Below are 131845 nucleotides of genomic sequence, written 5' to 3' on the forward strand. Positions count from 1 at the left end.
CTTCATTTTACAGAGAAGAAAACTGAGACCCTGAGAGGACACCAGACCTATGCAGGTAATAAGTGACTGAGCTGGGACTCATTGCCAGATACTTTGACTCAAAATCCAAAGACAACTTTGGAGTTCATCTAGTCCAACCCTCTCATTGAGGAAATTGGGGTACAAAGAGAGGAGGTGACTTAACCAAAGCATTTAAATGACAGAGATGAGACTTAAACCAGATCATCTCATGACAAATCCAGTATTCTTTACATTAAATTACATTTCCTCTCAAATCAATGAACACACATTTATTAAGTGTCTACTATGTGCTGGACCATACCCAATAGCAATGGGTATACAAAGATAAAAACTAATCAGTCAACAAGTATTAATCATCTGTTTACAGTATCCCAGATACTGTACAAAGTGCTGAGTATTACAAAGAAAGACAAATACAATCCGTCTTTGCATTTGAATAAAGACAATACATAAGTAACCAGGTAGTTATATTACAGAATAGATCAAAGGTGATCTAAAGAGGAAGGCCTTAGTAGCTGGGAAGAGTGGGAACTGAAGACAGTGGGGATTTGAGTTGAGTTTCTCATAGCATCTCCACAGCATGCCATCTTGCCCTTTGTCACATTGGCACATATGAATGGTCGAATTGGAGACTGGTACAGGTAGCATTGTTTGGTGTTTAATTAGCAGCTGCTCCTGAGTGTTAGACTGTCTGGAACTTGCCTTGAGGGGTGGAAGAGAGAAGATCTTAAAGCGATGGGTACTGGGGGAAAGCTCATCTTGTGGGTGGAATCTTTACAGATCATGGTACCACTGTGTTGTCAGGAATGTTTCCTGACTCACTCAGGACATGACCCACTCAGGACATGATTGTCTTGGCCCAGGAAGGGAGGATCTAAGCCACGAATCCACTAACCAAATGGGGACATTCTTCTGAAAACGTTAGCAACTCCTTTTAGAGAAGGGAGTTCAGAATGGCCTCATCTAGTCTTTCCAAATTCCTCCTCTACTCCCCACCCTCAAGAGGGTTCAGCCACATCAACAGTAAAGAGAGGAGGCTGGACTCCTAGTTCAGAAGACCTGAGTTCAATTCCATCTGCCACTTAGGAACCATGTGACTTTGGGCATGTCATAACCTCTCTGGGCTTCGATTTTCTTTTTAAAAAATGTTTTATTGACATCTTTTTATTTTTACATCATCTTCATTTCCAAATATATCCCTCCCCCCTCCCCTACTAAACAAGACATTCCTTATAACAATGAATAAAAAAATGAGGGGGAAAGAAGTTCAGCAAAACTAAAAAATCAATACATTAACCAAGTCTGGCAGTGCATGCATTAAAACCCACCTGTCGCCCCCCCCCCCCACCTTTTTTGAAAAAATGGAGAGAGGTACCTTTTATCATTCCTCCTCTCAGGACCAACCATAGCCATTAGACAGCTGCATGACATTGTTCTTTTCATGTAGCTTGCTATAATCATCATGTATACTATTTCTAATTCTTCCTCACCTTTTCATGTTTCTCTAAACTCTTTATAGTGTTTCTGGCAGTGCAATGATATTTCATGGGATTTCCAAATACAACTTGCTTAGCCATTCCCTAACTGAGGGGTGTCTACTTTGTTTCCAGTCCTCGATTACTACAAAAACCATTTCTTTAAAAATTGTGGCATCCATGGGGGCCTTACTTTCTTTCTATCTTTGACTTCCTTGGGGGTATATCCTCAATTGCAGGATTTCTTGGATCAAAGTGTATCTACATTTTAGTCACCCCTTTAGCCTAATTCCAAACTGCTTTTCAAAATAAATTTTTTCCATATGTAAAATGAAGTGGTTGGGCTAGGTGGTTTCTATAAGTCCCATTGAGCTCTAGACTCCATGGCCTCCCTGAACCTCACTCTCCTCATCTCTATAATGGGAATCATATACTACTTATCTGCAGGCTTGTTGAAGTAAGTGTTTTTGCAAACCTTAAATTGCAAAAGTGAGAGTTGCTTGTTATCCTTTTAATTATTATCTGGACTCCCTGAGCATCACCAGTCTCATGTCCCTCTCCTCTCCAACATGGTCTCCCTCTTGGATTCAGGTTCCTCTCCATATGGGGTTCTTTGTACAAAATCTCCACTCTAGTCTCCATGTCTAAGTTTCTGTTGGGCCACCCACCCAGATTATCTTCTTCCATCCTTCTTTTTGGAAGACAATCTCTATTTTCCCTCTCTAAAATGAAGGCTTCCCTAGGCTAAAGTCAGACCACATCTATTTTTCTGTTTCTTCTTTCCTGGTGGATGGACTTTTTGTGGTTGGTCCAAGTTAGACAATTGATTAATCAATGAGTATTTATTAAGCACTTACTGTATGCCAGACACTACCTAAGTGCCAAGGATATACAAAGACAAGTCAAAGACTGTTCCTGCTCTCAAGGAGCTTACACTCTAATGGAAAAGATAACCCAGAAATAGCTAGGTAAGCAAAGATCTGAACAAAGAATATGGGAGATATTCTGTGGGGGGAAGGCACCAGGCATTTCTGGGGAGCCTAGAGAAGGTGGGATTTGAACTGTGTCTTGAAGGAAGCCAGGGGAGTCAGGAGTCCAAGGCAAGGAAGGAGATAACCAGGACAAAGACATGGAGGTAGGAGATGAAGATTCTTGGGTGAGGAAAAGCATAAAAGGTGAGTGTGTTGATAGGAACAAGGTGTATGGATCCTGGAAAGGTAGGAAGGGACTTTGGGGGTCAATTAGAGGGAGTCACATATGATTCTGGAGCTACTAGGAAACCACTGGAGTTGAATGAGCTGGGAGGGGCAATATAGGAAAATCACTTTGGCAGCTGCATAGAGGAGTGGGCTAGTGGGAAGGGACTTGAGGCAAGGAGACCAATGAGAGTTTCCAGGTGAGAGGTGATGGAGGCCTTCTGAATCAGGGATGTGGACATCTGCACGACCATCTACTATGGTCTTTGCCTTCATGGAGTCCAGAATGTGGAAAACTCTGAGAAAATCTAAGTTTAAAATTATCAAATTTAGTATGAAAAGTACCTCAGAGTTCATTTAGTCCAATCCTTTTATTTTAGAGAGGAGGCAACTGAGGTACAGAGAGTGGAAGGGATTTGTCCAATGTCAGACCTGCAATAAGATGGCATAGCATATGGTAGAATGAATATGACGTTCAAAACCTTACTGGGATGCTTAATCTATCCATGTGTCTAGGCAATAACAATGATAACAGTAACTAGCTGTAAGATTTGTCAAATACTTTACACATATAATTGTAATAAGCCTATGAGGTAGATGCAATTCTTATCGTTCCCATTGTAAAGGTGAGAAAACTGAGGTTAAGAGAGGTTTAATTATAGCCAGGGTCACACAACTAGTGAATGTCTGAAGCAGAATTCACACTTAGCTTTTCAAGTTCAGTGGTCTAGTCAACATATCAACTAGCTAGCTGCCTCTCTGAACCTCAATTTCCTTATCTGTGAAATGGGTTTAAAAATGCAGTTATCTGCCTCACAGGCTGTTGTGGGAGAGTGTCTCATAAACATTTCAGAGTCAGGATTCAAACAATTTTATATTTACTCTTCCATGCTGCCTTTAGGAGAAGGCAGTTTAAATGGGCATTTTTTTTCCTGAGAACAAGAGCTGGGCTGTTTTTCTATCTTGGTTCATGCCCTTGCCCTCATAGTTCCTGCTGTAGTCCTGAAGCCACATCCAGTCCTCCAGAAATGAACCCACAAATGAAAAGAACATGCCAAACCGCTGACCAATAGGGGAAAATGGTTTTTGTTTCTTTTAATTAAACTGACTGAGGAGGCCAAGACACAGACAAAAAGAGACCGAGAACAAGACTTGGAAATAGTTTTAGAAAAGAAATGAAACCCGACCGATGGACGGAGATGTGGATGGCAGATGGAGCCACTGAGAGGAGAGGGGTCTTGGGCCTTCACGTCAACTCAAGGATCACTGTTAGGGCGAACACCCAAGTCAGCCTGCCATGGATGGGGCTCGGAGCCGAACCTGTAGAAACACGGGGAGGCCAGGGTTAAGTCAACTTAACCATTTGATCCACCAAGCCAATCATCAGCCTAGACCTTGAAAGGATTTTAAAGGTCATCAAATCCAAGTCTCTCATATTATAGAAAAGGAAACTGAGATCCTGAGAGGTCAACAACTTCTCAAATCACAAAGGTGGAAAGTGGAAAAATGAGGATTTAATCAAGGTTCTCTGCCTCTTTCTTCTTCCCCTTCTCTCTCCCTCCCTCACTTTCTCTCTCTTTCCCACTCTCTCCTTCCTTTGTCTTCCCTCCTCTACCTCTTCCTTCTTACCATCTCCTTCCTCCTCTCTTCCCCCTCTTTCTCTCTCTCCCTTTTCCCCCCTTCTACCCCCTCTTTCCCTCCCTTTCTTCTCTCCCTTCCCCTCTCTTCGAATTTTCCCCTTGCCTTCTCTCCTTCTTCCTTCCTTTCCCCCTTCTCTCTCTTCCTTTTTCTTTCCCCCTCTCTTCCTCTTTGTCTCTTCCCTCCTTCTCTCTTCTGCTTTCCTCCTTCCCTCTAATAGCCCTACTCTCTTCCTTCTTCCCCTCCCTCTCTTTCTCTTTCTCTCCACTCCCCTCTCTGTTCCATTCTCTTTGTCTTTCCGCCTCTGTCTGATTCTCTCTTCCATGGAAAGAGCAGGGGCCTGTGTTCAAATTCCATCTCTGATAGTTACAAACTGTGTAACTTTGGTCAACATCTCTGGGTCTCAGTTTTCTCATCTGTCAAATGAGGAGTCTGAGACTAGATGGTCTCTGAGGTCCCTTTGAGTATAGATTTTAAATCTAGATACTTTCCATCACACCCTACTACCTGTCAAGATTGAATTTCATTTAATTTTCAGTCAAGCAAATGAAGTTGGGACAGTGTGTTTTTCTGAACTGTCTAGTCTCTCCTCCCCACCTTCATTGTGGATAATTGGGGCAGGTCTGTATATAAAGAGCTATCAGGAGTCACCTCATTCACTGTGTGAAACAACCTAGAAGGAATTAAAGACATTTGATTAAAATTTAATTAGGGATGGCATTCGAGGCTGTTTGATTTGCTCTTGGACTCAGGCAGTAAAAAGAAAAAAAAAGATTCCCCCCTAGAGAGCACCTTTCATCTACACTCTCCAAACACCTCATTTCACTAGAAGTGGAGATAAGAGGAAACAGGACAGGAGGCTGAGAAGGCGCACAGCCAGCCGCCTGCTGCATACAAGCCCATCTGATGCAGGAGACACGTCCTAGCCCTCTGTGGCCCAAACTCTTCTGTGGCTCCTTATTGCTTACTGAAGAAAGTGAAGTCTTTTTCTTGGTGTTCAAGGCCTATATTACATTTTGGCTTCAAACTAATTTTCTTTCTTTCTCTGTTCTTTTCCTCCCTCCCTCCTTCCTTCCCTCCCTCCCTCCCTCCCTCCTTCCTTCCTTCCTTCCTTCCTTCCTTCCTTCTTTATTCTTTCTCTCTTTCTTTCTTTCATTCATTCTTTCTTTTTCTTTCCCTCTCTCTTTCTTTTTCTTTTTCTCCCTTTTCCTTTCTCTCTCTCTTTCCCCTCTCTTTCTTTTGTTCTTTCCCTTTCTCTATTTCTCTCTCTCTCTTTCTCAATTTCTTATTTTCTTTCTTTCCTTTCTCCCTTTCTTTTCTCTCTTTTCTTCTTTCTCTTTTCTCTCTCATTCTCTTTCTTTCTCTTTTATCTCTCTCCCTTTCTTTTTTCTTTTTCTTTCTTTCTCTCTTTCTCCCTTTAATTTCTCTCTTTCTTTTTCTTTCTTAATTTCTTTGCTTCCCTTTCTTTTTTCTTTCTCTCTCATTCTCTCTCTTTTTCTTTCTTTCTCTCCTTTTCTTCTCTCTCTCTCTCTCTCTCTCCTTTCCTTTTGAAGTTTGAATTTAAACTCAGGTCCTCCTGACGTCAGGGCTGGTGCTCTAACCACTTTATCACACCCAGCTGTCACCTGAATTATTTTTCCAGATTTATCTTAATTTATCTACATACTTTAATGTTGTGGCTAAATTAACCAAATCTCCATCTCCCAAACATGCTCTGTGATCTCCTCTCTCCCTGTCTTTTTTCCTCACAAGGCTCTTTTCCCCTGTGTAATTCTATATGCCTAACTTGCCTGAGGTCACACAGGTGTTAAGCAACAGGACCTAGATAGAGAGGGCTACACTTGGAGACAGGTAGATCTGAATTGGAATCCCTAGTCAGACACTCTCTGCATGTATGAGTCCTTTTATCTCTTTCTGTCTCAGCTGTTCCCACCTATAAAATGAGGTCAATAATGTCAACTACTTTCTCTAGTCATTGTGAGGATAGATGGAATTAATAAATGTAAAGTACTTTGCAAACTTTCAACCCCAATCCTAACCTATTTATAAGTTAGTGAATGTTGGTATTATTGCATGTATGTATTGCTTACTGCCTCTTTGATTCACCTTTTGGCATGATTTTTCTTCCAAGCTCTCTAGCAAAGCTTTCCTCTATCTGGGACTATCTGCAAAAGAGGGATGAATTGGGAGACAGAAGTTCTATGTTTAACCTTGGGTTTTGCAGCTTGCACTCTACCTAAGTGAGCCTGGCAATTTCACTCAATTTTCTCCTCCAAAATGATATTGGTGGATGAGGCAGCTAGGTGGTGCAGTGGATAGCACACCAGCCTTGGAGTCAGGAGGACCTGAGCTCAAATCCAGTCTCAGACACTTAATAATTGCTTAGCTGTGTGACCTCGGGCAAGTCACTTAACCTTATTGTCTTAAAGAAATAAAATAAAAAAAGAAATGTACAAATTTCCTCCTGGCTCTAACTTGATGCTTCCAGGCTCCTTCTTTATGTGTCTTTGGGTATGTGTTCATCTATCTATTTATGTTCAGGGCCCTATTGGACCAGGGAGTGGCCGGGGGCTTGGAGAAGCAGTTAGATGAATGAACCAACTTCAGCAGCCACAGAGCTGGCCCCTACAGTCCTTATGGGAAAACATCACTAGTAGAAGATTCTAGGTGTGTTGTTGGAATGATTATTATTTCTGTGTTACCACTGTTTGAAGTAGCTGAGATGGAATCGAAAGAGTCCTGGGAAGAGTAAGGAAATTGTCTTAGCTTTGATAACTAATAAACAGTGTGAAAAAAAGTAATTTATTCTCTCTGGGCCCGGTTTTGTCATATGTCAAATGGGTATGGAGAATTGTACTAAATGATTACTTTTCTAAAATTCTATGTTTTAATATTTTATATTCTAAGGTCCTTCTAACTTCTTACCTCATGTTTTTAAGGGCCCCCAAACTCTGATATTTTCTGTTCTAAGAAACTTGCCAGCTCTGACATTCTATATTTTAAGACCTCTTTCAGTCTTGGCATCCTATGTTTTAATATGCCTTTCAACTCTGAGGTTCTGTCTTCTAAGATTCCTTCCAGCTCTATTATTCTGTGTTTTGGAAGTCCTTCCAACTCTTCCATTATAGACTTTTTCAAGCACTGTGTTCTATCATCCTATGTTCTAATATCATTCCCAAATCTGACATGTAATGTATTCTAACTTCCCTTCTAGATCTGTCAATTGACATTCTTGTATTTTGTTTTAAAAGTCCTTCCCAATTCTGATAGTCTATGTCCTAAGGGACTTTCAAGTTCTGACATTCTGTTCTAATATTCAGTGTTCTATGATCCTTTCCATTTCCTACATTCTCTATGATTCTCTCTCTCTCTCTCTCTCTCTCTCTCTCTCTCTCTCCCCCCCCCCCCCAATTGAGATTAGGTCACACAGTAAGTGTCTGAGATCAGATTTGAACTCAGGAATTCCTGACTCCAGGGCTGGTGCTCTATCCACTGTATCATCCAGCTGCTCCCCTAGGATAGTCTCTAAAGAAAGGCTCCAGTCTAATCCAATAGCCAGATGGGCAGAACTTTTAATTTACCCTATGGTCTAATAGATGGTGTCTTGAATCTGGGTTTCTGTGACTGGCCAACTGGGCCCCAAGGGTGCCAGATACAATGTGGAGGAAGATCTGAGCATGGAAGGGGGGTGTTTCAGTCTTGTGGTCAGAGCCATTAATAGTGTGAGTCAGAGAGGGGCAGAAAACCTAGAAAAAGATGCAGCTGGGAATTGAGAGACTGAGTCATAGTGGGTATTTGTGAAAGCATCCAGGTGCAAATTCCCAGCAGTCTGGGAGACTGTTTGGGTGCGTATCTCCGAAGGGTTGGGTTTGCCTGTGGGTGAACAATGATGCAGGCATACCCAGCCAGAGAGTATGGGTCCACACTGGGTCCTAGTGCTCTCCTTACTAAGATGTCCTAGGGATGAGGGATAAAGGAATTCAGGCAGGTGCTGTGTTTGAAATGGTGTGGTTCTGAACCTCCACAGGAATGGGGAGGTCCTTGGAGGGAGGGATGTTCAATTGGACTTAACACCAGAGTATAATGGGACTGATCATGGGATGATTTCTCATGACCCCAGATGGCAGAACCAGGAGCAATACAGAGAAGCTAAAGACTGGGTGACCCAGAGTCAAATGACCTGCTTTGGGGTAGTGGATACCCCATCCCAGGAGACCTTCCAGCAGAAGTTGGATGGATGACTACTGGTCTAGTGATTCATGGAGGGAACTCAGACATGATTTGGGCTACTTAGCTGCTGAGCTCTCTTCTTCTTATAATCACAGAACAGCATAGGGCCATGGCACAATGAATCCTGATGTGCCTCAGTTTACACGGGTACTAGACTTCAGAAGCACAATCTGCATGAAGGTTCTCTAAGTGTAGAAATGAGCCACTGGTTCCATGCTGACATCCTTTGCAATAGTCATTGAGCTCATTTGATCCCCTCTATGGCTGGTACTGCCTCCTTGGAATTGTTTTAAGGCCACCTTCTAAATTGTAGTTTTGTTTCCTTTAAGAGAGGGTTAGCCAATCTATAAATGGGGCAAGCAGTGTTGTCTTATGGAGAGGCCCCTGGGTCAAGAGGTAGGAGATCTAGAGCCTAGATTAGCTCTAATAGGCTGGACTACACCTCTTCTCATCTGCTGGGGTAACATTTGAACCCAGGTCCCCTTACTTCTAGTTTAGGATTCTTCCCATTGCAACATGCTGCTTTAACCTGATCAGTGGCAAAGAGGATCTCAAGCTTAGCCTTAATAATTAAAAGAGTAGTAACAAAACAGAAACTAGAACATTTCTAGAGTGCTTTATGGTTTGTTACTATTATTATTACTACTTCATCAGATGAGGAAACCGAGGAAAACAGAAATTAAAAGACTAGGATCATACAGCTAATAATGGTCTTCTCCTTTGAATACAGTTATCATTACCTCTCTTTCACTTTACATATAAGAAAACTGAAGGAAACAGAAATTAAAAGACTTTCCCAGGACCATACAACTAATAAGTATCTGGGATAGGATTTGAATTAGGGTCTTCCTGACTCCCAAGCCCAAGTGCTCTATGACACCTTAAGAGAGTTATATGTGCTGATTGAGGACTTTGGACATAGGGGGCATCTTTCTGCCAACTTTATGTCTTGACTATTGTAGCTTCCTAAAGGTCCAGGCTTTCATTTAAAATGGGTCTAAGTGAAGGAAAATCCCCATCTGAGACATGGTGTTGGATTGTGGGAGCCTGGGAAGCAGACATGGCAGCCTCCTTCCAAGCATCTCTCACCTATCCAGATTATCCAACTAAGTTTCAAGTTGGAAGTTCTAGAAGGAGAAACTTACCATTGGAGTCCTCTGTTCCTCTGGGAATATTTGGGTTTTCTGTGGGAAACAAAAAAAGGAGAGAGTGTTAAAGGCCTGAGCAAATTCCCAGAAAAGTTGAGTGAAAGCCAGTCCCTGTGGCTTGGGTTGAGACTTCAAAGCTGGACCTCAGGATGGCTTTTGTAGGCAGAGCTTCAAGGGTTATACTGTAGAATTTACTAAGTCCTAAATGCTACCTTGCACATATATTACCTCAAACTTCTTGGGGGGGGGAGGTCTCAGTTTCCTCATCTATAATTAAGTGATGTTGGGACACATAATCTTGAAGGTCTCTTCTGGTACAAGATCTAAGACTGTCATCTTGATAGCTGACTTTTGGAAGAGCTAAAGTGGATCCCCAAAGGACTGAATTCTTCCAGGGGAGAGGAATTCTTTCCCTTTTCATCAGCACAGTTTCTGACTGGGTTCTCCAAATTCTTTAAAAACACCAGGAATGGGGTGGCTAGGTGGTGTAGTGGATAAAGCACCGGCCCTGGAGTCAGGAGAACCTGGATTCAAATCCGGTCTCAGACACTTAATAATTTCCTAGCTGTGTGGCCTTGGGCAAGCCACTTAACTCCATTTGCCTTGAAAAAACCTAAAACCCTTCCAAAACACTAGGAATAACTTCACAACAGCCCTCTGTTCTGGCATCACTCCCCTTGTTGGAGATTTTTTTTTTTTTTGGTGTGTCTAATTCTCATACAGCATGTCAAGGTTATTTCTCTGGGATTGCTCTCAAATCTCTGATCCCTGTAAAGCAGAAGAGCAGGGGGGATGTCCTAATTGCCTCTTAGAATTGGGTGGAGAGGGGTATAGATATAGTCAGAGCCATCTTTTAATCCTGGCCAAAGGGACACTTGTCTTATGGTCTTCATAGCATTTAGGACTGGAAGAGATGATCTGGTTCAATATTTCAAAACTGAGAAAGAGGAAATTATTTTATCTCTGGTCACACTAATAGGAAGTAGCAAAGGCAGGATTTGAACCCAGATCTTCTACCTTCAAATATAATGGTCTTCTCCTTATATCTTCTACTTTCCCTGCTCCAACTGGGTTTCTGATTCAAAGAGCACCTCTTCTCATTTTCTACCCAGTGATTCATCCTTTCAGATTAAGATTTGGAGCTGGAAAAAATTGTAGAGATTATAGCTGTAGAACTATAGAAAGTGGTTTTAGAATTTGTTTCATCCAATCCCTCATTTTACAAATGGGGAAACTGAGACCCAGAGAGGCTAAGTTATATTGTTTCTTACAAGGTTAACCCTTTAAAGTCAAGGTTAAATAGGTAATAAATCATACAGCCAAGATTTAAATCCAGATCATCATAATCCAAACCTTGGACTCTTTCTGCTCTATTCCCTCAAGGCCAGTGCACAAGGCAAGTAAAGTCACAGTGGGTTAGAGTGCTGGTCATGGAATCAGGAAGACCTGAGTTCAAATTGTGCCTTAGACACCAGTGACATGACCTGGGAAAAGTCACTTCACTGCTACCTGCCTCAGTTTCCTCATCTGTAAAATGGGGAATAATAAGGGAATCAAATGATCAGATGGAATCTCATGTGCAAAGTGTTTTGCAAGACATAAAATGCTATAAATTCTAGCAAACTCTAATGCTCTAATTCTAACTATTATCATTTATGGTTAATTGATAATTAATTGATGACCATTCCCAAACCAGTTACTTCTATCCTTGAGGTTCTTTCCTGCCAAGAAAGGTTCAGTTTTTCCAGGCACAGATGCCAGCCACAATTCATTCTCCTCCAACCCCTTTTGAGTTTCCTACCAAATACGATGAGGCGGGTGTGGGTGTCGGTGGAGCCCAGGGGATTCTGTGCAGTGCATCGGTACATGGAGCCATTGAGTTCGGCAGGCACTCTCTCCAGCACCAGTTCCTTCCCATCATGTTCTGTACTGCCATCCAAGAGACGACTCCCCACTCGAGTCCATGTGAACAGGGGTTCAGGGAAGACTTCATTCTATGGGGTAGAAGAGATAGGCTGGAGTCTATTGTGGAGACCAAGGAGAAGGCTGGAGAAGACCCTGACTGGGATTGCCTGGACCCTGGTGGAGTGATTTTACTTCACCCTTTAGTGGATGAAGTATGAATGACAAAAGGAGTGGCTTATTCCTTCCCCTTTCCCTACTTCCCTTCAACCCTGACTGCCTCAGCATGCCCAGAAGGGATCCTGACCTGAAAGCCGTGGACCAAGATCCTCACAGTATCTCCCACTCGGGCTCTGGTGGGCGTCATCATGATTTTGGGGCCTTTGGGGGCAACTGTGGAAAGAGAGAACAGAACAGAGTAAGGGCAGGAGACTCAACTTGCCTGTTATACCTGAGCCAGGGCAGAGAGAAAAACAGAGTTGAACTCTGCTCTAAGGGGCAGCTAGGTAGTTCTTGGAGTCAGGAGAACCTGAGTTCAAATCCAACCTCAGACATTTGATGCTTACTAACCATGTGACCTTGGGCAAGTCACTTAACCCTGATTGCATCACATTCAGAGTCATCTTCAGTCTCCCTGATTCATATTTGGCATCAAGAATATAGCATGAATGGATGGAAAAAATGCAAAGGAAGGTGGCCTAGTTGTACCAGATTTAAAACTATACTATAAAGCAGCAGTTATCAAAACTGTCTGGCACTGGTTAAGAAATAGGGTAATGGATCTGTGGATTAGAGTAGGTTCAAAAGAAATGATAGTGAATGATTATAGTAATCTACTGTTTGACAAACCCCAAAATATGAACCTCTGAGCCGAGAACTCACTATTCAACAAAAACTGCTAGGAAAATGGGAAAATAATGTGGCAAAAACTAGACATAGACACACGTCTCACACCCTATACCAAAAACAAGGTCAAAATAGGCACAGGATTTAGACATATAGGATGATATCATGGACCAATTAAGAGAACAAGAAATATTCTATCTGTTGGATCTATGGAAAGGGGAGAAATTTATGACCAAATAAGAAATAGAGACCATTATAAATTACAAAATGGATGATTTTGACTACATTAAATTAAAAAGTTTTTGCACTAATAAAACTAATGCAATCAAGATTAGAAGGAAGACAAAAACAATTTTCACAGCTAGTGTTTCTGATAAAGGACTCATTTCTAAAATATATAGAGAACTGAATCAATGTCATAAGATTACAAATCATTTCCCAGTTGATAAATGGACAAAGGATATGAGCAGGCAGTTTTTAGATAAAGAAATTAAAGCTATATAGAATCAAATGAAAAAATATTCCAAATCATTATTGATTAGAGAAATGTAAATTAAGACAACATTGACTCTCTACCTCACACCTATCAGATTGGTCAAGATAACCAAAAAAGGAAAATGATCAATGTCAGAGAGGATGTGGGAAAAGTGTGTCATTAATGCACTATTGGTAGAATTGTGAACGGATTTAGCCATTCTGGAGAACAATTTAGTACTATGCCTAAAGAGCAATAAAAGCAATCATACCGTTTGACCCAGAAATAACAATACTTTTGTTGTTTCATATGTTCAAAAACATTTTTAGCAGCTCTGTTTGTAGTGGCAAAGAATTGGAAATTGAGGGGGTGCCCATCAATTGGGGAATGACTGAACAAGTTATGTCAATCTTATAGAATACTATTGTTATGTAAGAAATTATGAATAGTCGAACTGTAGAGAAGCATGGAAAGAATTACATGAACTGATGCTGAGTAAAGTGAGTAGAACCAAAAGAACAGTGTATACATTAACAACATTATGAGATGATCAGCTGTGATGGATACAGTTCCTCTCAACAGTTCAGAGAACTTGGACAACTCTGAGAGACCTTTTATTGACAATGCCATCCACATCCAGAGGGAAAAATCCCTATGGAATCTGAATCCATAGCATGTTCACTTTTTAAAAACTTCTTTTATGTTTTTCCTTCCTTTCTCATGGATTTCTTTCTTTTCCCTTATTTCTCATTCCTTATATACAAAATGACTAATATGTAAATATGATAAACAGAAATGTACATGAACAACTTTTACCAGACTGTTGCCCTAGGGAAGAGGGAGGGAAGGGAGATTGGTAGAAAAATGTGAAACATGCATGTGTGAATGTTGAAAAACTAACATGTAATAGGAAAAAAATAAAATTAAGTTCCAATTAAAAACAAAACAAAACAAAGGATAAACATTATGATCATGATCATCATCTAGTTCCCAAAGCAGTTCACAAAAATTATCTCCTTAGTACTTATATGTATGTACTGCAAATATTATTTATTATCTTAATTTTATATACTTGAGAACCAAAGCTAAGAAAGTTCTGCACTCTTTTCTAACCTCTCTTCCTAAGGTCATTGAATATTAGAACTGGGAGGACCCTTAGAATGTAGAATGCCAGAGCTTAGAACTGCAGATGTTAGAGCTGGAAGAGACTTTAGAACCTAAAATGTCAGAATTGGGAAGAACCTAAACATCTCATAGATGAAAGTATTTACCAATTATATTGATTTTATATCCTTATAATTGAAAGCAAGCTCCCTGTGAGCAGAGGCAGTTTTGTTTTAATAATTGTTGCAGAGGTATGTCTTAACTGGCTTGAGGAAGGCACTGAGAATTGATTGCCAGATTTTCAGTGTGAGCATTATAACCCAGAAATTGGCAAGTGCTATATATATCAAGACTTGATCTCTTGTTCTCTTGATTGTCTAAACTTAAGAAAGTGATGTCTTGAGATAATGTTAAAATGCACATTAAGGGGCAGCTAGGTGGTGCAGTGGATAGAGCACCGGCCCTGGAGTCAGGAGCACCTGAGTTCAAATCCAGTCCCAGACACTTCATAATTACTTAGCTGTGTGGTCTTGGCCAAGCCACTTAAACCCATTGCCTTGTAAAAAATCCCCTAAAAAATATACATTAAGCTTGACAAAATGTCTTAGGTACTTTTGGAAGATTTGGTTGTTGTTCTGGTGCTTCATTTAAATTTGTTTGCCTGTTGACTCCCCATTAGATTCTAAGCTACTTGAAGGCAGGAATTCTTGTGTGTATTTATTTCCTGTAAGCATTGCACATAGTGCTAAATAAATGTTTATTAAAAGGAGGAATGAATGAATGAATGAATGAAAATTTAGTGTTGGAGCTGGGAGTTTAAAGGTCATTCCTTTTGGCCCTTTCATTTTTTCAGATGAGGAAATTAAGCTTGCTCATGATCACAGGACTAATTCAGAGCTGGGACTAGAATTCAGGTTTTATGAAAGTTGCTTTTTCCATTCCACCCTTAAATTGGGGGCAAATCGTGAAAGGCATTAAGGTGATGGGGTGTCACTGAGGGTGTTTACAAGACAGTGATGTGGTGATCAGAACTGTGAGTTGGGAAGACTAATTTTGACTTTTCAAATGTGGATAGCATGGGAAAAGGGCAGAAGGCCTTTAGCCCAGGTAAAGAGTGATGAAGGGTTCACCTTGTTCTCAACTCCATCAAGTCCCCAAATGGAGGAGACAATTCAGGTATTTCTCACCATTTCTTGCTAATCACATAATTTTCAGAACCCTCTTTGGTCCCCTGCCCCATCTAGACCAGGATGTCAACATGAATGTGTCTGCAGGAAGAGTCAGGGACCTGTCCAGGGTCATTGATAGCTGGGACTTCTTCTCAGTCTTCCATGATGCTTATGAGTGATGAGATGGAGCTAATTAGTCACTAGCAATGGAAACTGTCCGACTGGTAAAGATGCAAAAAGGAGCTTCCAGGACAGATGGAACTGTCTCCCTGTCCCCCTGCTGTTGCCACAGTAACACACCAACAGGTCTCCTCCCCTCCCTGGGAGGAGAACTTGTATTTGGTATATAGAGTACATGGGATGAGAGAGAACATGATAAACTAGGATGTACAAGATGGAAATTTTGGCTTGGTGGACTTTTACAGAAAAGGAAACTGAGGCAGAACCAAGCTTCAAACCCGTATCTTCTGCCCCTTGAAGGGCTCCTTCTATGTTGCTTCATGGAGACAGTGGATGGAAAGCCTGGAAAAGTGGGAACTAAAGAAGGGGTTTTGGGGTGGGAGGGAAGAGCCTGGAGCCATCTCAAGAGAAATGGTGGAAGTAAGAGAGTAGAGCAAGTTTGGGGAGAGATGGCTCATTAGTTGGGCTTGGCCTAGCAGTGGGCTTTGTCAACCAGACCCCACCACTGAGAAGTGAAGAGTGGGTAGATGCTGCTGCTGATGCTAGAAAAGGCTGATGTTCTGGCTCTTGCAAGGGAGGGACTCTGGTCCTGGGTCTGTTTCTGTCAGATCTGGGTCCTCCCATGCCAGCCTTCCAGACTTCCCATGGCTCTACTCCCCAAACTAGGCTTATTACCCAGGCAACGGTCCCCTGTGTCTGGTCTGTTCTCTCTTTGTCATTGGGATCAGCTGTTTGTGAGTCAGGTTTCTTGAGGATATTGGAAGAAAGAATGGCTGGCTTTTCAATGAGTGGAAGATTCAGATGAGCTGAGCCTCAGCAGGATGCATGTGTGTGTGTGTGGGGGGGGTTCACCTGAGCCCAAAGTATCATTGGGCATCAGTGTTAGAACATAGAATATCAGATATGGAAGATACTACAGAATACAAGGAATGTCAGAGCTGGGAGGGCCCTTAGAACCCAGAATGTCAGAGCTGGGAGGGTCCTTAGAACACAGGATGTCAGAGCTAGGAATGCCCTTAGAACCTGTGCAGAACATTAGCTCTAGGAGGATTGAAGACTTGGCCCAAGATCTGCCTCCTGGAAGAGGTCTTTCTAGATCTCCTCAACTGCTCATAAAAGTGCTGTCATCCATCCTATATTTATTTTGCATGTTCTAATTTATCTAGGTTCTCCCTCCTCCATCCCCCCCCCTAAAATGGAAGCTCTGCGAGGGGTTAAGGAATCTATAACACAGTGCCTTTCTTGCAACAAGTACTTAATGAATCCTTGGCGATTGATCATTATTGGAAACCATAGTTAGAACACAGCATGCTAAAATTCAAAGGAATCTCAGAAAGAGTGCAGTCCATCTTGCATTTTACAGAGTAGAAAGCTGAAGTCTGTCTGGAGAGGAAAAACATTTGTCTATCAATATACAGGAAATCTTTGAGAAAACCAGGAGTCCCTTCCACTGGACCACACTGTCTGGATCTCATTCTTGCCCATCTAGCATCACTCCAGTGGTTTCTGAGGTGCTTCCTCTTGGGTACAGTGTCTTCCTCTCCTTCTCCTCTCTCTTCCTTCTCTTCCTCTCTCCTCCTCATCTTGCTCACATGCTGCCTTTGGAGCTGGATGCCAATGGGAGCCAAGGAGCTTTTTGGTCACTCTAGTCTATAAAAGAGGACTAGTTGAGACGTACTACCTTCCAAAAGTCTTGGGATCTGGGGAACAGTGGAAGGGATCCAGGTCTGACTTCCCTGTATTCATTTGGACCTTGTAGTCTATGTCTTCTGGGGTGGGATTCCATGAACCAGACTTAGGACAGTGAGAGGGAACTGAAGAAATAGTACAGAGTTTGGTGGCCTCCTGGGTATAGCCAATTTAATTTAGAAAGAATGAGACCAGAGACAATTAATTAAAACCATGAACAAGACATCTGAGATTCTGTACAGGGAGGGGGGAAGGCATTGGAGGGAGAAGGTGTGTCTACATCATGTATGTGTTTGTGATGGAGGGAGATGGTGAAGAGGGAAAGAGAGACATGGGAGGAGAAAGATATTGTCATGATCTCGGATAGATTGGAAGGTCTGAAGCATTGTTTGGAGGCATGGGATCATGGAGATAGTACTGAGCTGGGAGGAAGGAGACCTGGGGCATGATTTTGTTTCTATCATTCACTTTGTGACTATGGGAAACCCAGGTAATCTTTCCAGGTTTCAGTTATTTCTTTTATTATTCATTCACTTATTTATTTTGCTTTTATGAGACAATGGAATTAAGTGACTTTTCCATGGTCACACAGTAAATATCAAATGTCTAAGGTTACATTTAAACTCAGGTCCTTCTGACTCCAGAGTCAGGGCTCTATCCACTGTACTACTTAGCTACTTGCTCAGGTACTTCTTTTAAATGGGCAAGTGATGTTGACTATCTACCAAGGCCCACTGGAACTGAGACCTTTTAATGTTCTGATTCTCTATCTATTTTGAAAGTCTGTATTTTAAGATCCCTTCCCACCCAGCTCTGCAATTCTGTGTCCTAAGGGTCCTCCCAGGTCTGACATCCTGTGTCTTGAGAATTCTCCTAATGCCCTATGTTCTAAAACCATTTACAGTTAACATTCTATGAGCTGTAAAGGGATATGGCATCCAGCTCATTCTCAGATATAATGCTAATTGTAGGATTTGCCAGGCCATTTGTTCAGGCTGTGCTGAGGATGCTCCCTGGGATGGGAAGGAGGATGGGGAGAGGGTAGAAAGAAGTTAGGTGGGGCAGCTAGGTGACTAGAGCACCAACCCCGGAATTAGGAGGACCTGAGTTCAGATCCAACCCCAGACACTTATAATTACCTAGCTGTGTGACCTTGGGCAAGTCACTTAACCCCATTGACTTGCCAGACCTAAAAAAAAAAAGAAAGTACTTAGGTATTGTTGATTTCCTGGAAATTTTTGAAAGAGTTCCAGCTTCTTGGGCTATGATTCCTGCATTGTAATCTCTGCTAAATTGGTTGGGGTCAGCTGCTGCCAAGGGAATGGGAACAGGATCAAGGAGTTGTAGTGTGTTTGCAGGTCCATATATGTGTATGTATGTACATATATGCAGGTATAAATATGGATGTGCAAGGAGGATTGTAGAATCCCCTAAGAAAGGAGGGGGCCTGGCAGGAAAGAGAGTGTGAATGGATGCAGCTCCAGCTCTCTGTCTATGAGTTTTCCTATGGGTATAGTTTTGGAGACTGTCACTGGATCCCAGACTTTAAATTAGAAGGGACTTAGAAGCCACTTAGTCCATACCTTGGACAGCTACATAGTATGGTAGATAGAGTACCAGACAAAGCATCAGGAGGACATGAGTTCAAATTTAGTCTTAGATAATGCCTGTGTGACCCCGGATGAGTCATTTATCTATCTATCTATCTATCTATCTATCTATCTATCTATCTATCTATCATCTATCTATCTATCCTTTGTTTTTGTTTTTGCAAGGCAATGGGGTTAAATGACTTGCCCAAGGCCACACAGCTAGGTAATTATTAAGTGTCTGAGGCCGGATTTGAACTCAGGTACTCCTGACTCCGGGGCTGGTGCTCTATCCACTGCACCACCTAGCCGCCCTGACAAGTCATTTAAATCTGTTTGTCTCAGTTTCCTCATCTGTAAAATGAACTGAAGGAGGAAGTAACAAATCACTCTAGTATCTTCGCCTAAAAATCCCAAATGAGGTCATGAGGAGATGGACATAACTAAAAATAACTGAATAACAGTCTGTCCCCATTATTTTCTGAATGAGGAAACTGAAGTCCCCAAACACTAAATGATTTGCCTAATACCCATCATTTTACAGATGAAGAAACTGAGATGCCCAAATATTAAATGATTTGCCCAAGGTCATGCAGTTTCAGAGGCTCATTGCAATCAGCATAATAATTAGGACATGAGAGGGGAACAGGCAGACTTTCTCAGACAATATTCCCCAGTAGGCCACATCAGGTGACTGAAAGGTAAAGAGAATACAAGATCCCATTGTGCTCATTATTTGTTGAAGAATTTTAAAAAAGGTTTTGATTTGGTAAAGCAAAATACCTTTACATATTCTTCTCCAGGGAAGAGACAGACCCAAGAAGTGAATGATGAGGTACTGGAGAAATTTCTGGAGCTAAGATTTAGGAAGCATTTGGACTGGTTAGTTCAATGGTCAGACCTTAAAAGTGGTGAAGTGAGGCTCTTGGGATTGGGTTACATGCTAGGACTCTCGAGGATATCTTCACAATGCCCTCCCCCATCCCAAGCCATCTGTCTCCACAAATATTTGATCATTGCTTGGGGATAGGAGAGAAATGGGGAGAGACCAGACAAGAGATACTAATTAATAATATCCCATTTCTTAAGGTTTACAAAGCTCTTCCCTCACAACAGCCCTGGAAAGAGAAGATCTCCATTTTAGCTCCAGCTTTATTATCTCTGCAAACAGGAGCATCTGGAGACCTCAGCAATAGAGGGAATTCTGATTCTCTTCAGACATGATGCTGGCCAGCCTACCTGAGAATGACAAACACACATCTTTCTACTTTATGCTTCAAATGATATTAGTAATCAGAGGATCGGCAAACAAAGTGATCTCTGTTGTTACATCTTCCAAGGAAGCCTACATAATTCTGACATATGGGGAGGAGAGCCCTGAAGGCAGCATATTGCTTCTAGTGAATCAAAAACTTCAGAGTTTTTTTTCCCCAAGTTAATAACCAATAAGCATAGTGGGGGCCTTGTCTTCTTTGCACCTTTCATTCAGCCATCATAGGATCTTAGATCTAGAAGGATCTCAGAATTCACTGAGTTCAATTTCATAATTTTCCAAAGAGGAAACTGAGGTCTAGAGAGCTGCAGGGATTTGACCAAGGTCATTCAACTAACAAGTGTCTGAGGGAGGATTTGAACTCAGATCTTCCTGATTTCAAGTCTAGCACTCTGTCTACTATGCCACATTACCTCTGAGCTGCTTTCCTAACTTGAAGACCCATCTCCAGTTTCACCTTCTGTACAATCCTTTCCTCCATTAATGGTATCTTTCCCTTTGAGATGATTTACCTTCTTCCTATCATTTTCTATCTAGTGTTGCTGCCAGTCATTTTTCAGTTATGTCTGACTCTTTGTGACCCCATTTGAGTTTGCATGGCAGAGATTCTGGAATGGTTTATCATTTTCTCCTCCAGCTCATTTTACAGATGAGGAAACTGAGGCCAACAGGATTAAGTGACTTACCCAGGGTCACACAACTAGCAAGCATCTGAGGACAGATTTGAATCCAGACCTTTTTAACTCAGCACTCTATTCACTGTGCTACTTAGCTGCTCTTTATGTCTAATATGTACTGATTACTTCCATATTATCTTCCTCATCAGAATGTGAACTCCTTTTGGGCAAGATGAATATTTTTTCCCTTTCTCTCAAGCCCCAGTGTTGAACATAAGTTTTAGGATATGCAATAAACAAAACAAGATTTAGATTAATTCAAGAGAGTTCATCCATTCACACAGGAAAAACCAAGTAGATGAAGAAGGTCTACTGCCCCTGACTAGGATAACTGTTGGATTGATTAGGGCCTATATATATTTCAGATGGAGACTGGGCAACTAAGTGGCTGGAATCAGGAGGATTCATCTTTATGAGTTCAAATGTGCCCTCAAACATTTATTAACTGGAGGACCCTGGGCAAGTCACTCTACCCTGTTTGCCTCGGTATCTTCATCTGTTCAATGAGTTGGAGAAGGAAATGGCAAATCATTCAGTATCTCTGCCAAGAAATTTCCAAAGGGCTCTCAAAGAGTCTGCAACAACTGAACAACAACAGATTTGGATGGAGATAACTGATGGATAATGAACTGTACCCCAAATTGAATACATGGAAGAAACTATGGTCTGTTTGGAAAATTGCACCACGCTTTTAAGGTTTCCAAGTTTCTCTTAGGAAACAAAGGCTCGTCTTAAATTTTATTTTTCAGTAAACCAATAAGCAATTATTAAGTAGCTACTGTATGCAAAGAACTGTGCTAAGTATCAGGAATCAAGAAAGAAGTCTGGAAAAGGAAGTCACCTCATCTATAAAATGGCTATAATCTTTGGGCCAGTGAAACTCAAACTCCTTATTTAATGGTGAGGGTGGAAAGGGATGATGTTTTGAAGAAAGTAATTTGCAAATGCTAAATCTTTCATGGAAAGGATCTTAAACTTGGAATGAGGAGAGACCTGAGTATGAATCCTGCCTTCTGCATTCACTCACTATCCTACCACAGGAAGGTCACCTAATCTCAATGAGCCCCAATTTCTTCATCTGTTCAAATGAGGTTCCTAAACTGTGTAGTGCTTACCTTATAGAGCTCTTGTGAAGAATCAAAGGGAAAAAAAGGACTCAAAGGAGGCAGTGTGGGGAGGACATTTGGCAATGAGAAAGTACTATGTAAATATCGTTATTATCATCATCCTTACGATGATGATTACTGAATATATTTTTACATAGAACATTCTGTATTTGAGATGGGGATTGTTATTATTACTGTTTGTCTGTATCCAGATGTCTGATTACATCAGGATGAGGAAATAACAAGCTTAGTGATTAATATTTTTAAGTGCCTACTACGTGTAAAACGACCAGGCTGGAAACGCCGCTGATGCAGATGGGGACACTGTCTAAATGGTTCGTGTCTTGCCCATAGTTACAGAGCTCGAGTGTATTCCAGGAAGACCTTATACCCAGGTCTTCCTGATTCCAAGAAGAGCTGTTCATTATCTTGAGAATTGGATGATTACATGGAGTACTTTGATTTCCATAGAATTAACAATGATTATCAGGCAGAGAGAGCAACTAGGGATAAGCTGCAATGGAAATAGTTCTGTTTCTGCAGCCAAAAGACTTGGTTTCAAATTCTGCTTCTCATACCTACTATTTTTGTGATGTGGGAAAATCATTTAACTTCTTTACAAATGGGGGCGGCTAGGTGGCACAGTGGCAGTTTCTTCATCTAAAAACAAAGAGGTTGGATTAGATTATGGCTATGCTGTAACTTTGTATGTATGTATGTATGTATATATGTATGTTGTAACTATGTATGAGCTCCAGTAAAGAATGTCCTTAATGCGATAAGGAAGAATTGGACTGGGAAAGATGAGAGGAAGACTGGGAACTAGAAGATTCCATGATATTCCAGGGAAGGGTCCGGGCACATTGGGCAGACCCCCATGGGAGAAACTTAGAGGAGACCACAGACAAAGAGTAACATAGGAGATACAGGCAGAGATAGTCCATGATGTGTATCTTGGAGGGAACTTTGGAGTCAATGATATCATGGGTTCTTCTGAATTCTATGCAAAGAATTTTACTTTTAGTGGAATGAGAGGGATTAAGTAGGATGTATGGGATTGAGGAAAGCTTTCTGGAATTGGAGTCAGGAGAACACTGGGTTCAAATGTACTGTCTGACTTTCCTTTCCTAGGTCTCAGTTTTCTCAGCTATAAAATGGGGTCCATAGTCCTAGCCTTCCCAATTCTACTGGCCTGTTGTGAGGGAAAGCCAGTTAAAATCACTTTCCTGTGGGAATTAGTGAATTCTTTGGCTTCTCATGGGTATTCTCCCTACCTTTTTCAATACATACATATACATGAAAGTCATTTGGCTTTGACCCTCCATGTTCCAGGAGACCTGGATGTACCTTCTGATCAAAGTTCTAGGTGCAGGGGAGGGAGACAAGGAAGAAATCATTCGTCCTTTGACTCGTCCCAATTGGAGGGGCAAAGCAGCTTTGCCCATTGATGGAGCTAACCCCCAACCCGACTCCCTCTGCTCCAGGGGTAGTCCTTCCCTGGCAGGCTGACACCCTGGGATGTGGGGCCAGCAGGGGGCAGCCGGGGCCTGCAGACCCTTCCCATCTCTGGGCTGGGCTCTGAGCAGCTGCTGCCAGCCGACTTAGCAGCAGATGGCTCAGCCGGCTCCCTCCCTCTCTCCCTCCCTCCTGAGCTTTCTCATCAAGATGTCGCCTCCGCAGCCTGATCCAGCTGCCGTCACCGCCTCATCAAGTCCATCAGCAGCTCTTGGAGCCTCGGCCCTGGCAGCTTCCCTTCCTTGATTCTCACCACCCCCACCCAAGTCTCTGACAGCTCTGGAAAGAGCTCTCCCAACAGGATACATTGGAGAACACCTGAGGACTGGGGGTAGGGGACTCAGGGGACTCAGCATTGTACTCTTTTAAAAATATTTTTAAAAATTTTATTTATTTAAGGCAATGTGGTAAAGTGACTTGCCCAAGGTCACACAGCTATGTTATTAAGTGTCTGAAGTCACATTTGAACTCAGGTCCTGCTGACTCCAGGGCCAGTTCTCCATCCAATCTGCCACCTAGCTGCCTTTATACTGCATTATACTTTTGGATGACCTGTCCTGCTAGCTCTCTGGGCCTCAGCTTCCTCACCTGTATGGTTGGGATGGACTAGATTATCTCTAAGTTTCTTTTAGAATTAATATTTAATATTCGGTAGGCTCTGACATTCTGTGTTCTTAGTCCCATTCCAGTGCTGTTGTTCTATTTTCCTTCCAACCCCAATATTCTGTGTTCTAAGGTCCCCTCCAGCTCTGACATCCTGTGTTGTAAGGGCCCTCCCAACCCTGACATTCCATGTTTTAAGGGCCCTTCCAACTCTGACATTCTGTGTTCTTAGCCCCATCCCAGTTCTGATGTTCCATTTTCCTTCCAGTTCCAATACTGTGTTTTTAAGGTCCCTCCCCAGCTCTGACATCCTCTGTTCTAAGAGTCCTTCCAGCTCTGATGTTTTGTGTTCTAAGGGTCCTCTTGGCTTTGGCATTCTATATTTTAAAGTCTCTCCCCACAACCCTGATAAAAGTCATTCAAGAATGTTCTCCATTTTATCTCTCCTGACTCCTGCATTTTGTAGATGAGATAACGAGTCAAGAGATGACCGAGATCCTTCTCTTACCCAAGGTCCTTCTCTCTAGTTAGACCATTTCCTTTCTCAGAGAACATTCTCCCTTCTTTCCTTGCCTCCTCATTGCTCCCCACACTCATCACTGACCTCTCTCAGTCTCACTTTCACACAACAATGTCATCCAGGATTTGAGCCTTTATCCTCTGGCTTCCATGTCTGCGCTTTTCTTTCCTTCTGGACACAGAAGATGGAGGGCAGAACTTGGATGAGCAAGATCTGGGTTCAAATTCCACATCATATGTTAATGAAACTGAAGACAAGTTATTTAAGCTTCTGGTACCCTTTTGGCAACTCTCTAGGACTATGTTACCATCAAGATTTCTGGTACAACTTGATGGAGAGAATTCCTACACTGGAGGTGCCTCACATGGATGAAAGTTTTAAATCACCCCCCCCCCCCAAAGTTGAGTGAGGAGATCTTAAGGTCTGGTCCTGTCTCTGGTCTTAATTCAATGTGCAAATTTGGACAAGTCACTTCCCTACTCCAGGTCTCAATTTCTTCAGTGGAAGAACAATGGAAAAAACAATCTCTTCCCCCTCTTGTTTATAAGAACTGTGAGGAAGAAGGACTTGGAGGTGAAAGTTTTTCTTTTCTTTTCTTTTATTATGGGAAAGTTTTATTATGATGTAGAGTGTATGCTCTCTTAAAAGAATGAATCTGGGGGCAGCTAGGTGGCACAATGGATAGAGTACTGACCTTGGAGTCAGGAGGACCTGAGTTCCAATTTGACCTCAGACACTTAATAATAACCTAGCTGTGTGACCTTTGGCAAGTCACTTAACCCCATTGCCTTAAATAAATAAGAAAAGAATGAATCCAGTGGGTCTCTGGCCCCAACTCCTTTCTCCCTACCCAGTGGGGTTGCCAGGGAAGAGAGAGTCAGGAGACTTGGGTTTCTGGCCTTGCTCTATTCTTCTCAGCTGTGTGGTCTTGGATGGGCTACTTTTGTTTCCCTCAGTTTCTTCATCTATTAAATAGAGATAAGAATCCCAGACCTGAATGCCTTCCCAGGACAAATGTGAGGAAAGTATTTTGTAAATCTGAAGTCACTAGAGAAATAGCTTTTATATTCCTCATTAAGGAAGGGAGTTGGCCTCACTGACATTTAAGATTGCTTCCACCAATGAATCAATGATCCTAAAAGTTGCTTGTTTCACCTAGAGTTTAAATTCTGCCAAATTTAAATTCTTACATCAACTCAGAATGAGAGTTGTATTTATGAAACACCTACTATGAATTCTAAGCAGGAGTAAGTGGAAGAGGGAGAAACAGAGATGAAGAATCAAAACAAGTTCTCAGACATCTCATGGGTTGTACGGTTTGAAAAGTTCATTCTCACATCAACTCATAAAATAGGGAGGCCAAATATTATGTCCCTATTTTGTAGATTTGGAAATTGAGGATAAAGTGACTTGCCCAAGGTCACACAGCTGTTAAGCACCTTGTCAGGTTCAGATCCAGGTCATAGGATCATGGATTTAGAATTGGAAAAGGATCTTGGAGTTCACTGATTTTTGACCCTATTACTTATGCAAATGAGGAAACTGAGTCCCAGATTGTTTTTTTCAGAGTTAGTGTATATTGAGGCAGGATTCAAACTCAGCCCTTCCTGACCCCAAATCTACTATGCTGTTATTTGGATTAAATCTTTTCATTCTAAATCAAGGCTCTTTCTATCACAATATGGTGAATAGTGGAAAATGACATGGGATATGTGGAATTTTGAAGGAGAAGAGATCGCTTTCAACTGAATCTGAAACAGGAAGACTGGGCTTCCTAGGAAAGATGGTGGTTCTCCAACACTGGAGTGAAGGTGAGGTGAGGACTAACTAGGAATGCTAGGAAGGATTTTTCTTGATCATGATAGTTCCCCTGAGATTCTTTGTATCACTGAGGTTCAGTTCTTCTGTAGAGTTGGTCCTTTCCATAGATGAAGAAGACATTCTAGTAACAGGAAACAGCTGTAGTCAAACTGAGATATCCAGGTCCCATAGAGAAGAAAGTAAACTATGGAGCATGTAGAGATCAGAAAAAGCTATGGGGAATTTCCTGAAGAAGAAAGACGCAGTTGCTTGACCTCCAGGAAATGAGGATATGAAACCACTGATGCCAGCAAGGGCAAGACTATCCATCAGCTTCAGAGGAGTGATGATGGTTGGTGACTTCCCGCTGAATGGGGTTGAGTGAGTTATCTCTTTGTGTCTAAGATAACTAGAGAGACCTACTAATTTCTAGGGACATGTAACCAAGACCTAAAGCTTATTAAACCAGCTAACTATTCCTCCTGCTGGAATTTTAATGATGATGCTAGAAGAAACTTGGAAAGTATTATTAAAGATTATGAAGTCTGGGGCAAGGAACTGAATATCTTAGAGGCAAAGGTGGTATTTTTATCCCAGAAAAAACTACAATGTAGGAAGAAAGACTAATAGTGATGATGACCTCAAATTTACAAGAGACATAATCTAATAAAGGAGCAAACAGTTAAATCTGAGGCATCAGATGTCAATTCAGAAGTGCGCTAGATGAGGAATCCAAAGAAGGCAAAGCTGAATTCATGAGTATCATTGTTCTTTTGTGGTATGAGACTCTTGGATGACCTGTGGTTCTGAACTTTAGAATTAGGCATATCCTTCATTTGGAATTTAAATAACAGGATCATCCAAAGCAGAATAGAATAACATAGTCTATTAGAAGGAAGTCTTCATGTGAAGTAATCCAAAACCAGACTGGAGAAGTACAGTGGAGAGTACTTTTTGGGAAATCAATAGATACAGGAACAGATGTGATATTGATGTTGGAATGTATCCTGCAGAAGACTTGTCAAAAAGAGCAATGGGTGAGGAAGTCAGTTGACAGCTTACAACCTTGACCTTGAGGCATGATCTAGTTGTGAAGGGGTTTTCAGTTATCCAGGTGTACATTAGAGCTATCTCTCTTTACTAGAAGCAGAGAACCTAATCACTTCTCAATTCACCATGATGATCATTTCATCTTTCAGAAGGTGGAGGGACCAACACTAATAAGGATGTACCACTTGCTAATTGAAAAATCTTGGGAAGGAAAGTGACCTCTTCATTGGTGGTAGAGAATGAAGGGAAGTTGGCTTTAATATGATATGCATCCCAGACTTTAGAACAGATTTCAAATAATTCAGAGAAAGTATAGGTAGAATCCTATGACTTAAAATTTTATGGGGTAAAGCCAATCCAAGTATGGGACATACTTAAGAAAGAGATTTTGAAGACACAAAGAGAAATAGTTCAGATGAGTGGAGTTGCCTAAAAAAACCCTAATGTAGGTGCATAAAGAACATGCCAATCAGCTTAGATTGAAAAAGAAAAGACATTCAGGGGATGGAAGGAAAGCAGGTAGCATGTTTAATACATTCCCGGGTGCTCAGGTTCTTTAAGAACCGCATCAACAGTGCTAATGCTTCTGATGAGCTAAGGTTGTTGACGACAACAACAACAAAAAGATTTTTCTGCTCTGATGGGGAAAAGAGGAGGATTAAAAAAAGGATTAAGATCACTGGTGGGGTTGGAAGGGGCTGGTGAGAACAGACATCAGAGAGAAGACAGCTTCTCAGTTCTGATTTGACTTTTTTTTGGCAAGAAGAATGATCTTTAAACTGCAGAGGCTGGTCAGTAAGGAGCTGAATTGAAGTCCCCCCCCCCCCAAATAAGAAGACAGTAAGAAAGTCTCAGGTTGCCCTTGATGAGTTAATGTCCCCTGGCCTAGATGAACTAGATCCTCAGGTATTGAAAGAACTGACAGATGTGTTTGCTGAGTTGTCGTCAAGGATGTTTGAAAGGCCTTGGAGATAGAAAGAGGCATTGCAGGATCAGAGAAATACAAATATTGTCCCTTTTTTTAAAGGAAAAAGAACAGAATCTAACAACTATGGGGGGTTGGGGATATTGACTTTGATTCCTGACAAATTTCTGTAATTAAAGGGAAGGCTAATCATTATCTAGAAAAGGAAACAGTAGCTACAAAAGAGCAAATGAGGTTTCATCAAGAACAAATGCAAGCTAACCTCATTTACTTTTGGGGGACCAGTTTTAGAATGTTATAGACATGGTTTGCCTACATCTTAGAAAAACATTTGACAAGGTCTTTCATGCTATTCTTGAAAGAAGATGGAGAGATATGGGCTACATGACAGTAGTTTAGATTCTGAACTGATTGAAAAGCTACATTCAGTAGTAGTTAAGTAGGGAAGGAGGTTTCTAGTGAAATGCCCCAGAGATATCTGGGTCATTTTTATCAGTGATTTGGATGAAATCAAAGGATCATAGTCTCAAGGGCTAGAAAGAGAATAGAAATCATGATTTATCAAACCGCTTGCTTTAAAGAAGAGGAAATGAGTTGCTCAGGGTTGTAAAGGTAGCAAGCAGCAGAGTCAAAACTTAAACTCAGGTCATCTGGTTCTAAAATCTAGTACTGTTTTTTAGTGCTTATTAAGGCTTATACAATTTGCACATGATGCCAAACTGGGAGGGAGAGCAAGTACTCTGAATGACTGTCAGGTTCTGAAAAGATCTTGACAAGCTAGAATGTTGGTTTGAATCTAGTAAGATGAACTTAATAGGGTAAGCTTTGTATTTGAGTTTTAGAAAAAAATCAACTTTACAAGTATAGAATGGCTTCAATGTTACTACAAAGAGGTTGGCATTTAATGACCTGTGTAGTCAACAGTTTGATGAGGAAGTCAAGGAAATTTAAGCCAACTTAGGCTCTGTTTTTGTTTGCCCTTCATTCTTTTTTCTTTTCTTTTCTTTAGTTTTTGCAGGACAATGGGGTTAAGTGGCTTGCTGAAGGTCACACAGCTAGATAATTAATAAGTGTCTGAGGCTGGATTTGATCTCAGTTCCTCCTGACTTCAGGACCAGTGCTCTATCTACTATGCCACCTAGCTACCCCTGTCCTTCATTCTTGAAGAAGACCACGGCATCAGGGAGGTGATGCCAAGACAAGCAAATGAATTGACTTTGAGTGAGAGGGTGCTCTACTAAGTCACCAGTCTCACTTTCTCCTCTAGACACATCTGGGTGTAGAGGCCAGATGTGAATTAGGACAACTGGAGATGGTCCTGCATAGGAGGCAATCAAGGTTAAGTGACTTGCCCAAGGTCAAACAGCTAGTAAGTGCTAAGTGTCTGAGATCAAATTTGAACCCATGTTTTCCTGACTGCAGGGTTGGTGGGCAATCCACTGTACTTCCTAGATGAACTGAGGTACATTTAATAAGCACCTACTATCTGAAATGCTTTACAAATATTATCCCAATAACCTAGCCTAGGCAGATAGACACACTGTTAAGACTGGAACTCAGGTCTACCTGACTCCTGGGTCAACTCTTTACTACAACATTCAGTCTCTCTGTCTTAAATATACTAGGTGCTTACCCAATAAATGTTTGTTGAATTGAATACAATAGCTATGATGGACTGAATTAATTAGTAGCAAACATTTGCCATATCTCTGCTACCCAGTGCCAATTATACTTTGCATAGCACTCTTGCATATATCACATCATCATTTGAGCCTCTTGATATCTATGTGAAAGAAATGGGCCAGGGATTATGTTCCATGCTTACACAGAAGGAAATTGAGGTCCATAAAGGGGAAATGTTTTGTCTGGAGTCATATAGGTCACCGGAGGGATCCTAACTCACAGCTATTGCTTCTAAGATCATTCGAATATAAATATAGAGCTGGAAATGGCTTGGAAGCTAAATTTCATCCCACTTCCTCACTTTATAAATAAGAAACTCATTAAGTGATTTGCTAAAGGTCTCATGGTTAGGAAATAGAAGAGCTGAAATTTGGATGTAGGTCCTTTAATTCAGCCCTCTTTTCACTGCCCCAGGGGCAACTGGGGCTCTTTCTATAAACCCCCCAAAACAACCTCAATACTTTTGGAATGGTATCTCTCTGTGTGTGGAGCTTGCCTGTATTTATGCTATTTTCTTTCCCAAGTGCTTGGAAAGGGACAATGTGGAAGTGGTTATTAGCCTGGAAGCCTACAATAAGAGACAGGAGTGGCAGGTACTCAAAAAAAGGTCCAATGGGAGGTCATAGGCTAAGCATTGGCAAAGGTAGGTCATTCAGAGCCTGAGGTTGAGCTGCTTGGAGGATTCACCTCAATTCTCCATTTACCATAAAATTCTTTGTAGTACCTGCCTTCCATATCTCTCTTTTCTTTTAGGAAGAGGCAGATAGGAGAGGAACTGATCTCAAAGACAGCAAATGTCTCACAAAAAAGGGAATTGGCTTTCCTTTATCCTTGGACCTAGAGCTGAGGAAATGCTTCATTAGGCAGAAGTGGCAGTTGGCTGAGTTTCTGTTCAAGTAATTGGAGACATAAAAGAAAGGGGAAAGAATCAGAGGAAGAAGCCAGAGAGGTAAATGGGACTAGTCAATGGAACAGGCTAAGATAGTGGTTCTAGAGAGGAAGGAGTGCTGGATTTAGAATTGGAAGAGCTAGGCTCTGTTATATATGACCTGCCTTGGTGTATTTGGTAGGTGGTTTCTGCTTTTTTCAGCCTTAGGTTCTTCTTCAGTAAAATGAGAATATTGGACTGAGTCAGGGATTCTTAACCTTTTCTATGTCCTGGTTCTCCTTGGAGGTCTGGTGACATCTATGGAACCCTTCTCAGAATAATGATTTGAAATTTATAAGATAAAATACATGGGATTTACAAAGGAAGAAAATCATATGAAAATAGTTGTCAAAATATTAGAAAGCTCAAGTTGTCTCTGAGAACTTCTTGACTAAATGACTTTTTTGATACTTTCCAGTCTACATCCTCAGTTTCCTTCTAACTCCTATGATACTAGGAGGGATTCTATTTCTAGGAACCAAATGGCAGAGTAAGCAGTGAGTCAGTGTAACCTTAGGAGAAGAGAACATGCCTAGAAATGTAATGGCTAAGATACTGCAGGGATAGCATAGGCTCAAGACTTAATGAAGTTCAAAGAGGAGGCAGAATTGGAATTTGAGGATCTGGGTTCAAATCTTAGTTCTGCCTCTTATTACTTCTGTGACCTTGGGCAAGTCTCTTTTTCTTTCTGGGTCTCAGCTTACTCATCCATAAAATGAAAATATTGGACTAGTTAGCTTCTGAACATCCTTCTGCCTCTAAAACTATAATATTACTTGGAAAAGATTGGGGCTCCTTAGATATAAATTTAAGTCTCTGAAGTGTTGTGTTCTGAACTGAGACCCCTGGGTGATGGTCAGTTCCCTTTCTGAGGGGAGCATTTTCCTGGAAGAATGGAAGTTTTTTTAAAAAAACAAAACAAAACAAATGTTATCCTTACCTTTGAAGTTTACAGTATGGCCATTAAACTTATCATGTACTTTACTGAATTACAGAATCAGGGAAATGACCTCAGCAGCCATCTAGGTCAACCCATACTTGAAATGAATCCCATTATAACCAGCACCTCTCCAGGCAGTCCATTTCACTTTGAGGCAGTTCTGATTATTATTATATGGCTTTTCCTGACATCCAACCCAAATTGCCCTCTTTGTATCTATTTTCCAGGCATTGCTCTTGGCTCTGTACCCCCAGGGCCACACAAGGCATATCATAGACCCTCTTCCCCATAGGTAGCCCTTCAGATACCATATTCCCCATTACCAAACTAAATCCTCATTTCCTTCAACTGATGCACATATGACATGGTCTCAAGGTCCTTCACCATCCTGGCTCTCCTCCTCTGGGTGCTCTCTGTCTCATCAATGTCCCTTCTCAATTAAGATGCTTAAAATAGAACACCATAATTTGACCATGATAGCAAGATTATTACTTCCTCATTCTTGGAAACTTGGTCTCTTGTCTTAATATGATCTAAGGTCACACCAGCATTTCTTGACTGACTCCTATTGCATATGTAGTCCACTTAGACCCCCCAGATCTTTTTTCTGAGGGAACTATATAATCATTGCCTCCGCCATCCTATTTTTTGTGATATTTTTTAATCCATGTAGAAGATTTTGCATTTATCCTTATTAAAATTGAATTCCATCTTATTGTTTTCAGTCCAATGCTCTGATCTTGCCCAGATCTTGGCTCTCTTATTCCATCTGTTTGCTATTCCTCTTGGTATCATCAGTCAATCTGCTAAGAATCAAAGTGAAATTCTAAAAGACTGAGATCTGGAAGGGGGAAATTTTGTTGGGGGTGAAACTCTCTCCAAAGCTAGGAAGGAATACTGAACACAGGACAAGTTTGGCTTTACATGACTGTGTCTGCCTCCACTATATGATTTGGATATGTCCCCCTATTTTTAACTCCTTAAACTCACCCATTATGTTGCCCAAAATATTAGAGACCCAAAGTATTGTCTTCCTTATTGCAATGGCAACCTTGGATGGATTGGGTTCAAAGCATTACTTCATTATTGGCCTCAGTTTCTTCTTCAGTCAGATGGCAAGGGTTATACTTTCACTCTCTCCGGTACGAGTTATTGAAGATTTATGAATGGAAGGACCCTAGAGTTACAAGACCAGAGAATTAGAACTGGAAGTAACCTCAGTGGTCAAGAGGATAAGGAAACTGAGGCTCAGCGATATTAGGGGTCTTGTCCAAGGTCACAAAGGTAGAGCTATTATTTGGATACAGATCCTTTGATGGTAGAGCTTGTCTTTATAGTTATACCCATTCATTTTACAGATGGGGAAATTGAGGTCCAGAGAAAGGAAAGTGACTAGCCTAAAGTCACACAACTAGTATTTTCTGGCATGTGAGCTTAGTTTCTCTGCCTTTACAACAATCTTAAAACTCTATAGAAATGTGATCTCTTATTCTGATTAGCTGATTAACACTCTTGTGTAAATGAATTTATCAAGGCTCATTTCAAATGCTACCTCCTATTGAAAACCCTCCTGGCTCCCAACTGGTAGCTCTCTCTCTCCATCCTCTGAGCAGGTCTAAAGAAGAATATCATTATTTGTCCAATATCAATTGGCATAAATCATTTTGCATTGAGATAGCTAGTACTCAAAGGAAGTAGAATGTTGGACCTTGATTCAAGGAGACCTGAGTTCAAACATGATCTCAGATATTTATTAGTCAGGGAACTCTGGGCAAATCACTTAACCTTTGTCTAATTAAGCTTCCTCTTTCATAAAGTGGATAATAATAACACCTTTCAAATTGTGAGGGTAAAATGAAAGATATATATGAACACACATGTATATTCACACACATACAATGCATACACATCTACACACATGCACACAGAGCACACATAGACAGCTACACATAGGAATATATGCTCATGTATATCAACTGCATGTGTGTACATGTGTGAATAGGGAAACATGAATCTGCATACAGGCGTGACTATATACACATTTGGGTCTACCTCTATATTACTTTTCAGACTTACAAAAGGCAGTGATTTTGCTTAATTTATCTTCGTATCTTGGCCCCCCCAATTACTACCTCCTCTGCATTTGCTTTCTGTCTCAGGGCTTTGTACAAAACCTTAATAAAGGCTTGTTGATTTGAAATGCTGGATTGAATTCCATTAATTAGAATCTTCCTCAGGCCATAGCTAAAAAAGAGCAGGTGTGGGGTCAGGTAGGTGTCCGTGCGTATGTGTATGTGTATAGAATGTGTGTGGGGGTGTGTGTGAAGGAAGGGGCACAGGAAAAGGGTAGATGTTATATCCTTCTAGATGAGGTAAGATGTCCAGGGTCAGGACTAGGTCCTCACCTTTTTGAGGATTTATCCCCTATCTTAGAATATTTCTTTTTTTTTTTGTTCCTAGAATCTTCTGAAAAATTAGGAAGAATCATTAGATGTCAGAGCTGGGAGGACCCTTAGAAAACAAAATGTCAGCTTAGTAAATTTACCTGATCTCACTTCTATATTCTTATATTTTCTTACCTCCAGATCTTAACCTCCATGAGCATGACCCTACCTTGGTAATCTGACCTTTACTCTGATCTCCACCCTCCCACATAGTGTCTCAGTTCTGAAAGGTCTGAGAGACCCATTTCTACATGGTCTTACCAAGGGTGACCTCAGCCTGCATGGGCATGGAGAGAGCCGGGTGCTTGACCTCACAGCTGAAGAGAGCCTCATTGTCCACCTGAGGGTTGAGGGTCCAGGTGAGCAGGGCCCGCACCTCCACAGTGCCATCGCTTCCTGGGGCTCGGCTATGACGCAGGAAATAAACAGGCTCTGCGCTGTGGACCCATCGGGGGAACTCTCGGCTCACCACAGTCTCTGGGATGTTCTCAGTTGTAGGTTGGAGGACAAGACTTGGGTCTGGGGTCAGGCCCCGGAAGGGCCCCTCTGTATAGGGATGCCCACCCCTGCCCTCAGCATCCAGTAGGGAGAGTGATTTCTGCATCTTAGTATCATCCAGATCGCGATGCAGCAGGCTACGAAATGCCCGACTGTCTTGGAGGGCAGCTGTTCCAACGGCGGGTTCTGACAGGGACACAGCTTCAATGGGTTCACCATCTCGCTTGAAGTAAACCTAAAATGGAAGGGTATAAATGATCACATAAGGGAGCCAGAGAATGATAGGGTTCAAGACCCAATCCCTCCAGGAAGTCTTCTGGGAGTGCCCTTGTCCATTCTTCTCCCTCCAAGCAGACTTCCACCACTGTCCATATATATCTCCTCAGCTCAATTCTCTATTCTTGGAATAATTATTGTTTGGCTTATCTGTGCCATAGGTACCATCCTAAGCTACCTTCTCCTCCATAATCAGTATCATTTGGTTTCTCTGCTTTAAACAAATCACATTACTCAGGCCAAAGACCAATTCAGACAATATTTGAATTTATTGCTGTTTTAGGTTAATCATGATATTGTTTTGTAGTTTTGGCCCAGAAAACCAGGAGGAAGCTAGAGTTTTAATCTATTAAATATACTCTGGAAAAAATACAGGAATTCATTTTTGCATATTTCAAATGCACTGGGGGGTGGGGAGTGTGTGACTAATTAAAGGACTCCCAGGGTGAGTTTGTTTCTAATGGGAGGAATTGTCTCCCAATTCATCTGTTGCATAAAACCTGATTTTCCAATCTGGAGGTTGTTTAACATGAGGTATACAATTATAGCTGCAGATGAATCATTTTTAAATGTTTTCCTTGGTTTGTGTATTTCTCTTGCTTCCTCCTTTAGACTGGGAACTATCTAAGGGATAGGGGGCATGTCTCTCTCGTAGCAGCAACCTAAGGTTTGTGACATTTCCATCCTCCTCCTGGAGGTCAGGGTTGTGTCTTGGCTCTTAAACTTGGAGTTTCTTGAGGAAAGGGACTCTTTCTTTCATCAAGGAGTGGGGGGTCTGGCTCCTTGAGGGAAGAAAATGACATCTTTCCCATTGGAATAGAAACTTCTGGAGGAAGGGAACTTGAGAATTATAGGAACTGGGTTCAAATCTCACCTCAGAAGCTAATTACTTGTATAACCTTCCAAGAGTTTCAGGTTCTTCCTCTAAAAAGGGGGTTGAACTAGTTGACTTCTGGTCCTTTAACATTCTAAATCTGGGTTCCCCTTTGATTGATATAAATTCCTATAACTCTCTCATCAAGTTGGAAGTTGACTTCGCCGGTCAGGGTCTAACTGTCTTCCCTATTAGACTGGGTATTTCCTGGAGGCAGGGACTAACAGACAAGTTTGCTTTCTGGAGGAATAGATCATGCCTTTTTCCAAGGGAGCTATACCTCACAGTGCCTGGTGAGGGATTCTGGATATATTAGTCATCAGAGGGAACCCTCACTTGAACACCTTGGCAGCTTCTTGGGAAGGGACTTGGTTTTTGAGCAGGAGGATGGGAGCTCTTGAGTGGGGGAAATTAGAAAGATATTGGAAGAAGAAATGGGAGAAAAGTGTCTCTGTGTGTGTGTGTGTGTGTGTGTGTGTGTGTGTGTGTGTGTCTAAAGTCTGAGCAGGTGTGCTTGTGTGGGAGGGAGATAGGTGTGCAGCTCTGGAGAAAGAAAATTGTCCTCTAGCTTTCTCTTTTAATGGGGAATTCAAGTTTTGAGCTGTGGAATTTAATTCAATTTGTTGTTTTTATATTTTGGTACATGCGCTTAGAGGCCTGTGGGAAACGGGTGTCTCTTTAATAAATCGAATAAATAAATCGATGGGAGCTGAGGAAAGGGGTTGGTGAACACGTGGGAAGCTTCTCTGAGGGAGGTTGGATCCCAGGAGGGAAGGGAGGGAAGGAAAGAGAGGAAGAAAGAGAGAAGAGGAAGACAATGGGGATGAGAGAAGGCAGAATTAGTGACAGGAGGTGTATGTGTGTGTGTGTGTGTGTGTGAGATTGGGGTGGGATGGGGGGGGTGGAATCAAATACAAGAGAGGCCAATCTGTCAGAGTTAAAGCCTCCAAAAATGCATGTCGCTTGCTTATAAAGGACTGCTTTGGGTTTTTTAAAAAGTGCTTCAAAAGCCGAATTGTAATTTATATCAAAGGATTCCTCTGAGCTTCCGACATCCCAGGCAGATGCCAGGAACTGGCAGAATATTGTGTGTGGGGGTGCTGAGAAATATTTTTAAAGGGGGGAATATTTGATGTGTGAAACCTTAGGGGCTTGGTCTTCGAAAGTTCTCAAGAGCCCTATGGCACTGTTGGCAGTGGCAGTGGGAATGAAGGGGCTAAGGGGGGGGGGCTATCAGAAATGACCCATGGGGGAGGACAGCGGCTCTTGCTGGCCCTCTGTAACTGCAGGGTTGGCAGGTAATGGGGGGAAGTAACAAGAATAGAGTGGGGAGACTGGGATTGTTCCCCAATCTTCTCTGGGGTCTAGGAGCTCCCTTGGACCTTTTTATCTGTTCTTTCTATTGTGTTCATTTTTATCTAAGGAGGAAATTTGGGTTTCTAATGGAGTTGGTGGAGGTTCACATTGACCTTTAAATCAAAGGGTCTTTGTAGCAAAGCCCACCAGTCAGGCCCTTTGGGAATCACCAGAGGATTAAGAGGTAGATAAGAATTTACCTCCTCATATTTCATAGAAGAAACAGAGGTTCTTAACAGAGATGTGACTTACCCAAAAGTAGAAAGCAGTATATTGTGAAATTTAAAGACAGGCCATAGGCATATAACTCTAGAAATGGAAGGGACTTTGAAGGCAATCTAATTCAACCTCCTGATTTTACAGATGAAGAAACTCAGGTGTGGGGAAATGACCTAAAACCACTTAGGCAGTGAGCATCAGAGACAAGATGTGGATCCAGGTCATGGTTCCAAATCCAGTACCCTTAGCCAGAGGGAACAAAGCACAAGGAGAAAGGCTTGAGTCAAATTTCTCCCTGGTTCCTGCCAGTTTCTACACCCTGTTCTCTTTTTCTAAATCACCCCAGATTAGCCCTTTCCAACCACTCATTTTTTGACCACATTCAAATTATCCCTTAAAATAGCCATGACAATGAGTATTTCCAAGGCTTCGGGGATTTTAGGTGGACACTAAAAGAAATCAGTTAGATTATAATTACTTTCCCTTTTTCTCTTTTTAAATTTTTTAAAATTAACTTTCTCTTGTTTTCTGAGCCTCAGGATCTGTGATAAGTCCATGTTCTTTTAGCCCAGAGAGCCTGAATGTTGAAGGAAGATGGGAGGACTAGAGGAAATGATGGGTCTGGTCATTGTGGACAGGTAGGACCAAAAAATATTGTGGATGGCTCATAAAATCATAAACTCAAGAATTGAAGGGGATTTTGGAAATAATCCAGTCTTCCTCTTTTGTTTTGTTAATGAGAAAATTGATTCTCAAAGAGGATAAGTGATTTTTCCGAGATCATAAGAAAGTAGTAGAATGTCCTTCAAACTCAACTCTTTAGACTCTACGAGTTGACTTAGGCCTACTTGGCTACCAGGGTGTCATTCTTGGTCCTTCCCTATCTCCCTGTTGAACTTTCATTTGGGATGTCCAGGGATTGGGATGCCTACATCTAAGTGGACCAAAGGAGAGAAAGGTGGGATTGTTGGGACCACTCACCACAGGGGCTGGCTTCCCTCCTGATACGATGCAGACCAGGGTGAAGTTCTGAGCCTGGTAGCGGCTGAATGGGGCAGGTGTGTCAGCAGCCACAACAGCAATGGAAGTGGGTGGAGCTGTCAGGGAGGCAAACACGGGTAGAGTTTAAAGATAGCCTGTACCAATTTCAGGGGCTACCCTCATTTCACCCCTGGACAGTCACTGAGTCAACCTTCTCTATCAAATTCCCACCCAAACCTCCTCCTGAAAGCCTGTGAGAGTCAGTAATAAGCACCTTATCTAGGGCTCACATAATAATTTGAAATCTTCAATGAATTTGCTTTGTAATTTCAAATGTTCTAGGAATTTAGGATTAGACTTTGGAGATTCCCAGAATTATCTTTGGAATAACCATGTAACCTCATAGACTTAGGGAAATTGGACCCCAAAGAGACAATATGGTTCCTCCTCACTTGGAGGTAAGATGGAAAGCCCCTCTCATCACTCATGGCTTACAATCCTTCCCCTTCATGTAAGGGGAACCCACATTTTTTTGGTTTATATCCTAAGTCTATGCAGTCACTCTCTGGAAACTTGTGCTAATAGATTTAAAGCAAGTCAGTTCTGTGGTTCTATGGGTAGAGCACTGGACCTGGAGTTCAAGAAGACCTCAGTTCAAATCTCATTCAACTAATAACTACTGAATTGCCCCATGTATAAGACACCCTTTTCAAAAAAAAAATTTGGAGTCTAAAAACTGGGGGCATCTCATACTTGCATTTTCTGTTTTTTCATGCTTGTTGTCTTTGTGCTCATTGTTTTGCATTTACTACCAATATGTTAGATTCTGTTTTGTCACCTTCTGCCCAGAAATGACTCAGAAAAGATTTTTGCACAGTGCTGAATTCAAGTTCAAAGTGATCCAGTTTGCAAAAGTGAATGGAAATTGTGCTAAACATCAGTTTGGTTCTCTTCAAACTAAGAAAACCATCTGAGACTGGCTTTGGGAAGAAGAAATCTAACCAAAAGTGCCATGGCCGAAGAAGACCATGAGAGGCAAGGCAGCCAAATGGTCTGAGTTAGGGAGGGAATTGAAGAGATGGATTGAAGAGCAAAGGACAAGTGGAATTCCTGAACCCACTAAGATGGTTCAGCAGGGGACAAGAAGAATTGCTGATAAAAAAGAAATTACTGATTTCAAAAGAGGGCACAATTGGTACTTTGGGTTCATGAAACAGAGTGGACTATACATGTGTCCACACACCAGATTTGACCAAAAGATGCCTGAAAGCTAGGAGCAGAAGGTCCTTGAATTTCACGATGAATAAAATTTGAATTCAATAATTTTATGGAATATATATTATATTTCAAATTTTGGGTTCTCAAATTAAGATGCATCTTATACATGGGAAAATGTGGTATGTGACCCTGAGTAAGTCACTTAGCCCTGTTTGCTTCAGTTTCTTCATCTGTAAAATTATCAGGAGAAGAAATGGCAAACTGCTCCAATATCTCTGCCAAAAAAATTCAAAAGAGGTGACAAAGAGTCAGCCAGGACTGAAACAAATGAACAACATTGATAAGCTTTAGGACTGGAACCTCAACAGTTCCTTTATTCAACAGATAAGAAACCTGAGACTGAGAGAGGTTAAATAACTTGCCTTAAGTCAGAAAGATGGCAAAGAGTAGGTAAAATTCAAACCCAGGTCCTTGGATTCCGATGTTCACCCTCCTCCCACTGTATTGTCTTGCCTTGAATCCATGTTTATTTCCTATCTGCCTACTAAGGCAGTGACCAACTCAATTTTCAAAAGGGAGCTTAAGGTTCCATAGAGTAAATAGTTGCCTGTGAGAAGGTTTGTTTGTTGAGTGAGTCATCAAGTCAGTCAATATTTAATAAACATTGATTTAAGCAGAGAATCCTGTGCCCCAATGATGAGCACAACAAGCATTTATTAAGCTCCTTCTGTGTGCACAGTCCTCTCCCACAGGTGACCTCATCACTGTGTACAGTTTTTCCTCCAGTGACATGCAAAGGTAATTTTCAACATTCGTCCATTTGCAAGTTTATGAGTTCCACATTTTTCTACCACCCTACCTTCCTCTCTGAGCCCAGTGACCAATCTGGTAAAAGTTATATATATATTATATATAATTGTATTTAACATATTTCCATATTATTCATGTTGTGAAAGAGGAATTAGAGGTAAGGGGGAAAATGAGAAAGAAAGAAAAAACATAAATTTTTAAAAGGGTACGTAGTATGCTTTGCTCCACATTCAGACTTTACAGTTTATATTGCTGTTGTTTTTCTGGATTTGATTATCATTTTCCATAACAAGGCTCTCAGCATTCTCTTTGATCTGTTGAGAGGAGTTGTACCCATCATAATCGATCCATCTCAAAATGTTATTGTTAATGTGTACAGTGTTTTTCTGGTTCAGTTCATTTCACTCTGCATCAGTTCATAAACAAGTCTTCTAGGCTTTTCTAAAGTTTGACTGCTCATGATTTTTTTTTTTACCAAATAATAGTACTCTGTAACACTGTTGCTGTGAATTCTTGAAGGCCTGATGAGTTGGAGGGAATATAAACCCTGACAGATTAAATCAAGTGAGGAGGCCTTCAAGTATGGACCCAGACTGGAATGTCTGTTGTCTTGAGGACCAGCCTGACTAAGTTCAGAGAAACTCATGTGTAGACTGACTGGGGACAAATGTATCTGCCAGCAGTATCTCAACAAGACAGCATGCTATCATAGACAAGTTTTGCAATCATTGTCATTGATTTGCTGGACCATCATAGATGAAACCCCCAAATCTCCAACCACTGTCTGAACAGGAATCCCTATACAACATCCCATTGAGTAGCCATCCAGACTTGAATAACTTCAGAGTGGAGGAATTCACTATCTCTCTACTCAAGACAATTCCACTTTGGAGAGGCTCTGATCTTTTTTGCAACTTCCACCCATTGCTTCTGATTCTACTCTTGGGCCCAAGGAAAGTAGGGTTAATTCTTCATGCTCATAGAGAGCTGTCCAGATAATTGAGATAATTGAGGAGCACTATATTGCCTCTTCTCCTACTCCTTTTCTTCTAAACAACCCCAGTTCATATGATGGGCCCTCAAATGGGTGTAACTGAGAAGCTAGGAATCTTCTGTTTCCTTAACGATACACACATGAAGCAAGGGGGGGCGTGGACTAGATAGACCCAGGTGACTTGAAGATAGACCTAGGTGACTTGAGTCCCTTCTCACTTTAAATTATAACCCTATGGTCCCTTCAGCATCTTCATTGATCATGTCAATGGGATCATGACAAAAGAAATAGGAGGAGAGACCTGGGATATAGATGTAGGGAGGGGCTCAGAGTTTTAGATTCTCCCACCAGTGAAGAGTTATTAACTTTCCTTCACCTGTAATCTACTTAATGAGAGCCTGAATCTAGGCATAGATCTTAGTAACCTTGACAGAAAGTACCACAGAGTGTTCTTCCACTGGAGGTAGATGAAGATAAAACTAGCTGGCATTTCTATAACAATTTAAGATTTGCAAAGTGCTTTATATATTATATCATTTGATTCCCATGACGTCTCTTTGAAGAAGGTCTTATTATTATCTTCATTTTAGACATCAAAAAGCTGAGTGCAAGAGAAGGCTGAAAAAATGACTTGTCCAGGGAATCATAGTTTGGTCCCTTCTTTGCCGCATCTGAAAGCTGCCGATATTTTACTGAGGGGTGTTTTCATCCCTATTTCTTTTCTGGGATGTCCTTAATCCCAAATGGAGAAAGATGTGACTCATATTTCCAAACTAAGATAAAAGAGGCTAGATATTTGGCATCCCAACAGTGAAAAGTTGCCGATGACTAGGCTTATTAGGGGAGACAGAAAATCCCACATGGGAACTCTAGCTTGGCTTACATCTTTCTCTGGTTGAGAAAGTCAGACATTATAGTCTCTCAGAGAAGGGAGAAATAGCCCTATATGGTAAGAGTCATACTTTGCTTATCTTCAGATCCCTTCCCTAGTGATTTTGCCTATCAGGGGGGAATATAGCCAAGAAGTAGGATTGAAAACAACCAAAAAAAAGGCCTCTATGAAAACAAAGCAAAAATCATGAAATTCAGGCATTAAAGTTCATTTTATAGTCACTTAATAAATATTAAGTGCCTGTTGTATACCAGACACAATCCTAAGTGTTGGGGATTCAAAGAGAGGCAAAGGCAAATCTTTGATCTCAAGTTCACAGTCTAATAGGAGAGGCAATGTGAATGAATAAAGCATTAATTGAATGACTACTGTATGAAAGATCCTGTGCTAAAGGCTTGGGATTTAAAGAAAGGAAAAAGACCAGGTCTTGATCTCAAGAAGCTCACAGTCTAGTAGCAGAGATGACATGAATGAATAAAGCATTTATTAAATGCCTGTGTTTGCCAGACACTGTGCTAAAGTCTGGTAACACAAAGAAAGAAGATGGACAACCCCTTTCCTCAAGTTGCTCACAATCTAATGGGAGAAGCTAGCACATAAAAAGAAGATGAAAAGGGGAGGGAGATAGGAAGGAAAGTAGAGTTCCTAGTGAGAGTATGATGAAGTCATACAGCTAGGTGGGAGATGGTGAGGTGTCTGCCCTGGTCACTCTGCTTACATGGAACATCTGGGTGGGACCTTCTGATGTTCATCCTCCACCCTCTGCAATTGTCACCCATGGGGAGGTGGGAGTCTCAGAGTTGATTTTGATTTTGCAAGAAAGATGAGTTTGCAAAAGCCCTTATAACCCTTACTCGAGACTTTTCTACGCTTAATTTATACACAATTCTAACAAACATGAGAGTCTCCATGGATAAAGATCATGGATAAAGAACAGACAATAGAGCCAGCAGAATCCAACCCACATTGGCTGTGTAACTCTGAGTAAGTTATTTAACCTCTTAAGTGCTCTAGAAAATTCCTTAAGATTCAAATTTTCAGAGAAGGTGCCAGCCTGGTGTCAATGGGATGACAATAGAAATAGGAGGCAATACTGGGGAGACAACCAGAGGGAGGGGCTCAGAGCAAGCCTCAGCAATTCCAGGAAGTTTTAGCTTTCCCTACCACTGGAAAGTTATATCTGTTGAATTCCTGCTTTGTCAAAGCCTGAATCTAGGCTCTCTAATCCAGTTTAAGCAACCTCTTCACATAGGAGTTCCTAAACCAATGAAATTAGGGGTCCAGGTCTGTAATAAGAGTGTCTGCCTCCTTCATCAATAGTTATTTACAAGTGAAATATGATGGTGGTGAAGTTGGTAGGGAACAGGACATCAAGAGGGAAGTGAAAAAAAGACTCCCAAGATATCAAAACAGATATGGAAAAGTCCAAGAACTTTTAGCTTGAGCTTGATTCCATAGGGAAGCCCTGATAGCTCTCCTTGCATCAATACTGATAAAAAAGACTGGTGGGTGCAACTCACACATAAATACTTAGATGGGAATCCTTAATCATTTTATATTCATCCGTGTGTTTATTCTCTTCATTGACATAAACTCCATCTGCTTATTGTTTATTATAAGTATAAGTGTAGAACATGGTTATCGAGAGTAGTTAAAAAACTAGTTCCTGTGGGGGGTCAAATAATAAAAGTATTGATCTAGGGCTTTTATATTTTGCAAAGCACATTGAAAATATTACCTCATTTGATCCCTGCGACAACTCTGAGAGTTAGGTGCCATTTTTATCCCCGCATTATAGATGAAGAAACTGAGGCAAACAGGGGTTAAGTGACTTGCTTGGGATCACACAATTAGGAAGGGTCTAAGGCCATATTAGAACTTGGGTCTTCCTGACTTTGTAGCAATGGGCTGGGAATCAGGAAGATCCTTGAGTTCAAATCTGGCTTCAGACCCTTACTAATTGTATGACCTTGGGCAAGTTCTTTCACCCTGTTTACCTCACTTTCCTCATCTGTCAAATGAACTGGAGAAGGAAATGGTACACTACTCTAGTGTTTTTGCCAACAAAACCCCAAATAGGGTAATGAAGTATTTGTCAGAACCAAAAAGACAACAGCCTCCTGACTGCAAGTCCAGTATTCTGAACATGGTGGTGTCACCTGGCTGCCTCTTTGAACCTCAGTTTCCTCATCAGTAAAAGGGGGACCCACAATACCCATGCACCCTTTCACAGGATTATGCTGAAATGCAAATGAGGTAGAGCCTGAGAATTATTATAAACATCTCAGCTCTTTCCACGCTCCAATTTCTTTTCCCGCTCCGATGTTCCAATGTCCTTTTCAGCTCTAAAAGTCTTTGAGTCTGCAACATATGTTTCCTTATTCTGCTGTATGATCATCTATATGATCATATCCTTGCACCTACATATGTAAATCCATGTTTGAGAGATCAGTAGCCAAGTCACGTACACCACCCACACAGACCTGATCAACAACGCTCTTCTTGTCCCTCGTTAGATTTCTGAGCAGGTGTTAGCAATATGTACAGTTAATCAAGCCCGTCAGACAATAAGTGTTTTCAATTGTATAGACTGTGACACAATCCTTGCTGCTAATATCATCCTGTGCGCCTCCTCTCCATCCTCATCCCTCCGCCCTTTTCATATAACTTAAATCTGGGATTTGGCATCTCAGATGACTGACTGTCCTTTTAGCATTTGCTCACTGTCTCTCAGCTAGACGACTCCAAGATGCAATCTGGAACTGGATCCCCTCTAAAGAGACTGTGAGAATGCCATCCCCTAACTTCTGTTAACTTGTCACATACCCTGATCCTCCAAGAATTATAGAATGTCAGAGCTGGGAGGGACTTAGCTCATAGAACACAGAATGTCAGAGCTGGGAGGGACTTTAGAACAGAGAACGTCAATAAAGAATGTTAGAACTGGAAGGGACCTTTGCTCTTAGAACAGAATGTCAGAGCTGGGAGGGATCTTATAACATAGAATGTCAAAACTGAGAGTCTTTAGCAAATTTGTCAGAGCTAGAAGGGACCTTAGCTCTTAGAAAAGAGGATGTCAGAACTGGGAGGACATCTGCACTTAGAACACAGAATGGAAGAGCTGGAAGGGGTCTTAGAAATTAGAATGTAAGAATGGAGGTACTTTAGAATGTAGAATACCAACAGAGAATGTTAGAGCTAGAAGGGATCTTTGCTATTAGAAAAGATTGGAACATAGAATGTCAGAGCTAGGAGAGACCTTGCATTTAGAACACACTGTCAGAGCCAGGAGGGGTCTTAGATCATGGAATATCAGAGCTCAGAGGGACCTTAGAACATAGAATGTCAGATCTTGGAGGGATCTTAGAATCTAGCATGTCAGAGCTGGGGGGGCTTAGAACACAGAATGTCATACCTGAGGGCCTATAGAACATATAATGGAAGACCTAGGAGGGACCTTAGTACAGAGAATATTAGAACTGGAAGGGCCCTTAGAACATGGAATGTCAGAGCTAGGAGGGGTCTTAAAATACAGAATGTTAAACCGGGGTGGCCTTGGAACTAGAATATCAGAGCTGAGAGGGACTTTAGAACAGAGTTATTAGAGATAGGAAAGGCCTTAGAACAAAGAATAATGGAGGTGCAAAGTATCTAAGAAATAATTTAATCCCATTCCCTCATTTTTCAGGTGAGAAAACTGTGATGCTAATGGAGAGAGTCTTCAGTATTACAATCTGTTGTCGATTGGTTAAAGCTTGCATACTTACTAGCCAATGTGTACTCAGGGAAGACAAACTTGTTTTAATGTCCCTGTGAAGAGAATTTATCTAGGAAAATTTATTCTGACCTGAGTGTTGGAACCAAATATAAATGACCTTTGCAGGATCTGTTATTTTGGCCTCCCCATCCCTCTGTCTCTACGGGAGCTCATTATACTTACACGCACAACTGTCAGGAAATGTAGGGTCCCCATGGTTTTAGGTATGATATATTTTGTCTATAACTGTGATAGTAGCCTTGGAAAAGTTCTTTCCTGGGTTTCTCTGTGGAGCTGATGTTCCCTCCAGTCCCCCAACCAGTACCTCTTTGTGCCAAAGACCTGGGGCCATAGGCATCTCTGATCTCATTAATCACATAACTTCAATCAATCAGGTTTTTCTTGTGGGGGGGGGAGGGAAGAGAATGTACACATTTTCGGGAGTGGGTGAGTAGGATTAAAAACTAGTTGCAAATTGCATTAGTTGCAAAAATCCATTCCTTTCTCTTGGCAAGCCTGATCTATTGACTGTTCCTTTTTCAATTCTGCTCTATTCATTAGATCCATTTTCATCCCCCCTCCCAAACTGTTACTACAAGTGTCCATGAATAGAAAAGTTCCTTTTAAAAATATTTCTTTACTTTTCTCCCTGTCCATTTCTTATCCTATAATTCAATGACCGCCCTCTCATCCTTATCCATCTATTTCCCTATTGCCTCATCAAAATAGTAATTAAAATCCAGCTCCCTTGGAAATTCTGCTCTCACTTCACCCAGCTAACAAGAAGGGCCCCTACCAACTTTGTCCCTTTGGCACTTTGGTACCCATCACTGAAAATAATACTTGCTTTGAGGGTACTTAGGTAGTTTTAGTGTCATTTACTAGACTCTAAGCACTTAGACAATAGGGACACATTGAATCACCTAGAATTTGAGAATAAATCACAAAATAAAGAATTGTCAGAATCAGACTCTGAGTCTCAGTTTCCCCATTTGTAAAATGGGAATAATAATAGGATCTAATGCACAGGGTAATTGTAGTTATCAAATGAAAAAAATATGAAGTACTTTTCAAACCTGGGGGCACTATGCACATATCTAACATCACCATCATTATCATCATCAACATCTTTTTGATGGGGTTCAGATAGAAATAGTACTAGTTCAAATTCACTTTCCTCCTTTTATTATTGTTAAGAATAAATGATTATTAACTCATCATTAATATTATTATTGATTCATTATTATTAATAGATTTGGAATGGTTCTTTGAATATAAAACATTAGAATACAGATTGTTAGAGCTGGCAGGGACCTTAGGAAGATAGACTGCCAGAGCTACAAGAGATCTCAGAATGTATATAGAATGTTTGAATTGAAAGAAGCTTTAGAATATAGACTATCAGAGATGGAAAGTACCTAAGAACCTAGAATGTTAGAGGAAGAAGGGGTCTCAGGACAGAGAAGATCATCAGTAGTCTACTGAGCCAACTTAAACTGAAAAACTGCTTAGTAAATTTCCATAGCGAGCATTATGTCTCAGAAATTGCCAAATGCTACAAAATAGGGCTTCATTTACTGATTTGTTGATTGTCTAGGCTTAAGAAAGTGATGGAGACAATTTTAGTAATGCAGATTAAATGTAAAAGATATAAAAGTTTATTGAGGGTACATTTATTTTTCTCCTGGAGAGCTTGTTGTTCTATATTTATCAGCATATCTCTGAAGAACAGCAAGGAGTCTTAGAACCTAAAATGTCAGGGCTAGAAGGGACTTCAGAACAGGAAATATCAGAGTCCTGGAACACAAAAGATCAGAGCTGTAAGGAACCCTAGAACATAGAAATTCAGAGTTGGGAGGGCCCTTAGGCCACAGAATGTTAGAACTGTGAGGAGTCTCAAAATGGTGAAGGATAGAATTGGGGTGGAAGGAACCTTAGACCTTAGCCAGTCTGATCCAATTATTTTATTGATACCTCCAGGCAGTTGGATGGTACTTGTAACCCCCTTTCTTCTGATTCCTTTTACAGTGATCTCACTAAACCAAGAGGAAGTCTCATCCAAAGTCTTTGCAACCAGGTTTTGGTCTCAGGAGGATACATCAATGCAGAACCTGCCCCTCAACTTACCTTCTTCACAAGTCTAGCTAGGTAGTGCTGAGAGGGGTTAGTCCCACCCACTTATTGTATATGGCCTGGAGTGGGTCTGTGACTCCTGTAATGTCCCAAAGCTATTGAGCAGATGATGACTACTCAGAAGATGATGATGATGATGAAAACTTCTATTTTGCAAAGCACTTTCTCTACCATAATCTTTAGAGGCAGGAACTGGAAAACAGACTCTCCTTTTTCCTCTTGTATTCTCAGTCCTGGCTGAGGTTGGATGATTGATGGTACTTGAGAATTTTATCATTCCCCTTTTACAGATGAAGAAACTGAGGCTTTGGTACAAGATTTGACTTGATCATGTGCACAATTAGTATGCGCCTGAGAAGGGACTCAGACCCCGTGTTTAATCATGGAAGAAGCTCATATAGCTTGAAGGCACCTCAGAATTCATCTAACTCTCCTTTTGAGGAAGAAACTGAGGTACAGAGGTGAAAGGATTTGCCCAAGACCACCCAGGTGTTAAGTGTCAGAAATGGGCTAAGACCTAGGTCCTCTGGGTTGTCTTCACAATACCATGTTGACTCTTATGGATGAGAAAACAGGCATGGGAAGGTAAAGTCATCACATAGGGAAAAGTGGCGAAGTTGAGATTTGCAGTCAAGTCCTCTGCTTCCATACTAATTGACCTTTCATGTTTTTTTTTTGGCTATTTTGAAGGCAATCAGGGTGAAGTGACTTGTTAAGGGTTACCTAGCTTTTAAGTGACTGAGGTGATTTGAATTCAGAGTCTCCTGACTCAGGGACTGGTGTTCTATGTACTATGTCTCCTAGCTGCTCCTTTTCATTTTCTATTGACTTTCCCTTTCCCCATTAGGGTCTCTTCCTCCTCCTTTGTGGGTTTCTCAGACTACATAGACCTCATTTCAGTGAGGATTTTGGGATACTCATTCTAAAAGTCTCATAGGCCAAGGCAGGGCATTAGTGCAGAGGTTTGGGGGATGAGGGGTTATTGGGTTCCCCTCATCTTTTCCCCTCATCTTCAGCAGTGCACTCAGGAGGAGGCCTGATTCAGCAGACAGAATCAAACCTCATCAAGAATAACAACACAGGAGGTAGAGCTCCAAGTTGAGGATTTATGAGAAAATTAAATATTGAACTGAGCCATTGCAGCAATTGAGTTCAGAAAACAAAATCCAAACCCTGGCCCCCCAAACCCACTCCATTCTAGAAGAGAACCCCTACCTCAAATCAGATAGCCATTGGAGTGAAAGTAGTACAAATGGCATGCCCATGTGTCATGAGTCATGATCATGCAATGGGCCCTTTGTGCGGCAGCTGTTCCTTCCCTTCTCTTTGTTGCCTTGCCTTAGGCCTCCTCTCACCCATTTCACATGACCCTTTTTCATTTAATGGAAGCAACTGGAACCTGGTGCTCACATTCATCTGGGAAGCATTTCAGGGTTCTTTACTAGAATTCCCATATAAAATCTGCAACTCCTCTATCTTCCATACTCTCCCAGTGATGGGAGAGAATCCAAGGATCTCCAATTTTCCCATTCATGTGACCTGTCCCATAAATTCACCCTTCTCACCCTCACCGCCCCAAACCCTCCTCCCTCCACAGGAATGGGTGACTTTGACAGCAGAGCCAAAGGGGGCATGAACAGATGGTGTAGGATTGTTGAAATGTCTCAGAACACTCCACTCTCACCCTCACCATTCATTCATCTATCCACCCACTAGCCTCTCCATCACCTACCTCTCCCCTCCTCCCCCAGCTGTTGTGCTTTCTGATTAGCAACTCACAATGGGTAGCTCTGGATCATCAAGAGGCAGCCTGGAAGAGGGACTCATTCCCCTTAGGACCTAGAATGGAATTCTGGTTTTTGACAATCTGGTCACTTCCCACCAGAAACTTCCTCCCTTCTCTAAGCCTCCATTTTCTAACTGTCCAAGGAAGGAGTTGGAATGGATGATCTTTTGGTTCTAAGGTCATCTTCAACTCTTGATATAGAAAGTTGCCTGTTGAGGTCAAATGAGGCAGTTGGGAGTGGGATAGTGAGATTATAGGAAAGTTGACTGGTGTGAACTCTGATCTCTTGGTGAACCAAGGCTATCCTGAGAACACCACAACCCTGGATGTAACTTAGGTATTCTATTGCTATGAATATATTAGACTTTCCCCTACTTTAAGACCAAGTAATGGTTAGTGATTTTCTAAAGTGCAGATCTGACCATGTTACTCTCCTATTCAATAAACTTCAGAGGCTCCCTGTTGATTCTGAAATCTTCTGGGACAAGGTGGGGTTGAGGGGGAATGGTTTAGATTTTGTTTTCTTAACTTGATTGACTTGATTGCTTCAATGGCTCAGTTCAATATTTAATTTTCCCATAAATGCTTTAGTTGAAGCCCTCCCTCCTATGTTGTGATTCTTGATGAGGTTTGATTCTTCCTGATGACTCAGTCCTGAAGAAAAATTATTTATTAGACACCTACTGTGTATCACACATTATGCTGTGGGTAAAAAAGGCAAAGAGGAAACCATCCCTATCCTTCATTCTAGGAGAATATCATGACATCAGGGAGGGGATGCATGTGAATTGAATTTGAGTAAGGGGGTGCTGTGCTAAGTCACTTTCTCCTCTGGAGTTTTCTGGTTTCAGATGCTAGATATGACTGGAGATAGCCCTGGGTGTGAGGCAATCAGGGTGATGTGAGTTGGTCAAGGTCATACAGCTAATAAGTATCTGAGGTCAGATTTGAATTTAGGCCCTCCTGACTTCAGGGCTGATGCCCTGCTCCACCTTGCTGCTCCCAGGTGAATATGAACTCCCAAGGGAGTTTTGGTATGGTGAGTCTTAAAGATGGTAAATGGAGACAAAAAGCAACCAACTGCCACCTCTTAATTGCATTGGTAGGTAATGATAATGTTGCATTTGTAGGTAATTTTGATTTATGATTATTTCCTGAGAAAAGGGTGGACAAGAGAGAAAGGATGGATCCAAAGGGTTTATTGATAAATATATTAATTGATGTGAGGGGAAACTAGGCAACTAGGTGGCAAAAGTGGCTAGAACTAGGGTTAGGAAGATCTGAGTTCAAATTCAGTCTCAAACTGTTAGTAGTTGTATGACTTTGGGCAAGTCACTTAATCTCACTTCATGTGACTGAGGTATGGCTAGGGGACTTTGCTCAGGGAACAAGATTTAGATGCCACTAAAAGTCATCATATTCCTTGAGAATTTTAGGTCAACATGAAAAATTTGCTAGTTATAACTTAATAGAACATGTTCTCCTCTCGAGTATGATGACCTCCTACAATTCCTGATCTTCTCATGTTCCCTCAGAATCCAACTTTTACATTCCTGAATACTGCCAAATAAAGTCATGAATCTGGGCAGACTGTTATAAATACAGGTTATTTAATTTCACCTAGGTCAATCTTTTGATTTATGTCTGATCTCACTTTCACACTTCTTCCTGTGGTAGCTCCAGACCCTCTCCTCTTTCTTTTTCTTTTTCTTTTCTTTTCTTTTTGAAGCAGTTGAGGTTAGGTGACTTTCCCAGGGTTACAGAGCTAGTAAGTGTCTGAGTTTGAACTCAAGTCCTTCTGACTCCAGGGCAGGTGCTTTCTTCATTTTACCTCCTTTTCCATGCTTTCAACACCACTTCACACATCCTTACACTCTACCTATCACCTTATGTACTGCTTCAATGAGATCAAGATTATCCTCCCCTCCAAAGTTATCTCCCTTCACTGCTTCGTTTTAGAACCTCTCTGTATCATTCCCTATCTTCTCCTTTGCTCTGATCTCAGGATAAGACAGTCTTTTTCTTTGCCATATCTAATTTCTCTATTTTTCCTCCTGTCTCTTTCAGGAGCTTGACCCAAAGGTTATTCCCCATCTATCCTGTCATTGTCAATGTCAGTGAAGGATGTTATTGCTCATTCTTCCAACTAGAGATTCCTCCCTAAGAAATATGCTCAGGTTTTCCCCAATCTTAAATAAACCCTTCCCTCCTTCCTGCCATAACTTCAGACTAATTCTCAGATGTCTCATCTCTTTCATTAACATCCTAGAAAAACTGTCTACAATTCACTTTTTCATCATTCACTTACTCCTCAAGGTCTTGTAATCTGGCTTCTGACTTCACCACTTGAAAGGAACCGATTTCTCAAAGGTCACCAATGATGTTTAGCTGCTAAATCTGATGACCTTTTTTATTTTTTTAAATAAATTTTGATTGATATCTTTTGTTTTTACATCACTCACATTTCCCAATGCATCCATTCTCTCTCCCGCAATATTGCCAGACTTACTAACAAAAAATAAAAAAGAACAATAAAACATCCTGGCAAAACTAACCAAAACACTAAAAATGTCTGATATTATATTCAGTTTTCCATGTCCACAAGCTCCCATCTCTGCAAAGAGGTGGGGAGAGCTACCTTCTCATATTTCTTTGACTTTTTTTTTGTAATGGTCACTATGTTAAGCATTCTACCCCCTTGGATACTTGTTTCTTAAGCTCTAGGCCATCTCTCTCTTATCTTTCCTATCTGACAGCTCTTTCTCAGTCTCTTTTGTGTATTTTTCATTCATTTCCTTTCCCACATCTTGGATGTTTCCTCAAGGCTCTGTCTCTCTTTGATTTCCCCTATATTCTCTCCCCTGGCAACCTCATTCATTCCCATGGGTACAATGATTAACTGTTCATATGTCTCCCAAATATGTATCTCCAGCTACCAATGAACCCTTGAGCTTTAGTGTCTCATCTCCAAATGCCTGATGAATATTTCTGCTTGAATATCCAATCTAGCTACCAACTTAACATATCCCAAAGTTAATTCTTTTCTTCTCCCTAAACCTGTTTCTCTGGATTGTGGCCCCTTCCTCCCAGGCTCTCAGAAATTCTTTCTGGTTTACTTGTCTCTGTCATCCCTCACATTCAATCCATTGCTTTGTTTGATGAGTTCTATCACTCTAACTCTTGTATCTGTTTAGTCCTATAATCATCTTGGTCCAGGACAATTGTTTAGTGACCTCCTAACCAGTCTCTCTTCCTTTTCAAGCAATCCTTCATGCAATTTAAAGACAAAATCTTCTTAAGGCTTAGGTTTGGCCATGCCACAATGGTTCAAAAAGCATGAATTTTGTCAATAGAACAAAATACCTTGTCATTGAAGATCCTTCAACCTCTGGTTCCAACCCTCATTTCAAAATGAATTTCACTTTTTTTCCATTTATGCTTTTTGTTATACCTGGTGTGGTATACTATTCCCTGACCTCAGAATGTTATTTCCCACCTCGGTACATTTGCAGACCTGGCTCTCATGTCTGGAGACCCTCCCACCTCATGTCTGTCTTTGAGAATCTCTCTTCCTTCCAGCTCAGTTTAGCTGCCACCTCCTATGTGAAATCTTCCCCAATCCCCTCCAGCTAAACTTATTTCTTCAGTTCTTTAAATCCCTCTAGACACATGTCAGACATGTATCTATCTGCTTCTCCCTTTCGCCTCCATGCCTTCTCTTCCTCAGAGCCTACCTATGGGCATGTGTATGTCATCTTCTTTCCAATAGAACAAGGACCCCTTGACTGTTTCTTTTTCAGTTTTGAATACCCGGGGCCCAGCATGCTGCTCTTTGTTGTTGATTTTTGTGTTGGAGTTGAGAAGGAAGAGGGGGTCTAGTTCTAGAATTTCATCTGAGTATGCAATTCTCAGTGTGGAAATTCTTTCCATTGATGCAGCCAGTTTACAGTCTTTGAGAGTTGCCTAGGGGAATCTGAGAAGTTGACATAGTCAGGCTGTGTTAAGGGCAGGGTTCCCCTGGGGCTAAGGTCAGTCCTCTCTTTGCTACATCACATTATACTGCAAATACTGGTCTTGTTGCTCTTGTTCATGATTTAGTTGTGTCCTGCTCTTTTCAAATCCATTTTAGGTTTTATTGGCAAAGATACTGGAGTTGTTTGCCTTTTTTTACTCCAGTTCATGTTACAGATGAGGAAACTAAGGCAAACAGGATTAAGTGACTTGCCCAGGATCATACAGCTAGAAAATGTCTGAGGCCACATTTGAATTCAGATCTTCCAAATGCCAGGCCTGGAACTCTAATCACTGTACCTCCTAGTTGCCCCTACAAATAGGAGACACTTTATAAATGTCTGTGAAATTGAGTTGTATTATGAAGGAACCTTAACAATTATATAATCTAACCCTGTCATTTAATTTTAAAATTTAATTTTTTCAACTAATAAAAATCTATTTTCTCTCTTTCCCACTTCTCTTCATCCCCATTAGAAAAAGAAAAACAAGCCCTTTGAAACAAATATGCATTTTCAAGGGAAATAAATTCCCACATTAATCAAAACCTTGCCATTTTATGAGGAAATGGCAAACTAGGATAATTGCAATGATATATATATATATATATATATATATATATATATACACATACACACACATACATATCTATTTCCCTACCTTATATATATATTTCCCATACCCATATATTTACATATATATTTCTTATACCTTATTCAATATTCATGAATGTATATATGTGTTTATACATTGTATATAGTTTGATTTTGTGGTTATAAGTTTTATATATATATATGTTTGATATAATAGTATAAATATAGGACTTCAGTCCTTAGCTAAGTGGTCCTAATGACCATAAATATATAAATAATGACAGCCTATTCTTTTCCACTGTCCTGACTCATTTTGATCCTATGTCAAACTGGTAAACATCTTGGCTCCCAATAAGACGAGGATCCTGGTGTGCCAATACTCATTTCCAGGGACTCTGCTTACAGCTTTGGACCCTCATCCTATCTCTGCTGTCAATGAGAATTCTCTTTCCCCTTTCATGAGTCAATAAGCGATGCCTTCCCTCCCCTATTCCCTAACACATCTGGTCTTATTAGGAATTCTCCCTCTGACATCTGGGATTGATAACCTGTCTTCAAGCAAACCCTCTTTAAGATATAAAACTTCCCTGCTCAGACCCCTCTCCGTGCATGAACTCCCATTCAGATCTTTGTCATCATACATGCCTCTCCTGCTCAAGTGACTGACCCTGTATGGCTAAACCACTGCCTCTCTCTTATTATCTTGTATAAGTCTCTTGTGGGTGTCTGTTTTTCCCCTGCTTGCTGTAATAATTACACAATAATAAAACTGTATTAACCTCCCTGATATTTGAACCTGAGTGTTTTCTATAACCCAAGCTAGGAGGTGAAATATGGTACAATCCAAGGAGGAAGAGTCAGTTCTCTGAGTCTGCACAACAGTGGAAGATTCAGAATCAGGGTCTATTAAATCCAATAGTGTTGCCATTTGGTATTCTTTTAAGAATGGCTTTCATTAGCCCAGTGTGTTACTAGCTGGTTTTTCTAAGGGATCTGCCTTACTCAGGTTACTTTCCTTTCCCATGGCCAGATCGAGACTAATGAAATTTTTGGCCATTTTCAAGATATGGTTTAGTGTGTCAGGGTCATGGGGTCTGTGCTATGGCACCTTCTCTGACAGTAGGGCTCACATTGGTATTAGGTATCTGAGTGGGTGCTGGTTCCCATAGGAGAGTCATTGGCTATCAGAACACTGTATACTAGATAATTAGAAGGTGGAAAATGGTTAATAGACTATTACACTTGGAAGAGATGTTAGGAACATTTAGAACAACCTCCTGCTCTCTCAGATAGATAAACTGAGGGAGACTTGCTCTGGTTGTTCATGTGTACATTCTATATTTAGATTGATTTCTACTGGGGGGAAGGGGGAGGGAAGGGGATGAGGGAGAAAAATGTAAAACTTCAAAGTTAGCAAAAATTGATTGTTGAAAACTACCCTTGCATGTAGCTGAAAACCAACCAATCAAACATAAATAAGGAAAAAGGAAAGATAAAAAGAAATGACTTGCTCAAGTTCTCACAGAGAAGAGTAATTCTCTGAATTCCCAATCAGATTTTCTTTCTACTTTATCGATGTAAAGGCGATAGGGTGTGAAATGGGAAGAGGATGGTGGAGGGAGAGGGCTATCATTCTTATTATTGGGATCATTGTTTAAACTCTTAACCAGCCTCAGTTTCTTCACTTATAAAAGGATAGGTTTGGACTCTATGACCTCTACCAGTCCTTTTGAGGTCTAACACTATGATCCTCTGATATTAGTGTCTGAGAGAAAGATGACAGAGGGCCACTGAGACCTCTGGAGCCTCATTTTGTTCATGCTTGCAGCCCCACAGTTAATGATATTTTCAAATTCAAACCCTCACCACCTGCTAATGTTCTGATTGGTTCATCAGAGAATCTGCCCATGAGAAATCTTATTTAATTTCTTTCTGATTGGCTTGTTTCTCTGAGCCCAGCAATCAGGTGCCTTTGTCTAGGGCCCACCAGGCAGGCCCTGTTGGAAGTGGGGCTTCCATCAGATGCTCAGTGCGGCAGGGCTTTATGTGACGATATATTAAATGTGTTTAAGTTCTAGAATGGGTGCCATTTCCTGATATATGAAATATATGGAGTGTGACATGAATATGTTTTAAATAGCAATAAAACCGGCCAATTTGGGGATGTTTTCAATATATTTCGGGCTCATCTTGTACATGCACAAGCGTTTTGAGCATGTATTGTATTAACTGATCTCTTAAGAGGCCTTTCCAGGGTCAGGCTGCTTCAGTCTAAGGACACGAATGCTCAGAAATCTAGGAGAAGGAGGTGTGTTCTATGGGGACACAGGTGTGCAGCCTAGGTGAAGGAGTCGTGTTCTGAAGGACACAGGTACTCAATCTGGGGAAGGAGGTATGGTTTAAGGGGACACAGGTATGCAACCTGGGGAAGGATGCATGGCCTGTAGAGACACAGATGCTCAGTCTAGGGAAGTAGGTATGTTCTATGGGGACATAGGTATAGAGCCTGGGAAAGGAGGCAAGGTTGGTGGAGACACAGGTGCTCAGTCTGGGGAAGGAAGCATGGTCTATGGGGACACAGGTATGTAGCCTGGGAAAGGAGGCAAGGTCTGTGGAAACACAGGTGCTCAGTCTGGGGAAAGAGGTATGGTCTATGGAAACACAGGTGTGCAATCTCAGGGTAGAGGCATGGCCTCTGGGGATAGAGACTTCTTCTTTAGTAGGAGTGGTCCTGGACTCCTGTAGAAGACACCAGGGGCTGTCCCAGAGGCTGGGGGGTGAAACTTGAGGAAGGAATTCTTTTTCCTAGAGATAAAGGAAGCCTAAAGGGGAGGACTTGGATCTACTGGAAAAATACCAGCACTTGGCATCAGAAAATCTGATCTTCTAAATCTGTCTTTGCCTTGCTATGTGATCTTTTTTTTTAATTTTTTGTTTTTTTTTATTTTTTGCTATGTGATCTTGAGAGGCTCATCTGAATTCTCTCTCTTACATATCTGTGAAAGGGAATCATAGGCTAAGAACTGAGAAGCACCTCAAAATCCATCTAAGTCTGCCACCTCATTTTACAGATGAGAAAACTAAGAACTAGAGAAAGTAAGGGATTTACCCAGGGTCAAACAAATATAAGAAACAGAGGCAAGACTTGAACTAGGTACTCTGACCCCAAATTGTGTGTGTGTGTGTGTGTCTCCCACCTATACCCTGTCCCATTACACTTTACTAGTGATGCTCGTGATAATGTTTGAGGGAAGCTCGTTGCAAATCTTTAAAAGAGCTTTTGAGGGAAATTGTACCTTTGACTGAGGACTGTCCCATGTTTGCAACAATATTAACTTCAGGAAACATCTATTAAATGTACAACATTAACTTCAAGCAACATTTATTAAGTGTACAAATTACTGCTCAGGTGGTAGTAGTAGTAGTAGTAGTAGTAGTAGTAGTAGTAGTAGTAGTAGTTGCATGTTTGTGTGTGTGTGTGTGTGTGTGTGTGTGTGTGCACACACGCACGAAGATGAACTAAGGGGTTGCTATGGTGTGGTGGCAATCTGGAATCAGAGGATGGGAGTTGAATCTTGCCTCTTCTGTATCAGAAGTTCAAAGACCCCAAGCTGGAAGGGATTCCAAAGGGAGGGACCATTTAACTCACTTTCATTTCTCAGAAGAGAAGACGCAGACCCACAAGAATTAGGCGATTTGCTCAAGGTCACCCAGGTTGGTAGTGAACCATTGGACCAGATGGAAGGTCTCCAGGCTCTGCTCCCATTTCACTGTATCAAGCTGTCTTCTCATTTACTATCTAAATGACTTTGATTGAGCTGCTCACCCTTGGTGGCTCTCAGTTTCCTCATTGATGAAAGGATGCACTAAAGCCCTCTCAGAGTCATCCAGTCCCGCCTACATGTGAATGAGAATCCTTTGCTTCTTGTCCAACCCAGTTCCACGAGCCTCATACAATAGAATAGGGAGAAGGCTAGACCTAGAAGCTCTGGTCTCACACATGCATCACACTAAGCACTTCCACGCACCTGTGCCCACACAGTCGTACTCGTGATCACACATGCAGATTTCTACAATATGAGCTCACAAAGATCTCTAGAGCAGGCAGACATCAATATTTCTTCTCCACTCCCTGAACAGACACCTACTTGACGATAGTCTCATTAGGATGGATTACAGGATTACAGGATGGATTAGGCATGGGGTAGGAGGGAAATGTGCTGTGTCTCTCTAGTCAGAGAGAGCAGAATAAAAGATACTTATTCAATCATGGATATTAGAAATAAGATGTGTCAGAGCCAGAAGGTAACAACATATAGAACATTAGAACAAAGAATAATAAGAATGTCGGAGGTAGGAGAACCTTTAGAACATAGAATGGCAGAACTAGAGGGCTGTTAGAATACAGATGTCAGAGCTTGGAGGTTCCTTAGAACATGGGGTGTCAGACCTAAAAGGGACCTTGGAATACACAATGTCAGAGCTGAGAGGAGCACTTAGAACATGGAATAATTAGAGCTAAGAGAGTCCTTGAAGTAGAGAATGTCAGAACTAGAAGACATTTTAGAGTTCATGTAGCTCATCTCCTCATTTTATAGGGGAGTAAACACCAGAAGTTAATTGCCTAAAATCATAAGAATGAATGAATGAATGAAGGAAGGAAGGAAGGAAGGAAGGAAGTAAGGAAGGAAGGAAGGAAGGACTAAAGCATTTTCAAGTGTTTGCCATGTGTCAAGCACCTTTTTAAGTGTTGAGGATACATAGACGAGAATGAGACAAGGGGAGACAGGACCCAGAGCAGAATGGTGGCCAGGGAGGGCTTTGACAACCAATAGTAGATGGATACATCTTTTCCTGGAGCAAAGACAGACGTACTTTGCCTACAGCTCAAGAACTAAAGGGTTGGGTGGAGGGTACCCCCATATCAACCTGCTGGTGAGGATCAGGCTAGGAAGGGAGAGGCCTATGGCAGGAGATGAGGCAGCTACTGGAGGACCCCTAGGCTCTAGCTTTATGTCTTCTGCGACATGGCTTCTGACCTCAATACCAAATCAACTGGAGGGAAGAAGGCCACAAAGAGGCAAGCAAATGGCCAAATTGGGCACCCAGGCCCCCTGACTCTTTCTTTCCACTTCTCATCATATTTGTGTATTCTAGTCAAAGACTAGAGCCAGGAGAATCTGACAGGTAGTGTTACAGGACCCAGCGGGTAAGCCAGTGCCTGGACTACAAGCAGCATCTCTTGTCTCTTGTCTCCTGGTTTGATGCTTTTTGGGACATCCTTGGAGATGGAACCCCAGCAGAGGACAGAGGGTGGAGGAAGAGGAGTCTGATATGAAAGGATGCAGATGGGTGAAGGATGCTTGCATCCCCACCCTGGATCCTTGTGAAAGATGGGAGGGTGGCTGAGCATCAGTGTATCTCAATCAAGGGGAGTTATAGGACACCTGGTCTGGTCTCCTCTTTCCTTTGTCTTCTTGGCAGCCTCTCCAAAGAGGATTCTTTACAAAATCCAGTCTTACAAGCCCCCTTTCTTATGCCCTTTTCTGACTCCACTTACTGGAATGTTGAATGAACTGACAACATCCCTCCAAAATCCCAGAGGCTGGGTTCCAAAAACGACTCCAAGTCCAAGAGTGATCTGGGTAGCTGCGTGGCCCCTGTGGACCTCCAAAGAGCTTAGTAAAGAGACTTAAGCATGAAGAGAGGACAAGGTAGAGGAGGCATAGGTTTTTGAGATGTTTGTCCATGGATTTTTATAGATGGAGTGAATTACACGATTTTTTTCTTCTCAGACATCCTATGATCTAAGCCAGAGGTTTACAACCTGAAAACTTGTTTTTAATAATCATAGCTAGGGGGCGGCTAAGTGGTGGCTAGGTGGCACAGTGGATAGAGCACCGGCCCTGGAGTCAGGAGTACCTGAGTTCAAATCCGGCCTCAGAAACTTAATAATTACCTAGCTGTGTGGCCTTGGGCAAGCCACTTAACCCCATTGCCTTGCAAAAACCTAAAAAAAAAAATCATAGCTAGTATTTATGTAGCTCTTTAAGTTGTGCAAAGGGCTTGACAAATATTATCTAATAATAGCTAATGTTTATATAGAGCTCATGGTATACTGATTGCTTCCCTAAATACTTTATAATTATTCTCACTTGATTTTGTGTGTGCTTGTGTGTGTATGTGTTTTGGTATTATCTCCATTTTACAGATGGGGAAACTGAGGCAGACAGCCATTGCTTGGTGTCATATATCTGGGAAGTATCTAAGTCTGGATTTGAACTCAAGTTTTCCTAACCCCAGGTCCAGCACTCACTAGCCCTTCATTACTCAGTTCATACTAACAATCCATCATTCTGTATTCTTTATCAGGAAGACTTTTCCCCACGCCACCAAAGTAGTTGCATAACTGCTATTATTCCTGTATCTCATTTCTTTTTATTTTATTTTTTTAGGTTTTTGCAAGGCAATGGGGTTAAGTGGCTTGCCCAAGGCCACACAGCTAGGTAATTATTAAGTATCTGAGGCCGGATTTGAACTCAGGTACTCCTGATTCCAGGACCGGTGCTCTATCCACTGTACCACCTAGCTGTGCCATTATTCCTGTAATTTAGAAAGAAAACCATAATCTAGCTATCCTGGATGTTTCTACAATTACTTGCATGTTGCAACCTCCTCATTAGAAGGTGAGTTCTATGGTTTTGACCTATTTTGTATCCCCGACTCTTAACTTAGAGTTTGGAGCATTGGAATTACTTAATGAATACTTGTAGGCTGGCAGAGAAGGCTAGTGATTCACTTAAGGTCTCACTGGTCCTAAGATTAGGGTTCTTGAAGGCATTCTATAAACCTGAGTTTGCTCCCCCTCAGGTTAGACTCTTTTTAAAGCTGGGAAGGTCCTTAGAATATGGAACGTCAGATACGGGAGGGCCCTTAGTACATAGGATGTCAAAGATGGGAGGACCCTTAGAACACAGAATAACAACTAGAGGACTGTTAGAATCCAATATATCAGAATTGGGAAGGTCTTATAAACACAGAATGTCAGAACTGGGAGGACTCTTAGAACACAAAATATCAGAGCTGTCAGAACTTTCAACCAGGGGTTCTTAAATTTTTCTGTGTCCTGGACTCCTTTAGCAATGTCTGGTGAAACCTGGAATCTCTTCTCAGAATATAGTTTTAAAAATGGAAAAAATAAAATGCATAGTGTTACAAAAGAAGTCAACTATATTGAAATTCAGTTATCAAAATATTCTTAAATCTGTTACAAGGCAGTAGGGTGACCTAGTGGCTAGATCAGAGAGGGTGTTAGCTGCCACCCCACAGGACTCCACCCTTTCAAGATAGTACCTTCTGTGTCCTTCCTTGATTAAGATTCTGACTTCAGGAAGATGAAAGATGGCAGGCTCCAAGTGGGCGAGCTGAAGGGGAACTTAGAGATCATATAATCCAACTTGTTCATTTTACAATTGAGGAAACTGAGGCCCATAGAGATAAAGGGACTTGCTCTGGTGGCAAAGATGAGATTCTGACCCAGGTCGTCTGAATTCAAAACCATTAATTAGTCCTTCATTAATGCAGTACCAAAAAACCACAAGGCAAATCACCAGTCCTTTCCACGACAATTGGCCAGCTCTCCTCAGGATACCAGAAGTGAACTATCTGGCCACAGATTACTTCTCTGGAGAGATTTGTCTTCTCCTCCTTCCTCCCAGACTCTCCTCTTCCATACCAGATGAAAGAAGGACAATATCTCAGACAGGGTCATTTCCTCCTTGTCATTGTCTGAAGGAATGGGATGAGACAGAATTATAGAATACCAGCTTGATGGGACCAAGGACCTATCTAACAAAAACTATCTAAGTTGGAAGAGATCTTATACTACAGAATAATAGAACATGAAGTGTTAAGATAAAGAGAGGTCTTAAAATAAAAAAAAAAAATTCCATTACATTTGACCAAAATTCATTAAAATAACCACTATGTGCCAGTCAGTTGCCTAGGCACTAGACAATCAAAGGCAAGAAGAAACTATATCTATCTTCAAAAAGTACAAGGAATATGACAAGTCAGGACTTTAAACATAAAATATTTTCCAACTAACACAAAGTAATTTCAAAATGCAAAGGATGCTAAGAAGAGAAGTGGGGGCCATTGAGATCAAGAAAGGTCTTAGGCAGGAGGGGGCACCTGAGTTATGCTTTGAATGAAACTAAGTCTTCTGTGAAATAGAGGTGAAGATGGTGTACATTCCAGACATAGGAGAACATTTGAACAAAGTCCCAGAAGAGGGAGATGGAGTGTTGTATTTGTGCCCCTACTGATTTAAGTACAGAGTTCATGAAGGGAATTAACAGGACATTAGACTGAAAAAGAAGGTCTAAGATTTTAAATGGCAGACTGACAAATGAAGCACAATAACCTAGTGTTTAATAAACCCAAAGATCCCAACTATCAGGGGCAAGAATTCACTGGAAAATTGGAAAATTGTCTGGCAGAAACTTGTTATAGACCAATCTCTTGCACCATATAGTAAGATAACCTCAAAAGAAGTGCATGATTTAGATATAAGGGATAACAATACAAGAAAATTAGCAAAACATGGAAGAAATTATCTCTGAGATCTATAGATTCACAGAAGACAAAATGGATAATTTTACCTATATGAAATTGAAAAGTTTTTGCATAAGCAAATACATATGGAAAAATCTTTGTATGGAAAATCTTTATAGCAAGTTCCTCTGATAAAGATCTCATTTCTAAAATATTTAGGGAACTGAGTCAAATTTATAAGAATAAGTTCAATTTTCTAATTGCTATATGGTCAAAGAATATGAACAGGCAGTTTCATAGAAAGAAACCCAAACTATACATTGCCATATGAAAAATGTTATAAATATATAATAATTAGAGAAATTAAAATTAAAACAACTCCAAGATACTATTTGACACTCATCAGATTGACTATGGTGACAATTAAGGAAAATGGCAAGTGTTGGAAGGGATATGGATAAAAAGGTACACGAATGTATTGTTGGTAGAGCAAACTGTTCCAACTATTCTGGAAACAATTTTGAATGACACTTGAAGGATATTAAACTGTGTCTAGCCATTAGTCAAAATACTATCAGTAGTTCTGTATCCCAAAGAAATCAGAGAAAGAGGAAATGAACTCACATTACCAAAATATTCATTGAAGTTCTTTTTGTGGCAGTAAAGAATTGGAAACTGAAGTGATGTTCATAAATTGAGGGAATGATTCATCAGGTTGTGGTAATAGTTTCAGAGAAACCTAGGAAGATTTAGATGAGCTGATGCAGAGCAGAATAAGCAGAATTAGAAAAATAGTTTACAGCAAAATTGTAAAGAAAAGCAACTTCGAAAGATTTAGTAAGTGATCAATACAATGACCAACCACAACCAAAGACTCATGAGAAAACATGCTACCCTCCTTCAGAGAGAGAGAGAGAGAGAGAGAGAGGCAGAGAAAGAGAGACAGAGAAAGAGAGACAGAGAGAAACAGAGAGACACAGACACACACAGAGAGAGAGAGAGAGAGAGAGAGAGAGAGAGAGAGAGAGAGAGAGAGAACTAATTCAGATTGAAGCATATTTTCTCCTCTTTTGTTTTTTTTTGTTGGGGTTTTTTTTGGACATGACTGGGGAATGGCTAAATAAGTTGTGATGTATGGATGTAATGATCTGTTATTGTTCTTTAAGTAATATTGGACATAATGACTATAGAGAAGAAATGGAAAGCCCTTTATACAGAATGGGGTCAGCAGAGCCAGGGAAACAATATACACGACTACATTAACGTAAATGGAAAGAGCATCTATAAAACAAACTCCAAAAGTCATTAGAACAAAGTATATCAGAGCTCGGAAAGCATTTCAAACATAAAATGCAAGAATGATATGAGAAGACACTTTCACTGACTTCCTCTCTAGGGGTGGAATGTATATTATGTATAACACATTGGATATAATATGACATTGTTTTCAATGTGTTGGTTTTGCTGATTCTTATCTTTTCTTACTTTTTTCTTTTTAAAAAAAATCCTTTGTTATAAGGAATGACTTTCTGAGAGTACATGAGAAATGATAAATGGGGAAATTTAGGCAATATAAAGATAATTAATAAAAACCTATTTTTAAAGAACATAATCAGAACTGAAAAAAATCTTAGAACAAAGGATGACAAAATCAGAAGGGATGCTAGAACAAACAATCTTAAAACATAGAATGTTGGAAAAAAAAGTTAGGACTTAATTTGGCATAATTTGAACAGACTTTGGAACATAACCTGTCAGAACTGGAAGGGACAGGACCTTAAACTGAAAAAATGTTCAGGACTAGAAGAGACCTACATAGAATTTCAGAAGTGGGGAATCCTATCAAGAGTTGGGAGAATTCTTAGAATACAGGATGTCAGAGTCTGGAGGGTCCTTAGAACACAGGATGTCAGAGCTGGAGGGCCTTTAGAATACAGGATGTCAGAGCTGGAAGGGCCTTTGGAACATAAAATGTCAGAGCTGAGAGTATCCTCAGAGCATACAATATCAAAGCATAAAACTCCAGAATATAGGATCTTAGAAATGGCACAAATGTCCCTGGATAATGTTCACTAGATTATTTGCCATTGAGGGGAGGGTGGAAGAAGATTATGTAACTTATAAATATGCAAGTGGATGAATGTTGAAAAACTTTCATAACATGTTACTGGAAAAATAAAATAAAAGATCAATCAAAACAAACAAACCAAAAAGAAAATTGGAAAGGACTTTAAACTTCATCGGTTCCAATTTCTTCATTTTCTAAATGGATGGGGAATCAACCACCCTTTTTAGCCTGACATTCAGCTGACTAAGATTTCCTAGCTCTCCCCTTGAGATAACCTGGATAGCATCCTGAACTCTTCTAGCTGCCAATGGTCAATCTGCCTGCCCTCCTATAGTCCAGCCTCTTCCTTGCCCTTTTGTTGCTGGCTGCAGCTGTTAGCACCTGTAACCTCAGTTTTCAGCTTCTGACTTCTTAAATCACAGGAAAGAGGCATAAAGGACTGAACCAGCCACATATCACTGGTAATTAAGGGGCCTGTCCCGGGGAGGGAAACTTTGCCTTCTGCCGAAGATACTAAATTCAGGTCTGGGCGGCGGGCAGGGAGGCATAAAGCATCCAAGCTGACCCAACAGTTGTCAAGATTTAACGATGTGACCGCCAGCCCTGCCCTAGATGAACTCGGAGGCTGGGAGGGAGAACAGAAAATGGAAACGGTCAATCTGTCAGGGGCAGGCGGCCAGGCTGTGGCTTCTTGGTTATCTCCTGAGGCAGCAACAGCCTCTGTCTTATCTGAAAGAGATGGCACAGTGGGCAAGGATGCCCTGGGAAGGTGAAAGGAGACCATGCTGGGAGGCAAGTGAACTGGTTCTAGTCTTTGCTCTTACACTATCTAACTTGCCATGTTCAGTTGAGATGCTTTCACTGAGTCTCAACTTCTTCTGTTATGTGAATAATCTGAACTAAAATCAGGGGTTCTTAACCCTTTTCTGTATGTCATGGATGTCTTTGGCAAGGTCTGGCAAAGCCTATGGACTCCTTTGCAGAATAGTCCTCTTAAGTGTATAAGATAAAATACATCGGATTGCATGGGAAACTAATTATGTTGAAATATGATCTCCAAGACCATTCCCAGATCTAATAATCCATGTTCTAAGAGTTCTCCCATCCAATGTTCTAAGGCTCCTCCAAGCTCTGATATCTTATATTCAAGGGGTTCTCCCAGCTCTGATACCCTGTGTTCTAAAAGTCTTTCCAGCTCATTCTGTGTTCCTCAGGTCCCTCCCAACTAGACATTCCATGCCCTGAAATTTTTCCTAGATCTGACAATTTACATTTCTAAAGGGTCCTTCCAGTTCTAAAATAGTATGAGATACATGGTCAGGGCTTAAGTATGACAATCAGCATAAAAAAAAATCAGAAAAATATCTTTTTTCAGGCTAAATCTAAAATTTCTGATAAGGTCAAGGATACCTTGAGGTGGGTTCTTAAGACTGGGACTGTATCTAGGAACTGAGACCCAGTTAGTCCCATGATCCCCTCCCCTCACCACTCTGCTACAGAGACTAATAGAATAATGCCTCAGTATGGGAAAGGATCCAAAGAAGTGAGATCTGTTGTCCTACTGGCCTGTGACCCTCTGGTGTCTCATGTAGTATAGAAATTTCAAAAATTCTTCCTGGGAACAGTGTTTGAGTTTTATCAGGGATATGATTATTTTCTCTTAGTCTGCTTTTCCAGAATGTTCCAGAAAGGTTATAAAACATCTGGCCTCTACTCCCAGGCTTGGTTCTGTGATGGTAACCTAAGATGGCAGGGATCCTTGGCAGCCTATCCTGCTGCCATCCCAGGCCCCTTGTTAAGGGGGCCCCTACAGTTCTGGGGCCTGGGTCACTGGTCCAGTGCTCCCTCTTGGGCTTGGAGATGGCCTAACCATCCAGATGGTTAAGTGTCTCCACTGCCCTTCTGAGTCTCTCCCCTCTTGTTGTGAGCAAGAGATTTGGGGGAGGATGAAAGCAGACTGATGTCATGGGGGCTTAGACTGATGCTGATACCACTCCTGTGTCCTGTTTTCTATGTCACCAGCTGTTGTGATTTTTGGGGCTTATGAAATGGCCTTCCTTGAAGTCATCTACCAGGTTAGTACTTGACAATCCCCAGAAATGCCTCTATGCCTTAGCTACATTGAGACCTTAACATTGCTGGACCTTAGTTTCTCCCTCTGTAAAATGAAAGGGTTAAATCAAGGGATTTCTAAAATCTCCTCCAACAGTGACATTCTTAGTTCTATTTTCTATGGTCTGACCCAGCTCTGATCCTATGTTCTGTCGTCCCCTTCTTTTCATTCCCAAAGACATAGTCCTGATCCAGTCCATATCTCCTGTCTCCTGTTTCAATGCCTTAGGACCAGCCTTCTATTCCTCATAAAGGGAAACTTCTCCATCCTCAATTTATCCTATTCTTGCTGCCTGATAGTCTTCCTAAAACTCATCTAAGATCATGAGTTCAGAGACTTTCAATGAAGTCTCTAATACCCAAAGAACCAAGAATTTCAGAGGGTGTTAGAGCTGGATGACATATCAGAGACCATGCAGTCTAACTCCTTATTCAAAAGATGGGGAAACTGAGGCCCAGAGGGAGGAATGATTTGCCTAAAGTTATATAGCTAATTAGGGCTTTCTCAGTCATTCATTACTCCAGAGACAAGCTATGATTTCACTGTAGGTTTCTTGATATAAAGAGTTAATTTTACTGTCTTGGACAGAAATTGAGAACAATGGGAGATAACCACATTGCTCTCAGGTTTCCATCAACTTTTATAATCTGGGCCCAATCCTGTCCCATTTTCCATAGGCCAACATACAACTTTATTCTGATTTCTGGCTAGCAAACTACTGAATGTGGTGTTCAAGACCCTCCACAATCTGGCAGCCGCCTACCTCTCTAGTTTTATTTTCAAACATTTTCCAACATAAACCTGAAGGAGGTTTTTCTCCCAGCTGCTTATGTCTTCCTCTAGGAGATTATCAACCATCTACTATATGTATATTCATATTCATATTCATGTATTTATGTGTAAATACATATAATTTTATATGTAATTATTCAACATATTTGCATATAGAAACATAAACACACCCACAACCCATACACCATACAAACACACATGCGCAAAACATGTCCAATAACACACAACAGGTAATAACACACACATACACACATGTCCATATACATGTCCAACAACCCAAAAGCAAACATATAAGCTAGCATTTATGTAGTGCTTTAAGTTTTACAAAGGACTTTAAAAACATCTCATTTTGGGGCAGCTAGGTGGCACAGTGGATAGAGCACTGGCCCTGAAGTCAGGCATACCTGGGTTCAAATCCAGCCTCAGACACGTAATAATTACCTAGCTGTGTGACCTTGGGCAAGCCACTTAACCCCATTGCCTTGCAAAAATCTAAAACAAACCCCCCCCCCCCCAACCATCTCATTTTATCCTCCCCCTTCCCACTCTGGGGATGTGTATGTGTGTAAGGTACTACTATTATTCCAATTTTACAGATGAGGAAACTGAGTCATGTCTCAGTGAAGTGACTTTCCTGGGGTTACACAGCTAGGAAGGAGCTGAAACAGGGATCAAATTCCTGGTCTTCCTACTGGGAAACTACTGGTGATTCTAGGTAAATGACTGTCCCTATCTGGGTCTCAGTTTCCTTCAGTGTAAAAAAGAGATAGTTGGATGATAACACCAAACTATGTGATTTATATGTTGGAAGGGACCTCCAACACAACTGTCTGCTGAGTAATCATTCACAGATTCATTCAGTGAGCATTGATGAGAGGGTCCACAAGACAAAAGTGAAATCCATCCTTTGGACATCCTGCTGCTAACCCTCCGGCTTCTCCTAAAGCCCAGGTCTGATCATGGAGTAAACTCCTTTGGCTTCCCATTACCCCCATGCTCGACCTCAGGAACAACAATGAGACCATCCCAGACAAGAAGATTCCATTATATTCCAGGTAAACAATTTCATAAACAAGTAAATATTCATATAAACATACATGTTTATAAACATTCACACACACAAGATACACACACATGGGCATATATGTGTGAACCCACAAATATACAATATATGCAGATATAAACATACATGAATATGAACATGCATGCGCTTATAAAATGTGCACATGTATGTTTGTATATTGTACAAATATATAACAGTTAAAAGCAATTTCTGAGATTGGGGGAGGGTGTTAGAAACTTAGAGAGAAAGAGATGAGTAGAGGGTACAAAGCTAATTGAATTGAGTTTGAAGGAAGGGGGAAGGAAGGAATAAACTTTCACATAGCATTGTCTATGTGTAGGCACATATCTCATTTGAACTTCACAACATTCCTTGGAAGTAGGGCTACTTATTATCCCATTTTAAAGATGAGGAAAACAAGGCAGACAGAGGTGAAATAACTTCACACAGATAGTCCAGCAGAATTTGGATTCAGGTCATTCATTCTGACTCTAGGAAGCTGGGTGGAGCAGTGAAAGGGGTCAAGAAGAACTGAGTATAAATCCTGCCTTTGACACTTAACACATTTCACCATGAAAAAAAATCTTTTTTTGGTTAGGTTTTTGCAAGGCAAATGGGGTTAAGTGGCTTGCCCAAGGCCACACAGCTAGGTAATTATTAAGTGTCTGAGACTGGATTTGAACTCAGATACTCCTGACCCCAGGGCTGATGCTCTATCCACTGCGCCATCTAGCCACCCCGAAAAAAACAAACAAACATCTTTTGTTGAAAAATTTGGAGTCTAAAACCTGGGACCATCTTATACAGTGGTGATAGATTTTTTCCTTGCATTTCCTGCTTTTTCATGCTTGTTGTCTTTTCATTCATTGTTTCACATTTGTTACCAGTATAATGAGGTGATGTTTTGCTCAGAAATGGCTCAGAAAAGATGTTTATCTAGTGCTGGACCAAAGTGATCCAGTTTGCAAAAGTGAATGGTAATCCTGCTGCTGAACGTCAGTCTCCTCCAGTGGAGAAAACAATGTGAGACTGGCTATGGGAAGAAGAAACCCAACTGAAAACGCCCCGGCTGAAGAAGGCTATGAGAGGCAAGGCAGCCAAATGACCTGAGTTAGAGAGGGAATTGAAGAGATGGATTGAAGAGCAAAGGGCAAGTGGAATTCCTATATCCACCAAGATGGCTCTGCAGGAGCCAAGAAGAATTGCTGATGAAAAAGAAGTGACTGATTTCCCAGAACAATTGGTGCTTTAGGTTCATGAAACAGAATGGACTAAGCATGCATCCATGCACCAGACTTGCCCAAAAGATGCCTGAAAACTATGAGCAGAAGGTCCTTGAATTTCATGATGAATAAAAGTTGAGTTCAATAACTTTATGAATATATTTTTTTTCAAATTTTAGGCTTCAAAATTAAGGTGTGACTTATACATGGGATCTTCTTATACATGGAGGAAATATGGTACTAGCTGTGGGACCCTGAGCAAGTCATTGATCCTTGTTTGCCTCAGTTTCCTCATCTGTAAAATGAGCTGGAGGAGGAAATGGCAAGTCATTCCAGTATCTCAGCCAAGAAAACCCCAAAAGGGGTTATAGAAGTGACTGAAATGACTAAACAACACTAGACCACCCAACTGCCTCTAAAGGAAGGATTTTACAAGGTGGAAGTGAGGAGGGAGTGATTTCCAGACATGGAGGGAAGCAGTGCACATCACGGAACTAGGAGATAGAAAGAGATATCTGAGGAATAATAAGGAATAGGTTTGGTTCGAGCATGGAGAATCTGAGGAAGAGTAGAATGAAGTGGAAAGAGTGAGATGACCCTGGTGTTGGGGCCACCAGGCAAGGTAGTGGATGGACATCAGACTTGGCCTTCTAATCACTATGCCACCCAGCAGCCTCTACATATTAATATCTGTATGACTTGTTTGGGCAAATCACTCACCCTCTCCGTGCCTCAGTTTCCTCTAACTCAAAAGTGGACCTCTGGAAATCAAGGACTTATAAATAAATATATATAAATCTATGAACCTACATGATGAGAATCCTCCAGGATGCTCAAGAGCCGAGCATGGCCCTCCACGTCTCAGGCTGCTTTTTAAATTCTGGCACCAATTCCTCTTTGTTGCCTGACTGTTCTTGGCCATCTTTGCCTTTCTCTGGTAGCATTGGCACGATGCTCAGGCCCACAGAGTCACAAAACTGCCCAGCTGCCTTTGCCCCTGTCAGTGCTCAGAGTCCTTGGGCCCATCCTTGGCTGCTGGGGATGACTTTCCCAGCAGGGTCTCTTACTTCATTACCTAAGTTTGTATTTTTAGAGCTGCAAAATTGAACAAGAAGCAGTACCTAGGAGAGGTTTTAATAGGTGCTCCAGGGCTAATTCACATGCTGAGCCATACATCTACTGGCAGTTTGTTGTGTAAGGAGGGGAAAAAATCCAGCCAGGATCTGGGGTGGGGAGGATAGAAAAAGAGGAGGAGGAGAGATTGGAAGAGGGGAGAGGCAAAGGGAACTCATGATTTTGGAGGGAAGACTAAACTGGAGCTTTAAAGAATTCACTGGATTTAGACTTTGCAAGAATAGAGAATATCAGAGCTAGGAGGGACCTTAGAATGTGGAATGTCAGACAAGGAGGGTCCTTAGAACACAGGATGTCAGAGTTGGGAGGGTCCTTAGAACATGGAATGTCAGATTTGGGAGGGTCCTTAGAACACAGGATGGGGATCTCTCCTTCCCACAGGATTTAAGCCATGGTTGGCTGACCATTTTCTAGTCTGTTATAAAAAAGCCTTCTTTTTCCAGTGTGGGGGTAGCTTGGATCCCCATTAAGGTCCTTCACAACTCCACAACTCGCTTTTAATTCTGGCCTTTCCCCCTATTTCATGTCTCATCTTCCATCCCTCAGACCAGAAACCAAACCCTGGGAGATTTAATCTTTTCATGCCTGGAAGTTAGTTGGCCATCCCTGCTCCCAACTGCCTCAGGTTCATATCCTTCCCCATTTTCTCATCAGTTGCTGTCCTGTTGTTTTGCATCTTTTCTTCCCCTTCTTTTCCATTTTTGGAACCTTAATCAACTCATTTTTGTTGTTCCAGGGAAGGGTGTTCAATCTAGTCCTCCATGGATTCACTTACCATCTGTGTAACTTTCTAAATTAAAATAAAAGTTCTCTCTGGCTACAGTGTGCTATTGGAATGTAAGTTTCCTGAGGGCATTTGTGGCCCCAGTGGTTAGTACAGATTTAGCTCTTAATAAACATTTTTTCATACATACATTGAGTTGGTGTTTTTTTAATCTGTCACAAGTTCTTTGATAAATGCTACTGAGTGACTACTGTATCTATGGTTTGGAGTTTTGCTTCCCCATTTTATGCAAGGAAATTGAGGCTGTAGATTATGTTTTGTTTTTGTTTTTGCAAGACAATGGGGTTAAATGACTTGTCCAAGGTCACACAGCTAGGTAATTATCAAATATCTGAGTCTGAATTTGAACTCAGGTTTTCCTGACTCCAGGGCCAGTGCTCTATCTATTGGGCCACCTAGCTGCCTGAAGCTGTAGATTATGAAAATCAACCCATTTAAGATCACACTGGAAACTGGGACTTGAACCCGGGCATCCTCATGCCCATCTAACTCTCTGTGTGGTGTTTTTTCTGTCCAGTATATCAGAAGATCTTCACAACAACACTGTGTGGGAAACATATTAGGAATTATTATCCCCATTTTACAGATGAAGAAACATCCCCAGAAAATTGACTGCGGTTCCACAGGTAGCATGAAGCTGAGGCTGGATTTGAACCCAATACTTTCAATCCACTGCTTTTTTTTTTTTTAACAGTCTGGTTGATAGTCTTGCTTGAGATGCCCATTGTGCCTAGAAGCTTGTGCCTAGACCCCTGTTGGACTAATGGAAGAATATATGTTCCTTTTTTACTGCAGAAATTCTTTGTGTGTGTGTGGGGGGGGTCTTCACCAGGCCCTCATCTCTCCAATCCAGCACTACTATAACAATCTGCTGGTTCAGTGACCTGAACCCCTTCTTTCTGTACTCCAGACTATTCTCCAATCAGCTGCCTGAGTGATTTCCCTAATTTGAAGGTCTGATCATCACATCATCAACTCAATAAATTCCAGTCATTCTCTATCATCCCCAGAATAAAATTTTGAGTCCTCTTTGGGTATTTAAGGCTCTACACAACTTGCTGCCTTCTCACCTTCCCATTCTTCTTATACCTTAATCCTGTCTATACAGGCCAGACACTTCACATCCCCCCTTGGTACCTTTTCACTGAATGTGCCCCATGGTAGACATACTCATTCTTGTCATCTCTGTCTCCTGGCTTCCATGGTATCCTTCAAAACTCAGCTAAAGACCCATCTTCTGCAGATCTTTCTCAGTCTCCTTACAACTCTACAATCCCTCTAATATTACCTTCCTTCTATTTTCTGAATGTATGAGTTGATTCAATTGGATCCAACTCTGTGAGGCCATTGGCAATTTCCTTGGCAAAGATACTGAAATGAATTTCCATTTTCTTTTCTAGATACTTTTCCAGATGAAGAAACTGAGGTAAGAATGGTCAAATGATTTGCCCAGAGTCACACAGGTAATTAGTGTCTAAGGCTGGATTTGAACTCAAGACAATATGTTTTCCTGACTTCAGGTCAAGCTCAATTAATTAGCTGATTGATATTTGGGTGAATATGCTGGTTGGGCAGCAGTGCCAATGGAGTAAGAAGGTGCCAACTGAATGAGGACAGTGGAGTTTAGGACATTCCCTCAGGTGAAGAATTAAGTTGAAAACTGATGGTTGGGACCCAGGAGGTACCAAGTTGACAATAGAGAAGCTATTGCTAAAGGGCAGAGCATGTTTCTATTGATCCCCTAGCCTGGGTGGACCACATTTAGAATATTATATTCCATTCTGGATGCCATATTTTGGGAAGGACTTCAGTAATTTGGAAATTAGTCATAGGAAAGCAATAAGGATGGTGAAGGACTCAGAGATCATTCCATTGGAGGATAAGTTGGAAGAAATAGAGATGTGGAAACTGGACCAGAGAAGATAGGGAACAATTTCAATTATTTTAAGGCCTGCATGTGTAAAAGGGGCATTTGATTTGCTCTGTTTGGCCTCTGAAGGAAAACTTTAAGGGCAGCCAGGTGGAACAGACTATAGAACATTGACCCAGAGTCAGGATAGACCTAAGTTCAAATGCTGCCACAGATACTAATTAGAAACGTGATCCTGAGGATATTGGACTCATGGGTCACTCCCAGAGTCAATCCTATGACATTATGACCTGGACACAAATAACAGGGAGATGTAATTCATTTTTCTTTTTGAGCTAACTGAAAGAGGCAGGTTCCATTTTTGGGAGGTAGTGAGCTCCCCATCGGGGACTTTGAAACAGAGGCTGGCTGGATACTTTATGGTTATGATGCCAGTTCAGGTATAAGTTAAACTCAATGATCCAGAATCCCTTCCAGTTCTGAAATTCTGTGATGCTGTGGGATTTGGTTGTCATTTTTCATCTGCTGGCAGCAAGTTAGATGGGAGACCAATTGGAGGGGTGGGGGGAGAAACAGTCTGGCATGGGATGGGGGGGTGGTAAAGCATGGCATATTTGACCGTGAAGCTGATAGAGAGATTGGGTTTGCTGAAGGGGTTTGGATAGCTAATGACTTCCCAACAGCTCCAACCTGGACTCCCTGCTGCTCCCCAGCAGCTTAATTATGAGCTTTAATTTTGAAAAATCAATTTATTAATAAAGCCCAGCCCACGCAGACCCCAGGGAGAAGGAATGATGCCATGTTCCTTATTGCAGACTGACATCAATGGCTCTAGGTCCTGGTTCTTCAACTATTTGGGAATGGACAGGGAGAGGGGCTATATCTCTCTGCCTTTCCCACCTCCAGTGATTGAGGCGGAGTGGTGGGGAAACTCCGGTCCTTGTAGAAATGCTATTTCTCTTCACGCATTCATTCATTCATTTAATTTTTTTTTTTAGATTTTTGCAAGGCAATGGGATTAAGTGGCTTGCCCAAGGTCACACAGCTAGGTAATTATTAAGTGTCTGAGGCCGGATTTGAACTCAGGTACTCCTGACTCCAGGGATGGTGCTCTATCCACTGCGCCACCTAGCCTCCCTATTCATTTATTTCTTAAAGAGAACTCATAGAACTGCTTGGGCTGACCAGTTTTTTGAAGGTACTATATAACAAATTAAACCCCCTACTCAAGACAAAAGATGGTAGATGAGTGAGTTCTAACAGCATCATAATGATGACAGATAACCCAGCCTGGATGGGTAGAGAGAGGATGGAATGAAGAGTCAGTAGACCTTTCTAACTCTGCCACTAACTTGCTGGGACATCCATGAGAGTCATTTCCCCCTTGCCTGAATTGCTCTCCCTCTTCCCTTTGGAATCCCTAGCTCTTGGAAAGGCACAGTTCAGGTGCCACCTCCTACAACACAGGGGGCAATGACTTGCCCAAGGTCATATTAGCTAGTTGGAAAACAGCCAGTGTCTGAATGAACACTGGTCATCTTTTCTATGCATAGTACTGTTTCTACCAAATGACACTTATGCCCCATCTATGCATGCCTACAGCATGCCGAGCCTTATGCCAAGGTTGGTCAGGATTACACTATACAGAGGTGATAGTCTAGTAGGAGACAGAAGGTATACTCAGAAAAGAGAATAATCCTAGAAAGTCTGTGCCATCTATCAGATGAGTGGTGGGGGCAAGTTATGACCTTTCTGGATCTCAATTTCAGGGCAAATAGATGGCCTCACTTCTCAGCTGCTAGTTCCAAATAATGCCAACCACACTTTCTAGCTCCATTTCCTTTGTAATATAAGCTTCTTGAGGGCAGATCATGCCTTACTTGTTTGTATTTTTGTCTTGATTGCTTTACAATGGGCCTGTAATCTAGGAAACATTTAAAAAATCTTCCCCCTCTGTCTTTCTATCTCTCTGACTCTCTCTGTCTTTCCCCCACCCTCTTTCCCTTTCATACACACACTGTATACACATACACATATACACACACATACATACATACACACATACATACATACACAGAAAGAGACAGAGACAGAGATAGAGGATGACTTTCTAGCTGGAGCCCAATGATAAAATAGCTCAGTAGATTCAGAACAGCTGAATGTTAAGCATCCTGGGTAGATAAGAAGTGAAGGAATAGGTGAAAGTGCTCTAGGGCCCTTGGCTTTATGATGTTTGGCACTTTAATTGATAAGGGCAAAGGTTGACTGCTTATCAAATTTATAGATGACACCAAGCTGAGAGTGATACATAACAGATGGGAAGACAGCCAACATCCAAAAACACTTCCTTAGGCTAAAATCATAAGATTACAATAAAGTCATAACTTGAGAGCTGTAGAGGACCTCAGAAGGCAATCCATTCCCCTAATTTTATAGAAGAGTAAACTGAGGCCAAGGAAGGTGAAGTTCTGTATCCAAGGTCATACAAAAAAAGTCAGCATTGGAGGTGAGACTTGAAATGGATTCCTTAAACTCAAAATGATTCTCATTCCAATGCACTATATTGGGATGCATCAAATGAGTTGCAACTTATCAGAGATAAATATAAACTTTTAGATTTGGGTTCAAACAATTAATTTCACAAGCATTAGACTGAGGAGCCAAGGCTAGCTGATGACAATGATTTTCCAATGCTTATTTAGATTAAATATGAGCTGGCTACTGGAGTCCAGCTTGGTCTTTTCTTTACTCTTGGCCTTTCTCTTTATTCTCTTTATTTTCCTTAGGAATGAAAAGAAGCAGTCAATGAGCAACTGCAAGAAAAGAGAGAGGCGCAGACATACACATAGAACATTGAGGACTCAAAGAGAACAATTGAGAGTGTTGAGTGGAATGGACTGTTTTCATTATCTGCATCTCTAAAAGGAGGGATTGAACTGATTTCTAAAGACCCCTATGGTCCTGACCTTCCAAGCTCTAAGGTCCCTCTCAGCTCTGCATTCAGTCATCTAAGGGATTGTCCACCTTAATCTTCTATAATTCTTTATGATTTTTCTTCTTCATGGTCTTATGTTCTAAGATGCCTTCCAGCTCTAACAAGGTTAGAGTGACAAGGTTCCTTCAACTCTGACATTCTATGTTCTAAAGTCCCTCTTAGCTTTGATGTTCCATGATCTAAAGTACTTCCAACCTTTGACATTCCATATTCCAAAGTCCCTCTAAGCTCTGACCATCTGTTTTTAAAAGTTCCTTTAAGTTCTGATGTTCTATATTCCAAGTTTTCTTCCAACTCTGACATTCCAAGTTCTAAAGTCCCCCCAAGCTCTGACAGTCTATGTTCTAAGATCTCTTCTGGCTCTCACATGTGATGGTCTAAAGTTGCTTTCACCTTTATATTCTATGATTCTCTGAGTTTAGTCAAGGGAGGCTGTTAGGGTATAAACAAGCCTTCCTTTTTCTTTGGGAAGTCTCACCCTCAGAATTTAACTTTGTAATATTCTCTCCTATGACATGCATCCCTTCCATAACCTGTAGCCCTAAGAACTGGTTTCATAACCCTGCTAGAAGCATGTATAATGTACATGCAAGAGAGAGCAAACAGCTTCCAAATTGGCTTAAAGATTATCTGCAGTCTTGGCTAAAAACATTTTAATGACTGTGTACAGCACACACCCTTCTGTGTCACCCTTGAGGCTTCCAAATGTCTTTTCCTACCATATAAGGAGCGTGTTATAGGCATGAAATTATAGTCGTTCTTGAATTCTGATCTTCGCCCAGAGGCCTTTGGGAAGCAGCCACTCTTACAAGATGAATAAATAGTTTGGAGGTGGGGACTAGAAGCAGTTGAACTCTTCTGTGGCCCCATACCTGCTCCTGTGTTTGATTATATTAACGAAAGGAGATCCCATCTCCGAGTACACTAATTTGGTATCTTGCTTGGACAAGTCTCTTCTGCTCTATGGCTCCCAGTGTCTTAATGCATTAAATGAGGAGTTTATCTAAAGTCCCTTCCAGTTCTAACAATCTGTATTTTAAGACCCCTTCCAGATCTGACATCTTGTGTTCTCAGAACCCTACCAGCTAGTACTGACATTCTGTTTTAAGTGCCCTCCCAGCTTTGCCATTCTTTATTTTAAGATCCCTACCGCCACCAGTTCTGACATTCTGAGTTCTAAGGTTCCTTTCAGTTCTGTGTCCTGTATTCCAAGGTTCCACCCTGTTCTCACATTTTATATTCTATGGACAATTCCAGGTCTGATATTCTATGTTTAAGAACCCTCCCAGCTCTGAATTCTTTATTCTTAAGTCCCCTCCACTCCCCCCAGGTTTGGCATTCTCTGTTCTAAGGGTTCTCTCAGCTCTGACATTCTGTGTTTTAAGGTCCCTCCCAATATTACATTCTTTATTCTAAGGTCCCCTCCACCCCCAGCTCTGACATTCTGTGTTCTAAGGACCCTCTCAACTCTGACATTCTGGGTTCTAAGGGTCTTCCCAAGCTCAAATATCCTGTGTTATAAATTACCCAATTCTAAGGCCCCTTTTTTTGAAGGGCCCTCCTCTTCTGATCACCTCTTATTCTAACTAACTCCATAATTCTCTAATTAGAAAGATCCCTAGATTTGGTATCAGAAGGTTCTTACTGTAACTGTGAAAACTCCTCATCTCTTTTCTCAAATTTCTCAACTGAAACTTGGAAATAATAATCTGCATTATATACCTTATAAGAATAGCATAAAGGAAGTCTTTTGAATGGTAAAACTATGATTATTATTATGAAAAGCCATAATCAGAAGTATCCATGACCAGAATTGACCTTCCCTCTTGTTTCTTTTTTTGTCCCCACAAAGATTCCTCTGGTATCCATATTCTCTGTCTCTGTCTCTGTCTCTGTCTCTGTCTCTGTCTCTGTCTCTGTGTCTGTGTCTGTGTCTGTCCCTCTCCCTCTCCCTCTCCCTCTCCCTCTCCCTCTCCCTCTCCTTCTGTCTGTCTGTCTTTCTCAAGGGAGGGAGGTAAGGAAAGAGGGAGAGAGAGAGAGAGAGAGAGAGAGAGAGGAAGAAGAAGAAGAAGAAGAAGGAGAGAGGGAAGGAAGGAAGGAAGGAAGGAAGGAAGGAAGGAAGGAGAAGAGATAAAGACAGGTTCAGAGAGAGGGGAGGGAAGGATAGAGGGAGAGAGAAAGAGACAGAGAGACAGAGTCAGAGAAAGACACAGAAAGAGAAGTAGCAGTGGCACATAGTAATTAAAATATCAGTCCCTAGAAATAGTAATGGGGGTCAATGAATATTCCAACTCCCCTTCCTTAATTAAAAAAATTAAAAACTCTTTACATTTGGTATCAAAAGAAAAAGAATAATAGTAATCTCTAATAATTTTCCACATTTAAAAAAATCATCTTCATAAATTTCTATGGCCTCCCTGCCCCAAACCATCTAATCATAGCACCACAGAACTATAGATTGGAGGGATCTCATCAGTTGTCCAATCTGTACATAATCACCTTGGTATCACATTCAAAAAGTTGTTCTTTGCCCTTGAAGACACTCACTGAGGGGAAACACCTGCCTTCTGACATAGTCTATTTGTTTTAGAACAACTCTGAGATTTTTGTTTGTTTTTGTTGATTTTTTTTGAGACCAGGTAAGTAGGTAAGTCCTCCTATACCCAAGGGACAATTCTGAATGTTGGGAAGTTTTGTTATTGTATCATGTCTAAAATCTTTTGCCCTTTCTTGTCCACCACCATTCCTAGGTATGCTTTCAGGAGCCAAGAAGAGGAAGTCTAACCCCTGGCCCCAAGTCATTTCCAAGCTGAAAATGCCAGATCCCTTCACCTGATCCTCCTAATGTTGCCCTCCTGGACTCTTTGTAGCTTATCAACATCCTTTGCATATGGTCTAATCAAAGTAGAAGACAGCAGGGCCACCAGCTACTTATTCTTGGAAGCTCTGTCTCTCTTAATGTGGTTCCCAAATTAAATTAGTTGCACACTAGAGTGTTATCCAGTTTTTACAAAACATTTTAACATCCATTGTTGCATCTGTACCTAATAACAATCCTAGAAGGTAGATTTATGGACAGTTTATCAGTCAATAAATATTAAACTCCTAAACTATGTACTAAGCACTCAACCTAGGATTACAAAAATATATAAATGATTATCCCTGCCCTCAAGGAGCTCACAATATATGGGGAGACAACAGGTAAATCTATGTACAAACAAGTTACAAACAGACTAGATAGGAAGGAAGAGAAAGAAAGGCACTAGAATTAAGAGGAGTTGGAAAATGCTTCCTGTAGAAGATGGGACTCTAGATAAAACTTGAAGGCAGCCAAAGAGACCAAGAGGATGATTTGAGGAAGAAGAGCATTCCAGGCATGGAAAATGCCCAGAACTGAAAGATGGAGTGTCTTGTTCCTGGAACAACAAGGAGGTCACTTTTCATGGATTGAAGGTTTTGTGATAGGGAATAAGTTATAAGAAGACTATAAAGGTGTACTTTGGGGTTGGGGTTGGACATCAAACAAATTATTGTATTTGATCCTAGAGATGACAGAGAACTACTAGAATTTATTGAGTAGGGGAGTGACAGGATCGGTCCTACATTTTAGGAAAATTACTTTGCTGACTGAATAGAGGAACAATTGGAGTAAGGAGAGAGACTTGAGGAAAGCAAAGCTACCACCAATAGTTTATTTCAATAGTCCAGGACTCAGGTGATGAAGGTCTGCATTAGAGTGGTAGTAGTAACATAGAAGAGAAGGAAAAATATTCAAGAGATATTTCAAAGGTGAAATAACAGATTGGCTATAGGGATTGAGAGTTAATGAATTGGGGCCTGGGAAGATTGTGTTTCTCTTAACAGTAATAGGGCAGTTGGGAAGTGGGGAGGTTTAAGGGGAAAGATAATAAGTTCACTTTGGCCATATTGAGTTAAAGATGTCTAATGAAAATCCAGTTTGAGATACCTGAAAGACAGAGATGCAATATTAGATTTCATCAGAGAGCTTAGGGCAGCACATGTAGATTTGAGAATCATCAGCATAGAGGAAATAATTAAATCTGCAGGAACTAAGAAGATCATCAAGTAAGAAAGAGAAGAGAAAATGACTCAGGAACAGAACTCTGAGGGACACCTATGATTAGAGGGAGTAAACCTAGGTGAGAATCCAGCAAAAAAGACAGAGGAGGCATGATCAGACAGGTAGGAGGAGAACCAGAAGAGATTGGTGTCCTGAAAACCCAGATAGAAGAGAATATTGAGGAAGACAGAGAAGTCAATAATGTCAAAGGCTTTAGATAGGTCAGGGAGAATAAAGATTTAGAAAATGCCATTGAATTTGAAATTTAAAAAAATCAATGATAACTTTGTAGAAAGTCATATTTGATGGAATCACAAAGTCATTTGTTAGATTGTTAGAGGATAAGAAGAGGGTGAAGCATAAGAAAAGGAAGTGGAAAGTGGAACCACCTATTAAAAAACCACCTTTTAAAAAATTTAGTACAAAGAGCAGAAGAGATAAAAATGATAGCAGATGGAAAAATCAAGAAAGGGTTTTTGAAGATGGGAAGATAAAGGTACGTTTGTAGGCATTAGGGAAGGATCTAATGGACAGGAAGAGGTTGAAAGTAAATGATAAATCATGGAATGACTTGCATGGTAAAGAATAAGGCCATTTTTTAAAGGAGGAGATAATGGCAGAAGGCATCTGAGTGATAGGAAATGATGAAGAAGAGAAAAGAGGTGGTACATGTGAGGAGTGAAGGTGGTTGGTTGTAGGAATAAACCAAAGTTGAGTCCTGGAAGGGCACAATCAGAGATATATTGGAACTTATATTGCTGATTGTTCTCTGGGACTCAAAAGAAGAGGACAGTGTAGAGCTGAACATGTGCACCCAAGGGGTCAAAATAGGGTAAAGAGGAAAGAGTGGGTAGTGCAGAATGATGATCTGGGAGAAAGCTAAAGAGTCAAAGGATTGGAGAGCATGGAATGGACAAAGAGTAGGATTTAGTAAGGAAGATAGAAGGAGAGATGGTCAATTATGGTCAATAAAAGGTTTTCAGAACTCTTGAACATGGAGGTAATGCCTTTGAGGATGATGGCAAGATAAGGCAATGGTCATTTTTCTGTCTGGCTAAGGTGAGGTGATAGGAAGTGAGTAGGTTGAAGAATTCAGTGGTTAGGGCTCTTGAGGAAGAAGTCCTCTTAGTATGAAGACAGAAGTTCAGGGAGGAAAGAAAAGCTGTGAGCCAGGTAATTCTTTAAGGAAGGAAGGGGAGTGACCTGGAGGTCTTGAGATAAGAGTTACAAGGATTTTGATTAGGCAGTAGATATGGATTGCAATTAACCTCAGAAAAGGAGGTTACTGAGTGATCTAGGAAGGGGCAGTATAAAGCAAACATCCTCATTCAGTAAACCAAGGGGAAATGAGTGAAAAAGTCACAAGTCTTGGAGAGGGCAGTCAGGAAAGGTGTGTCATCTGGGGGTTTCAGTGATTTGTAGAAAAAGAAAAAAAGATTTGGGATGAAGAGAAGTCTGTTGTCTATGAAACAGAGGGCACAATGGAAGATGTTAAAAGATTTGATTGAGATTTTGGGAGGGGGAGTAGAGATAGATGGGAATAATGGATTGGGTGGGAAGGGATGAAACTTGATCAGAATCATAGGGATGTGCAGACTCTAACCAGGTGTAAGTGTGTTTATCATTGAACAGAAAGGTACCCCCTTCTTCACAGAGGTGACTGTAGATCAGGCAAAAGACAAATGCAGCATGAAATGGAAGGCATGTGGATAGATGGGAGGTTTTGTTTCACTAATACTCTTTCTTTTTAAGCCAGGAGATTAGGCAGGAGATAGCTTGGCAGGAGACAGAAGTCAAACCTGCAGAGTTGAGCATGAAAGACCAGCTCCCTTACCAACTTTCCTCTTATGGAATCATAGAATATCAGAGCTGGGAGGGCCCTTAGAACAGTGAAAGTGAGAACTGGAAGTATTCTTAGAATACAAAATGCCAGAGCTTGGAGGCCCTTAGAACACAGAATGTCAGAGCTGGGAGGGTCCTTAGAACACAGGATGTCAGAGCTGGGAGAAGCCTTAGATCAGAGAATATCAGAGCTGGAGGCATCCTTAGATGATAGATGATAGAACTGGAAGGACCCTTGGAACATGGGATGTCAGAGCTGGGAGGGCTCTTAGAACAGTGAATGTGAGAACTGGGAGTAACCTTAGAACACAGGATGTAAGAACTGGGAGAAGCCTTAGATCAGAGAATATCAGAGCTGAAAGCATCCTTAGATGCTAGATGACAGAACTGAATTCCATGGAACATGGACTATTTGAATTTAAAGGAATCTTCTAATCACTTAGTCTAATCCTCTTATTTTATTGAGGTGATAACTCAGGTCTATAGACAGTAAATGACTTGTCCATAGTCACAGAAATGGTTTATGGCATAATTGAAACTCTATAACCCACCTCTGCTTACTTCTAACCAAGGACTGCTGAGTCCGTCACATGCTGTTGCTTCTGTCTAATAGAAAGATCTGGCATGTGAGTGGGAGAAATGAGCATCATTACTCCAATTTACTAATGAAAAAACTGAGTGCAGGGTTTTGGGGCAAGTTAGTGGCAAAGCTGCCATGTTCTGCTTCACAATCTAGCATCCTTTCTCCTAGCCTCTCAGTGAAGTTGTATGAGATTGAGGGAGAGTCACAAATTTTAATTAGCTCTGGCATATGTTAACTTGAGTCTTTCATCCCTGAGCAGGCATGAGGGAGAGGTGGTAAGGTTTGGCTGCCCATTGTGGCCAGCTGACTGCAACCTTTTCCAGTGCAAGGAAAGAGAATGTACTTTCTTCTTGGAATTCTGACCCCCTCCTTTTCTCCCCTCTCTCGGTGTCTGCTCTCTCATTCCTAGCTTATGTTGCCAGAAATGAGGACTGGCAGTAAGTGAAAATTCATAAATTACTTCTCATACTTTCTTTTCCTTTGAGGAGAGGTATCACAGGTGTTACCCCCATTTTAGGGATGAGAAAAATGAAATTCAGAGAGGTTGTGTGGTTCATGGTCACACAGCTAGAAAAATGTTAGAGGAAAAATTTGAACCCAGATCCTTGTGATCTCAGTCAAATAGTTATCTACTTTGCTTTGGTGCCCACATCACAGAATTTGAGAACTGAAAGGTACTTTGCAGTCATCTAGTCCCACTATCTATTCAAAGAACTGGACCTACAGTCTACCTGACAAAATTTGACCCAAGCTGTGCTTGAAGATATCCAAAGAGTAGGAAAGCTCACTACTTCTCTTGGTAGGTAGTCCTCATTATTACAATAGTCTTTCCTTTGGTAAATTCTTCTGCCCCTTAATAATTGACTCAGCTACTTCAGCTAATGAGATATATAAGGTCATGGAATCCTTTGATTAGAACTGAAAGGGACCTGAGAACTCATCTAATTAACACTCCTCAGTTTACAGGTGAGGAAACTAGGACCCAGAGAGGCAAAAGACACTAGCCTAGGATCGTACCAATAATAAGAGAAAAGGTAGTCTGTCTATCAATCTGGTTCTCTGTTCATGATTCCTTGCTACCATGATACCAATTCCTGGGTGGGAAATTCACAAAGTTCATTTGTTCGTTCATTCAACATTCATTCATTCATTTGTTCAACATTTATTCAGTAGTCACTCATGAATTTATTCATCAGTGATTCAATAATTCATTGAATAATCATTAATTCAGCCATTCAACATTAATTAATTCGCTCAGAGTCCATTCATTCAGCATTCATTCATTCATATGGAATGAATTCCCTTTCCACACTCTCCCTGGACAGAAACTTCTGTCTCCCACCTTTGTGCCTGAGTACCCAATACTCTGAACGCTCTCCTTCTTACCTCCCCCAGTTTCTTTCAAAGCACAGTTCAGGGGGACACATCCAGTGGGAGACTTTTCCTGATTTACCTTCCTCTCTCTCCTTTGCCCAATTAATACCAGATGTCCCTTTTCAATATTATATTGTATTACTACAAAGCTGATAGGTGGTATACTGCATACAATTTTGGACTGGGAGATAGGAAGAAATGAGGAATATTTAAAAAGAATAGCAAGTTGGATGTAATAGGTTTGCAGTTTCATGTGCAATCATTTAAAAAAATTATACAGTGTTATGGAAATGCTTGTTTCATTCCATAAATTAAAAATTAAATAAATAAAACAAATTATTTTAATTAATAAAATTTTATCTTCATTAAAAATTTTAAATTGTTGACTGACTGAAAGAGCATTATATCAATGTTAGCTGATCTTACTGAGCACATTCTACATTCATTTATTTCAATAACTGTGCTGTCTCATCAGTAGAATGTAAGTTCCTTGAGATTGAGGATTGTTTTAATTTTATCTGAGTACACCTGCATCTGTCAATGGGGCTTTGCATATAACAGGTGTTTAGTAAGTGTTTACTGAATTCAGTCAAAGAATCATTCTTAAACAACTCCCTCTCTCCTGTGCCCCTCTGCCCCACCCTCCCCATGGTTTGGGAACTGAGTCAAGGTGTGGGGGATAAAGCAAGAAGTAAGAATCATGCTCTCAAGAAACTCACATTCCAAGGCGGTGAGACACAATATAAATTAATTACACAAATACAGAGTGGATGGGGGATAATCTCAAAGAGAAGGCTCAAATAGTGCCATAGACATATATTGTCCTTTTTTTTGCAAGCCAATGGGGTTAAGTGACTTGTCCAAGGTCACATAACTAGGTAATTATTAAGTGGTTGAGGTCACATTTGAACTCAGGTCTCTCTGACTCCAGGGCTGTTGCTCTATCCACTGCGCCACCTAGCTGCCCCTGGACTGAGTCTTAAAGGAAGCCAGGGAAACTTAGAGGAGGATGTGAGGAGGGATTTATTACTAGGTTTTAATGTGCTAAAAAAGAAGACCCTTTCTGCCCTTAAGCAACTTACATCTAATAGGGGAACAGCATGTAAATAAATAGATATACACAGTAGACATCAGACTAAAGAAATGGATAGTAACCTTAAAACAGAAGGAAGTTAGAAAGTAATAAAGGGAAGCATAGTTTATTCATTTTTCAATTATGTAAGGATGTAAGGCAGGTTTTTAAGTAATAAACTCCTTAAGGGCAGAGATCTTTCTCTCTTCTTCTTCTTGTACCTTTCTAGTTTCTCTCTCTCTCTCTCTCTCTCTCTCTCTCTCTCTCTCTCTCTCTCTCTCTCTCTTTTTCTCTCTCTCTCCCCCTTTCTCTTGCTCTATCTCCCTGTGTCTCTCTCCATCCTGTCTTCCTCTTGCTCTGTCTGTCTCTCTTCCTCTCCTTCCCTCTCTCTCCCTCCTTTTCTTCTCCTCTCTTTACCCTCCTCCTCCTCCCTCTTTTCTCCCCTATTCCTTCTTTGTCTTGCTTTCCCTCTTCTAATAACAGAGGAGGAGAGAGATGGGATTGAGTCGAGGACCAGGAAAAGTTTCCTACTTGATGTGAGTTTTAAAAGAAATTAGGGGTTCTACAGGTAGAGATGAGGAGGGGGACGCAGTAAATGCCTGGAGGTGAGCTATGTAGTGACATGCAAGAAGAACAAAGAGGTCTGTGTAACTGGATTATAATGTGTAAAGAAGACTGGAAATTGTAAAGGTTTTGAAGTCTGACAAAGGACATATGTGATCCTGGAGGTAATAGGGAGCCACTGCAGTTTGTGGTGTAAGGGGTGTGAGTGAGATGACATGATCAGACTCATATTAAAGGAAATGCCAATGAGTAGCTTAATGAAGGATATGCAATAGTGGTGAAGTGCTAAGAGCCTGTACTAGGCGAGTAGACAGAAAGGCAGGCATGTGAGAAATAATGTGTAAGTACGTTCATTGGACAAATATTTTAAGAACCCCTAAAGGGTCACCATGAACACAATAAAGACACCTACTATGTGAGGACCACTATTAACTTGAATTATTGCTGTTTTGAAGAATGATTTAACAAGCAGCTACTATGAGCAAAACTTGTGATCTCTTACCCAGTCACCAACTGTCCTCTGAAAATGGTGTTTCAGACATTAATCAGAAGGCAAGGGAAGAATTAGAGGATGGTACCTGAGCTACCAAGAAGTATTAATCGACTCCCCTTTAGCTTGGCTTACATTGTATATCAGTACCAGGCTCATAGCTCTCTCTCTATCCCCCTTCTTCATCCCAGGAATCTCTTCTCCAAGCCAGTGGCTGGCACAAAGAGACTACCCCTGACTCACCCCTTGTACCCATGACCTAGCTTGAGCCCCTCTTTACCAAACTTTCCCCAAATCTTCCTTCTTGAGCCCGGAGATCCAATCCCAACATCTCCCCCTTTCCACATAAGACCTCAAATGAGGTACTCACAGAGTCAAGGGAAACTTGGAAACATTCAGAAGCACTGAATCTCAGAGTTAGATTATCTGAGGATATCTGGTCCAACCTTGTAGCTTAATGAATCAAGAGACTCAAGTTCAAATTTAGGTTTTGCTGATTTTTAGCTATTTGACCTTGGGCAAGGTTGGGAAAGGCTACTAGATGGTATGGTGGATAGAGCACTAGGTCTGCAGTCAGGAAGACTCATCTTCCTGAGTTCAAATGCAGCCTTAGAGCTGTGTGATCTTGGGTAAGCCATTTAACCCTGTCTGCATTGATTTCCTCATCTGTCAAATAAGTTAGTGAAGGAAATGGCCAAACTACTCACTATTTCTATCAAGAAAACCCCACATGGGATCACAAAGAATTGTATATTACTGAAAACCAATGGAACAAGAAGAAATCTGAAGTGAAGAGTTTCATAGGCCAAAGGATTTAGTGAGCAGGCTCTGCATTTCATGGGGCTTATAGGATCATGGCTCTAGAGCTGAAGAAGGGACCCCAGAGGATCTCTATTCCTGACCTCCTCCTTTTACAGATGAGGAAAGTGAGGAAACTTCCCATCACTCAGGGAGCAAATCACCTGAGATTCAAACCCAACTCTTATAAATGATGCTACCACTGCCTGCTTCACCGAGGTTTTGATAAATACAGTGCTTTGCAAACCTTGATGATGATGTTTGTCTTTCAATCTTGAAGATGACTTGAGGCCAGGGAGGTAATGCTATAGCAAGCACATGAATTGGATTTGAGTGAGGGGAGAACTGTACTAAGTCACCAGCCTTACTTTCTCCTTCAGAGCCATCTGAGTCCAATGACCAGATATGGATCAGGAGGACTATAGATGGCCCTGAGTATGAACCAATTGGGATGAAGTGACTTGCTCAAGGTCACACAGCTAGTGTCTAAAGTCAGATTTGAATGCAGGTCCTCCTGACTTCAGGGTATGCCCACTATAGATCTTAAAGAGCTATTGAAAATGTGAGTCAGTATAGATATTGGTAATTCATGGAGGACACACACACACACACACACACACACACACACACACACATACATAGACATAAAATCAACAGCCATCTCAGGAAGGAAGGGGAAGAGATTGACAAGTGGAGGACTCCAGCACAAGCCAGATTCACTGAAGAACCCCTCCTATTCCCTTTTAAAACCTCCACCCCCAACCCAATCCAGAGTCTGGGCAGGGGATCTGGAAGTATTCCAGAGAGAAGATCTATGAACAATTTTTCTTCCTCTTAAGATGGCAGTAAGCATAGCCTGGTACTATTCCAGATTCTCCTTGACCAGTCACTGGAGAGAAGATATCTTAATCCCTTCTTCATGCTTTCCTCCTTCTCCCCAGATCACTTACACATGACATTGAGAAAGATGTTGCCAGATGCCAGGACCACCTTCTCCCTTGTGGCTCGGTCGTAGATTCCCACGTGGCATTCATAAGGCCCATTGTCTGAAATCCGGACCTCTGGAAGCCTGGGCATGTGGTGGAAGGAAGAAAGGAAAAAGGAAAGGTGAGTATGAAGACAAAGGCAACAATGGTGGTCCGTTGAGAGGCTACCATGGAACATATTAGTGAAGTAAGGAGCTTCATGTGGGCACCACAGGCATCAAAGAAAGACTGTCAAAGAAAGAGGAAAGAGGGCATCTCTTTCTCTTGTTATCTGCTTGGTTATTCCAGGTTCTTCTATAAGGCTGGATCATTTCTCTGCCCCCCCCCCCCCACCTCATTGACATCTCCAAACAAAAACAAAAACTAATGAAAAACATGTCAATAACCCCAAAGGCCATACCACAGGATAGAGTTAGAACACAGAATTTTAGAGCTGAGAGCTTAGAACACAGGATGTCAGAGCTGGGAGGGTCCTTAGAACACAGGATGTCAGAGCTGGGAGGGTCTTTAGGACACAAGATTTCATACGGGAGGGACCTTAGAACATAGGATGTCAGAACTGGGATGGTCATAGAACATGGGATGTCAGAGCTGGGAGGGTTGATAATACGAGAGCTAGGAGGGGACTTGGAACTGAGAATATGAGAACTGGGAGGAAGTGTAGAACATGTCAGAGCTGAGTGGGGACTTAGAACCCAGAATGTCAGAACTGAGAGGGACCTTAGAATACAGGTTGTCTGAGCTAGAAAGGCCCTTAGAACACAATCTCATTTAAGCTCTGTCAGATTTTTTGCTATCCTAGGGTAGGGGGAGGGAATGGTGGGAGGGAGAAAATTTTCCAAAAATGAATATGAAAAACTATCTTTAAATATAATTGAAAAAATAAACAAAAATTTTAAAAATTTTAAAAAATTTAAAAAATACAGTGAGGGGGTAGCTAGGTGGTGCAGTGGTTAGAGCATCAGATAGAGCATCTGCCCTGGAGATGGGGACCTGAGTTCAAATTTGACCTCAGACACTTAATAATTACCTAACTATGTGACCTTGGGCAAGTCACTTAACCTATTGCCTGGCCAAAACAAAACAAAAGCAAACAAACAATGAAAAAGAATACAATGTCAGAGCTGGGAGAGCCCTTAGAAAACAGACTATCAGAGTTGGAAGGATATGGAAGGTCAGAGCTGGGAGGTACCTATTGTTCTTTCCAGCTCAAAGTCCCTTCCCTGATTGAAACTGAGATATGCTTAGGGAAAATGACTTGCCCAGAGTCATAAAGACAATGTCTGTCTACTTAGGACCTCAAAGGAACAGTCTCTAGGGTGAGCCATAGCTTCTGAGGGAGCCCCACCTCTAACCTTCATTTTCCTCCTCTTCGTTCCTACCAACACTTATCTCCCTTGGTCACCAAGAAAGCAGGTTCCTTTCTACCTTGCTCCCTAGGCCTCCCCTTGCCATCCAGGCTGCTAGGTAGCCTCTGGCTACACTACTCTCTCACCTGCTCTTTACCTCCTCCCCTCCTCTCCCCTCCCTTCTAGAGTCTTCTGGACTGAGCTCTAGCTAGCTTATTATCAACCACTTTATCTTAAGAAGCACTTCACTCTTCTGATTCAAATGGATTTCTCCATTTCCCTCTTCATCTTCCTGCTCCTTGCCTTGAGACTCACTGTTCTCTAGATGAACTCTCTCACCTGCAATCTTTCTTTTCATCCTTTGTTCTGCAGATCCAGCCAAACTCTCTCCCTTTTAGGAAGTGAATGAACCCAGGAGAATTGAAACAGCACAGAAGGGGTGGGTGGGACCTTTCCTTCAGCAGAGGCAGGAAAAACCGATTGCATGTCATCCTTGATGTTGTTTGAGAACACTGAATTCTTGTCGTAGAGAAGCGCAGTCTCCCTGGGGGTCAGGGCTTCTAGGAACCCCAGGGACTGCCTTTGTGTGTGTTCTGGCCAAGCAAACCACATCACCCAACAAGTGACAATTATGATGACAGCCACTTAGATGGTCCACATGGGTGAAAGGTACACAGGCAATGTGTGAGAGTTGAGATAGAAGTGGTATAAATTTTAATAACATATCTAGGAAGAGATACCTAGATGCACTCAAGTGACATAGGGAGGTCTCTGTTTTGGGAGAGATAATAGATTTAAAGGTAAAAGAGACCTTAGAGGTGATGCAATCTGAAACTTTCATTGGAGGAAACTGAGGTATGGGTAGGGGAAATGATTTCTCTGAGGTTACAGAGATAGTGACAGCATTGAGATTTGAACCCAGATCATATGATTCCAAAGGCTTTGCTATAGTCACTGTATTACATTTTCTCTTGATAGCATCTTCACAATGCATATGAATCTAAGCTACTATTGATCATGGGCATCCCAAACATCTGGTTACCTGCCACCCACCTAGAAGTTATAGAAGCCTATTACCTGTAGAGCTCAGGTAATAGGTGATTTGGCAATATAGGTGATTTGTGTATAGGTAACAGGCATACAGGTTGTCTGGGATGGTGATTGACACACAGGTGATGTGCTGTGGTGATTGATAGATACACAGGTGACACATATAGGGGGGCAATAGCCACACAGGAGATACAGATGGATGCCTGGGATGTGTGTATAGGTAAGTGATAGGTGATATATGCAGGTGAATAACAAATGCACAGAAGAGTGATCAAGCAAACAACAAACAGTTATTAATGGGCAAACACAAAAATGAAATAGTCCCTTTCCTTTAGATGCTTAGAGACTAGATCTGTGATTTTACTACAATAGGGAACTTCCAAATGAAGAAACTACTTTTACCAATGTGAATTGGCATACCCTCTTCAATATATAATCTTAGAGAATTGCCTGGAGTACTGAGATATTAAATGATCTGCCCAGGATCACACAGCTGATAGTTGTCACTTGAACCCAGCACTTAATGAACCTGAAGGCAACTTGCTATCTACCATGATACAGTTGCTGCTTTATTCAGAGCTAGAATATAAATTTATGTAATATATGGACAACATAAATATAGTACAAAATAATTATTTGCAGGTGGAAGAGTCACTCACAACTGGAGTTCAGGAAAGATCTCCTGTAGGAGAGGGTGCAGGCATTTGGAGCAGCTAAATAACACAGTGGATAGAGCACTGGCCCTGAAATCAAGAGGACCTGAGTTCAAATACGGTCTCAGATACTTAATGCCTACTTAGCTATGAGACCTTGGGCAAGTCACTTAACCTCATTGCCTTGCAAAAATAAACACATACACACAAACACATGCAACAGGCATTTGAAGAAACAGAAGTGAGAAAGGAGTACATTCTAAGCATGAGGAAAAGTCTGTGTAAAGGCATGGAGACAGGCTAAAGGAAGTCATGTGTGAGGAATGTTAAGAAGGTAGAGAAGTGAGTGATAGGTGATGTGGAGATGAGTGATACAAGCATAGGCTTTTTATGATGGTGACTAGTAATATCCATTTGATATATGATCCAAGTGATAGGTAAGCAATAGGTGGGTGAGTGATAGATGACATAAAATAGAAATAGAAATTCTCTACTATCCAACCATCTGACATGTGTATTTATTAATAATTATATATTTAATAAACATATAAAATGTACCTATATCTTGTGGCTGTTTGGGTATTTTTAGATGTATCTGATTCTTTGTGAGCCAATTTGAGGTTTCATTGGCAATGATGCTGGGGTGGTCTGCCATTTCCTTCTCCAGCTCATTTTGACAACTGAGGAAATGAAGGCAAACAGGGATAAAAGTGACTTGCCCAGAGTTACACAGTTAGTAAGTGTCTAAGGCTAGATTTGGATTCAAGAAGAAGAAGAATCTTTTTGGCTCCAGGCCCTGTGCTCTATCCCCCACATCATTTAGGTGCCCCTTAACACACATACACATACCACATGTGCAAGTATGTATATAAACACATACACACATGAGATATATTATATATGGAATTGAATGGTATGTGTGTGTAGTGCATGTAGTATGTGGTATGTGTAGATGTACAGGTGATATGTATGTAACACAGATACAAAGCTGACTTCTGCAAGGAAGGCATGCCTGTGTTGAAGACGTGAATGAGTGAATAAAAGAAATGCCTATTAAGACTTACCAGGAGTCAGACACATGCTTAGAACCAGGTGACAAATACAAAAGCAAAACAGCGTCTGCCCTTCAGGAGGTTATATTCTGATAGGGGGAAGATAGTTTCCTATAGGGGAATATGGAGCTGGAGATTTGACTGTTATATCTTTCCTGGGAATAGTGGTGTATGATTTTGATTACTGTTGGAAGCATATGGGTTAGCATGACCATGAGAACATGCTACCCACCCAGCACAGCAAGGCCAAATACAATGTTCCAGTCATTCTCCCCCCCCCCCCCCCCCCTTCTACAGGTTCAATTATACCTGGGACACAAGTTTGATTTAGTTGCAGCCTGGCTCTCTTTACCTAATCTTAGCTTTTACCTCAGATGCCTCCCCTCTAAAGTGGATTAAACATCCCAGAGAGTTATTTTCCCCAGGAACTGAGTGGCATTGATCTGCTGGCTGGTTAGCAGGCTGTCTACAGATAACGGGGAGCTGGGCAGGGGCTTCTTTTCAGCAGCAATGGGCTACAATCAATAAACTATTAATAACTGCAAAGGTTTAGGGAGAGATCAGCGTAATGTAGGTTAGCGGCAGGAGTTTACCAGCTCTGATGGTTTCTTAGAAGGGCAAGTCATTGTTATTGCAGACAAAAATACAAGGGAATCAGATGCCCTGAAGTGATCCTTGGCTGGTCATGATAAAGTTCAAAGGAATAGGCCTGGGCCTTGGGGGCAGCAGGGACCATGGAAGTCCCAATGTGGGTTTGCAGAGGGTATAAACTAGGAGTAATGGCTTTCAGGACTCCTCTATCTATTTTACTGGATATATTTGCCTTTGAGACAGATACTGAGAGGAAGAAGGTGCCTCAGAATATAAAATGTTTGAATTTAGAATGTCAGCTTGTAGTGACCATAGAACATAGAATGTCAGAGCTTGTAGAGACTTTAGAACATAGAATGTCAAAGCTGGGAGGGCCCTTAGAACCCAGAATGTCAGAACTGGGAGGGCCCTTAGAACAGAGAATGTCAGAGCTAAGAGGGGCCTTGGAACACAGGATGTCTGAGCTGTGAGGGATATCAGAGCTGGTAGTGACCTTAGAACACAGAATGTCAGAACTGGGAGGGTCCTTAGAACACGGAATGTTAGCTGGGTGGGGACCTTAGAACATAAAAGATGAGGAGTGGGAGAGGATTCAGGTCTCAAAATAGCAGAACTGGAAGAAGATTTAACTTTTTAAATCTGGAAGAATAGCAGGGACTTTAACCTCCTTCAAGTTGCAGGAATCCTCTGTAAGGCCTATCTGGCCTTAAGTCTGGCCAAAGTCTGCTGATAACTGGGTGGGTTTTGGGATCTAACAAGATCAAAGAATCTTGCTTGTCCCTTTCCCATTCCCACGCATCATCAGTCCCATGAAGTGCCCACCTGAAAGTCTATTCAGATAGAGGGCTTGATGGATAATTTCATGGAGGGGTATGTTGCCAATCAGAATGGCTGCTTCAAAACTTGAGGTTGCCCTTACAAAATTGTGGTTTAGACTGTAAACTTCTTGAGGGCAGGGTCTGCTTTTGTCTTACAATACCTAGCACCTAATGTGACTCCTGGAACATAGCAGGCGATTAAATACGTTCATTGAATGAATGACTGGAAGGAACCATTCTAACTTTCTTTAAATCCCCTGGATATTTTTTTGAGAAGCTAAGCAGGGTTGTCCTAGTTAAGAGCTGGATGGGAGGCACCAGGTAGAGGAGATTTTTCAGGAAACCATAAAGTATGGTGAGAAGAGTGCTAGGTTTGGCATTGAATGATCCAGGTTCAAATCCCAGCTCTTTTGCTTCCTGCCACCTGTGTGGGTTGGCTGAGTCTCTTCCTCAGTCTAGGCTCCAACTTCTCCAGATGTAGTGAGAGGTTTGTATTAATGACCTCCAAGGTTTCTCCTTGATCTGTATCTATGGGTCTATCTGAAGTCAGCCAGTTTGATGGGATGCAGAAAGCCTGAAGGGAAGTAATACAGCAATCGGATAAAACTCATCCTGTCTATTGTCCAGGAATCTCTCCAACCTATTCTTGAGCATGTTTCTATTTCTATCCTGCACAACCCCTGAGGGTACCAGGTCCCCTATGGTTACTCCCCACTGAGTAAGTAGAACAGTCTTTGATTTCCTGAAAACCCGGTCCATACAGCTTCCTGGAGAGACCCTTGCTCTCTCATATCTGGGATTTGGTGAACAGGCCTATATTCATTCACTCTCAATGCCTTTCATGGCCAGAGAGACTTTGATCACATTTTCTTTGTCTTCTCAGAGGGGATAGTCCTAATTTTTTGGACTCAAAATGATGACTTTTCTTTTTTCCTAGGAGGTGAGGGGAGAGGAAAAGTCTGAAGTGTGAAACTGTCTGCTCTCTTAAGTAGGTTAGCTCTGTCCCCAGCAACCTTCACATGGCTCATTTGCTGAGCTACCCTCTTGGAGTGATCACAAATCGAAACGATTGTTGCTTCACTGTTTATTGGTTCTCCTCATCTCACTCTAAGGAGACTGACTCGAAGTGATTTATGAGAGACAGGAAGTAATGGAAAGAGTCCTGAACTTGGAAGTCAGAGAGCCAGATTCTAATCCTGATTCTTTTCCCATAAAGCTGGGCTCTTTTGAATCTCAGTTTCCACACTTTTGAATTTTTTTTTAAAGTTAAGCCAATTCAACAAATGTGTGCTATATAGTTCTTGTGTTCAAAAAAACTAGACAAAGTGCTGGTGATGACAGAGACACAATGGAGTAGAAGGATGAATGGATTTGGAATCTGGGTTAAAATTTGGGGAATCTTAAGGAAAGTCTCTTAATCCCTGTTTCCTGATACAAATTGAAGGGGGGACTGGATTAGAGGACCTTTGAGGCAATCCAGTGATAGTGTTCATGAGTTTATATTTTCATGGAGGGGAAGAACAAGTACACATATAATTGTAATGGAAGTCTGTTGGTCAATGTTTAACAACTGACTCTCCAGGAAGGGAAAACTTATGCCCAACACATTTTTTGAACTTAATTTACATAATTGACATTCTCTCCTTAACTTTTTTTTTTTTTTAGGTTTTTGCAAGGCAATGGGGTTAAGTGGCCTGCCCAAGGCCACACAGCTAGGTAATTATTAAGTGCCTGAGGCCAGATTTGAACTAAGGTACTCCTGACTCCAGGGCCTGTGCTCTATCCACTGGACCACCTAGCTACTCCTCTCCTTAACTTTTTCTTAAGTCTTGTCAGTCAATAAACACTGGATGTGTAGTATTATGGACTTCTGATGTGTGAGCACTCACACTGGAAATTTAACCATCTGCTCTGGCTCTTAGATAACTCTGATTTTGACATGAGGAATAATGAATTAAGTTCAAAGGAGAAATCTAGGCAAAGTATCACAAGAGCTTTGAGATATGAGAGATTAAATTCACCTGTGAATGTGTGTACACATAGTGGGGAAGGGGGATCATGGAGGGCTTCCATGGAAGAGAAGGCATCTGTATTGAGCTTTGAAGTGAAGGGACTTTAATGGATAGAGATAAAGAGTCCACTTCAGGAATATGAAGGGAGTAAGCAAAGAGCTGCATCAAGAAAGTTGGGAGGACAATGGGGGACAGAGAGTAGACCAGTGTGGATGAGAGGAGGGGAACTGCAGGCTCTGGCCACAGATGACCTGATTTTTTCCCAGAGCTTCCACTTACTATCTGAGTAACTTCAGTGTTTCACACTGTTGACCACACCTTTCTCTCAAACTCTTTCCCCTTTGCTAGTGCTCCTCTTGACTATCTGCCAGATCCTCCTTATTCTTCTCTTCTGGGTCATCACCCAGGCCCCACCTTCTAGGGAGAGGTATTGCCTAGGGCTCTCTCTTCTCTTTACACTCTTCCCTTTAGTGATTCACTCATTTTTCAAAGTTTCAACCATCATTTCTATGCAGGTGATTCTTAAGTCTACATATCCAACCCTCATCTTTCCCCTGAGCTCCAGCATGGCATCTCCAAATGTCTGCCAGATATCTACACCTGGATACCCCTTAGGCATCACAAGCTTAAGGTCTCTCAAGCAGAAACCTTATCCTTCCCTGAAACCTTCTCTCAACTTTCCTGTTTCTTTCCATCAATCCACCATTTTTTTTCCCATCACCATTTATTCTTCCAGTTACTCAGACTTGCCCCCTAGGAGACATCCCTAACCACTGACCCTTTTCCATCTACTTTTCATAGTCAATAAGTTACTGTTGATTCCAACTTCATGCAAATTCTGGTATCCTCTTCTCTCTAATCAAATCACAACCACTCTAGTTTAAGTTTTTATCACCTTTCTCTCAGACTATGGCAAAAGCCTGCTAATTGGTCTCCAGGAATCCAGTTTCTCCTTTTTTCAGTCTATCTCTGGTAACTGCCAATTAGATATTTTTAAAATATACATCTATGTCATTCCTGTCTGAGACACTTAGTGGCTATGTAATCCCTAAACCAATCATTTAACCTCTCTCAGACTCAAGTTTCCTCATCTGTAAAAGGAAGATGAAAACACCTGGATAGATAGATAAAGTGCTTTTAGGCATTCCCTATAAATGCAAAGAAACAAGACTCTCCTTATCCTCAGGGAGCTTACATTCTAATAGGGTAAGACAAAACAAAAAGGGAAACTGGAAAACTAGGATGTGGAAAGAAGGAGAGGTGAAGGAGAAGAGCCAGGCTGCCAGAAGACCAGGGTCTGAATTGGGCTGGCAATGACTGGGGTCTCTCATGAAATCTTGATCTCATTTGTCTTAGGGTTGTTGTGAGGATCAAATGAGAGAACATATATAAAGAATTTCTTAAAGTTCAAAGAACTTTCTAAATATTTATTATTATCATTATTTATTATTATCATTATTATAACTATTACTATTCTTCTCAAGAGGCTTCTCTGGCTCCCTATTACCTTTAGGATAAAATAGAAATACCTCTATTTGCATTTAAAGTCCTTCATAAGCTGTCTCTAGTCTATCCTTCAAGGCTAATTTTTGCCAGTTCAATAATTTTTCAGTTGCGTCCAGCTCTTTGTGATCCTATTTGGGGTTTTCTTGGCAAAAAAAAAACTGGAATGATTTGCCATTTTCCTTCTCCAGATCATTTTTCAAATGAGAAAACTGAAGCAAACAGGGTTAAGAAATTTGCCCAGGGTCAACAACAGCTAATTCATGTCTGAGGCAAGATTTGTGCTCAGTTCTTTCTCACCCCAGGTCTAGTGCTCTATCCACTGCATTACCTTGCCAGATCACTGTGCATTTATTTAGTATAAGATCTTTGCATTCAGTACAATCTTTAGTCATCTTGATTCATATCTGGCCATTGACCCATATGGCTCCAGAAGAGAAAGTGAGACTGGTGACTTAGCACAGCACCCCCTCACTCAAAATCAATTCATGTCCATTATGCCCCTGTTGTCATGTCTTCTTGGAGAATTCAGGACAAGCAACAACACTCTAACTTTAATCATGAATGGTCATTGTCTCAATCAAACTTATAGCTGCTAAAGATGCTAGCTTAAAAAGACCAAGGTCCCCTGCAACTAGGGCCAATTCCAGTCTTCCTGATCCACATCTGGCCACTGGACTTAGATGACTCCAGGGAGAAAGTGAGGCTGGTGACTTTGCACATCCCTGTCTCACTTAAATCCATTTCACTGCATGTCTTGGCATCACCTCCCTAATATCACGATCCTCTTTGAGACTGAAGGGCAAACAACAATATTGGGAATATGATGTAGAATGTGGCACTTTAGGAGAATGCCTTGAACACAAGGTTGTTATAGTTTTTGTCTCTGTATCTCCAACCCCTAGTGATAGACCTAGAGTTGGATCCATCTCAGTTGAAATTTTGCCTCAGAATTAGTTATGTGACCCTAAACAAATAGCTTGACTTCTCTTAATATCAGTTTTCTCATTTATAAAATAGGGATGTTGGTATTAAGGTTGATACCATTGTAATAATGATATCAGGGTTGATATCATTATAATATTATGGTGATGATATCAACAACAAGGTTATTTTGAGGATCAAAGGAGATTTGTGTAAATGCTATATAAATTCTGGCTTTAATTAGTAGTATAATACCTAGCATAGAGTTGATGCCTAATAAATAGTTTTTGATTGAATAATGTATTTATGTATCTTATAGCTCTTCTCTGATTTGGATTCTTGACTTTCTATTTTTAAAATAACTGGTTTTAGATTATGTAAAATATTTTGTAAACCCTAAGGAAATAGCAGAATGTGAATCACCAGGATGACCTGTGAAGGCTGAGGATGGTACCTTTTTCTTACTTCAACCCATCTGGTTCAAGGGCCCATGCTGCTATCCAAGCTTTCAGAGGCTAGCTGCCCACTTTCACCTCAGAGGAATGGGGAGGAAGCCTGGCAGTCCTAATAAAAATGTTCCATGAAGCCTCTGATAGCTCCAAAGTACTGTTGGAATGTGTGTTAATGATGCATTTGGAAAGCTTGAACTCGTCTCAGGAAAATGGCCTCTATGTTCAGTTCTGAGACTGGGCCATTTACAAATGTTACAAATCATTTGTGAAGAATCATCTGTTTGCTTTGCTCCTATGGTGGAGTTAGGGTTCAGCAACAACTGCCTGTCTTTCTCAGGCACTCTTGCCAGGAACTCACAGGTTTAGGGCAGGTAGGGTGAGATACTTCACCCAAGAGATGAATGAATGAATGAAAGAATGATAAAAGCCTATATTGAGCATAATCGATATATCAGGGGATATAAAATTACCTGTGAGACGATTCATGTCCTGAGGGATCTTCTCCCTCAGTGGAGGTGATGCTACATTGCTAAATTTTGTATGTATGTATAAGACATATTCCTTTGCCTCATGGAGATTATATTCTAATACAAAGGATTTTAATCATTTTCAGTTCATAGACCTGTTTAGCTGCTTGGTAAAGGCAATGTTCTTCTCAAAATCATGTTTTTAAATGCATAAAATAAAATACATAATAATAAAAAAAGAAACCAATTATATTGGAACACAGTCATCAAAGTATGTTTTACATTCATCCTGATAGATTTGTGAAATGGAAAGTACAGCCTCATTTTATAGATGAAGAAATTGAGGTTTAGAGAAAGAGTGAACATGTGTGAGGATTCACAGTGAGCAAGTACAGAATAAGGACTCCCAGGACTAGTTGGGGAACCTTGTTCTAGGGAGTGCCTAGTACAGTCCTCTTCTACTGTTGCCCTGATCTCTCATTAGAGGAGTGCACTGGAATTGGAGTCAGAAGATTGAATCCCACTGGTTCAAATTTGTGTGACCTTGTGCAAAGCCCTTCTTTATGGGCCTCGAGTTCCCTCTCTGAAAAGTGAAGAACTTGGACTTGATTATGCCTATGCTACTTTTTACCTAGAAGGTCCTTGAAATCCAATGAATAATATTATCAGAGGCCAACAGATATGGAACCCCCATATCACAGAATTTCAAATTTGTAAGGAACTTCGGTAGCCATCTGACTCAAACCCTAAAAAAAAAAATCATTTTATAGCAAACACAAGTGATCATCTGGTCTTTCCTTGAGATCCTCAGTGGGGATGGAGTGGGAAGGAGACACCCTTTGAAGCTGCCCATTCCATTGTTAGCCATTGTTAATAGTTGTTGAGTTGCTTCAGTCATGCCTAACTCTTCCAGACCCCATTTGGCCTTTTCTTGGCAGAGATACTAGAGTGGTTTGCCATTTTCTTCTTCATTAATTGTCAGAAAGCTTTTATTCACATCTAATCTACTATATTCTCTACTTTGAAATTTCAACCCATTGAACCAGGTTCTACTTTATATCTCTTCCATATAACACCCTCTTGAATGTTTGCAGACTCAGATCAAGTTATCACAGATTTAGACCTAGAGAGGACCTTTAATTCACCATCTATCCATCCCTCTTACTCATTTTATAGACGAAGTACTTGAGGCCTGGAGAGATTCAGACTTGTCTAGATTCACCCAGGTAGGAATATGGAATTTGAATCCAGATCTCCCTGACTCCTAGTCCATTGCCCTATTGAGTATGATCATGTTACCTCTCCATTAACAACAGTCATAACTATAGAGATGTAGATGTTCTCTAGATCAAAGATTCTCTGGTTCTTCAATAAATCTTTAGGTGGCACAATCTTTAATTCTCTTACCATCTTGGTTACCCTCCTTATAAGACCCTTTGCTATCCCAGATACATGACTTTGCAAAATGGTGGCACCTAGAACTAAACACAATAATCCACAGGTGATCTGCCTAAGTCAGAGAACAGTGAAATCTATTAACTTAACTAGCATTTATTTTCTTATGTGCTAAGTGCTGAGAATACAAGCAAGATGAATCCATGGTCTCCTGCCCTCAAGGAACCTACATTCTAATGGGAGAGGCAACATGTAAAACACCTAGGTAGATATGGTTGCATACACACACGTTTATGGAAAAAGAGAAAGACAAAGATAGACACAGAGACAGAGAGATAGAGAGAAAGAGATATATACAAAGGAGATGGAAGCTGCTCTGAACAAGGAAAACATTAACCCTTGGAGGATGGGAGTGGCAGGGATGGCCTCCTGCAGAAGGTGGGATTTGTGTTGAGTCTTGAAATCAGAAATAGAAATGAAGAAATGAAGGTGAGGGATTAGGGCATTTCAGGTATGGTGGACAGTTAGTTAAAGGTAGAGATGGGAGATGGCATTTCAAGTAGCCAGGATTTTTGTATAATAAGAGGATTGCTAAGGTGGGAGGGGGAATGAAGAGCTTTAAAATTCTAACAAAGGAATTAATCTTTGATCCTAGAGGTAACTGGAGCAGCTAGATGGCCAGTAGATAGAGTGCTGGGCCTCTGACTTCAGATATTTGTTAGTGGTGTGATCACGAGCAAGTCATTTCACCCTGTTTGCCTCAGTTTACTCATCTGTCATATGAGCTGGAGAGGGAAATGACAAACCACTCCTGTATCTTTGCCAAGAAAACCCCTAAATGGAATCAAGAAACGTTGGACATGACAGGATCAACTGAGCAACAAGAGGTAATAAAGCGCCTCTGAAACGCACTAATCAGAGGGGTGACATGGTCAGATCTACCTGCTGGCAGCTGAATGGAGGATGAATTGGGGTGAGGAGAGATTTATGGGAGACCCGTTAAAAGGACATTGTCAAAATATAGACTAAAGATGATGGGTGACTGAACTAAGCTTCTTCTTGGGTAGAGACAAGGTTGTACATATGAATGATATTGTAAAGGGAAAAAATGAAAAAAAATTTATCAACCAATTGGATACGGGGAGTGAATACGGGGAGGAGAAGTCAAGAATAATACCAAGGAGCTTGAGTGACTGGGAGAATGGAGAATTTAATAGTGATAGGGAAATTGTGATAAAGAAAAAGTTGGGGAGAGGGAAGATAATGAGTTCTGTTTTGTACATTGAATTTTAGATGCCTTTGGGTCTTTCAATTTGAGATGTCCAAAGGCAGTTGATTATGTGGGACTGGGGCTCAGGAATGATTCTATGTCTGGATATATACATTTGGGAACCATTTACATAGTGATAATAATGGAATCCATGGCAGTTGAGGTATCAAGGAAAATAATCTAGAGAGAAAAGAGAAGAGGGTACAGAACAGAGGCCACAGTGGGTGTGATCTGGGTGAAAAGTTGACAAAGGAGAATGAGAAGGACTGATAAGAGAGCAAGGGGAAAATAATGTTATGAAAACCTAAGGATAGAATGAATAGAATAAAGTAATTGATGGTGTCAAATGTTGCAGAGAGGTGAAGAAGGATTTGGATTGAGAGAAATCTTTAGATTGGGCAATTATAGGAGCAATGGTAATTTTGAAAGAATAGCATTAACTGAATGATGGGGTTGGAAGCCCCAAGGGAAGAGAAGTAAGTGAGAATAGAAGTAGTGGCACCTAGTGTAGATGGCTTCCCCAAGGAGTTTAGCCATGAAGGGGAGGAGAAATGCCCTCCTTATTCATGAAAACTGCTTCTTTTAATGCAGCAGAAAATCATATTTGATTTCTAGGAAGCCATATTATAGTGTTGACTTATATTGAACTTTCAAGTCCCTGATTAGTGAGAGAATGAACTTATTTAACCAGCTCTATCTAAACCACATCCTGGTTGGTCACACTATGTGGCTGGCCACAATATGTCTTTTGCCCTGCCACAGATCACTTTCCAACTTATGCTTTGGGAATACTGGTCAAATCATAGGTCACATTGCTACTAGAGGGTACATGACAAGTAACCACTCTGTGGTCCTATGCACCATCCTGGCAACTCCCCTGACTAAAATATTCTTACCTGGATTCTAATATCATTGATCATAGATTTGGTTCTAGAAGGGGTCTTAAAAGCTCATAATGTAACCTCTCTCTTGATTAAAAAGAAAACTGAGTCCCAGAGTTACATGCATGTACGGTAGAAAGAACATTGGATTTGGAGTCTCCTAGATCTGGTTTTCCTAGCACCAACCATACTAGCCATATGTAAATCACTTCATCTAGTGAAGCCTTCATTGCATCATCTGTGAAACAATATTTACCCTCCCTGACTCACAGGTCTGCCATGCTGTTCACCCATCATAAATTTTTAAAGCTATGATAGAAAATTGGCACCATTAATATTATTGTCCCAGGTGACATAGGCCAGTGGCAGAAGTAAGACTCAAATCCAGTCTGACTACAAGGTGTTCCTTCAATTATATTTTTTTGGCTCCTTCTTGTGGTACAATGGAATGAGCATTGACTCAGGAGTTGGAGGATCTGAGTTCAAATCCAGCTTCCAACACTTACTATCTACATGACCTTGGACAACTTATGGAAGTTCCTAGGACCTCAGTTTCCTTCTTTGTAAAATAAAAGGCTGGACTCAACGGACCCTGAAGTTCCATTCTCTTCTATGGTTTTTATCTTTTATACCCTTTGTCTGAATGATTAGAGCATTGCCCACCTGGAGGATTCAAACAAGGTTGGTCCAGTCAAGCACATATCTTTGAGGCTAGTGAGGATAGAAGGACCCAGGCCAAGAGCTTTTGGAGGATAAGGAGATTTGACAGGATATGGGGAAGGAAATCTGGTAGGATTAGAAGTCCTGATTATCCCAAGTACTCAGAATGTTTTGTTTTTTTTAATTAATTCTTCTTTTTAGGGCACATTTACAAAAATCCAATGTTGTTATTCCTCTTCTTTCTGACTTACAAACTATTCTGATAATAAAGTGCTCAGTGGGTGCAAGTATCTATGGCACCTAATAAAAGCTGGGTTGTTGGAAAAGTAGAGTGGGAACCCACAAAGTAGGAAGAAGAGAAAGGACATAAATACGACCAAAACCTTCAGGGGCCCTCTCCTTTCCCACTAGTCCTGATTTGGCCTTGTAGCTTTGAGTTCAGATCCCCAGAACAAGGACCAGCTCCTCTCTCTCTGAAGGTATTTTCCACTACAATTATAACAGTTTAGAGCTAATGCCGTTATAATTAGCAGCTTGACCGCTGATGTTCCATTACCAACAGCTCATTACGCGGTGCCCTGAGCTTAGGTGACCCATTGGAAATGCATTCTGATCCTGGTTGGCTCTGGACCCCGGGTGAGACTCTGCATCACTACCTCCTTCTTCTCCCCCACCCACTGCTCCCCTGAGACTTGTAGGAGGGGGTGGCGGTATGGGAAAGCAAGGGGGTTTTGTCTTACAACCAGAGGTGTTTCTTCTATCCTTCCCTTACAAAGTCTTTCAATCTGATGGATCTATTTTTTGAAACTCTTGCATGTCTAGGAGGTTGAAGAGGGAGGAGGAAAACTCCTGGTTTAGAAACCTTGAAAACTGGGTTCTAGTCTCCAAACTGTTATTAATTTGCTTGTGTGACTTTAGGGGGAAAAGTTAAATTTTCTGAGACTCAATTTCCTAAGGCTTAGACTGGGTGATATTTAAAATCCTGTCTAGTTCTAACATTCTATGCCCCAAGGTCACATCTAGTCTTAACATTCTAAGTTCTGATGGTCCTCCTAGCTCTGAAATCTTGTGTTCTAAACATCCTTCCAGATTTGTCATTCTGTGTTCTAAGGACCCTACCAGTTCTAAGATCCTGTGTTCTAAAGGCCCTCCCACCTTGATATTGTATGTTGTAAGACCCTCCCAGCTCTGATGTTCCATGTTCTAAGGACCCTCCCAGTTCTGACATTTTGTGTTCTAAGGATTCTCCCACTGTCATCCCCCTCCCAACTCTGGCATCCTTTGATCTAAGGATGCTCCCAGCTCTGACATTCTGGATCTAAGGGTCCTCCAAGCTCTGACATTCTGGGTTCTAAGAACTTTCCCAGTTTAGACATTCTGGGTTCTAAGTTTCCTTCCAGCTCTGACATTCTGTGCTCTAAAGGACCTTCTCAGTTCTGACATTCTAGATCCTCTCTCAGGTCGCTCCCAGTGTGAGAGAAGTCCCCATTCACTCTTGAGTGGGAAGTTACTGTGACAGGACCCTTCTCTCCCCCCCCACCCCTTCCTTTATCAGTCTCTTCCTGTCCCAGCTCTTGCTTCACTTTTGGACAATGTTACAATAAGGTTCCAAAATGAATCAATGACCATGTGAAGAAGAAAAAGTTTCCATGGAAACAGCAAGAGATTGAAGAAGGGAGGCCCAAAAGCAGGAGGATAGAAAAAAGTAGCCCCCAAATAATGGATCTGGGAAAAGAAGAAAATGCCAAGGGCAGAAGACCAAGAGGAGAGACAGAGTTAAGGAAGCCTGGAGGGGGATGACAGTGCTGGGCCAAGAGACACATCCATTTATGAGAACCAGATTCTGATTTAGCCTCTTATGTGGGCTTGGTACTGAGGTGAGTTCATAGACTGGTTGGGGAGAGCAGCTATACGGAGCAGTGAAGTTAAAAAATCACAAAAGAGGGGGCAGCTAGGTGGCGTAATGGTTAGAGCACTGGCCCTGAAGTCAGGAGGACCTGAGTTCAAAACCAGCTTCAGACACATAATAATTGCCTATCTGTGTGACCTTGGGCAGCTCACTTAACCCCATTGCCTTAAACAAATAAAAAAAAAAACCCCCAGAAGATTGGAATGTCAGAACTGGGAAAGTCCTGAACACAAGATGTCAGATGTGGAAGGAAACTTAGAACACAGAATGTCAGGACTCTGAGGCACCTTAGAGCATAAGATATTAGAGCTGGAAGGAAACTTAGAATACAGAATGTTTGAGTTCTGAGGGACCTTAGGACATGGGATGTTAAAGCTAGAAGGAAACAGAACACAGAATATCTGAACTGGGAGGTTCCTAGAATAGAGAATATCAGCCCTAGGAGGGAGCTTGGAGCACAGATGGTGACAGATTCAGAAAGAAGAAGAGGTAGCATTTGATCACGGAATATTAAAACTGGAAGATATATTAGATATACCATAATTCTATATTTTCCTTTTATAAATCAGGACTCTTAGAGACCTAGGAAAGGTAAGAGAATTGCCCACTTAACTCTGTGCTCATACAGAGATTACATGGCAGTGCCTGGCTTCTTATCCAAGTTTCTGACTCCAAATCTAGTAATTTCTCCCATCACACCACATTGTAATAAGGCTATTAGCAATGTTACATTTTTTAGAGATCAAGGGAAAAAAATCCAGGAGTATTTCTGTGATGAAGGAAGTCCCTCACAGTTTATCACAGAGAATATTCTTCAGTGAAAATAAATTCACATGTATGTTTGGCTTTCTTTTTTTTTCTTTTAAGGTTTTCTCAAGGCAAATGGGGTTAAGTGGTTTGCCCAGGGCCACACAGCTAGGTCATTATTAAGTGTCTGAGACCGGATTTGAACCCAGGTACTCCTGACTCTAGGGCCAGTGCTTTATCCACTGCACCACCTAGCTGCCCCCATTTGACTTTCAAATCTACCTGCTTGACTGGTTTCCTAGAAGCAGGCATTGGTTATAGCTTTCAGGAGATTGATCAGGGGCAGTTAAAATTACCCAGAAAAGGCATTACACAACTGACCACCCCACTGTTATATGAGCTTGATTGGGTTCTTCCTTAAGCCTGACCTGTCTTTTTCATCCTTCAGTGGAAAGCTAATGATCTCTATTTGGAATGGAGAAGAATAATAGCAGCAGCAGCTTACATTTCTTATAGCATATTAAAGTGTTATGATTAATCAATTACAAAATGGAATCAGAATCAATTTGATTTTCTCAAAAGTTTTAAAAAGTGTTTTCCCCACAAACAACTCAATAAACATTTATTAACTATATTAATATTTATTAAAATAATAAATCTTTAATATAACAAAATATTTCCTCAATTCAGTTTAATACAACTCAATAAACATATATTAATTATATTAACATTTATTAATATTCATTTCTTTGTTTGATGATCGGAGCCTTTCCACACCTGGCCCCTTCCTATCTTTCCAGTCTTTTTATGCTTTGCAACTCTTCACATCTTTCTACTGGCTGGCCCTTAGTCTTGGAATGATTTCCTTTCTTACATTCTTACATTTTTCTTTCTTATATTTTCTCTTAGAATCCCTGACTTTCTTCAGGATTCCTATCAAGCAGGACCACTAGGTGGCACTGTGGATAGAGTATCAGACCTGGAGTCAGGAGGACCTGAGTTCAAATCCAAATTCAGACACTTGATACTTACTAGCTGCGTGACATTGGCTAAGTCCCCAATTGCCTTAAAAAAATCTCATATCATATGTCCCCTTTTCCAGGAGGTCTTTATTTTCCCTGAACAACTGTTAGTGACTGCGGCAATCTTGTATTTATCTTCAAGTTTTATGTGTTGTCTCCCTTATTAGAGTGGAAGTTCTGTAAGGGCAGGAATTGTTTTTGCTTTTCTTTATCGTCCCACCTCTTTAGGTAATGTCTGGAACACAGTAGGAGCTCAATAAATGCTTCTTAGCTAAGAACCTTTTATGTGCCAGACAGTTTGTGAAGTACTGGACCCATTAAGGTAAGAAGGAAGGATAATGCTTCCTCTAAGTCAATCTTTATCTCAGTGCATTACAATTATGATTATATCATTGGATTCTCATGAAAATCCTGAGAGAGGAGGAAGTGTTACTATCATCCCCATTTTACAGATGGGAAAACTGAAGCAGACAGAAATTAAAATGACTTTCCAGGGGGTCACACAGCTAGTATCTGAGGCTGGATTTGAACTCAGGTCTACCTTAATCCAGGTCCAACCCTCTGTGTACCCAGTGGTCTCAACGATCTTTTTTCTTTAAAGGAGTTTCTAGACCAAGGAGAGAGTGAAAAGTATCACATGAGTAAGTATGAAAAGGGTTTAACTAGAGGAGGGAGAGAGAACTAATCTTTGGGGGAGGGAATGGTGGTGATCAGGAAAGGCTCCATGGGCTGAGGCTTGAGGAAAGACAAAGATTCTAAGGGATGAAGATGAAGGCGAGTGTGGTGTACTCCTGTCCTGGGAGGAAGGGGACATAGCATTTTGCAAAGGTGTGGTGATGGGAGATGGAAGGCTGAATTTAGGGACCAATCAGGAGGCCAGTTTAGCTGCTATATAAAAAGTGCATGAAAGAACCTTGGAAAGGTAGACAAGTGATAGATCTGAGTGTGTGTGGAGGGGTGGGGTTTGAAATTCTGGACTGAAAAGCTCTTTTGGGGTAGAGGTTGGGAGAAAGGGACTGTTTTCAAGTAGGGATGTGACCAGTGAGATTACCCTCTAACTCTTGTCAAAAAGTAAATGAGATTAGCATAAAATTTAGGTAGCAATATGAAGAGAACACAGGGTCTGAAGTTAAGAAGATCCTGACCTACTTTCTCTTTCCTTTCTTTCTTTCTTTCTTTCTTTCTTTCTTTCTTTCTTTCTTTCTTTCTTTCTTTCTTTCTTTCTTTCTTTCTTTCTTTCTTTCTTCCTTCCTTCCTTCCTTCCTTCCTTCCTTCCTTCCTTCCTTCCTTCCTTCCTTCCTTCCCTCTCTCTCTCTTTCCTTCCCTCTCTCTCTCTTTCTCCTTCCTTCCCTCTCTCTTTCTTTCCTTTTTTCCCCCTTTGTTTCTTTCTACCTTTCTCCTCTCTCTTTCTTCTTCTTCCCTTCTGCAGTTGACCATCTTTCCAAGATCATGAAAAATGTAGCTCACCAATTACATCTGCCCATTCTTTCAGTATCCAAGGATGTAGTTCATAGCAGCTAGGTTATGAAAACATACCAGGTATGATATGTTAGATTCTCTCTTACTTAGCTACCAATTCCTTATCAGCCCATCTGTTCTGTCCTTTCCAGTCCAAAGATCAATTTATTTGGCAGAGGAAATAGAAACTAGTTAGGAATGGAGCAGTCCTGCCGTCTTCCCATCATCCATTATCACCATCCCAAATCTTCTGTCTCCAAACCTAATGTAGTTTCCATTACATCATTCTGAGCTGGTCATCTGCCCTATCATCGGAAATTCCTTTATAGACCTGATGGGATTTATAAATGGTGTGATCAGTAGATAGTAGATAGAAAGAGACTTCATGACTAATAATCTAACATGTAGAAAAACCATTTGTGGATGTCTAAGCTTCGATGTAAGAAAAGTTCAACTCAGTTACAAGAATCTCCAAATTTGAGATTTATTTCCAAGACTTTTATGGTTTTTCTCCAGATAGGAAGGGCATTGTTGCCAGTTACCCTGAACATTCCTAAAGAGGAAAAAAGAGTAGTTCCCATTCATATATTGCTTTAATAGTTCCTCCCAACAACTCGATAGGGAAGGTAGTATCAAACAACAATGACAACAATGACAACATAATAATCATGGATAGCGTTTGCATAGGATTTTAAGTTTTGCAGTGGTTTTCACAAGTATTATTTCTTTTGATCTTTGTAAGAACCCTGGGAGATAGACACTATTATAATCTCTATTTTACAGATAAGAAAACTGAGGTTTAAATTGACTTGCTCAAGGTCAAATAGCTAATAAATATTTTAAGACAGGATTTGAATTTAGGTCTTCTTAGCCACAAATTCTATCCTCTTTGCACTGTGACAACAAATTCCATTAAACATTCATAATGTACTGGACTCTGTTTTAAGTACTGGGAACATTGAAATGAACCAATTAAAAAATAAGGAATGTCTACCCTCAAGGAATTTAAGGTATTGGAAGAGAATGCATACATACATACATACATACATATATAAAGATATATGTGTGTATGTATTTGATTACATATATATATTGTGTGTGTATATATATATATATATATATATATACATGTATAATAGAAGTGAGTAGGGGTACTAGTAGAGAATAGTTCCCATGGAGTTGGGCATAAGTGGTTAGGGTCAGTGGAAAGGCACCCCAGGTTGCTTTTTTTATTTAGGTTTTTGCAAGGCAAATAGGGTTAAGTGGCTTGCCCAAGGCCACACAGCTAGGTAATTATTAAATGTCTGAGACCAGATTTGAACCCAGGTACTCCTGACTCCAGGGCGGGTGCTTTATCCACTATGCCACCTAGCTGCCCCCAGGTTGCTTTTGTATGTTAATTTTTATTTATGCCTATATGTATGTTAATTATTAATGTATCACAATTAGCAATAAATTAATAATAATATAAAACTTAAATATAAGAAATTTTTGTTGGAGAAAGAACAAATATAGAAATGGTATATTTATAATAAATATTACATATAGCCTATAAATAAATATAAACATTTATCATAAATAATAAGTAAAAAGTCATTTTTTTAGGAGGGAAAAGAGATGGCACAAGCATTGAGGGGAATAAATATGATGGTCCCTACTAGGGATGAGGATTTTGAGACTGGGAGAGAGAGAGAGAGAGAGAGAGAGAGAGAGAGAGAGAGAACAACCTGTCACATAGCATATCTAAATTTGAATCCAGATCCCCAGACTCTAAGATCAATGCTCTTTTCTTTGATTATACCTTAGCTACTTATACTGAATACGATTCTCTTCTGTGGGGTGTCTAGCCTGTCTCAGGAGGATCTATGGAACATGACCGCTCACCTCCCAGAGCAGAGCAGAGCTGTCTTGACTCTCCCAGCAGGCCTTGCGGTCTGATCTGTGGCCCTGTGGGAGACCCTGGTCGGCCGGCCTGCTGATGGCTGACCCCAGGGCTGAGCTCTGGTCCCTGCTGCTTCATCAAAGCTTTGCTAAAAACAGACTTGCTTTTGCAGTGGAAAATTGAAACCCCGGCTCCCTCTTAAGGTTCTTAAACAGGTCAGTCAATGGGAAAAAAAAGAAAAAAAAAGCAATCCCTGTAAATGCATATCCTCCGAAAGTAGGGCAGATGCAATTATTCTTTTCCCATCCCGAACAATATGGTACCAGCCAGGAGGGAAGAAAGGTCAGGATAGTGAACCTGATGCATTGTGCTAGGTTGGGGTGAGGATTCAGACTGGGTCGCCCCTCCATTTCTTAGTAGGCTTTTTTTGAAGGAAAATAAGAGCCATATGAATTCACACAGGAAATATGATAGACTTTGTTTGCCACCACTGATCTGAGGACCTTCTAAGTGTCCAGTCCCATGTGATGTGTGATGAAGGACATAGGAAGAGAAAATACTAGCCATATGGAATGGTAGTTGGCTTTGAATTCAACACTGCTATGTGCAAGCTGCATGACCTTGGGCAAGTAATTTTCCCACTCTGGGTTTACTTTTGTTCTCATCTCTGAAAACTGAGTGGATTGATAAATGATCTGTACAATCTATATGATTTGTAAGGCTCCTTCCATTTTGAAATCCTGTGACATTATTCCTACCCTTGAACAGCTCTGTTAAAATAATAGGGGGCTCTCATCATACATGTTCCTGATCATGCTATGGACATCTTTTTAAAATAATATTTTTTAATAATTGAAGGCAATAAAGAGTGTTTTAAGGTTTTATAAAACACTTTATAAATATCTCATTTGATCCTCATAATAACTCTGGGATATAGGTGTTAATGTTATTACTTTATTATTTTTTATGCCTGTTTTACAGATAAGGAAACTGAGGCAGAGGTCAAGTGACTTGTCCAAGATCACACAGCTAGTAGTTGAGGCTGGGTTGGAACTCAGGTGTTCCCTATTCTAGGTCCAATATTCTATTCACTGTGCTATCTCTCTCCCTCTGATATGTTAAATTTCAGTTATAGATCAGTGAAAATAAAGATGTAAATTTTCTTTCCCATTCAAGTTCATACACCCTCTGAAACCCATCCCTGAATTTCTTGGGAGTCCGTGGCCCCCAGATTAAGAATTCCTGGCTTGGGTGGAGGGGAGGAGTAGAGTCTCATATTTATCACCCCTTTTCTTTAAAAAGATTTTTGCAAGTCAATGAGGTTAAATGGCTTGCCCAAGGCCACACAGCTAGGTAATTATTAAGTGTCTGATTTGAACTCAGGTCCTCCTGATTCCAGGGCCAGTGCTTTATCCACTGCACCATGTAGCTGCCCCCATATTTATCATCTTAATAGAGAAGTAATGGTAGATCTGCATTACTGATTTACTGTATACTCACACTCGTACCTTTGCAGAGAATTGACTCCTTATAATGGGGCGGTAATAACAATAACAACTAAATAAGTTACCTTGGTATAAAATTTTAAGATTTTCAGAATGACTTACATATGTTATTTCTTTAATTCTCACAATGAACCTGTGAGGTAGGCGCCATATTTTTCTTCATTTTATTTTTCAGGAAACTGGCAGACAGAAGTGAAGTGAAAAGATCCCAGCAGTTTTGGTACTTGCACTTCATCAATATCTTCTGCACCTCTGATTAAAGGGGTGAGGGAAGAGTTCTTCCCCAATTTCTATTTCTCTTCATTTCCCACCTCAGACTTCATTTTACCCCTACAAAGGGTACTATTTCTTCTCTTCCCCACCCCCCTGCAACTTTGGTGTTGTCCTCCTCAATTATATTTTATACTTAAGGGAAAGAATATATTTTTTTTTGTTTTTACAAGGCAATGGGGTTAAGTGACTTGCCTATGATCACACAACTAATTATTAAGTGTTTGAGGTAGGTTTTGAACTCAGGTCCTCCTGACTCTCTATCTACTGTAGCACCTAGCTGCCTCCAAGAACTTCTTTTCCTATTTCTTTTCCCAATGCTTTTATGATGCCTTCCACATAGTAGGAAATGATTGTTGTTGTTCATTCAGTCTCTTTGTGACTCCATTTAGGATTTTCTTGGCAAAGAAAGGTTTTCTTGATAAAGACATTGAAATGGTTAGCCATTTTCTTCAGCTCATTTTACAAATGAGGAAATGGAGACAAACAGGGTTAAGTGATGTGCCCAGGGTCGCACATAGCTAGTAAGTGTCTGAGCTCACATTTGAACTCAGGCCCAGACTGACTCTAGGCCCAGAGCTCTAGCTACTGCTCCATCTATCTACAATGTAGATAGTTACAAAATGTTTATTAATTGATTGCCTGACTTGTCCAGGGTCATTTAGATAGTAAATGGATGAAACTCCTCTGCCTCCAAGCTCTATACATAAAGATATGACCAGGGGAGACACAAAATACATCACAACTGTCCACCCTCTCCAATCCTATTCAGGAGTCTCTATGTAAGGAGAACCTATATCTTGCTCCAGAGAAAACTGGCATATGTCATATCATTGGGGTCAAGGTGATCACACTCATTTCCAAGGGAAGAGGAACAGGACTCAATTGATAGTAAAGCAAGAAGCCAGTTTAAGTCATTAGCAATGTTATCCATCCATCTATGCATCCATCCATCCATCCAATTATCTATCTATCTATCTATCTATCTATCTATCTATCTATCTATCTATCTATCTATCTATCTATCATCTTAAATGCCCTGACATCTAGGGGTCTAGGATAAAGGTAGAAAACCAGTTATAAGAATACTTAACTTGGGGCAGCTAGGTGGCATAGTGGAGAAAGCACCGGCCTTGGAGTCAGGAGTACCTGGGTTCAAATCCGGTTTCAGACACTTAAAAATTACCTAGCTGTGTGGCCTTGGGCAAGCCACTGAACCCCATTTGCCTTGCAAAAAAAAAAAAAAACCTAAAAAAAAAAAGAATAATTAACTGTCTTGGGAGAGCAATATTGGATCAAGGTTGAATATACAGGGACTATCAGAGAACTGACTGATTCGCTGCCTCAATCTGCCTCCCCAAAGCTTCAGTCCTTTATGGTTCTTAATTATATTTCCTGCTTCTGCCCTGGACACTGTCAGGATAGCAAGGCACCATGTTAGGGCTACTGTCTCATCATCCAGACTGAGTTTTCCCAGTAAGATTAAGACAGGGAAGATTCTCTGGGATGCCCACATTGCAATAATTATAGTTTTCTTTATTGCTCCAAAGGTTTATTGGAATCATTTCTTCTCTCCATGGCTTGCCCCAAAGCAATAAGATTAAGGTAAGTCCTATGCTACCAGCAATGGTAACCATCCCCTTTCCTTGTTTAACTATCTCAACTAATTTCCATACATCAGAATTACAGTGAAATTACTCATCATACATTTCATTTGCTTCCCTCAACTCCAGTGATGCAAAAACCACGGTCTAACTGTTGTTGAATCACACACACACACACACACACACACACACACACACGTTGCACCATCACCACCACCACCAATAATAGCAACGATAATGATGTAACAGCTATTACTACAACTACAACAAGGCTATTGTCACAGTCAAGAAATAAGGACAGTTGATCTATCAGAAAAGCAGCAACTGTTGAAACAATCATAAGGAGGGCACTGACTTCTCTTCCCATTGGAGGATGTCTATAGTCAGACTGTAAAAACAAAGGTCAGCTAGATATCTAAATTAGCTGTCCTTATACCACACAGTGACTATATATTACAGTTCCAGAGCAGAAGAAACCGGTGAGATTTTTGGTCTACACATGGCATCTAGAAGTAGAGACACTTGCCAAGAAGGAGACATCCCATCCAGAAGTTGAAGTTCCAAAGATCTAGAAACATGGTAGGTATAAAGAGATAGTCATTTGTGGGGAGGAAGTAGCATCAAGAAATAGGACCTCTGGCAGCAGAAAAGACACCTGGCTACGAACTCCCAAGAGAGCTAGCCTTGGTGCTGAATAATTGAACTATGGAGAAGAGTAGCCTATCCAGCAAACTTTTTGTGGCATGCACACTCTACAGAGAAAGAGGGCTTGAGGTCCTTCAGTACATGACTTAAGACTATGTGTCCTCAACATGTGTGCCTCATTACCATTGTAGTCTAAGTTGTTCCCATTCTTCCAAAATACGTTATGTATATTTGTTGAATGTTGTATCTAAGGTTTATATGGGAAACACTGTGTTAGCTACTGTTTTTTATTATGCTATCTTAGTTTATTTTTTTTTTTTGACTAAGAGTTAATTATGTCTGCTAGCTGATTGTTAAAATGAAGCCCAGCAATGTGAACTTGTGAGTTATTAAAGACTCATAGGGTATCTTAGAATCTGTGGGAATAGTAATTACTATCAGAAATGCAAATTGAGGGATTAATCCAGGAGAGTTTTACAGACACACACACATCTATACACACACTATATGTGTGTGTGTGTGTGTGTGTGTGTGTGTGTGTGTGTATTTTTATATATACATACACACATACTTACATAAACTAGGGGCAGTTCTGGTGGTGCAGTGGATAGAACACTGGCTTTGGAGTCAGGAGGACAGGAATTCAAATCCAGCCTCAGACACTTGACATTAGCTGTATGATCTTGGACAAGTCACTTAACCCTGATTAACTCTCAACCAGGGTCATCTCTAGTTGTCCCTTATTCATATCTGGCCACTGCACCCAGATAGCTCTGGAGGAGAAAGTGACTTAACATCACACCCCCTCAGTTAAATACAATTCATGTACTTGTCATGGCATCACATCCCTTATGTTATGGTCTTCTTTGAAAATGAAGGACAAACATCATCACCACACATACACTTACATGCACACATACTTATAAATGTACATCACCATCATCCTCTTCATCAGAACTCATATTTCTCTTTCTTCTATTAATTGGGAAATAATTTTTATGACTAGTGTTTCTGACAAAGGACTCATCTCTAAAATAGAGAACTGAGTCAAATATTTTTTAAAGACAAACTATTCCCCAATTGATAAATGGTCAAAGGATATGCAAAGGCAATTTACAGATGAGGAAGTCAAAGCAATTCATAGTCATATGAAAAATTTATCTAAATCACTAATTAGTAGAGAAATGCAAATTAAAGCATCTCTGAAGTACCACTTCACACCTCTCAGACTGGTCAATATGACCAGAAGGGACAATGATCAATGTTGGAAGGGATGTGGGAAATCTGGGACACTAATACATTGTTGGTGGAGCTGTGAACTCATCCAACCTTTCTGGAGAACAATTTGGAATTATGCCCAAAAGGCAACAAAAATGTGAATACCATTTGATCCAGCAATAACACTACTGGGTCTATACCCTGAAGAGATGATGAAAAAGGGTAAAAACATCACTTGTACAAAAGTGTTCATAGTAGCTCTCTTAGTGGTGGCAAAGAAATGGAAATTAAGTAAATGTATTTCAAATGGGAAATGGCTTAACAAACTGTGGTGTATATATGTCATGGAACACTATTGTTCTGTTAGAAACCAAGAAGGAGGGGTGGCTAGGTGGTGCAGTGGATAAAGCACTGGCCCTGGAGTCAGGAGTACCTGGGTTCAAATCCGGTCTCAGACACTTAATAATTACCTAGCTGTGTGGCCTTGGGCAAGCCACTTAACCCCATTTGCCTTGCAAAAACCTTAAAAAAAAAGAAACCAGGAAGGATGGGAATTCAGGGAAGCCTGGAGGGATTTGTGTGAACTGATGCTGAGTGAGATGAGCAGAACCAGAACATTGTACACCCTAACAGCAACATGGGAGTGATGAGCAACCTTAATGGACTTGCTCATACCAACAGGGCAACAATCAGGCACAATTTTGGGATATCTGTGATGAAGAATGCCATCTGTATCCTGAGAAAGAATTATGGTGTTTGAACAAAGACCAAAGACTTTCTATGTATCTTTAATTTAATGTTTTAAAAAATTGTCTTATTATGTAATTCTGCTTTACCTCATACTGTATGTTTCTTCCTTGAGGATATGATTTCTCTCTCATCACATTCAACTCAGATCAATGGGAATTATTTAAAGACTAACAAACTGCCTTCTGTGGGGGGTGGGGGAGGGAAGCAAGGTTGGGGCAAAAATTGTAAAACTGAAAATAAGTAAAACCTTTCTAAATTTTTTTTACAAAAAAGAACTCATATTTCTCTAACACTTAAGTTTGCCGAGCTTTATTTCTCTATAAAATATATGTGTGTATATGTATGCATATATATATATATATATGCATAAGACCTTATCTGTGATCCTCACAACATCCTTTATAACAGATGCTATTATTCTTATTATTATCCTCATTTTATAGATGAGGAAACTGAGGCTGAGAGATGTTAAGTAACTCAACCAAAGTTATATAGTTGATGTATCTATAGGAGGATCAAACCTCAGGTTTTCAGGCTCCAAGTTTAGCTCTTTGCCCAATATACTACACTTCCCTTATGCCTCATAATTATATTACCCAATAAAACATGTTTCTCAAAGGCTTTGTAGTGAAGAAGCATTAATTAAATTATGACCATGCTTCAGGCACTGCATTCCAGGCATATGATTAAATTCCTGGTACCAGATATGGTTATCTGGCAGGTGCCTAATAAATGCTTGTCAACTAGTTGGCTGAAAGAACAACAGACTCAGACAAGAGATCTAGTTTGAAGCCCCAGCTGTGACACTTACTGGTCATGGACCTTTGGCTTCCTCTTAAAACTCCTAGATCTTCATCATAAATCTTTTTCTAGTTACTTCCAGGATAACCAGGAGGAAAGGTTTTTGTAAATAATGAAGTGCTAGCTAACCAAAATATGAACTTTGAATGTAATTACTCATTAATATAAGTCTTTCAGAGATGCTCAAATTTAACTATGTATACACACACGTACACATCCCTGTTAGCGTCCAGAAGGCGCCTGTTCAAGTGAGCAGCTCCTTGGCAGGACTGTGTGTTTTAATGGACACATCGCTTGAAACTCCATAACTGCCATCTGTTCTTTCAACTAATTGCCAGAGTCAAGAGGAGCCTTGTTCACAGAGTTCTAAGAAGCTACTGATGGGGTGAATGATGGAAACCTTCACCTGTACTTTGAAGAAGGTCAGACAAGTGCTTCCTTTGGCTCAGATACCAATTGCCTCTTGACCAATAGTAATAGTCCTGATGACTTAAAGGAGCTGCCAAAAGGTCACATGCCATTTCTTTGAATAATGGATAATGAAAGAAACCTCTGAATAATTTTATGAGTCCCCCCTCCCCACTGACCACTGATTTCACAGTAGGAGCAGAAAAGGATCACTTTCCAGAGAAGCCAGTAACCAGGAACCTATTCTTGCCAAGGTGTTTTCCAGAGGGAGAGCTTTCTAGCCCTTTGTTTTCTGACTGCCTTCCTAATACCTTTCTTTTACTTTGTTGAGTTCAGGTCAGAGATTAGTAATTCTTAGAATGGACTTAATGAAGCTCCTGATTTATCACTTAGAGGAGATTACAAGTCATGGTATGGGTAGCTGCTAGGTGTCTTATAGATGCTTTGACTGTGAAGTCCAGCCCATGGAGGAGGACTTGTGCCTGAACACAGAAAGGAGCTATCTGTAGAGGATTGGTTGACTGAGGCTTAGGAGGATGGAACAACTAGATGGTGCACGGACAGAGCACCAGCCCTGAAGTCAGGGGAACCTGCATTCAAATCTGGCTTCAGACATTTGCTGGCTGTGTTAGGGAAATCACATAATCCTGATTGCCTCACCTTCAGGGTCATCTCCAGTCATCCTGATTCATATTTGGTCACTGAACAAAGTGAAGGATATATATATATATACATATATATATATACATATATATGTATGTATGTATATGAAGGATAAAATGAGACTGGTGACTTAGCACAGAATTTCTCTCACTCAAATCCAATTCATATGCAGGTCATGACACTACCTCCCCAATGTCATGGTCTCCTTTGGCAATAAAGGACAAACATCATCATCAGAAGAATGGACTCTGTGGGAAGAATCTCCTAATCAGTAAGGTGTCAGTACCTATGGGAAGTGTCTTTAAAGGAAGATTCATATTTTATAATTTCATCAAGGTCACTTGGAGCATTCATTAACTTTTTGGCAAATAACTTGTTCATGGATATACAGCTAGTAAGTGTCAAATATCCAAAGCCAGTTTGAACTCAGGGCCTCCTGACTCTAGGGCAGGTATCCCATATATTGCACCACCTAGCTGCTCCATTTCTTTTCGAATTGTCCTAAATTATTCATTTAATGGTATTCATACTATTAACAACATTGGTTAGAGATCTGCAAAGTGGGGTCCTATTGAAACATCACTTCATTTAAATCAAAAGAGTAATATTCAATTCTAGAAGTATTTTAAAAACAAAACTAGTATACATTTAGTACTTGATTTTGTGCTTAGATACTAAGGGATTTTATGGATCACACCCTTGTATCCTCAACTTACACACACACACACACACACACACACACACACACTGGGAGGTCAACCCATTCACTCCTCCCCTTCATACTTACTCTCTAATCTCTAGTTATGGAACTTTTTTTTCAGAGTTAAGGAAATTAAATAATCATTTCAGGTCTTCTTTGCACTATGAAGAAAGATGAATATACAGAGATACAAAAAAAGATAGTCTTTGTCTTCAAGGAACTCACATTCTAGTGAGAGAATGGGAGTCCTTCTTCAAAATAGAGATTCAGGGAGGAACCCATCCAAGAGAAAAGGGGTCAAGAATCAGAGATGAGAAGACAACTGAAGCCCACAGAAATCTCACAGACTATACCATGGATTTGGTGTTTTCTTAGATGACCACCTGTTAGGACTTTTTTTTAGGTTTTTGCAAGGCAATGGGGTTAAGTGACTTGCCCAAGGTCACACAGCTAGGTAATTAGTAAATGTCTGAGGCCAGATTTGAACTCAGGTCCTCCTGATTCCAGGACTGGTGCTCTATTCACCGAGCCATCTAGCTGCCCCCCCAAAATACCAAAAAATTCCAAGAATAGGGAATACTACAAAAATTATTAATGATGAAGTGTAGTGGAAAGAGTCCTGGAAAATAAGGTTTATTTTGCTTTTTGTTTTTTGAAAGAGAGCATCAGAAGAGACAACATGGTACTTGGGAGCCAATCCTAGTCATGTCAATAACTACCTGCTTGGCCTCATATAGTTTTATTTATTGAGTAGATTAGACTATATTGCTTCTCAGGTCTTCCTCCCCATTCTGATGTTCTGTGTTCTATGTTCTTCCCTCCTTTCCCCTTTAGATGTTTTATTCAGACTTCTTTAAAAAAAAACAACACTGTCAATGTCAAATGACTCCCTGCTTCCAATCAATATGGAACTCTTCTTTTGTAACAAATAGATACAGTCAAGCAAAACTAATCCATACATGGGTAATGTCTGACATCATATGTTTTGCTTTCTCCTCTGATAATCCATTGCCTCTCTGTGAGAGGCAGGAGGCATGCTTCCCCATTAGTCCTGTGAAGTCTTTTATTTTATTTTTTCTAAGATCTGCCCTATTTCTGACATTTAATGCTATAAATTTGCCTCTCCCCACTCCTCCAGTCTTATCTTTGACACAGTGATCTAACTTTCCCTTCAGCTTTAAATTTCCATGATTCTAGACTTCCTTTCCCCTTTCTTTAAGACAAATCATTTGATTATCATTTTGGATCTATGATTAGTTAAGGATGTGAATCTGAAGCAGAGTGGGGATAGATGTAGTGAGTAATTGGGCAAAGAGCAGGCTTTAAATTTCATCTGACATTTACTAGCCCTATGTTGTTCTGGTCATATCATTTAACCTCTTCAACCACTTACTCCCATCCCTGGCAATTCTCTCATACTTTTCTAGCCAGTGAGAAAAAAGGATGAGGTCTGTGTTGATGAAGGGAGTTCACCATACTGACCAAATCACAGATTTTCCAGCACATTCCTATATGGATTGAGTAAGATTAAGGATGGTGCTTAGAGGGTACCTTGGTTGTGTGATCTTCATGCCATAATTGAATGAGCTGATGAAGTCTAATGGGCCATGGTGAGAAAGCATGGGTTGGTGAGTTGGCTCATTCATGTTCAAAACACAAATTGAAAATTTGTGCAAAGCAAAGGGCATCCTATATTTTCTTATTCTCATCTTGATTGTTGGTGAAAAGTGATCCAGGCAACTTAAAAAGCTAAAGTGAAATGGGTTTTCTTAATTTGTAGTGACTTTCCCATCACTAGAGCTAGTCAAGCAGAAGGCAATTGATTACTTTTCTAGTACATTATAGAGGGGATTCCTGCTTACTTTCAACTTGGATTGGAGGCTCTAAGGTCCCTTCTGACTCTGAGAGTGTGTGTGATCCTGTGAACTGATTGATAAAGCCTAGAAAACCATCGATGAGATGTTGGTTACTACTTCAGAATCCATCATACATCTTAGGAAACTGAGGTATAAAGCAGTGAACTTTGTAGACAAAAGAGTCAATATGGTTCTATACAGACATTAGGTTGTGGTCTATTAGTTTAGTGAACAGAGGTTGAGGTACTAATAAATCTATGGCTGCGGGTTTGAATTTCAAATGATGAAATTTGACTTATCTTTGTTTTACCATCACCAACTATACCCCAAATTCCCAATAGGCATCATGCTTTTGTGCATGGGAGCAATGGGAGTAGACAGGGAGGTATGGGAGACTCAGTACCACTCATCCTATTACAAGAAAAAAAATGATGACAAGAGAAATCCAGAATGGTGATGTTCAAGTCCTATAGGGCATTTCAGCTAATTTGATTTCTCTAACATGCTACTTATATACTCTGAGCTGGAGAAGGACAATGGGAGGCTGTGTAGGCCAGGTGCCAGGCCTGGAGCCAGGAAGATTCATCTTCCTGAATCCAAATCTGGCCTCGGACACTTACTACTGTGATTTTGGGCAAGTCATTTCATTCCACTTGCCTCAGTTTCTTCTTCTTTAAAATAAGCTAGAGAAAGAAATGATAAACTACTCCAGTATCTCTGCTAAGAAAATCCTAAATGGGGCTAAGACTGAAAAAAATGACTAAACCACAAAGATTCTTTGGTAATGACTATGGTGGAAAATACACTATCTTGTAACCAATTTTTTGTTTATGAACCTCTGTACTTAGGTTAGGTTTGTCTTTAGAAGACAAACACATAGTTTATCACTCCTAGGACATCTGTAGAATCTTTGCCAACTTGGAACAACCTGATAGACTTTCTGCTGTTCCATTGACACACTCTTTGAAGAGTCAGAGTCGCTTCTGTATCATAATGAGAAGATGACACATTCTGCTGAAAGATAGGAAACTAAAATAATATACCTGCAAAAATTAATGCCCATATGCTCCTATCAGCCACCCAGGGAGAACAAGGGAAGTTTTCTTTGGCCCCTGATTCACTGCATGAATTTTGATCAATTACCTAGAGTCAGAGATTGATGGACTAAAATTGATTAAATTAAAGTTGATTAAAATTCAGTGGGACCTTTGATAACATTTAGTCCAAGTCCCCTCCTCTTAAAGAGAGGGGAAAATGCAATACAGTGGAAAGACCAGCAGATTGGGAGCCAAGAGATCTGGATTCAAATCTTTGCTATGTCACTAACTCACTGTGAATCTTGACATATCTCTTTATCTCCAGTCTCCTATAAAATAAAATAGTTGGACTAGATTTATTTGAAAATAGAAGACCTGATATGCCACTTTCTCCCTATGACTGCAGTCATTTAAACTCCCTTGAACTTAATTTCCCAATCTGTAAGAGGAAAAGTTTGCTGTAGATAGTCTGAGTTCCTTTTTTAGCTTGAAATCTAGGATCCTATAATGTCCCTTCTCATGTAATCTGGAATACAAAGTATGATAGGAGCTTAGAGGAGTAAAAACCAACTCGGGGTGGGTAGGATTAGGTAAGGTTTCTTTGGGGAGGTGACTTCTGAGCTGGGTCTTGAAGGTCAGGGAAGAATTTTAGAAATAGGTGTTAATCTATTCACCTCTAAAATGCCTATGGTTCTGGATGCTGTAAAAGTTATCTTTCAGACCAGATTGTGTATGAATTTTTACAAAATATCTTGATGCAATGTGGGAGCCTAAGTTCTCTGGAGGACTTACTGCCGGGAGGGAAATGAAGGCCTTTATTCTACTTTCTGAACCTAATCAATAGAGTGGGAGAAGAATATGGACAGGTGTGGGTTGCTCTGGCTCAGCGGGCAAGTCTCCACCTTGTTTCCAAATTCCTATATCCCAATAAGCTACTTTCTTTCCCTATTCCTCCCTCCTCTGATCTCCTCTCACCTGCTGATACTTCCACTTGGTTCACAGATTTCTGATGAAAAGCCTTTCTTCCCCAGGGCCATGGGAAAGTAAAGAAGCTTGAGGTAAGAAGTTCATTAACTCTTGCTTATCCCTAATTGTAGTTGCCAGCTTTTCTTGCCCCTCATCTTGTAGAAAAAGCACGGGCCTGGGAGCCAGAAAATCTGCATTTGAATACTGCTTCTGACACTTCCCGGATATGTTACTTTCCAAACTCAATTTCTTCATCTGTAAAATGGGGCTGTGAGGTAGCAGGGCTTGATTGAACTGACTTTCTAGTCAGGAAGACATGAGTTCAGTTGAGCTAGAGGTTGTGTGACCCCGGACAAGTCCCTTTCTATATCAGTATCTTAGGAAACTCTTTAAGACCAGAAGTTTTCAGAAGAGTTGTCAACCTGTGGTGGCAGAAAGAAATTTATCACTAGGAGTTCAATGTAATTGGCCAGTACCATCAGGAGTCTGGTCTTAAAAAACCTGTGTGAGGGAAGGGTATCTACTTCACAGGATTGTCAGAAAGATGCTTTGTAAAATGTAAAGCTCCATAGAGAGTTCAGCATAATTGTTACCATGCCTGGAATTCTTTGCCTGACAGTATTTGATATCCTTGAGGAGTTGGCTGGTTTTCCTTGCTTGTTTCACTAGGATAATGAGAAGATCACTAGGTAGGAGTTTAGATGATCTGAGTTTTTGTCTAAACCCTAACACTGATTTGGGGTACATTAATTAATCAGTGAGCATCTCTTAAGCATTCACTATGTGCCAAACACTGTGGTGAATGTTGGGGACATAAAGAAAAGAAACAGCAAGCTCTGCCCTCAAGGACTCCACTGAAGGTGATAAACTGTACCAGAGGGTCCCTTAGGTTTGAGTCACCCTCCACAAGCAAAATGACTCCCATAATGCCATAATGTATATATATATATATATATATATATATATATATATATATATATATATATATATATCATTAACAGTCAGAACTAGAGAAAGGATTGTTCTGTCTTTTGGTACATCTAGAGGGCCATTTCCCATTCTGAGCAACACATTTTAAGAAAGACATTGATAACTCGGGTTGGCCTTAGAGGAAGGGAAGAGACTAAAGACCCTGTTCTATGATGATCAGCTAAATAATCTCCAGGTGTTTAATCTAAAGTAGAGAAGGTTTGGATGGAAGGGGCGGAGTATGAGAGTTGACTTCAAGTTTTTGAAAGATTGTCATGTAGAGGAGAGTTGTTAAGATTGCCTAACGTGGTCCCAGGGGGCAGAACTAGCATTTCAATGAGTGGGAATTTGGGGGTTCAGATTTATTGTAAAGAAATAACTTGCTATCAGAGTTGTCCATAAGGGTGAGGCTAATGCAGGAAGTGGTGGATTTCTCATAATGGTGGGCTTCATGTAGAGGATGCATGAATACTTATGTCATGGATTCTGTCGAGAGGTTTCTTCTTCAGGTACGGGGCAGACTAGGTGACCTCTGAGGTTCTCTCTCACTCTGAACATCTGTTCTATAACTAGTGACTTCACATTTTACTCTCTCTGACTCTATAAATCTTCCATTACATGTGAAACTCCCTAATCAACAAGGCAGCTAAATTCTCTACTTTTCCTTGCTGTAGTGTAGATTCTGGTTGCTGCTCCCCTTGACCATGTGCTGATGACCTTCTTCTGCCTTGTCTGGGGCCATGAATGAGAATTATATCCATAGGCAAGAAGGAAGTGGAATTGGCAGGGCAAGACTAGACAATGTGCTTAAATCAATGTCCATCCTTTCTTCTCTTTTCCCAACCCCTGCAACATTCTGATTGGAAAGTTTTAGATCAGAGAATCTTTTTTTTACCAGATAGACAAGAACATGGCTGAATCTCAAATCAACCTCCCTTGGGTTTAGCACAATGCTTAGCACTCTGCTAATGCTTTTTGACTGTGGGGCAATGGGACTTCAGCCATCATGAGTATATCTAAGTAAACCTGTGTCCTCTTGACACAATACACTCCCTAGCTTTCTTTCTCTCTTACATCATCACATGGAGTGGATTTTAGAAGGTATTAGGACACAATTCCCTGGGTTTTCTTTCTCTGATATCAGCTCATTGTCACATTAATATTCTCAGCAACTGGTGAAGAGGCATTTCAGAAGCAATTTCTCTGTCCCTCTGCCTGCCTGCTGGGGCCTTTCTCACCTTCAGCCCTCGGCTAGCAAAATCTGAGGGAAAGTAGGGAGGAAAGTTTGCAATTTCTGAGAGAAAAATTTCAATGGACTCATTATGGCTGGCTTGGGAGATGAAGGAAAATACCATTGTCCAAATGTCATCTAGTGTGGGTTGGCTTTCTCGGCTTCACATTATGAGAACTTTGCTGTATGAAACATGTGTTTAATGACCCCAGAGGGCCCTTAGGAGGGGGTTATCTGGATCTGGGGATGTTTTCCCTAGACTCAAAATCATAGAATCTTAGAGTTGGAAGTGAGCTCAAGGGTCACTAGCCTTACCCAAACCAGAACAGGAATCTTTTCTTTGACATATAGTCATTGCTTAAAGACCTGCAGTGCTGGAGGAAGGAACCCCCTGCCTTCTGTGGAAACCCCCTTTTGCTTTTTGATAGCTGTAATTGATGGGAAGATATTTTTTTCTGACATAAAATCTAAATCTTTCTCCCTGCAATTACAACCCAGTATTCCTCATTCTATCCTATTGGGCCCAGCAGAACAAATGTTAGAGAAGCAAGAGAGTCAGATCTGGTATTTAACCTGGATTAAATCCTGACTTTTGAATTACCAGCTATCTGAATTCAGGCAAATCACTTCACCACTCTTTGTTTCTGCATCTGAGAGTCCAAAGCTGAGAAAAGAAGAGTATGGGCAAGTCAGAGATAGGCTTTGGTGTACATTGTGTGCAAAATCTCAAGTAGTTTACAGGGCAGCCCAATGAATCAAACTTTTGTTTTGAGGACAAATACAATCCAGGGAAGCATAAATACAGTGACAAATGAAAAACCATGTAAGCAACCCAATTCACCAGGGATGCATTGGTGCATTTATTCTCTTACATTTCAACATTATCAGCTCTATAGGTGTAATAAAAGGGTCAATTTAGGGAAGACAAACTCAGAAATTTGGGAACACCTTAATTTTATCTGATGTATGTTAGTGTCATCAGAGGGAAGATAGCATGGTGTCCTTATTAATACTATGGGCAATAGCTACTGCTTTCTTGTCCCTACAGCTGAATTATCCTTCCTCCTTGATTGAGTTAACCAGATAGGGGAAGGTAGATACTCCATCTTCTATTCTCTACTCTAGGGTTTGTCTCAACCATAAATGTGGTGCTCACTAATGATTTGTATTTGAAAGCCAGACCCTTCTTTCTTCCCCCTGTCCCTTCCATCCTGTCCTCAGGAATAAAACCCTTCATTGAATGGACCAAGAAAACTGATACCGTTTCCCTTCAAAGAGAAGATTATAGATGCAGGCTCTGGTGATTTATGCTTTGTGTCCATTGTAAGATAGCCTCATTTCATGACCCTTCTTGGGACCAGTAAGTCCATTTTCACCAACATAGGTCCTCAGGGTCTTGCATTACGTGATTTTGCTCTGATAGAATTTCAATTAGGAACTACAATTATGAACCACAAGGTCTCACTCTGCTTGATGAACAACACATTGTGACTTCCAAGATATTTCTTCACCTCTTTCCCTCAGGTACTATGTAACTTAGGTCCCAGAGTCTCTCCCTCTGACCCTGGCAGTGGCTATAGCTCATGACTAGGGAGCCTTTTGGATCTCCCAAAGGGTTGATCATCTTACTTAGCATTTACTGCTTGCTAGGTCTTTACCTGGGGATTGACATAGTCCCTTGACTGCAGATTGGCCTCTGCCATATATCTGACTCTGGGTTTGGCTGTAGATCTTAGTTTTCCTGCCAGTGGTCCTTCCAGGAACTGATCTGAGGAGATGAGCAGAAATCCCTGTATGATTTCTCAAGGGAATGGAATGACAGAATAATGTTGCCCATTTTCCTATAAATGTTATGGGGGTTAATGAAGGTTGTAGTAGAAGTGAGGGCAGTTATGGAGACTTGAACAAATCTTGAGGGAGTGAGCCTAAGACTAGTGACTGCACAGCCCAGGAATATAGCAAATTGAAACCATGTTTTTTTGCTGAGGAGGTGAATCACAGAGTCTGAATCCATATCTGAATGAACAGATCACAACCTTTGATTGAAGACCTTCATAGAAGGGAATCCCATGTCCTCCTGAGGCAACTCACTGCACTTTTGGGGATGAACAAGTTTCTTTTGATATTTCCTCTTCTCAACTTGTTCCCATTGCTCTTGAGTCTGCCTTTTGGAGTCAAAGAGAAAAATATCTAATCCGTCTTCCACATCACATCTCTTCAAATACTTAAATAATATCTTGTCCCTTCCCACTCTGTGTTGCTGAACCCCTTCTTCTCTAGGTTTAAAACCCTGAATTCCTTTAATCAATGTTTTCTCTATTCCCTGGCATTAAACTGTTGTTTCCATCTATTCTTCTCTGTACCCAGACAGAGGCAGTGTGGTTCAGGAGGCAGAGTAGCAGCTTTGGAGTCGGAAAACATCCCAATTACTTTTTATCAGTTTGACCTTGAGTAAGTCATTTAAAATCTCTAGATCTCAAGTTTCCTCATCTCTTAATAGATGATGTCAGTTTAGATGTTTGCCAAAGTTGTTATAACTCTAAATCTATAATCTGAGGACAGGATCTTCTTTTACATTTCTGATTTATAAACCTGTATCTGTCTCTGACATCACTTCCTGCCTATGACTTTCAAGTTCATTGGTATGTTAGATTGACCCCTGACTTGTTACACAGCATTTATGATTTTTCCAGATTAACAGTTAGTGGGGTTATTGAATTTAGAGCAGGAAGGCACTTAAGAAATCTCTACATGGAATTCCCTCATTTTACAGATTAAGAAACTAAGGTTGAGAGTTTGTGACTTATTCCAGATCACACCGGAAATAAAAGTAGGTGAGATTCAAATCCAAGTCTGCTACTATCAAGACCTCATTTCCCATGGTCCACTCTGATTTCCCTCAACTTAGGGATGGCTTTCCAGCTTTAGGATTTCTGAAAAGAAAATAACAGCTACTTTTCTCTTTCCCACCTAGCTCCCTTGACTTGATTACTTGGTGAACTGTGACTGACTACTTATAGCATCTTATTTGCTTTTTCATATCCTGACTTTTATTATTCCCTGAGGAGAGTTCTTTCCCTTGGACCTGTTAATTATCCTGATTCACTAGCATGTATCCATCTTCTCTCTTTCCCCAGGCCTACTCAAGTAAGACTTTTTTCTAAAGCTTTCATAGTCAAAAGAGGTAAGTGAATAGCCAAGGCTGGGGATGCTGGGACTATAGTTGCATGGCAATAGGCCAACTGGATATTTTCCTCATTTAAAAAAAAGCTCTCTGGCCATTTTCTTGGGGGAAAGCAGATGCATGAGAATAGGCTTATCATGGTGGTTTTCAGTTCCACTGTAATTTAAAATAAATAAGTCAATTTAATGTTTATAGAGTGAGTTATGCCCTATTAGGAACACGGTGAGCTGAGGAAACTTGGCCAAGGCTAAATTTGAGAAATTGGTCCCGACCGTGAGAATAATTACTGGAATGCTTTAGTGTGCAGTTCTGCCCAATGATACTTTCATTCCATCTAATTTATTAGTTTATTAGCTTTACGGTGAATATAGAAAGATATACCACAACATCTACTTAATTTGATCAGAGCCAAATTTTCATCTCCCAGAGACAGCTGCAATGGCAGGATGGACCTTAGCTTCATTCTAGATTCTGAATTTTCCAGAATTATTCAGGAAAAAATTTTTTGTTCTTTCGGTCCCACAGTCATGAATCCCCAAGATTTATTTTTATTTCTGCTAGTATTGGATGATAGTTGCACCAAGAGGTCCAGGGTATCCAGCTGTTCTCAAGAATGTACAATGGTTCCCTATTGCCAGTAGTATCATGTTCAAGCTTCTCAGCCTAGATTTCAAGGACCTTTATGATCTGACCCCATCTGGTCTCCAGGCTTATTTCCCATGGCTCCCCAAGATGAATTCTTCATTTTCAGTAGGCATGTTCCTCTGCACGATCACACTGAGCTCATTTCTGGTTTCATATCTCTGCTGAAACCTAGAAATGCCCTCTACTACCCTTTTATTTATCCAAATCTTCCCAGTCCTTCAAGGTATTTGGTTTAAGCCCTCCCTCTTCCTCAACCTTATGCTTCAGCCTATATCAGTTGCTTTATGTATCACTGTAAAGTGTCTAGCTATGCAGAAGTAGTGGGCAGCAGTAAAGGAAACACCAAACTGACAATGAAAAAGTTTGAGTCTGAGACCCAGCTCTCTAACATATGACGTTTTTTCCCCCCACCTTGCCTCTTCTGTTTCTGGACCTCAGTTTATTTTTCCATCAAATGAATAGATGGTTTCTAAGACTGCTTAGCTGTGCCATTCCATGTTCAAAGAGCTCTCTCACAGTCTTAACCTATGTTTTAAGGTCTCTCTGAGCCCTAATACTCTATGTTCTAAGGTCCCTCCCTTTAACAGCTTGTCTTCTAATATGCCTTTCTAGTTCTGACATTTTGTGTTCTAAGATAACTCCCAAATTTGACATTCTTTGTTCTAAAGTCTTTCCCAGCTCTGACACTTACTGTTCAAAGGTCCTTCCTCTCGATGACCATTTGTTTTCTAAGGTCCTTTCCAGGAATGACATTCTTTATCCTAAGATCCCTCCTAGATCTGACATTCTATAGTATAAGGATTCTTCAAACTCTTAACATTTTGTGATTCTAATGATCTCTTGAGTGTGTATCTGGTATTCCTAAGTGGACAATGAGAAAAAGGCTGTGTGTTGGGTTCAAAGTAAGTATTTAGTGAAGACTTGTTGAACTTCATTAAACTGTAATGTTTGGAAACAATACTAGTTCCAGAGGTGTCATTGAGACTCATCTCAGAGAATGTGTGTTAGAACTGAAACTTACCTTGGGTTGTCATTTTTTCAGTTGGATCTAACTCTTTGTGACTGCATTTGGGGTTTTCTTGTGAAAGATACTGGAGTGGTTTGCTATTTTTCTTCTCCAGTTCATTTACATATGAGGAAACTGAGGCAAATAGGATTAAGCTGCCCAGAGTCATAGCTAAGGAAGTTTTTGAGGCCAGATGTGGACTCAGGAAACTCCAAACCCTGCAATCTATGCATCCTGGCAATTCAGCTGCCACTGAAAGAAGATAGCTTAGAATTCATCTTGTTAATGCCCCTTCCTTTCTTGATAGAATGAAGAAACTGAAACACACGGGAAAAAAATGACTTGCCCAAGGTCATGGGAGCAGCAACAACAATTAGAACAGTAACCTAAGATTGGACTTTTTGAAATTGTTGAAACCTAATCTGGTTTCTTCTCTTTCTACCTCTTCCTACCTGCTCCAACTCAAGGTGATAAGCAAGACAGTCTTTGGGAAGAATTGATACCCAAGGAGCTTCACAGAGGATCCCCTGAGCCCCTCTAAGTCCATCTGCTGAAGTAGCAGCTGGCAGTGTGTCCATGCAGTATGCTGAGCTCATGGGTCTTGTGACACATGGAGTAAGCATGGAGGAAACAGAGCGGCAAGAGATAATGGGGTAAGGAGCCCATTCCATCCCTTCCAACAGCCCTCATCTGGGCCATTTCCTCAGAATTCTCTGGCTCTGCTCTTCCTTTTCCCTCACTTCCATCTCCTTTATCATTGGTTCAATTTCTCCTCAGGGATGTTGCAGGTTATTTACGCTGCCCATCCTCCCATATTCCATGGTGTTGACTTTCCCCATGTCTAGGCCAATTTCATTTATTCAATAACTCCCCAGGCAGCTGGAGTCACTGAAGCTCTTCCAAAAACACAGGACTGATTTGGCTTCAGGGCAAGAATTCCCCCAGTCTGGTGTGTTAGAAAGAGCCATGGAGTGGGAGCTAGGGGATCCGGGTTCAAATCCTGGATTAGTTATTCTTTTCCTACCTATCTGTCCTCATACATATCACTTCCTTGTCTCAGTTTCTTCATCTGGAAAATGGGGGAACTAGGAGTAAATCCATTCTCAAGTCTTTTTAGGTAATAAATCTCATGGGTTTACAATGTATCAGGAGGACTAGAGGAGGTATCCACTTGACTAGACATTAGCTAACTAAATAGATATGATGAATAATTTTCTAGTGGGATTGAATAGAGTCACCTTGGTACTCCCCCTTAAGGACAAGTTTGGAGTTGATCAGTAGAGATGCTTTTGGTAATAACTTAGATAAAAGTACTCTCTCCTTCCTTGTCTTCCAGTAGAGTTTATAGGCCTTTCCCCTTGTCTCCCTCTCATCCCCGAC

The 131845-nt window shown here is 40.9% G+C and overlaps 1 protein-coding gene across 1 annotated transcript; it reads right to left on the reverse strand.

The window, feature by feature from the left end:
• Positions 1 to 1413: 1413 nt before the first annotated feature.
• On the reverse strand, positions 1414 to 89003 carry IGSF21 (immunoglobin superfamily member 21). The gene is made up of 7 exons (XM_074216822.1): positions 88877 to 89003; positions 38331 to 38446; positions 34388 to 34859; positions 11918 to 12003; positions 11510 to 11702; positions 9706 to 9744; positions 1414 to 4012 (listed from the first exon to the last, which is right to left on the reverse strand). The coding sequence occupies exons 1-7, from the start codon at positions 89001 to 89003 to the stop codon at positions 3939 to 3941; spliced, it is 1107 nt and encodes a 368-aa protein (XP_074072923.1). The 3' UTR covers positions 1414 to 3938.
• Between the last annotated feature and the right edge of the window lie 42842 nt (positions 89004 to 131845).

The sequence above is a fragment of the Macrotis lagotis genome, chromosome 1 (genome assembly GCF_037893015.1).
Source record: "Macrotis lagotis isolate mMagLag1 chromosome 1, bilby.v1.9.chrom.fasta, whole genome shotgun sequence".
NCBI classification, from domain to species: Eukaryota; Metazoa; Chordata; class Mammalia; order Peramelemorphia; family Peramelidae; genus Macrotis; species Macrotis lagotis.

Bases quoted from the DNA above. Each gene is read 5' to 3' on its own strand.
- IGSF21 (XM_074216822.1), bottom strand. From the start codon at position 89,003: ATGCCCAGGCTTCCAGAGGTCCGGATTTCAGACAATGGGCCTTATGAA. The intron at 38,447-88,876 runs GTAAGTGATCTG...CCTCCCTGACAG, and splicing joins CATCTTTCTCAATGTCATGT to CTCCACCCACTTCCATTGCT. The intron at 34,860-38,330 runs GTGAGTGGTCCC...CTTCCATTTTAG, and splicing joins GAGGGAAGCCAGCCCCTGTG to GTTTACTTCAAGCGAGATGG.